Below are 127,087 nucleotides of genomic sequence, written 5' to 3'. Positions count from 1 at the left end.
CAACCATATATCAAATGTTTCTGGCCCCACTCATCAAAAACAGGATCTTACTTTCTCAAAAGCAAGTAAAGGCTCATTCTGTAAAGACGTGCAACCCCCCACTTGACGTCACTGCTGGTTTGCCTGTGACTGCTCACCTGTCTGAAAGGCAGGCGCTCGGTGCTCTCCAGAGCAGAGCACGCGATGGTCTCGGCAGCAGAGGCAGCCGCCCCTGTCCCGTTACTGCTCTGTTGAGGTCTGCACCCCATTTAGCACAGAGCAGCCCTTTGTCTTCAGGCAGACGGGGGGACCTGTTCATAAATAGCGACACCGCACAGCCTGGGAAGGGGCTGGGTGTCCAAGGGCCTGGTCTGTTAGGTCTAGATTTCCAGCCCTTAGACAAGAAAGGTCTTTCCAAGGAATACCTTAAATAAACGGTGATTTTGAATAGACAGGGTTTTCCCATGTGAACTGAGAACCCTGTTCTTAATCTTTGTTGTCAGGTTCCACTTCACTGTACTGGTCCATTAACAGGAACACACATGAGGCTGGTGTGCCCAGCCATCCATGCATGCCCTTTCCTATCCTTTGAAGCTTGTTATGGGACTGGATCATCAAAGTTAGGTACCCATCAAAAATATATTTGAAGGGGCTCATGGAGGAGTTACCGGAAGATTATAGATTTTCACATAGTTGTTCCTGAAACTAGCTGCACATGGGTTCATTCTTTTTTTTTTAAACAGTATGTAAATATACTACTATTTTAAACCTGACCTCATGCGAAGTTTCAGTATTGCCTATTACAGATGACTGTTGAGTACCCATCAGCTCCTGTGTGGCTTCTGTGTTGAGGTAAATCAGCAGGAGTTTACTCGACACCTGTGTTATTTCACTGATACTGGAGACTGCAGTGTTCTGTAGACATACTAGTATTTGGAAGTACGAGAAGGTAACAGAATGGAAATTACTGACTTCATTAACAAACGCTACAATATAGATCTCCAACAAACTGTGACAACCCTGCATCACCCACTGGTCAGTCTACAAAGAGCAACCAGGCTCTGAATACCATCCTTACGGCTTCGCAGGTACCGCTTTTCTGCACAAGAGCTGGTTGCCACTACACGGAGAGATCTCTGCAGCACCTTACAGGAGATTGTACACAGAATACTTCTTCTTTGAGTGCCATTTTCCTCTAGAGTTCCTTCACTTCCAGAAAGACTATTTTAATTTTTTTTCAGATGGAGAGAAGGAAAGAAAGATAGGTTTCTAAAACTCCACTAATAACAATTTGGGTATTCATGGTCATCGCTGTATAAGAGGTCTACCGCAACAGGAAAAACGATGTTTTTGCAGTTATGTTGTGTATAACTTCCTGACACTTCTCTCAGAATGAGCTATTCCAAGATCAGACATTCCTTCACAGCTCAGACCTATATTTATGCTGACAGATGTTGTAGTTCCTAGTTGGAGTTAGTCTTACAGGCCTACAGAGGAATTCCCGGTTTGTTTGTGAATAAAGCAGGCAATAAAAAATTTAGCAAATGCCTGTGATTGAATATACAATTTATTTCAGCCTGGGGATTCTTCTTAGAGAGGTATTTGCAGACCTCCTAGCATCTGAAATCAGTAAATGTATATACACAGGTGACAGCTTTGGATTCTATTAAAATATTATGATAGGATGATTATTTTAGAGACACCGAGACAGACTTGGAAAATGTTTTGCTAAACTATGGTAAACGCTGTTCTTAAATTGGTACAGTTAGGGGAAAGGAAGTGGCTGGCGATAGCTTATTTGAGAAAGGAGAGTTTTCTAGAACAGCATTAGCTCCAGCCTCCAGTGGTTTTGGGTTTCTTTTCTTGCCCCCTTTTTTTTTTCAGCGTATGTGTGGGCTGGAGAGGAAGAAACAATGGGGGAGGGTGTGTGGAAGAGAGGAGCTGATCTGAGAACAAGATGCCAAAGTGAAGGAGTAACGTAAATGAGACCAAAGGAGAAAGGGAAAAAAAGCAATCCTTCAACAGTGGATATTTTTGTTCTCTTATCCTCTCGAGCTGAAATGAAATGTGTATGCGGAATAAGAAAAATGATCTGTTATTTTGCCTGAAAATTCAGAGCTTTAATTGCCAAACAATAGTCATTACTTTGCCTTGACACAGGGCGCTTTGTCAAATACCACAGCTCAGCCTTACTGATGGCACAGTTCCAACATGATTCCATGTGAAGCCGTTTTCTCTATCCTTGTTTTAATTGTTGAAGATTATTTATAACAGATACTGAACAGCACAGCCACAAGTACAAAGAATTTTTCATAGACTGAAATAAACCATCCTACAGTACTTTAATCATCTTGATTTATATTTTCTTCCCTTAAAATCCTCATTTTGAGCTTTTATTTTAACTTATATTCCATAACCTTTCGTCACTGGCCCTGTCCAAATACATCTTGTTGCTATGGGCAATGAAATAAGGGGTCATAGGAGAGGTGGTGTGCTGCAGTAGAATTAACTTATTTCTGGCTTGGGGAATGCTAACCTTGACCTTAGGTTCTGCTGACAACACTGTAGTCGTCAACCAGGTGACCAAAAGGCTAACTGGGGGCTCGCTTTGTGTGCGCCTCCCAAAGTGAAAAGGACACCATTACTGTCTTATTGTTACCATGGGGCATCTACGATGAGTATTAAAGGTGCTTGGAAGGTCTGGCTACTTTACTTCACTGCTTTAGGGGCTGAAATAATCTCTTGACTTACAATAGGTTTAGGAGACATGGTGTGTATGTAACATTACTTTGTCCCAGAACACCAGAGGAACTCTACCATGCAGTAATCTTCATATACTTACTGTTACTGTTCCCTTTTATTTTGCATCGTAGCGACATTTTGATTTTGGCAATGCTTAGACTTTTGGCCTCTACGTCTTTGAATGCTGAAGGACTACATTTATTTATGTAGTGGTTTTGTACCAAATAAATACTAATTGTTTGGTATGATAGTGTACTAAAGTTTGGACCCAGAAGCATATAATTTATATAATGCTTGGGAAATTAACTGCTATAGATTGTTTTTTCCTGCTGTTTTGGGATCATGCTTGCTAAATCACTTCCCTTCAGAAATTCCTGTTAGAAAACAGCCTGTACAGACTGTACCAACCACAGTATCAACTGACTTTAAGTTTAATGTAGAGTCCTTCTATAAATTAAAGCAGGCTCAGTACTTATTCTACTCATTCATGAAAACAAAAGACATCCCCTATCAGAAAAGCTAACTGATATAATCACAGCTGTAAGTGAATGTAAATAAGATTTAATTTTATCTATTATCTGAAAAAGCTTTCTGCTGGTAACAAAAATGCTTACCATAGTCCACTAGCTTTTTCTTTGAATCGTGATAATTTAACTTAATTAATGGCCTTGGCATCTGGAAAAGTGTATGGAAGGATATATCAGAATTGCTTGGATACAATCTCTTAAAATAACTTCCTCTTTTTTAAATCAGTATGTAGTCACTGTTAGCCACAAGTGTTTTCTGAGCTTTTTGATGGTAGCAAACAGATCCCAGAAACGTTACTGTACAAGAAGTATGAGCGTCACTTTTGTTTGTGCTGCAGAGCAATGAGAATGCAGAAGGGGAATTGCAGGGAGCTGCGTTAAGTGCCCGGGCTCCGCTGCCTGTTCCACCTGAGAGCAGCAGGCAATATTCTGCAGCAGCAGCTGATCATTTTTCCTGGCCACGTGGCCTTATTTTTTCTGGCAGGCACAATGGGTTGTATGCCCAGGGCTCCACCGCTCACTTGCAACTGCACTAGGGTATCACAGCAGACTAACCAGTTACAACACATCTGGAAAATAATCCACATATGTAGCGCTGGAATTCTGCTTGGGTTTATTTCTGACTATTCCAAGACACCTTTACTGTATAGCTTCTCGTCTAATGACACCGAGAAGCACTTTAGGCATTTATCTAAAAAGAGAAGACAATTTTGACACAAATATGTTGACTATAAAGCATCCCTGAAACAAGTCCAGGCAGCTGTATATATTCTGTACGTAGAATGGAAAACACATTAGGAGGATTTTGACTAGAGGACTCAATATTATGCAAAGCATACCAAAACCGACACATTCCTTTTTTTTTTTTTTTCCTTCTCCAGTATAGCAGAACAGTAACCTCTTGAAACTATAAAGTAATATACTTAAAATCAGTCCCATTAAATTACTTTTTAAACCATAGATTTCTCTGTCTAAGATGCAGAAAGATAAATACGTTAGATCATTCTATAGATGAGATTTAAGCCAAGCAATCTTTCATGAGCATTCCTTGCCTAAGAAGATAACAGTATAATTTATCAAGGCGTTTGCTTGGTTATCTGGCTGGGTTCTTTTTTGTACTTGAAAACCTCGTGCACCAAACCTCAAGCTATTCAGATCAATATCTACATTAAATACAGTATCTTCATAAGAGGGAAATATTTGTGCTTCCTTCATCTGAGATGCTTCATGTTTCATACAAAATTTTCAGTATATCAGTATTTAATATGCCTTGCTGCATGATCTGTTGTACCCACTGAGCCTGTCCAGCAGTCAAAAAACCCACCACCACCTTCCACACAAAATAAAGACCAAGCTGTAAGGAGGCACAGTACAGAGACGATCACCCATGCTGACAGATTAGCAAACAGTTAGTACAAAGCTGGTGTTCATTTCTTTGTGCAACAGACTGGGCCAGAAACAAAGAAACTTCTCATGCATTCATTGTCTGTACTGTGCTGGCCCATTCCTGGCAATACGTACCCACTCCACTCCGGAGTGGAGTATCTTTTGCCAGCGGTAGCTCCAGGCTTGTCTGTCACTGCCCAAAAAACGTCTCCCTTCCTTTGAGTCCAAACTCCAGTCAGTTCATAAAATAAGCTATGTTTGTTTCTCTTGTTTCTGGTGCCACCCATTGTTGCCTATACATCATTAAAATGTTTTTAGGTGCAACATTTTCCATATTTGTAAACTGTTCCTCCCATAAAATAACTTGGAAATAATAGTGAAATCACATTATGACTTTGATTTTATTAGTAGTGCTTTACTATCAATGGCTGGAAAATTCTTACGATGTTGAAACAGTGTAAGGCAAGGCTAAAGAAAGGTAAGATGTACGCTGGTCCCTCATCAAGAGGGACCCTCCTGGGTACCGCAGAATATCAACAGACAACCAGAAGAAAATACCATACCTCAACTGAGGAGCTGAAAATACTATGTTTAGATTTTCATGGAAATCAGCATCTGTTCCTGTGGTGCATAAAAACAGCGGCTCATTAAATGTGTTAAAGCCAGCTGTTGAGACTTCACTATTATCATTACAAAACCAGTTGGTAAAGATGGACTGATCTGCAAAGGCAGGATCAAACGTCACTGCACTACCTTCCTAGCAGTCAAAAAAGCTCCTCTCCAATTTTTTACTTATCTGTTTTATCTTTATCTTTGTTAAGAAAAAGCTTTGCTAATGAGCATCTTGCAACGGCTTACATCCGTCGGTAAAATGGGACTCCAAATTAATTTTGAAGCAAGATTTAACATTAGAAATGCAATCATAGGAGAACTGAATAGCAAAACACTTTGAAATTCACTTCAGTTTGTTCCCACTCCTTCTCAAGAGCAAGGAAAATTTGTTCCTGCTTCTCCTTTCCTGCTCCTATTTTTAGAACTAGAATGAGAAAGACATGATCTGGCAGCTGTGCCCCATTTAAATTAAGAAATATCAGGTTCAGAAGTATTTACTAGATGGAATTGAATGGTTATAAATGACATTTCTATTCCATTTTTTTTCTCTTTCTAGTTTAAATTTCAAGAATGTCAGTTACCAGTTCTGTGACTGTGCTAGACTTGTACTGTTTTTCAAAACAAATCATATCTATGACGGGATAAGTACAGACATAAAAAGTTGTTGTTTTTTTTAAATTGTCTGTTTCTGCAACACAAGCATCTTAGAAACGGTGTGCAGGCTGTGTTAAAGTTAGACATACACCCAAAACGTGAGGATGTACATTACAAATGCAAATTATAAAATTTGGCTGTGTATAGCAGGTGAAAAAACCCACCTGCTTAACCTGCGCATGCCAACAGGCTGCTGCTAATTTTGTGTATGTTTGTGGGGGGTGAACATCTTCAACATTGATCTCTTGGGCACAAGCCTGCTGCTTCATAGCTGGCACTGGTACAGGCTGGCTCTAAGGTTTGGTAAGACCCGGGCTAAAGGCAAGCAGCATGTCCCGAGCCCTCCAGCTAATAACGAGCCACGAAGCAGAACAGGCAATTAGGATGACACTTACTTGGGGTATTTACACGGGGAAACCCCAGCAGGGCTGGGGTTCCGGGAGGATGCGGTGGTGCCAAAAGGAAGGGGTCCTTGGGCATCCCTTGCCCGAGATGGGTAACGGCCAGCAGCAGCACAGCTTTCTGTCCCAGCTCCCCCGGGCCCGCCGCAGCCTCCACGCTGCAGAGGGAGGTCAGAGCACAGCGAACCTGACGCTGGGGATGAGGAAGCACCGAGGGACTGCATGGAATAAGCAAGTAGGCTAAAAGCTCTAATCTCGGGGTTTAATTTAACTCCAGTATACAGAGTAATTTAGGGACTCGTGTTTACCTGCGACACATAGGGAGGTGCTGTTTAACTGCTGAGGGGGATGCAGTATTTTTGTGAGCTTTCTCTTGAAGTGTGGATTCTAGGGGCGATATGCAAGGTACAGTACAGTACCTTTCCCTCTGCTTCCCTGAGTGATGTTCCAATCCTGTAGGACAAGGTCTTTATGTCCGATGCCTTTTATAGCAATAAAGATAGTATGTGCTACTCATATTGCTGCATTTCAAGGTCTAATACCACAAATAGTGTTCTGTGTTGCCTAATAAATACACAATTATCGTTGGAAATGGTAACTATTATAAGTAATCTCTAGTTTAAGGCCTGGCATTTCAAAACCTTCATTTCACATTTTGTAACATTCGTAAACCAAAATGGAGACTCAGTTAAGCAAGTCAAAATGATTCAAGAAACATTATTTCTGTTTGGTTAAAATGTTGTCTCTGATGACAACTTGCTGCAATCTAATTTGATTGCTTACTTTATCTTTGTGCATAGCAAATGGTGATAAATATCTTTCAGTATAAATGAAAATATTCTCAGTAGTGTTTTTCCAAAACCCCACATCATCTGTTTCTGCTCAGTATTTAACAGATCGTCGCAGTTCACTTTAACAAATGATCCTGGAAGAGCAGCACTGGGTGAGACTTCCAGCAGTCACGTTTTAAAACAAAAATCCTTATAATCAGCATAAACTTAATGCTTTTCTATTTGCTACATCTGGACCAGGCCACTGTTCAGAAAGCCTCTCTACACAGGAAAACCAGTTCAGCGTGTGTTTGAATGATATCCTGACTCAAGGCTAAAATCTCTCTCAATTATTTATACCCTGTAGCAGAAAGAAGCAGTCTAGGCTTCTGCTGGCAGATCAATCACTGGCAGGCCTGGCCAGACAAAAATGATCTCGGAGAACAATGAGCTCCACTTGCTTCTTGCTGCCTGATTCTTGAAGCTGCATACACATTTATGAAAATATACTACAAACCTGGTATTTATCTCCTAGGTATTTCCGTAGGCTTTTCCCACGTTTCAGTCTTCACAACGCTCTTCCAAACTTTTCTACCATCTTTACCAGCTTTCTCAAGAAATGAGAGCAGCCCTCTCAAGCAGCCTCCTCATCTGTCATATTAGGCACCGTGTACTTGGGATTCCACTCTTTTGATATTTTCCTTGGAAGGTTGTAATAAAGTTACTCCAAATTTATTCCTTTTTTTTTTTTTTTTTTTTTTTTGGTAAAATACTCTTGAATAAATGGATACTATTCTTATTATTGGTAGCAATTTGGTAAACGAGTAGTAACAGTGTATCCTACTGTTTTATTGTTTTGCATTGGGCTGCGGCTTACTTAAAAAATCTGAAAGAGGAAGTGGGATTGTTATTTTTTCCCCCAAAATAACCTTAAAATTTACCTAAATAAAGGCAAGCAAGAATCTTAGCAAACCAAATTCTTATAATACATGTTCATTTGATTTAGTTTTATTTAAAAAATTTAAAACGCTTCCATCCTTAAGCATAGTAAATTCAGTCAGGAAATTGCATTGGCAGGGAGCTATGAAAAATGGCAGATGTTGCAAATGAAAATTGGTGCTGACATCAAACTCTTTTGGCTAGTATCACATCAGGAGGGAAAGCCCTGAACAGCTGAAAAATTATATAAGGGCTTTAACAAGTACTTACGTGACCTGCAGAATGCAGAGATATCAGACTGGAAACTGCAACGTTTGACCGATGTCCAGATCTAGGCTGAGGTTCTACAGGAATTCAAATCTGTGGCCGTATCATGGGCTAAAAAAATGAAGTTTGGCAGTCCAACCTTTCTGTAGTTGTTCTGAACGAGGTTTCTACCAGCACACATCAGGCAGAAACTTAGGGAAATGCATATGTGCTCCAACCAAACCAGCTTCATTTGCGTCTGAACCCAGACTGGGTCTGTTCACGTCTCTGAAGCCCCTAAAGATGCAGAAGGTTTGTTTTGGCATTTCCAAACCTTTCTTTTGTTGCCAAGCATTTGTTGAAATTGGAAATCTAAATGTTTTTGGCTAGTGATAATTGCACATTTGGAGAGAATCATATAAACAGATTGGTTAACAGTGGGAGCCCAGTGTTGGAACTACCAAGGGGTTTTAATAGCTACAGCTTTCTGTGGGAGGAGATGTGTTAGCTACAACCCCATGGGATGATTTTAAAGGTCTTTTCCAACCTAAACGATTCTACGATTTGATGTAAGAATAACTTTCTCTTTTCTTAATAGCCTCAGAGCTCTGGGCATATACAATCACAAACCACGCTGTTTATTAGGTACCAACCTACCACGTACGTCAACTTCTCAGTTCAGATCAGGACTATACTTTTAAAGCGAACCTCCATTTTTAACTTCAGATTGCTGTTGTTACATGGCAAGGTTTAAGAACTGAGTGTAAGACTAGACCTGTGCTTCCCAGCACGCCTCCCTGGAGCCCTCCCCTGACACCGTCCGTTGGCCTGTGCCTGGGAGACACAACGTTTCTGCTGATTCTGCCCACTCGGTAGCCTGTGCGTTCACAAGCTTCAGTGGTGAGAAGACTACGAATAGAAGAAGGGGTCCCCGTCTCTTCACCATCTCAAATCCTTCTGTCCCTTCGGTATATGGAAAAGTCTGCTGGGGGCAAATTCACATTCCTGCCCAGATGGGATCACATGGGGAGTGAGGGAACAGTGGGGTGACAGCCGAGAAGAAAGAGAACACACCCCTAGTCTTTGCAGTCTCACCTGCTGACTCCTGTCCAGCAGATGTAGTGCTGGTGTGGTCTGTAGTAACTCCACAACTACTTTTGGCACCAGCGTTGTGAAAGATTAAAATCTTACATGTCTGCAGAATTCAATATTAAATTATTTCACAAACATATTTCTAAAACTAAGGGCCAAGACGTGTTGGCTTACGTTCTTTTCTGTCCTCCAGGTAGAGGAGATTATGCAATACATAAAACCCCAGTCCCGCTACAATAGACATGCTTTTGAGCCAAGGACCTCTATGTCCCTTTCAGGACATGCCAACACATTTCTGAACTTAGGAAATAATAATTTATGGCTCTGTTGATAACAATCTCTTCCAGAGAGGGTGAGAAAATGAAGCTTATAGATCAGCTTCCCCCGCAAGTCTTAACTTAATGCTTTATTTGTATGTCATCTTGTAAATACAAGAGGAAATTTATACCGAACAGTGGTCTAACCTAACTTCCATGGGAGCTTCTGCAGGTGCCAGGCTGATGGGACCTACCCCTTAACTACAGGTGTGCCAGCTACAGTGACCGCCTTTACCCTCATACCCTACTCACGTTTTAAAATACGGTATGGGCAGCCACATTCAGTAATTCTGCCCATTGCAACTAGTAGTTCTTTCCACTGCATCGATATTGTGATAAAATAAGCATCTTTTATCTTTTTTTATTGATATTTTGAGTCAAGATTTGCCCATTGGCTATGCTTTCTCTCCATTAAAAGCAGCAGAGGTTTATTGGGGACATAAGGGGAGGTGACCTAGGTCAAAGCTGAGTGCTTTGTGAAAACCCAGTCCATTTTTATATTTGGCAGCCAATAAAAAAACCCGAACCAAACAAAACACCTATTGTAAACATCACTATTTATTCAAAATATGCATATTACTTGCTATCAGTGTAATGATTTGCACTTCTACAAACGTCTGTGCTTAGCTGATTAAATGGAAAGTTTTTCTTGTGGCAAGGTAAAAATGCACTTGAACCAGTTACCTTATATGTTAATACACATTTTCTTATATCAGCAATGATAGAAATTGAACTCTCAGTTGGTACCTAATGACAATAATCATTACATTGTCAGTTATTTCAAAAGTTACTGATTTTTTTAACTACCTTGGACATGAACGCACTTTTCGTTCGTTCTCTAATAGAGAAACTGGGAAAGTTATTTCTTGACACGTACAACTGCAATGCTCTCAGATTGTTCATACCATTTTGGATTGGCCTGTAATCCATGCAAAACAGCTCTCAGATGAGATGAAGTTGGATTTTTATGAAATGTACCTTATTAGCCCAAAGGAAGGAGCCAATTATTTCAGATGAGCTTAAGAGGAGGTGTACTTATCTGTACTCAGGTAGGCAAAACCTTTTTACTTAGTTTCAGAACATTATCAGCAAAATTAACTTTCATAACAGCTCAAAGAAATACATTTTTAGCAAGAAATCTGTTGTGTTGAGATACCATGCAACCCTTTACAAAACCAGGTAAAACCAAAAAATTCACCATGAAAAGAGAGGAACTAGTCACCTTCTCAAAACGCATTAGGAGTCTATATCTCTCTGTATCATAACTGGAAGACACAGGTGTTGTCCCAAAGAATTAGAAATGAGAAACAAATATGAAGTGCAGCTTACATCATCTCTTTACTGAAGCAGTTAATACTGAACAACATTTCATTCACTGTCTCTTCTAGATATACGTTAGAGAGACATTTGTGCTTACCTGTCTTCTAGGGTCTAGTACCTGCTTCTATATACTACTATTAGATAGACGAGTTACAACATTGTGCTAGGGGTGGGTAGACCTGGGCTACTCCTACGTTATATTTTGTTAATATCCTTTGTACTTTTGCTAGCAGATTATTGGGATATTTGATTTTAGACCAGCAAATGTTTATGACCGATTTATTCATGAATGATTCCACTAACTTCAGAGGGGCTAATTGAATTAGATGAAGATAGATGCAGGGGACCTGAACAGCTTAGGTTTTCTTATGAAGATTTTGCATACTTTTATACATCTTTAGGGAATCATAGGGTTCTTTTTTCAGAAAGACAGCTCAGGCTGAAAAAGGCAAACCATTTATCTCACTACGGACAGTCTGCACCTTGTTTCTGAGGGAGTTGCTTGGCGCTACCTAGGAGCTGGTGCTGCTGAACGTCGTCTCTAGTATTTTGTTGTAAGTTTACCATCATAGCTGCAGTGAGAGACGCAGGGCTTATAGGTGGGCTGAGTTTTGAAACAAAGCATTTCAAAATTACAACTTTGTGGTTTCTTTTTTAACTTTTCAAAGTTACAGCAGCAATGTCCTTTTTTGGTATATTTTGAGGCTTGTGTTATTCATATAAAATTGATTATTAGATATCAAGGAATAGAAACTTATGTTTTTTCACTGTATGTTTTTGAGAATTGCTTAGGTCCAGTTGAGCGAACCGTAGAGATTCTTACACATTTTGCATGACAAATTGTAGATAAACCCACATGATTTAAGTATTATGTACCTCATACTCAGAGGACAAGGTTTTTTTAAATTGCTATTATATGAAACAGGCTAATGTCTTCAGATTAACATCTGCAACCTCACAGTAGATTTCCTGAGTATCATACCTCTGGAAAAATTTGTAGAAATGAATATTACAATAAATGCCTTGTGCTGCTGTAAGTAATGACTGGAAGGACACATGAGATTCACCCTCTCCCCCATCTGTCACAACTCAAAGCACAGATGAGGTAAACCATGTCATCTCTGCAGATATTTAGAAAAGGCTGGCAGAAATTTTTAGAAAGTTATTCCCTCCAACCTGTGCATTTAGGTGAGTCATTTGTTCCCTTCAAATTCACTTTACTCAGGGCAGCCAAGTGCCTAAGTATTTCTGGCACCGATGGAATAATCATCTGCAGTATCATTTTTTTTCCCACATGGGAAGTACATTTACTCTCTAATGGGGAACTGAAACAAGGTTGTCACCATTCTGACTGTTGGCAACACAGAACAAATAGGAAACACTTCAAGGGAAATATTTACAAAAATAGTGTACACAGAAGACATAAGAAGCTTTCATAATACGAATGAATTCTTGAAAGTAATAATCTATTTCTTACCAACACTCACGAGTAGGGAGTCAAATTTAGTTGGATTAGGAAACACTTGTTAAGAATTTTTCATTAATTAATGCAGGTAATTGTGCACTGCAAGTATAATGATGAGCTGTTTATGTATTGTATATGCAGAACCTATGGCCGATAACACAGGTGACAATAAATTTTTCACAGGAATTAATGGTTGAAACAACATTAACTCATGCTGGAAGTCTAAAATACATGATACTTTCTGCATCTGCCGGTTATTTCAACATCACTTACTACCCCGCTCACCTACTTTACAGCAGTGGTGGTATTGCAGGGCTTTTCAGGTTAGCAGCTGGACACTTCACATCTCCCAGCCGAATACTGTTGCTGCAGATAGCTGATAAAAAGAAACTCTTAATTTAAGGAAAAATAAAAATAAAAAAAAATCTTGATGCCTTGATTGCTCGTGGCAAATAAAGAATCCCCATTTACAGACATAAAATATAGGAAAAGGACCGGACAAAGCAAAAAGTTACCACAAGTGCCATTTTTCTCTCCTTTTCTCATAGATCTCTCAATAGAAAAAAAGCCCATGTAACGGGCTTAATTTTCAGCGCCATTTATTTTAAAAGTATGCATTCTGAGAGCTGTGTTGTGCCAGGGAAGACCACCATTGTATCGCAGCTGAACCCCTCCTGGATACATAGCTGTATCTGTTTACTCTACATTAGCATTTACACAACACAGCAAATACTGGGACAAAGAAAAAGTCACTCTGCTTGGTGCTTGCCTGAAACCAGGACAGGATCCGGTATGATACCCAACAGTGCAGGTATTTAAATTCCAACACAGCACTTTCTATCCCACTTTTTCGTAAAATGAAAATCTGTGTTTGGGTTTTGGCAGTCTGACTCCTTTGTTTCTGAAATCACAGACTTTAATGGAAACATAAAGCTGATACACAAAACAACAGCCGGAAACAGCTAAATTGGATTGTAAGTGACAGGAGCAAGCTTTGGTAGAACTGGATTATTTAGAATAACCATCACAACGCTAACAACGAGTCACTCGGGATTTACGTCCCAACAATTGTATCAAACAGAAAGTTATCTTTAACCATATTAGATTACAAATAAAGACAAAAAGGTAGTGCTGAACTTTTCCTCTTCCACATAGAACACGACCCACAGTTTGATCGTTCTCCCAAATATCAAGTCAGTGTTGTAAGCACATTTTTATATTTCACCTTAACAAATTCCGATGACATTTTCCTTGATATAGTCTCATTAACAGTAGAGTTTTAGACCAATTTTGCTGTGCAAGTGTTGTTTAGACATGACTTTCAAGGTAATAGGTTTATTTGGTATTACGGCAGTGTCCTGTGCATGGCAGTGTATCCAATTTGGAGCCGAGAGGACTCCTCCAACCCACTGAATATGAATGCAAACAAAATCTCTTCAGTCGAATTCAATCTAAAAAAGTCCTGTACGGTCTATTTTGAACTCATAAGAGGAATTATGATAGTACAAGATTTAACATTAGTAAGATGTAGGTGATGGAAAGTAAATTATGTCAGATGAACACTCTCGATTGCCATCAGTCTATACAGCTTATCTTGTATCAAATTTATCTCCATTGTGCTAAAGGTAAGAGAAGTTAAGACTAATAAAACAAATTCTCTTAAGACAAGACAATACATTTTACAAGACTTGAAATGTTGAATCTCAAGTCCTCTATTGAGTTACTTAATGTTTGCTTCCAAACCAAGACACAGGTTTCGTTAGTGCCAACATCATCGTAACACTTCTCATTTGATAGCAAGCTCAGTAATTTGGGAGCCTGTTTCCCCCCTCCCTTCCATATATTGTTTGTGCTTCCTGCTTAGATCAAGTGGTCATACGCTAACAGCCACTATAAAAGTAGCAGTTCAAGTACATTTTCCCATCCAAAAAAGCTGCATCACAGGAGGTTTAGTCTAAAAAACAGCGAGAATAGACTGCGAGGCCATTTGCAGTAAGAAGTCGCCAAATGGAACCGTATGCAAAATGGCAATCTAGAAAGACGTACTGGAACCACAACTCTTATCCAGCTTGATATGTTATGTGAAAGGGGAGATCACAAATCCTAGTGTCCAGCATGAATAACACACTTTAGAAACTACCAATAAAAGGGTTTGCCAATTTAAAAGTTAGTTGTTGATCGTACAAAGAACGAGCCAATGGACTTTCCATTCTTTGCATCTTTGTTCCCCTCAGGAATCCATTACCTTTCACAAAGAAAATTTTAGCTATCAAACTTGTCCATAAATTTTGCCGCTGAGTGTGAAACCATCCAGTTAGCATATACACTATCATTTGCATATCTTGAAAACACAGAGTTAGTGCCATCGAATCTTGTGAGTGGAACGGGGCTCTCCTCAGGCCAGTTCGGGTATGACATGCCTAAAAATGAAAACAGATAATTTTTTCTGCACTGAAGAACCATAACTTCATGTGCAGACAGTAAGGCCCTTGGCAAAACTCCCTTCAGTATTTTAAGCCAGTCCACTGGATTTTGTCCCAAATCAATTCATATAAATGATGTTTCGAAATCCTTGAAGCACAAATTCAGAAGTAGGCAAAAACCCTGAAAAAATAAAGTGCTTGCTTGATAAAAAAATCGCATGTGTGTATGCACGTGTGCGTAATAAAAAGCTAATAGCTTTTTTATCATTTGATAAGCCTCCAACTTTCCGTAATTTTTGGTTTCAACAATCATGCAGCAGTATATTGCATTGCAAGAGGAAGTTCTTGCTGTACAGGAAGTGCTCCAAGAATTAATAAACCTATTTGGGACAGGATCCAAAGTCCGTGCCAATGACTGAGAGTATTTCCATTTACTTAAATGGGCGTCTTTCCTTTGGCTTCAGTGAGGTTTTGGGGACAGTCTCGCTCCCTCACCAGGGATCCCCTGCTTAATTTCAGGAAATCCCAGGAGCACAACTGAGTAAAGCCCAACAAAGTCCTGAGCACTCTTGTCTTGATTCAGCATTTAAACGTGTATTTCAGGCATGCAATTACTTGTATTGAGTCCAGTAACTGCTTCTCGGTTTAGGCACAAGTGATCACCAAAATGGAAGCAGAGTGCTTAGCACCATGTTGATCCAGCTGCACAAGCAGAGAATCGTACCAGGGTCAAGATTTTCAAAATGGAATTCTGATTTTGTTGCTTAATAAGCATTCAGCATCTGCCATCAGCCTCGGTGGCAACTTTTTGTGTTACTGCATTCTTTGAACAATCTGGCTGCTAAGTGCCCCAAAGTGAACCTGAGTTGGGGGAACCTGTTAAAGAAAATCATAGCTAGGGTATAGATTAAAAAAAAAAGACCCAAAGCCATGTATTAATGGCAACTTTTAAACTACAAGATCCAACTTTTCAAAAGTCATACTGCTGGAAGGATGAAAAAAATGTATCTGTAATGTTAGTAAATATCTAAAACCATGTAGAATATTTAATCAGGAGACAAAATGTAGGAGTTTTGGCAAGAACCATTTTTACTGTCCATCTCACCATCACAATATGAAAGCATATGTTCTTTTTAAAAACACTTGCTACATCATTCAATCAAGGCTTAGTACTGACATTTTCATAATAAATCAAAGGACGTGAAAACAGCTGAGTGTATTTTGAAAATACCCACTGTTACTTCAATTTTCAAAAGACTTTACATGTTGATTTAGTCTGTATATAATACTTATATACAGTATTTTGACCTTTTGTATATAATACTTGGGTTTCAGTCTACGATACATTAAATAGACATTTCAGCTTATGGATCCAGAATGCATTTAACAGCAGCTGAAATTTAGAAATACATCTTGATAAATGAAAAATGTTGCAGATGGGTCTTATCATTGAGCTATGGCAAGAAACAGTATATATATATATAAAAAAAAAAAAGTCTATTGCTTAAATTAGAGGTGCAGATTCTAACATACTTTAAATGTTCCTAGCTTTCCCCAACAGGATAGTTGAATTACTCATTAGCATTTTATATTTCCCCTGAGAATACTTCCCTGATTTTTTTTTTTCTTTTACTGTATGATATCTAGTCATTTTACTTATTTTCACATCCTTTTAAAAACGTTTATTTTAAACACAGCTGCAAAATGACTAAAGGATGATCCTGATGCAAACTTTGACATTTACCAAAAGAAAAAACAAACAAACAAAAAAACCCAAAAAAAGCTTCCAAGCAAATTTTGATTGGCTTCATTCAGACAAGAAACACTGTAATGGGGTTACAGAGTCTGAGAACAGTGCAGAAGAAAAATCATTTTTTTTGTGTTGCTAGAATCTAGTAAATGCATGTGAAATTCTACCATAGAGTTTGTTTTCAATCCATGTGGAAGGGAGGGTTCGAGGGAGGGGAGCATTATTACAGTCCACGAGTGGTGTCTCCTCTTCTGAGAGCCCATCATCATAAAGTAAGGAATCAGACGGTGTGGAAGCTGCAAGATCTAAGTAGTCCTAAGGAGTGAACACAGAAAAGGCTGGGTTAACATAGGTGGCAGTGTTGCTGGTTGGGTATAAAGGCCTCACGTGCATCTGGTTTCTTCAAAACAAGTAACTACAGACCCCACTGCATTTCTCTTTTGATAGTACCTCTGGCACCTGAGCAGGCTTTCCCTTTCTGCGACCACAGCATCTTTGGTAGTATCCAATTTGGAATCATAGAAGCATTTAGGTTGGAAAAGACCTTTGAGAACATCAGGTCCAACCATTAACCCAGCACTGCCAAGCCCACCACTAAACCACGTCCCCAAGCACCACATCTACAAGGTTTTTAAACACCCCCAGCAATGGTGACTCCACCACCTCCCCGGGCAGCCCGTTCCAGTGCCTGACCACCCTTTCGGTGAAGACATGTCCCCTCACACCCAATCTAACCCTCCCCCGGTGCCACCTGAGGCCGTTCCCTCCTGTCCTGTCCCTTGTTCCCTGGGAGCAGAGCCCGACCCCCCCCTGCCTACAGCCCGTGTCAGGCAGCTGCAGGGAGCGATAAGGGCCCCCCCGAGCCCCCTCCTCTCCAGGCTGAGCCCCCCCAGCCGCCCCCCATCCCACGGGTGCCCCAGCCCCCTCCCCAGCCCCGGACACGCTCCAGCCCCTCTGCGTCCCTCTTGACACAAGGGACACGAAGCTGAACACCATATTCAAGGTTGACAGAACACTAAACACACTAGAGACATTAATACTTCCCTTACTTAATTCTGTACATCAGTAAAGTAACCAAGAAGTTAAAGGGCTGTTCTAACTGATTTGTTTGACCTTCACTTTGTTTTACCTCATACATATGTATGCCTGAAAAAAAATATAGAGAGATACATATGTGCACTTAAAGAGAAGGTACTCAGATCATCTAATCATTTTACAAAAGCTATTACATAATCATGTATAAAATTAGCCATGTAAATAGTGCCAAATAAAGTTTTTGCTGCTGCTGCTGTTCTAAAATGAAGTATTTAGGTCAACCGTAATAATTCTTAGGTTTTCATCTATACTGATGAATTTTTTTGATGCAAAAACCAAATGTGAAGCATTTCCAACTAATCTAAAATATACTTTTTCCTTTCAAAGTGGCTTTTCCTTTGGAAATTTCCTTTGGAAAATTTTCATAAAGGTGAAGTTACCTGTTTTAATAAATTGAAAAATCTTCAGAATTTTTCAGACAGAAAGGCGGAAAGATTAACAACTAATTTGTCGAGCTTTATTTTGGATTATCTTTGATTTTAATTATGATGAAAATTACAGAAAACTTGCCAGCCTCTGTATTACAAGTCTGTCACTGAGCACGCAGACCATACGCATACTGATTCTCAGCAGCTATAAGTTAATGATTGACAAGTCAGAGTGATTTAATGTACAGCCTACACCTTTCACTTTGCCCTTTTTAATTTAGAACTTACTTCGACATCCACATCCTGAACAAAATCATTCCCATTTATTACTTCTTGCACCCAGTGTAAATGCCATCACATTCTCAAGCCTGACAGTGGTTGCTTTATTTCCTCTGTTTTTCATTTGTAACTGCCCACCTTCACATAACCAGCAGGTTATTTTTTTTTTATATTATGTATCTATGCACAAGCAGGTACATATACACTTTTATAAATGTATGCCACTTGGACTTAGTTCTAGACCTCAGCATCCATTCATTCAAACAAAGTCCATACAGGATTATAATAGTTTTGAAGTAACTGAGAATGGTGGAATCATACAGCTTTCGTACCTCTGTTGCTGTCAACATATAATTAAATCAGATTCAAGAAAATGCTGCATTCTTCTAGTTCTAGGCTTCTTAGAGTTATTTATTCATGACTTCAGTTTAGGACTAACACTTCATTATTATTTTTTTTAATTTAAGAAAGCTAGAAAGATTAAGGATAACTCATCTGCATTTAGGGTTGAAGTCACCAAAGCCACTAAATGAAGTAACACTGCTTTCAAAAAGCTGGGTGCATTTTGAAGAAACTAGATATGTAAATGCTTCAGAATTTGATGAAAAGTAAATTAATTTTCTTTTTTAAAAAAATAATCCTTATTTCTGTATATTCAAAGTCAGATGATCACAAAAACTTTCAAAAACTCATACTTTCCCACACTTACCCTACTCTTCACCATCATTTTCTCTAGCTCCTTGCTGATCTCAGCAAATGTTGGTCTTTTATCAGGCTCTTGCTTCCAACAGCGCAACATCAAGTTGTACCTGTGACCCACCACAAGGTGAAAAAAACCCCAACAGAATCGTTAGAAGTGGGTCGTGTTTCTGCTCAAAAAATGTATAGCACCGAAGCTGAACCGTGGCATGAAAGCTATCCACAAGTACATCAATCTTTACGATATGTTCTCTTAAACATCCCTTTGAATCAACAACTGACATTCACAAGGATGGGCTGTTGCTTTCATGGGCCTTTATGAGTTCAAAGAACGATGCACTTGGCTGTCCTTGAAGGGCTGTAGCCTTAGGTTTCTTTCTTTATTTTCACTTTCTTAAAGGGCCACCTCGTGTAGGCAGCATGCCAGATTTCTAATTGGTTTTGTTTGCATATGACTGGTGTGAGTCTCTCAACCTGAAGAACTCTGCTGTTACATCAGAAAGTAGAATTTTTTTCTTCATTTGTTGAAATCCTAAAAAGTGTCTGTGAGCTTTTCTTCAAAGTGAAGCCTAACCTAAGACTATTGGTGGAAACTAACATTCTTTTGATTACTTCTATCATTGTTATTTTGATTATATCTGTTCTTATTCTGTCTTTAACTGTCTTTTGTAGCACACAGAGTGGAAACAAAAGGGAGCAGGAATAAAGTTTTATAGCTGAATGACTATCAGGCAGACACTGGGATGTGTAACTCTCCAACCTGTGCCTTTCATGTTGTTTTTCTAGCTCAAGTGTTTTCAGGACTAAGCGATCTAGTCAAAAAAGTTCTCTAATTGTGGAAACAGTTGGCTACAAACACTGCAGCAAGCTATTGGAAAGCACTGAGTTTTTTTGCCCTCATCTATGATCGCTCTCTTACTTGACTGGGTAAAGCAAAGAACACAATTTAAGAAACATGGTGGGCTCTCAAAGGCTCTCAGAAAAATTTCTGAGTAGACCAGAAAAAATCTGAAGAAGTCAGAAAACCACGATGTGGCTTGAGTGAAAAAAGAAACTCAGACATGATCAGCTTGCCTAACCTAATAATTATCAATGATACAACATATGTTTGAGGAATGAAGTCTTATTCCCTGTTGAGATGACACAAAGAAAAAAATTAAATATTAAGTATTTGCTAGAGTATATTTGCCAGTGACACTTGTAAACTTCTACCCTGCTCTAAGTTCAGAAACCCTTAAATGTTTTTTCTTGTTATATAGTATTAAAAAACCCCAACAAACTATTATTATTTATACCGTATTTTCTCAGCCCGGATGTGGCCAAAGCATCCTTCATATTGAAAATCAGTCAAAAGAGATGTTGTAGTGATTGTAGCCTGGTAACTTTCTAAAAAAAACCTGACCATGACCACATTTGCAGGCTGAACATAAAATCGTGCCTCATCTCCAAATACCATGGAAGAACCACAGAGAGAAGATATTTCACATTGAGAGTGTTTTAATAAATCAGCCAATAAAGTACGAACTGTCTCCAAGTAGAAGAGAAATTGCCATGGGCTTATCTGGACTTAACAAGTCACAGAAAATTTGTGTCTTCTAGGACATAGATTCCTGTGTCAGTGTATCATTTCTCCTATGTAATGCCAGGACAACTAATAGACAATAAGTGTGGATGGAACATCTGTCTCATTTGCAGAAAAGTACTGAAACATTTGCTTGAGTATTCCAGCTACCACTATGTTTTATGAAATTCTCCTCCTCCCCCCACCCTCGGGAGTTTTGAACATTCAAACTCTCTAAATTGTTTGGTAAGCGTGTTACTCAATATCCTACAAATATTTTGGATGTGGCTGCAAGCATTCTGTTGGCAATTCTTTTCCTACACTTTACTGTTCACTAGCTTCGTTACATTCTTTTGAGGACTGCATATTTTGATTATACCTCTGAGATAATACAGAATAGTATTTCTGTGGCATTTATTTAAACCCTTTAAAAATTATTTATTCAAGAGATGTTTTATGAATCTAAATAAGATCAAGAGCTACTTACATTTCCTCACTGCAGTTTTCTGGTCTCTCCATTCTATAGCCTGTTTTTAGGAGGTTAAAGAGTCTTTCAGGAGCAATACCTGGGTAGGGATTGCCTCCCAAAGTTACAATCTCCCATAGCAGAACTCCAAATGACCATCTGAAAAAGAGAAAATGAGACTTTATTTCGAGCAGTAGGTTTCAAGAACTTAGTGTGGCTTTCACACAACAAAACTCTTCCTAGTGTTCTGAAAGCCCAATGAAATCCAAGACATTGCCAAGACAGAGGGGCTGTACGGATGCGTATAGGGCCATCTTGTTCCCAAATACCGTTCCTTAAAAAGGTTACCCACCAAGACAGTAAAGACAAGGGATATGCCTCTTGTATCCACTGACAAAAGCTAACTGTATCCTGGGAAGGCACATCATCTCTAGACAGCAGAAAGAGAAAGTCCTTCCCACGGTGGCCCAGCCCAAAGGCTTATTCCTCTTCTGTAGGGTGCTCCTGGAGATGCCTCCCTTTTTCCTTTGGCTACAAAGGGAGTCTAACCTCCCCAGTTAGCCCTTATAGGCCTATTCAGAAATAACTGTCTGGATTTACACAGGCTGGCTCAACCAGTTACCAAGGGACTGGTTTGCTGTCTTGACTATGAGGTTGTGTTTCTTCATGTGCACAATGTATTTATTTCAACCATAAGCAACACCTTTGATTTCAGCTGGTCTGTTGGGTCATTTCAGTGATTCAGGACTTAATTTTCATCTTAGAGTTGATGAAAGAAGCAGAAGGAATTTATTTCTGAAATACCAAATGCCTAAAATAGTTCAGCATAGAACAGAAGACAGAAGAAACTGTTTTCTGAAATGAACAGAAGAAATGGTGACTTCTTTAACCTACTTTATTGATGAGCTCAAACCAAAAGATCTTGCTCAATGAGTTGGAAGTATTTAGATAGATTAAATTAATCCATTTTTGGAGGGCAGGCCAGGAGAAGAGAGGCAAAAATGGTTTTCTTTCCTTAGTGGAAAGCTTTTTTCAAGACACAAAGCAGCTAGAAATTACTCTGAAGCTGCTCAACCGACCGAGCTGCCAAAATTTGCATCTTCAAACTGAAGGAAACCAGCCAACACTGTCTCACTCAAAGGGGGTACTCAATAGGATGCATCTGGAAGCAAAAGTACATACAGCTTATGAGAAATGTTAGGTTTTGTGCTCTCATCATTGGGTAATATCTGTGAAAACTCTGCTTTTAAGAAGATTTTAGGAAGCGTTACACACCTAATGCCAAACCAAATGGCAATGTCTACCTCCCTTTGAAAATTCCATCTCAAAATGTTAGCCACAAACCTCACCTCCTGCCTGACCACATTTCACCTGTGCTTAAAAGAACGGGAACCCTGGATGTACAGCAATAAAACTTCCAAAATGGGCAGAGAAGCCAAAGCAAGTCTCAGGCAGCCCCAAGTGATATGCTGCCATTTTTCTCCCTAATGCCATTCACTGAATTAATTTTTAATCACTCTGCACATTCTTGAAAGCTAATGAATATTTATAGCATTTTCATAGACTTTATTATTATACCTCCTCATATACCCTTTTTGAGGCCAATTATGCTCTGCCATCAGCTTATAATTCTGTCCATGATTAATTCAAATAAACTTTGTAGCATGGCAGGTTTTATTTTTAAAATCCACCTCTTCTGCGTAAGAGGAATTTTACAAAATACAGAAGGAGGGATCAGACGCATAATTTCTTAATTAAAAGTTATTTAGTAAATGGGCATATTAGAATAGAACGCTGTAGAATGCTGCAATGATTTCAGGTCATTATACAAATTAAGTACTATGGGAAGATAAACGGGGGATGAAAAATTTCCCATTGTGCTATGTTTATTGCTGAATAAAAATGCAATCAGAGAAGGTCAGGAAAGAAAAGTATGTGAAAAGGAAGACAGTAGGCTAGCTTTCCACTGATGTCATACACCTCTGAAGCAAAAATGGGATTTTGCAAATGCTGGGAAACGGTACTGCTATTAAGCACTGCTAACCACTAACTATACAGAAAGGCTTTAGAAGGAAGAGGCTGGAAAACATAAACACAGACCATCGGGGAAAAAGCATATTGGAATCGTTGTTGAGTATATTAATATATATATGTTCAACTAAAATATAATTCCATCACCGCAAACAACAAAGAATATTCATAAAACAGTATTTTCAGTGAATGTAATTATCTAAATTAACAACCACTGCTGCAAAAAAAGTAGTTAAGTTATGGGTTTGCTGCTGTTGGAATGGCACTGATGGAACTGGCACTGGAGAGGATTTGCGCTGCAGCTCTCTCCGTGTGTCTCAGTGTTGTGCTGTAGGCACCTGAAGGAGCTGCTATACAACACTCTTAGATTACTTCATGTATAATGACATGAATAGTGAAGGTGACCTCACCAGTGAGCCAAAGGCACCACATAAGATATTTAGACCTTTAATGTCATCGTATTGAAGCGGACACACAAAGCGCAACGCAGCGCTCTGTTAAGCATACCTGATGCATCTCCAAGAAAGCTGGTAAATCAGCATGTCTTTACACGGGGATGCTTATCCAGATCTGGGAAGCAGCAAAGCTACGCAGCACCAGCGTGCTGCCCAGGGCTCTGAGCTAGCTTGCTCGATGCCAGCTGGGCAATCTCTGCATGGCTTTGTATTACGTGTATAAGAGATGGGCTCCTGGGCTTAATAGCAGCCCATCAGGCAAACAAACGGGGAGGAATGGCACTGGATCCAGAAGATCAATCAACAATCAAAGACGACGCAGTTACATGACAACACAATCTGTTCTGGCCCCAAACCATAGTGACAAATCTGTTTTGCAGAAAATGATGAAATTAAAAATACGCTAAGAAGTCTTTAAAAGAATTTTACCAATTCTCTGGGAAAAGTCACTGTAGAGAAGCAGGTCAGCACAACAGATATTGTGAGGAGGATAAAAAAAGACCCAGAAAAAACTGTAAGCAGACCTAAGTGGAACTGACACTCTTCTGAGAATCACCCCCATGTTTTCTCTTTTCTTACTCCAAGCGAAACAAAGTAAATGAAAATATTTTGGAAATTCATATTGTAAGGAATTTCCAAGGCAAGCAAAATATTTTATGTCACTAAAACTGCTCTGACCTGCAGAGAGAAAAGTAAAAAGTGAATGTAAATAATTTTAGAAGTACAAATCAAAAGGTTCCTATTTGCACATGCTGCTATTATCAAAGTGTTTTCCCCAAAAGCGGAATGTCACTGTGACCGGTATGTTTTACACCAGCTGAGTTTAATGTAAATAAATACTAGTCAGATTCTGATTCACAGGAAATTTGGAAGGTATCCAAATGCTACCTAGCAGCAAATCAGACATAAGTACTGCTGCTTTTGTAGTGCTTTAGACTTTTTTTCTCCTAAATAAATAATACTTAGGTTTAGTGTCTGCCTGGTGAGTAGTCACAAGAAGCACTCATCCCAGAGAGGAAAAAAATGAAAGTATCTGATCCCGAGTTAAGTGTATACACACTCCTCTGCCTAGCTCCTTGCTTATCAGACATGAAAACAGCTCAGCTGTGGTTGCTTTGCCACCTAATCATCACAGGTGGAGACAAGCGCATATCCATCTTCAGGATCTCTGTGTCCCTAATCATGCAAATGAACTTGCATCTTGGCACCGGAGCCAGACTGTTCCCCTAAGGTTTGGGCTGGCTGTCCTTAAAATTAATTGCTGTTTTGTCATTGATCTCAATAGGAGTGAGGCCAGGCATTAAATTCTTCTTCCTTTCTTCCCACCCCATCCCTTACTTACCAGCAAGTGTTACAGACAAGTGATTAACAGGAATCGGGATGTTTGGGTATGACCATTACCTTTAGCAAAGACTAATGATTTTTGTCTGTATATTCAAAGCCGACCTTGTCACATGAACACATCCAACCCTCGTTGATTTCAACAGTAATTATGTGCCTAAATACCTGATAATATTTTCTTCAGATTTAGTTCAACAGCAGAAATCATATGTATTGTTGCCAGCTGGTGTTCTTCACGTCTCTTTGTAAGAACAACAGCTTTAGCTACTATGTACCTTGTTGTGCTTCCTCCCTCATCTCCTTAAACAAGTACAGAAACCATAAATAATGCAAGAATTTACACTTACACATCACTCTGTGTTGTATAGATATGATCAAATAGGGACTCTATGGCCATCCATTTAACAGGTATCCGACCCTGGGAGGAAGAGAAGCAACACTGCAATTACTGGTCAGAAAATTAAGTTTCCAAGCGGAAAACCAAGGTATTTATTTTCAAACCTGTACCAGGTACCCTAACCATACTCTACTATTTTCCAATGGGCTGAACAATTTGGAATTTCATAAGAAAAACAGTGAAGAGAACAATTCTAAGAGTTTGTAAAATCACTCATTCATGTCATTCCACATACTTCAGTAATCTAATTACATGCGATAAGGTGGGGTGCTTTTTTTTTTCTCCAGATGGTCATCAGTGTAAGTCAGATAGACTCAACTCTCCTCTTAACAAAGAGTTTCATCCAAATAGTTATTTATATTCTTCAAACATGAATGTCTGTCTTCCCATTGCTTTTGGGAAATGTGCAAATGCAAAACTGGTGGGGCATGGGGATCAAAGAGGAAGAGCTAACTCATTTATGTATGATGCATAAATAGAAGCGCCTAGATGTTAACATACCTTTGGTTTCAGAACTGTACCTGCACAGTCATATTTGATTACTGGTTACTAAATTGAATCTACAAGTTGCTACCTCCCACTGGCAGAAATTGACTCATAAAATCTGAGAAATCTGCTCCAGATATTAATGAAAACCCAGCTTTGCAAAATTTCCAAGATGTTTCATAACCTTCACAATATCACTAGCATTCATCTGCCTTACTTGTTCTCATGAGATTCATATATATATATATATATACACACATATATATATATGCGCAACAACTGTTCCAGTAGGATTTGAAACTTATCCTTCCTTCCTCTAAATTTTTTTCTTTTCCCTGTTTCCCCATGCAAGCAGACAGATGCTTGCTAGGCTCTGAATAATACTACAGCAGCGAGCTTCTCAGAAGTAAAGAGAAAATATCCATTCAGTACATCAACACCCCACCAAATAAAATGAAACTGCCTTTATGTAAATGCATCACTCTTAAAATACAGAGCAACTGGTACAGATCAGTGTGAAACACATACACCAGAAGATAGCTAAATGAACATAGCAAAGCCCTTTTACATATGATCACATCTCTCAAAAGGTGGGATTTTTTTTTTCTTTGCAGCTTGTTTTGACTTATGAAACATTCACACAAACTGGCCTGAAAAAACAGGGAAAGCTGAGCTGAAAATTCACAGTATTTGTCATAAAAAATTCACAGATTTCATAAAAATAAAAAAATTTCACACACACAAAAATTCCGTTGTTAACTCTTTCATATGAAGTCATAGAGGGAACTGAACCAACACTACTCATGTTAGAAAGAGTCAACAGAAAGTAGTGTTAGTGAACGTCACGGCCTGGCCTGGGACTGACGTGTAAAAGTTCTGCTGTCAATGACAGGCGGATGCAAACCGGCAGAAAGCAGGATTTGCTGTGTTTGACAGTATTTCTTACAAGAACAAATAAATGACAAGCCTCAATTTATCATCTTAGTCTCAAAGTGATTATGCTCAAGCATTTCTCTTCAGGGCAGCAGTGATGTGACTCAACAGCTCGTCTTCCCATCACATTTATTTTGCACAGTCCTCCAGGTGAAACGTTGCCTACGCTGAATCCTGCCGCGGGCATTGCGAGCAGACGGACCTGTACCTGGGCACCTGGCAACAATTTACTGTGGCAGGCAAAATACAATCGTTTTAAATAACCTCTGGCACTTATTAACTCCTGATCTACCCCGACCTCTGATCTACCATTTTGATTAAGATTTGGTATCTTTCATACATTTAGAAGTATTTGTAGGAGGGCTTTGCTTCAAGTCCTCCACATAGATGTGGTAACTCCTGGAATAAGGATATTTATAGAAACTGTCTGCATCTTTTTCAGCTCCTTAGGATTTTTTTGTTTATATTTTTAATTATGAATAGAAAAGAAACAGACAAAAATTAGGGTGGTTTTTGCTTGTGTTTTCAAGCAGTGTGGTAAGGAACTGGATAAATGAGAGGGCCCACCTCATTTACAGATGGACTGCCCTCTACCTGCAAAAAGCTTCACAGTTAAAAGTTCCTACAATGACAAAAAGGTGTCATTCCTCTGTACTTACGTTAACAAAACACACGCTATTTTTAAGCATCCTGTGTGAACACTCTAGCCTCAAGAAAAAGAAATAATTTATTACAGTCTATTTGACACCCTGCTTTTAAAAACTAGCAGATCTCACCCTGCTCTTTACATATTTTCTTGCAGCTTTTCACAGCATCACAGAACTGCTGCGGTGGGCAGGGAGCTCACCCCCCTGCTCAGCCAGGCCCCGCCACAGCAGGCTTCTTGAGACCCTTTCCAGCCAGGTTTGAGTATCTCCAGGGATGAAGATTCCCTGGGCAGCCTGTTGCGGTGTTCAATCACTGTTACAGTAAAGTTTTTTTCTTGTCTTTAAATAGTATTTCTTGTATTTCAAATAGCTCCCATTGCCTCTTGTTCTGTCACTGGAGCGGACCACAAGGAGAAGAGCCTGGCTGTGCTGGCTTTATTCCCTCCCCTCAGGCATTTATACACAGCAGTAACATCCCCCTGGGACCTCTTTGCTTCAGGCTGAACAAACCCAGCTCTACCAGCCTCTCCTTGCCCCAAGGCCTTAGTCATAATAGCGACCCTTCTTCTACTTTTATTAACTCTTACGCATTAGAAACAAAATGCTTTTGTTGATGAGTCAACAAAGAGGTGGAGGAGGTAACGGTGACTTAAATATGACACATCTTTTACACACGTATGTTACTGACCCACTGGTAAACCCCATAATTTTGCTTCATCTTCATTGTTATTTCTTTAAAATAGGGAATGTTTCTAAACATGTTTCTAAACATGTTAATAAAAATAGCTGTTATTTTTTTCTTCTGTGCTCAAGTCCTGCAGCGTAAATTCATTCTCTTGATGAGGTAATAATTCCCACTACATGTGCACTGTACCTTGCTCCTCTTGACATATGAATCTTCTTCATATACATCACGGGAGAGGCCAAAATCAGAAATCTTCATTTTGCGTCCTTCTGCCACCAATACATTTCTCGCTGCTAAATCACGATGGACAAGCTTTTGGAAGAAACCAACAACAGTGTTTATACTACTTGTGAGGAACCGACCACTGACATGTCCATCTATCGCAAGGACACGCTCTGATCACTTTGCACTGCCCTACCTTCATTTCTGCAAGGTACTGCATTCCTCGTGATATCTGCCACGCAAAGGAAATCAGATCTCCCATTGTCAAGGCTCTCTCGTCAGGGTTATCCAAATAACTTGAATTTCTGTTGCCATCGCTGCCCACGTAGCTTGGTCCTACCTTGCGACTCTCCCTGAGAAAACTGCGCAAGGAGCCGTATTTAGCATATTCCACAATTAAATACAGTGGGCCTGAAATAAACAAACACACTGATCAGTAAACAATTACCAGGTAACCATTTTGGGGTTTCTTTTGGTTTTGGGGTGGGGTTTTTTTGGTTTTGGTTGGGTTTTTTCCTCCCCAAAAATGTCTCTGCTAATCAACACATGGTTCTGAACAGAGTCAGAGGCTCCAGACATCTCTGACCTTTACGTGAAAGGCACTTAGTCAGCCGTGGAATCACAGAATATTTTTAGTTTACATCCTCTATGCAAAGTGAGTGGGTTTCAGCCTAAATCAAGCATAATTCAGGCTCTTGCCCATATTCCCTCATCCAGATAATCTGAGACTAGAAAAGAGACAATCTTCTTACAAATCTGATCTGTGAAACAGGCTAACTTAGAAAAACTTAAAAAAAAAGATCAAATTTTTTCTGGAGCATGAGATACTGAGCTCACAAATCATCAGCTAATTCCAGTATTGTATTTAAGGTGCCTTTTCAGAGCACTTAGAAGCATTCTGACATTTCAATCCATTAGTTTCTCCTCCTCATTAGCCACATGAATAATATACACTCAGTGCTTTAATGCTAAATACATTTGTCCACTGTATCAAAGCCCTCCCACCTCATATGCTAATGAATTAACTTGATATTTATTAAAAGCCTATGACTCAGAAACAATTAACTCCCTTTGGGATGAAAAAAATACATTGTAATGAAAAGAAAAAAAAAATATCCCACCCTGCTGGTTCATTACCTTACTAAGACTCAGAGATGACTCAGCCCTGAATTATATTCTCTGCCTACAATTAAAAGTGCCACTTGCAACGGAACAGGGTGGGCAAAGGCAGCAGGCCCCTGCCCAAGGTTGCAACATGCATACCGTGATTTTAGGCTGCATAATTACAGATGGCAAAAGGAAGAGGGTGTTGCCACGCAACCTCATTTAAAACAAGCAGAAATTATTCAGATCAGTTCCTATGCACAACAACGAAAATTTGCTTCACTGGCAGTATATAATACATGTGTGTGAAATTTCCCCCCTTGAAATATACCTTTCAATCATTGTGGCTTTTAACAACTATTTCACAACAAGAAGGTGACAATAGTTTTGTGAAAGAGGAAGAAAACTGATTAACAATCTAACTATCAAGCTATATTTTAATGAAAGGATCTGTAGTTGTCTTTTTTTTGTTTGGTTTCATGGGTTTTTTTCCTCAAAGGGAGATCTCACTCCCTGGATCAGGCCTCAAAGCATTGTTTTACTATGAATAATAACAACTCCATTAAACTTTAAATATAATCCACATTTGAAGACACTGGGCATCAACATAATATAAAAATCTGTATTGATTGGAAAAGAATTGGTAGTAGGTTCGTGACATTTAAAATAGCTTCAGAATAAAATCATGTACTGAAGAAAAACACAGGAAGCATGCTTAGTTACACGAATTAGCATTTCCCCTTCCCTTCAAACATTGCTTTTCTTACACGTCCCTAATTTTTTCAGCCAGCGACGAATTTAAGAGGTGCTCAGTGATTGCCAAGCAATGATCTGTCAAAAAACTGCTCTTTATTTCCTTGCTTGACGTGTTTTCATCTTAATAACGAGCTTCTAATATTTACCATCTTGACTGCAGGCTCCATAAAGTTTGATGACATGAGGATGGTTCACCTGTTTCAGAAGGTTGAACTCTGAAAGCAGATCTCGCAGCTCACTCTGGGAAGCATTTTCTGCAGAAAGAGTCCAAACACACAGCTGCGGTTAGGAAAGCATTACTCAAGAACTCTACATACTGTCTGAAGTATGAGATCAACAATTTCTCCTGAAATCAGCACGAGGTTGAAAAACTCCATACTTCCCCACAGGAGAGAAATCTCCCCATCTGCAGGGTCCTGTAGTCATTCACGTCAGAACCAACGGAATGGGACTGCTGCTGTTCTAGCTAGGTAACTTGCTCTAATCATCACCCTGCCCTGATGCAGATGACTACAGAAAGTGTAGGTCAGCCAAGAATCAGGACCAGAGTCTGTAATGTCTTGCAGATGCCATGAAATTATTACAGACATTTTCTAGTTTTCTAAAGCAACTTTTTAGGGTGAATCAGTGCAAAAAAAAGCTTCAGAAGCGTAGGAAAGCCAAGATTTTATGTTGATCAAACAAAAAAAAAAAAGACTGCTCAGTTAGCTCCCATGATGTAGCCCTCCTCCTAAATACCTTTTTTGATGGACTAAAAATCCACTAGTCTACTGGCTTACACTTGTAGTACACATCCAGATTTGGAGTTTAGCAGCTCAAAGTCCAGTTCGGATAGATTTTACTGCCAGACAACTATGTTGACTTTGCTGATGTCAGTGGGAATCATGTGACAATATATAGTCCCTAGAGGTGTTGTTAGCCTTTCAAGCATTTTGTTTTTGCAGAATTCTGACTAACAAACTTCCTCTTTGAACGCACTGGGGCTTGAAGGTAACCCCTAGTCATAAATATACCATAGGTCAGAGATAACCCTTTTGCTGCCTCATCCTTAATCTCTCTGACACACAGAACCTGCCTGGATAGTTCCAACAAAGCATCATTACGGGGCAGTTGACAAGTGTGTAATCACCTTTACTTACAGCTAATAAAAAACAAGCTTAGCTTTTGCTCGTTGGTGTCGTACTGTTTGTTTTCCCATAAAGGCTGTAAGCACAAAAGATATATTTATCTATACATTTAAAACACACATGCTAATAGTTGGCCCTGGTCATGATAATTTTGTTATGCTGTTCTACTATATGTTTGTATCTGCCAGGAACATTTATTCTGATATATTCTTATAATCTCCCCGCAACATCCGCTCAAATCAGAAATATGATGTTACAGTATATTAAAACATAACAAAAGTGGAAGAATATACTGGCCTTATAAATTATACTGTTTATCCAATTACTCATTAAATATATTCAGTTCCTGGCCAGTACACTTGATTTCCAATTTATAAGAATTATAAATCAATAATATTGATTCATATATGGGGAACAGCTCTGCTGTTGTCATATTATGTTATAGTCTGAACCTTCACTCAGACTTCAGAGTCTTCTGCCCCAGGGAGCGCAATATCGGATAGTCTCTCACTGCTGAGAGGGACTACAAAAAAAATGTTTATGTAAACCAAAAACGAACATCATCACCTTAATGCCTGTGAGAAAGTCCTTTTTTTTTAGCTCTGGAACTGTGTGGTATGTGCAAGAACAGAACAGTGTTCCCCATGTACCATGCCTGTTTGTTTGCCAGAAAAACTAGCTTCAATAGCACACAAATGGAGACAATTAGCTCTGAAGTTTTATGCCCCTTGTTTTTACAGATTGCAAACAATGGCTATTTACACGTCGGTGGGTGTTTCCCCCTTCAGTTTTGTTGTAACGAGGCCATTCCTATCATGCAGGAGGTCAGATTTAATTCATATGAGAAAAGTGGTAATAACGGGCTGAAAAAATCATCCCTCTGTTCCTTTAAATCTCCATCCATAGCTCCAAAACTGCTTTGGCTCAGCTACTTACTGCTCCTTGTTCCCTCCTCAGCACATAACACCAAGCTGACCTAGCAGGTCCTGCCTGGTATGCTCTTAACCACAGGTTGTGCCCAGCTGCACAGCCCGGGCAGGAGGTATCTTTTAAGCAACGAGCAAGAGGCTTTCTCCATTAACATACTGGTATACACACCTCCCTTGTAAAGATCAGGCAGCACAGAGTCCCTAATACTTGGAAAAATTACCCACTTTTGCCTCTGTTACAGGGAAAAAATGGGTGATGTTGGCTGGCCTGAATCCAAACTGTCTGTCCTTTATATACTTCTGACAGCATCATGAAGACCACAGTGGACTACTGCAATATTTCTTGTACTTGGGAGTTGTCCTGTTAACAATGAAGTTATTAAACCCATAACAACAGACAAATATTTGCAGAATGACAAATTCTCTCCACAGTCAGGTTGGAAAATGGAATTTTAGGTGACTGTCTGCAATGTCATTTACATTACAAGGGGACTCATTAGAGCCTGAAGTATTACTGTAAATGTCAGATCAATTTATTAAAATAAGGTGCTTAAAATAAAGGGTTACACCTTCACATTATCAATTCTGTCAATTCTTTCCTTCTTAATAGCTGGGGAAAGCTGAATGTTAAATTACCTGCAAGTAAAAGCAACTTTTTTCACCGCTAAGTCTCGGAATCTTAACTCAGTCACACGCTGTTGATGAAAACGTGCTAGAAAAAGCAGTGACGCTAAGTGCACTAATAAATGTGAAGTAAACCAATAACTGAGACTATTCTATTGATAATGATATACAGGTCGTTACTTGAGTTTTACAGGTAATGGTTAACTACTCTTCCCTTCTGAAAAAAGTTCCTAGACTTCCTCCATATGACCCATTCTCCACTGAAGCTCTCCCAGCGCAGGCATGCACTTCATAACGCATTTATTTCTTTGGTATAATGATGAGAGATGCAGCATCTTCCCACTCAAGCAGTTAAAAAAAATACTTGCACATAATAGAAATGGTAGTAATGACTATAAATTTTTTCTATAATGCCATGGTTTCACTTATAAGCAAGCAGTGAATGGTTGAGCTCAAGGTCTCGCTTTATCATCTTAACATTATCTAGGCATACTTTGTTTTCCCCAGCTTTAACATAGGAAAAACTGAAGACGCCAGGAGACAGCACTGGGCTACTCAAGCCAGCTTGGCAGAGCTCCTAGTAATTGAAAAGCAGATCACAAAGTATAAAAGTAGATGGAATTCTCAATCAGAAAAGTAACTTAATAGGCCTGTGCTGTCTTTTGACATGATTATAACAGGATTTATTTTAAAAGCTCTGTCAAAGAAAACTGGGTAGAGGGGAAAAAAATATCAGAAAGCTTTAACAAAGCCTTGCAATACTTCCATCAATTCCGAACAAAACATAATAGATTTGCTATGTTAAGACACAGGCTCCTTGCACATTGTTAACTAGGTTTGTGGAAATTACTTTCTTGGATCAATGTGATGCTAGCTCCTAAAGCCAAAAAGCTGTCAGAATACAACAGAATGCTGGAAGAAATGGAGGCTGCAGCACCGGCTGGCTTTAGCTGACCTTTCACTTTCATGCTACCCCTCTTAACATCCATTTAGAGTTTATAACAAATAGTTTTCAGATCGTTTCAGACCCCGATGGGAATGTACCTTTTAACATTTTCACCGCTACAGTGGTATAGCCAGCCCTTCCCTTGAGTCGGAATGCTGTTGCCTTGACGACCTTTCCAAATTCTCCTTCTCCAAGAGTCTTGCCCAGAACTAGGTTCTTCCGAGGGAATTCCCACTTTGGATCTTCCTGCATGAGAGAAAAGGAGTGAATAGCTACACCCGAAGCATTAATGTTCAATAGGAGAGCATTTTTCAGGAAGAGGTACACTTCAGCGTAAAACGTTTGATTGCTCTTTTTATCAATATCAGTGTATTCCTATAAAATCTTCTGAATCTCTAGGCATTTTGCAAGTGTTTCTTCCATTACCTTAAAAACAACTCCTTCAAAACACACTATACATGTAGTCTATGGATAATGGATTTTATTTACAGGTCTGGGAAACTGGGTATAAACGAAAAATGAAGTGACACAGGGCAAATGCTTGCTTTCAGAATAACTAAGATTACGTGACCTTGGACTTCACAGAGAAGTAACTCAGTTTTCCTCACAGCATAAGGCTTTCCCTTAAGAATTCATCAAAGACAACAATCCTCCTCTTATGAAATTAGTGTTATTAAGTCTTAAGGATACAAAAGGATGACAGATGTACAAACCAGACAAGAAATTAAAGCGAATAGAGCACAAGGTCTGTGAAGACCTTGATATCTAACATTCAAATAGCTCCGATGCTGCCACGTATGTCATCCAAAGTGGCAGCTCTACCGTGTTGGTCTGTGAAAACATACCAGCTGGCAAGCATCTGGGTAGTGTACAATTCAACACAGAAGAAAGGTAAGACAGCATGCCTGGGCAAAAATCCGTAAAATGTGGATAAAACTCCCACTCCAACTGACACCTACAGTCTGTATATCAGAGATCAGGGACAGATCTTAGCAGGGGTTTGGTTTTGTTTTGTAGTAGTACTATGGCTCATCACAGACTACAAACCTGCTGATTGTTAGTATTATTTTCATGATATTACAGTAAAACAACACTACTGTCAAATGCACAGTTACATTTAGAAAAAAACATCCGCTCAAATCAGAAATATGATGTTACAGTATATTAAAACATAACAAAAGTGGAAAAATATACTGGCCTTATAAATTATACTGTTTATCCAATTACTCATTAAATATATTCAGTTCCTGGCCAGTACACTTGATTTCCAATTTAGTTACTTGAGTTGGATATTTCTATGAATAATTGCATTTTTGTAACATTTCCTGCATGCATAAACAACATTCTTTTGGAACAAGACAGACATTAGAAAAGAGCGTGCAAAATGACATCAGGCTTACTGGTATTTTAAAGGTGTCTACAGACACCTGGTTCTCCATGGAATCTAAAGAAGGCCGGCGGACATTAGTGGAAGAATAACTGATGGGGTAGGACTGGGCTGGGCGCCGGAACGTCATTTCTGCAGAGGCGATAGGGGCCTTTGGAGAGTTCTTGTGGTAACGATGGATGAAATAGGAGGAAAGCAGCACGGAGATGATGAAGGACAGCAGCACTGCCCCTGCTATCACAGTCTTGCATACGTCATCACATAGTTGCTCTGTGGACCGAGAAGAGCTCCTTAGAACTTTGCTTGTTGTCTCCTGATTTAGCAGTGCATGTCACGCACACAGGTGCAAACAGAAACAGAACTTAAAATAATTTAGAAGACTTTATAAGCTAATTCTGAGTGAAATTTGAGAACTTGCAAATACGCCCACTGCACCTACCAATTCTTTTTTTTTTTTTTTTTTGGACACCATCAGGTAATTGTCTGCCTAACTGCCTCTGTAAATGTAAGGATAGCTAGCTTGACCCCCTGTTCCTTATCCTGATAGATGTAGGCTACTTCTGACACTCTTCTTTAGACCCAGCCTACCATATATTGATCTGATACCACTTGTCTCCCTGGAGACCTCTAACTGAATTTTGCTTGGGGAAAACAGTTTATGTTGGAGCCATGCAACCCATCAAACAAAATCTTCTTCACATATGTATTTAATTCATTATGTCAACTGTTAGATATTAAAGAATATTTCTCTTCACCTTTTTAGATTATAAGGAGACCTTGAATATTTCTGCTTTTTATTTAACTAAATAATTGTTTCTGAAAACGTTGCCTAATGCTGCAACTGCTTCTGAAGTAATATGGTTTTTTCCTCTCCATTTACTCCTTCCCCTTTTGGAGAACCACTTTTAGTGTCTTACTGCGGAAACGAAGTTTCCTGAAGTCTAAACACCCCTAGACCACATCCTAGGCGGTCACTTAATGAAAAAACTCCAAGATCCAAAATAGTGTCTTTGTACTGCTGTCCATCAGACAATCCTGACTTCAGATACATAGTGAATCCAGCTACACCTGCAAGCTGCACCTCAGAAGTGGCAACAGCACAATACCTTTGTAGAAGGGTGGTGGGGTGGTGGGGGTGGGGGTGGGGGTGTGGAAAAAAGAAGGAAAAAAAAGGATAAAAGCAAGAACTTTATGCTTCCTTTTTTTCTTATGTCAATAGAAAAATTACTGAAAAGAGCAAACTAAGATAAATTCTAAACAATTCTGGTTTAGAGATGCAAAATATTTCATGTTGTGTTTATTATTAGCAATAATAAAATTGATTTTAAATTGTAAAAACCCCCACCAATTAAATCAATCCGTTTCAGACAACTGCGTAGAGATTTTCTGTCTAAACAAAGGTCAGTGAGAAAAGTAATCCACTCCTCTGCCTAACACAAGGGGTGCTGGCTATCTCTGACATTTTGAAGCCAAGATTTTCAGGAGGTGATTAGGAAGCTGGAATTACCTGAAAATAACAGAAGTCGTTATTCTAATTCTCCTAGCTGTCTTTGCAAATATCAGGTGAGTCTCACTGAAATGCAAATGCTACTGGAAATCAAAGGACGACCAACCTGTTTGTCATGTAGTAATGGGTAAAAAGGAATCTTTAGCCAAGGCTAGAAATAATCCCCTCTGGAAGTTTTCAGACTCTATAGTAGAAGTCAAGGTGCCAGTTCTTAATTAATTTTATATTAGCAGTCTCTGACCAAAGATACTGCTTATTAACATGCCCACAAGTTTAGATCGCTGTATATATACAGATGGTAGATACAAACAGAGAAATAGATTCATATGAGAACAGCAGATAATGTTTAGACTTACCCTTGATATCATCTTTCTCACAGTAACAGTTCTGTCTTGGGAAGCAGTAACAAATTCCATGTCCTGACTTAATTCCAAGATTTCCAGTGCCTTTCCCATGACCACCAATAATGTTTCCACCTAATCAAATACAGACACAAGCTAAGAATCTCACATGTAGTTAAATGGAAAAAAAAAAAAAAAAAAAGCTCAAAGTTTTCCATGGGTTTATCCTGGTATGTATATGAAATCAAACGGTGCAGCGCTAATGACAGCAATTCCTGGGAATTAGGGGAGAGTCTAAATTCTGAAATGTCTGACATCCTGAAATGAGGGGACCTTGGACTGCTTCAGCATTAGACCTGATTAGCAGTTATTTCCATTATGGAAGACTCTACATTAAAATTTATCTATAATAAAAACATAATCATTATCTTTGCATTACATAGTTGGGATACTTACCTAATTTCAAGTACCCTCTTAAACTTTGTTTAGAATCCCATTATTTAATGCCAAGTATCTACCTCAAATGATCATCTCATGGCTGTCCTAAGTGTCCTCAACAAAGCATTACGGTTCTGTAGCAGTGAGGTCATCTTACATTTTAAAATTCTCCCTAAAATACCTTCTCTAGTCCACTTATTTTAGTTTATCTCCACCATTGGTTTAGGTATTTTTTCACTCATGAGTTGATGTACAGTCCAGTGGTACAGACCAGTGGTCCACAGACTTGAGTTCTGTTCCTGGTTCTGATGCCAATTTCCTCTTACCTTGGAAAAGTCAGCATACTGTTCTAGAAATCATTTATTCCACTGTCAAGTGGAGGTAACGTTACTTAATCACATCTGTAAAATGCCATGGGACAGTCTAGTGAAAGCACTAAGAGTAAGCACCGAGTGTAAGTGACAAAAAATGAATTTTGCCTTATCTAAAACTGCATTTTTTAATATTAAGGAAAAAGTGCAAAAACTCGTACAGAACTACCCTTGATTTCAAGCAGGGGTTCTTCGTGCAGAGTAATTGCAACTGTATTTCCAAGTAAGTAACTTTTTTTCTGCCTGTATTACAAAAATGACCATCAGTTGTGACATTTTTAACGTATAAACTGCCTTTAATCACAAGCAGCATTGTATACACAGAAGCCAACCAAGCTCTGCAAATCTAGCTGCCTTCCAGAAAAAAAACACTAAATCAGACAGGGATTCACAAGATTACAAAGTTGACTTCAATATACTCTTTATTTCAGCTCATTTTCCTCTATCCCATCTAAGTTGACAGTACAGCAAATGACTGTTTCTTTTACATTACTCTGTATGCGTAATGCAAATTGAGGCAGAGGGTATTTTTTGGCAACATAAAGGTAAACATTCTTTTTCAGAAGTGAGACAGGGACTTGAGTATTTAAGTAAAAGAGATTTTGGCAATCTTTCTAGAGAGGCCACATCTACTAAACTGTGCAGCTCAGCTGGTTAATTTTGGGAGAGCCTGTGCTGCATCACTGCTCTCTGAGCTGACTCTTGTTCAAAGAAGTGTTGACGTTCCTAAAAATTCTCCATTATTCCCCCACCAGCCAACTTTATTGTGAAGAGGTGGTGAAATAGTTTCCAATAGCCTCACAAAAGTCATATGTATTTAGCTATAGCCGCCAATGTTTGAGGACCTGGAAGAAGGGGGAAGCAGGGGATGAACAGGTCCTAGCGAAACTGTTCTTGCGCAAGAGACTTGGAGACAAAGGGGGTTTATACAGCAGGGAAAGGGGCAGTACATTGTCATTGCAGGTGTACAGTGGAAACATGGAGCATCCTATATGCATTCCAGAGACCCAAAAGTATATTTTTCACCAACATGCTGCTGGTAGGAAAATTCCAAGAGTTATCAATGTTGTTTTGAAATGCATAGTGCTTCAGATGCTGCTGTTTTAAATCATCATCTGTTTCCATTGCCCTGTAGTGGGAAAGAGCTTTCCCTGCTCCAAGGTCAGCTGAAAAAAGGAAAAAACATGGCCCTATACCACACTGTGTAGAAGCTCCAGAAATTCAGACAGCAAAATCATCGAGTGTTGGACAAAACCAAAGATGATGTCTCGCTATCACTGAAGACAAACATGTACAAAGTAAGGCAGAAGCCTAAGTGCTGTAATTTTTTTTTTCCATTATCAGAAAGCCAAAGTTCAAAGGAACCTGCAAAGGTCAGATTATTTATAATTGTTTGTTTAGCCAGATCCACACACTGCAACCAGCCCTGAAGCAGTTACTACAAGAAAGCCTCTTGCTTAGGATGCTGCTAGGTTGCTTCTATTTGATAGGCACTGCCAGAGCACCAGTTGTTGCAGCTGAGTGCCCTTCAATGTAACATTCATAGTGTTAGTTTGAGAAAGCAATTTTGGGACTTAAGTACATAGCCATCATAATGATAGATGAATTAAAAAAAAAAAAGAGAAGTATTTTAGCAACTGTCTGTACTTAAAGAGTATCCTTGATCTTAACACATCTAGGACTTTCTATTTATTGCTTGCCATTCCCAAGGAAATGTCCCCTGCCAGTAAAAGCTGATTTATTAATGGTACTCCTGCATCTCTGAACTTCCAAAACACACTCATTTCTTTGTCTGTAAACATACTGCTTTTGGGTACCAGCCCAGGTTCTGAATTGCATCAAATTATGTATAAAATTATCCAACTCAGGCATTAAAAAGGCATACATAACATCTTGAAAGCTTGTCTTACTTGCCTGCTTCTATTACCTAATAAAACAGTATTTCTTTCAGGCTTCTGTTGAGCAAAACATCTGATGCTGCAGCATATGTTGCAGATTACATGTTTTAGCATTGCAGCCTCTGGCATAAATATTTCTACTTTTAGCACGACAACTGATTGTGGTTACTACCAGCAAAGAATTCTTTTCAGATGATTAGATAAGTTACTTGCATTCACTTCAAGCATTTCTGCCACATTGAGGATTGTTTTTATGCACTTTAATGAAATAATTATTTTTCTAAGTCATTTACAATACAAAACCCCATTCTTGCAAGTAAGAAATACAAAGATGCCTCTTTATTTATTCGATTTACACAATAATATAAATCCTGCTCTGTAAGAAAATGCTAGCTCCTCTAAGACTCCAATTTAAAATGTAAACTTGGAGTACACAAAGTCAGAGCCAGAAGAATTATTCAAGAAACATCTATGCTTTATTCCCGAATTAGATACTGATAGATTAAAAGATCCACTTAAAAATTATCATCTCGTGGAAGACTGAAATTGCTCAAGTGCCATACACTGTTTTTCTAACCTTTACATCTTCAGGGTGATTTATGAACTCGCAGGTATGGGCAGTTACACGAGTGGAATGACGAAAGATGTATTCAAGAAAAAAACACAACCGCGTTTCAGTTTTTCCTTCATAGATGCTGTTCATATGAATTGCTGCTTGTACCCTCAAATAGATAAGGCATTGGATCATTTTGATTGCCACCTGTCAAAAAAGGCCAGGTGCATTTCCCCAGATGATCCTCCATAAGCACGTTTATTTTAAATTGAAATGTGTTTCTTCGTGCTTATTTAAATTGGAGTTCAAATAGGCATGGATTCTACCCTACTGCACTAAAGTCTGGAAATCGGGCATTAACTTGCCTAAAATCTATACCTGTTGCAGCAAATACCTCCACTGAAAAGCACTACCTGCCAATTAACGGCGGGGCAAAACGGGAATTACTGAGAGAAATTCATCTTTCCATCACTGCCAGACAATAGATGTTGGCTGACTGGCTTCAAAAAAGAACAGGTCCCTGTAGCCTTAACACTCTTGTATGACTCAAATGCAGGTATGACAACGCAAAGATGCTAAATACATGAAGTATTTGTAAAAGTATCTGGGATCAAGAAAGTGGAAACTGAACGGCAATCAGCGGCGACACGGAAAAGCCCACCCTAAAACATTTCCATACTTGTGCAGTCTTGGGGGCACACGGCCGGGTCTTTGCTCTCAATCACATCACAGACGCCGTCCGGACAAGTCTTGATGCTGGGGGTGCACGTGGAATAGTTTGTGGTGATCCCTGTTAACACAGAAATAGGCAGCTGCACAAATACCACCAGGCTTTGTAGCAAAACTTATTGCATCTCTTCAGTGCACGCTAACACACCAAAGCACAGGCTGCTTTTCTTTTTAAAGGAAAGATCTATGAACATAAATATCATCTGCTAAAGTAAACAGGCAAAAGCAAGTGGAAGAAACTTATTTTCCACTATATTTTCTGATTCTGACAGCCCTTCGGGCATGTCACTTGCAGTTACAGTATTACTTGAAAACGAGCTAGCTGACCGTTTTGAGACTGAAAAGTGGCTTTCGCAGCTGAGGATGTCTCTACTCAATTTCACACATACTTGAACATGAAAGGTACAAGCAGTCGAAGGGAATTTGTGACACTCGTGAGTTTTGAAGGGGTAAAGCATCAGCACAGAAGCATTGTTCTGGAAGAGGCAAGAGTCACCTGTCAGATCTGTGTGCCAGCCCACAGAAACCAGTGACACCAGAAACACTGCTCCTGCGCTCACCCACTGTCTGTGGCACATAACCTGCTCAGAGGCTCACTGCTATCTTCCAAACTCAATTCGTGGTTGCAGAGATTATCTTGCAACCCATAAGTTAGCCATCCCAGTTACACTGCTGCAAACCCAACTCACTACCTGGCGTTTTATGTATCACGTTCGACATCACGGCAGCCAACATCAAGAACGACCATTCCAGCTTAACCTCATTTTCCTTCCCAGTGCATATTTCATTTGGGTAATACAATTCATTTTTTTAGCCCCAGCCTCTGTGTAGTTTACTATACCACATTGTCCAGCTAGAATAAATCAGTTTATATCTATGGAAGTCAAGTGCACAACTACAACTAAAGAGAAGCTTCACACAACAGAAATTACCTTTTCCACTGCCCTGTCTCCACTGGCATCTCCCTGTTAGCACTCCCAGGCCACCACACTCTTCGCATTCAGCACGGTGCTTACTCACGGCACAAGAGTCAGGGCAGTCCTCCTCTTTTTTTAAAACTGTTGGGAAAAGTGCGTGCTGTCAGGTCAGGACAAGGGTGGTGAATACACAAGCAAGTCAGCTCAGATCAGAAGGAAACCATTGCCCCTAAGGGCAGCCAGGAAGGAAAGAAAGGACTGGAAGACTGAACACTGACTGACCCGACTATCCATAAACTTAGATAATAAAGAAAAGTCAAGGTGTTCCTTTTCTATGAAATACAAGATATACAGCAAGACCATGATGGCATGGTTATCTTTGCTTGCTAGCACACTGTCAATGCCTAGAACTGTAGGAATGTGCTAACATACTGATAACAGAAAAACGGAGACCGTAAGTACTTATAGCTTCATACAAAACTTTTAATTAAGGGAAAACACTTAGTTCTTGGGCTAATGCAGTAGCAGTCCAAAGAGCACCAGCTAGAAAGGTGTGATTTCAGACAGCACAAGGCTCTTGAAAAAAAGAAAAGTCCACTGCAAGCTGTTGTTTCTTCTTCTTCAGCCCATTCACTCTTGGCATACGAGTTCTGATGTGACACAAGGGAATGGAGGCAATTATCAGGTAGAATTCTAAGGTTTTGCATAAAGTGCAATATGGTTTGGAAAGAAATAAGTATGCTTCCAGTGTATGTATCCTCCTCTGCTCTGGCTGTTACAGAATATTTCTAACATTCTGCCCTTATGAATTTTTCAGTAAAACGAAGTCAGTGCAATTGCTACAGGAATGTTAAGCAAAAATCTCTCTTAAAAAAGGAAAACCTGGAGTGAGAAGTGGGGAGAAAGATGACTGAATAAATATAGTTAGGCCAGAGAATTGTGGTTTCATATATATATATATATATATATATATATACACACACACACACACGCGCGCACATTTTTTTTCTTCCATAGGAATATGTGGAATACAGAAATACAAAATAAAGGTCACAGAGACACACAAAAAATATTCTTCTAAACGAAATGCAATCATGATCATTAGGAATTGCATAAGATACACCACCCTTCTGTGCATTAATTCTTCACACAAGTATCTGCTCCAGGCAGGTCTGAATGAGAACTCCAAACGCGATCTATACCTTGTAGCTTAGACTCATTTTTATTGTTAATTCCCTTGGTTTATAGCTCACCCTACTAATGCATCACCTAACACTGCTAACACTTGTGAATATGTAGATCTCATTGACTCAGGTACTTACGATTTCCTTCCAATACAATGGTGAAGAGGGTTTTGGTATGTTTCCTGCTCTGCTTGTCTGTAGCTTGAATAGTGTACTGTATTTCCTTGCATTCGGGTCTGCGCAGCACAGAGGAATCGTTCACGTAAAGGCTTCCGTATTTTTCTTCTCGGCCTTGAAGTATGTTGACAGGATAGCAGCTTACGTTGGGGGACAGTAACTTGTAGGTGATGTTCACCCCACGGAATTTCATACAATTTTCAATGCAGATTTTTCCTATCTAGGCTCAAACACCAACAAAGAAATCACAGGCAGCGGAAACAACACTATACATTAAAAATATTCTGTGCTGCCCAGAAATGTCTGAAAGAAAACTGAGCATATGCAACCTTGCAGAGTTCAACATTTATCTTGGGTTTATGGAGTTTATATTTTACTACCAATGCAGTACACGAGTTCTTCAAATGTGATTTATTCTTAATGAAAACGGGAGGCAAAGCATTACCATTGTCTTCAGGCTAGCAGTGGAACCGCAAAAAGCCTTGACCCAGAGGCTCAGCGGTATTCAGTGCCTACTGATGGTCAGCAGCACGCAGTGAGAACAAGACCCCGTGATCTGGGAAAGCCTGACTTCAGTCCTTGCTCTGTCCCAGGCTGATCAGCGAGAAAAATGTTGGTCTTGCTTGGGAAAGCAAAGAGCTCAGCGTGAACAAAGCTGAGGTTCTTTTAAAATAAGATAGAAATTGCTAATGCATATTTTTCATAATATTAAAAGTCAAAAAGTTTCTAGCCAGCCAAGTTGTCTGAAAGCCTTAAAAGGAATAAGAACCTCATCGTTCCCCATTTGCAATTTTTAAAACATTTTCATCTAAAAATGAAAATATGTTGGTTTGCCATATTTAAACTTGTGCCTGCCAGAATATCTATGCTAGAGCACTCTTCAGTCTGAAACAATTCATTTGAGCAGCACAGGAATGTAAAGCCCTGTTTTCTGTCCAGCTCCTATAGGAACCCATCCAAAGCTCACTTTGGTTTTTCCATTTACAAGAGCGGGATTCGGATCAGGCCCAGAGGCATTGGCTTTCCTTGTAGGGAAAACCACAATGTGAAGGGTGGGGTGTTATTGAAGGGAACTTGGTGATGGATTTTTTTCAAATGCTGCAGTTAAGATGTGTTTTCATGTAACACCACTGCTGGTAAAAGCATATCTGTACATCTTGGGTTTACCATTCTCATTAAAGAATGTAAATTTTTTTTTTTTTTTTTTTTTTTTTTTTTTGTATGAAGACCCCTTCCTAAGAACCTGCACTATTTAAAGTCAGAGCAAAGGCTTTTGTAGTCCTAGGAGCATACTTTGTTACAGGATAGTCCCACTTCATCTAACGTATTCCCATTCACATCACTGGACACTTGGCACTGTTTTTGTTGGGTTTTTTGGTGGCAGGATAACACACGCAGACTATTAAAGCAATCAGAAGCTAGGCCATTTTTTCTTCCATGCTGCCTCCTCTCCACAGCATGCTGAGACTGGCAGGAAGAACGAGAAGTAAAGGCAAGACTTCAACAGTTCATAAACTGTCTAGACAGAAGGTCTAGACATGTCCCTTCCAGAACCACGTCATCTTAGCTGTGGTGCTGCGTTGCAACTGGCAGTGATTTGCAGCTGCTTAGATGGTGTTTCTTTGAGGCAGCAGGAGAATGTAATGATGTTCCATGGTATTAACCTTTATATAGACTAAATTAAACTGTCCTTTCTGCCTCCTCTGTCATAACTGCTTTTTCCAGGCATCTCTTTGATTAATAGCCATTTCCTGCAGAGGGGATGGAGAAGACCCCATAAAGTCAGGGTCCCTGAAGAGCAGATTATCCTTAGAGTAGTGCATGGGACAGTTTTGCTTTCTCTGTACAATGTGAGAAGTTAAAAATGCACACACGCACACTGAAATTTCTATAAGACAGACGGGCTGTTTTTGCCTGATTCCATAGGGAAAGCCCAAGCTTGTAACTTGGCTGTGCACTGCAGGTTCCGGAGCTGGCAGGGTGCTCAGGTGCAGCAAAGCACAGCCCAGGGGAAGGAGCCAGGGCCAGCCCGTTCCTCTTTCTCCTAAGGGTAGAAAAATTGGCGCTGGTAATCAGGATTAACATCAATATAACAAAGGAGGCACATACAAAGGTGCATTTTGTAAAACTCTCAACAGTTAACACAGAAATACCATTATCAGAAGTAGGAACCGAAAAATCCATCTTTTGAGCTCCAGAGTTTAATAAAGTCTGGAAAATTATAATTATAATGTTCTTTTTCACTGAATTTCAGGGACACTTGGATATATAGCCTCTCTAAAAATCTCAGCTGATTTTATTCATCATTTTTCTCAGTAAATGTCAATAGAGCTTCAAGTCCTTTGATAAGTTAAATGCCACTGGGCAAGCCTGTACTGTCAGGCCATGCCTCTGTTACTCAATTCATTTAGCTGCTCAAATAGACAAATGGCATCAGCCCAGCAGTTAATCATTTCTTCACGCTCTTGTGTTTTCTCCTTAGGGCAAGAGACAGTTCAGCCTTCATATTGATTTGGCCCAGTACTTTTCCTCACTGCTCTGGCACATCATGGCTAATTATGCAGATGACTTTAATAATGGGAAGCGCTGGGGACTAAGCTGCTTACACGGACTTGTGCTCCAAGCCAAGCACACCGTAAATTCAACCCCAGCCTCGGTATGTAGTAAGCAGATGACACTAACTGAGAACACCATCTCCAGAGCCAGGATGAGTTTTGCACTTTTCTGGTCGAGAATGGGAACAAAATCTCTTTGTGAACTTGTGTTTAGGCAGCACAAAGAAAGCTCTCTTCCCACAGACTTGGGAGTTCTTGCCAGGAACAGTTTTCCCTGCTGCTGCTGCCACCCAGTGAAACTGCACAGTTACTGGGAAGCACCGCTGTTTCCAGAAACCCTGAAATTCCCCTTAGGATGCTTGACTGTCCTGCAAACCCAGCAGCTTTAAAAGTATAACCAGGGTTTTTTTCAGTTTTGTGTTCTGTATATTCCCACACTTCAAACGAATGTGTTCAAACAATCTAAGATATGCATAGATAATCATGGTTTAACCAAACTTAATTTGGAACTCATTCATCCATAATATTGTTGTATGCATGCACCTATACATAAAATCTGTGTATATATGTATACATATATACACACACACAAATCAGTTAATGAATCTCTACTCATACATACCTAACAGCTAAGTTTCCACATATTTTACAATTACAATGTCATGACACACGTACATACAGTTGGAGCCCATTTCTAGATGCTAAGAGTTAGACTGCGAGTGTCTTACACACCTTGCTGTTATGCCTTTTAGGAGGAAACCCACTGATTTCACCTGTCTCCAGGCAAGAGCATTTCACACTGCTCAGATTAAAGCTTTCACAATCTGCTGCTACAAAACCCCCAAACCTAACACCAAAAATACTGTGATCTGCACAAAAAACACAGGCCAGGATATGCTCTGAAGTTTCCAACAGACTGCGAATTTAGAAGGTGCAGCCACAAGGCGTCGCAAAATGTCATAAAGGAGTAGCTTTTTGGAGGGAGCCCACTATGTAAGCACACTTGGTATCCTTCTCTTACTGAGGATATTCAGTGCAGACTACAGGTAAAATGTCCCTTGGCGCAGCAGTACCGTTTCTATTGCTTGTGTAAGGGCTGTTCCGTACTCTGTAGACCTACCAGGCCACAGCGCATTTCATCAGATTATATTGTGTGGTCTTACATTTATCTGCCTTTGGGTTTCTTTCTTTTTACAATTAGCCAGAGGCTTAAAGATTAATAAAACTGAATTCTTCCCGAGAAGTCTTCTAATGAATTGGTTTTCTCTGGGTGATTATCTTTTAGCCTCAGTCCTCCTCTCTGCTACAAATACAGCAGCGGTTTTATAGTTTTATTAAGTTATGAGGTATTGCTTTCCAGTAGCTCTCTCGAAATGGCTCATGACTGATGTTTTTAATATTCACTTTCATAACATTACTTATATTGAACTAGTTCCTTATTAATATACATGCTCTGTAGGAATTACATTGTAATATTCACCTGATTAATGTCAACCTGTTCAAAAGTGTTTCAGGAAGGCATTATTAATGGCAATGGTGGTGATTAAGCAAAAATGAGGGTTAAATTAGGAAACACATTAATTACTAACTAGCCATTATCTAGAGAAAATCCATTAACATACTGGAATATGTAGAGCTGGGACAAATTTCTTTCTGTGCCCTTGATATTTTTCCAGTTATTTATGGCTAAGCCACTCATGGTCGCAAGACCTCCCACCTACAATACTTTATTTCTCTCTATTAATAATTCCATGTGTAGGCCTCCTTTCTGTTATTATGTGATGGGAGAGCCAGTGTCCAGTCTACCTGCCATCCACTGCATCCAGCAACAGTCATACTGATGACACATTTTTCATTGATTCTACTGAAAAACAGCTAAAGCCAAAGCTTTAATGTGTCTTGCCCCAGTGATCTATCTACTAGGCTCTAAGAGACAATGAAAATGTAATTAACACAGTCCTTACCTGTGCAAAACGTTCAGCGTTTCTGTTCACTGTGAACTGGTAAGTCACATTTGGAAACTGAATGCTGACAGGGAGGATGGAGACATTGAAATGAAGCATCACCGATCTTTCTGGGCCATGAAATTCTGTGTCATTCACCAACACATCCAACTGAAAGGAGCGATGCTCTGTGACTGAAATGCTTTTATTCAGTACCAGTTCTGCAAAGGAAAAGATTAGTCTATTAGCGAGCCACGTTATCTGCAAATGTGTGATACTGCAATCCCAACAAAATTATGCGTATCAAAATTATACGTACCAACATTATTATAACAGGGATCGGAAGGTGAGTTAAATATAAAAACATACTCCTACGGAATTATGCTCTGTGCATTCCAGATGTTTGGAGAGGTCCTCTTTCACTTCTACAATTGGAACCTCTTGCTTATCAGCATACACAGCATCATCCCAGAACGCTCCCTATCCCAGACATGCACAAACTCCATTTTTTCACTACATGTTTAAAGCTCAGCATTTGCTTAAATTGAAATTTCTCAGCTTTCCTTGGCTCAATATTTACAAAACGTCTGGAAAAGTTCCAGGGCTTATTGGTCAATTACTAACAAGCAACCGCTTTATTTGAAGAAGGGGACCTTACTGTACTCATGCCGAGTTCCCCGCACTTGGCTGCCATTTGGGCTGAAGTGGATTTCATCAAAGATGTGCTCTACCCGAAACGTTTCACCTATCCAGGAATCGTCGGTAATGATGGTTCCGGTGTATTTCTTTCTGCTGCTTTCAAGGGGATAAATAGGTGTGGTGTCTGCATCATATACAGCTAGCACTGCAAGAACGGTTCCCTAGAAGCAAATCAGAAATGACATTGCTGAATGACCCGGAGTTTTCTTCCTCTGGTATGTCCTTGGGAGATTGAAATAAATCTTACAACTTTCACTCAAGCCCACTTCCATTCAAATTCATTTTAAGTTTCAGGTTACCACTATTTCACACCTATTTGGATCTGAGTTAAAAGCTCAAAAGAAGATGGCAATGAGAAAGCACTTGTCATATAATCACTTTAATCTATGTCTAAATACAGTGCAAAACTTTTCAGGTAGGAAATGAGTGCACATGCACAGCTCTTGACTTTTTCATTTAAAAAAAAATATATACATATGTTATTCTACAACACCGCTAAAAAAAGACAGGTAGAGGAACAGGCACATTTAAAAGACATGAAACACGTTCAGACAGATCAAAGTAATCTCCCAAATGTTTCCCAGCAAAGTGGCCTGGGTTGCCTGTCTGCTCCTTAGCCTGCTAGGCTGCTGTTCTCTACCTGCACACTGAAGCCACAAGGCCATAAAGATTTTTAACAGCAATCCTGTTGCTTCAAGTTCGTTTCGTTACTAGAAAAGATTGAAAGCTTCCAAATACAAGGCTTTTCTTTTTTTCCCTACTGCAAAATGCCAGTGAAATTCACTAAGTTCTGAACACTTTGCAGGCGTGTAATTTCAAAGAGGATATTTTACTTTATGGAATGTTTATGGCACCTCCACTTTGTATCGTCCAGAGCTAAATGAAACCCTCCACTCCCCACATTTTCAAAAGAAAAAGGAATTGCTTTCTACCCTGGCAGAAGTGATGTTCCCAGGCATCTTGCCAACACCCACTCCAGTCGGGAGGTGGCAGCAACCTCCCAAAATCATTCTTCTCCCGTCCAGACACCGGTATGAGCAAAACGGACTTCGAAGGGAAATCGGACTAAAAAAACCGATGCTATGAAACAGATGTCCTCTCGTGGAAAAGGCATCATTTCGGCCCCAAAAGTGCCTTCAGTATACCACTGACTTACAAAAGATTCTTCTGGTGGAAGAGACGAATTGCCCACCCGTATACTTGTCTACCGAAGCAAGGGGTGTACGCGTGCCTGGGGTGCCCAGGGGGTTGAGGGTGCTTGGAGGGGCACCCCGCTGCAGTGCAGGACGCCTGGGAGGGCAGCGGTAAACCCAGGTCCTGGAGCTGTCACCAGCCTGATGCTGGAAACGTTTTAACAGCTTTGCAGGTGCCATGTCTGTCCGCAGAAGGCAACCGCTTCTTCACGCTTTGTGTCACTGGTACAGCACCCTAATAAGTGTTCTACGGGTAGTTCTGGTATCTTCTGTAGATTTGCACATATGGGAAGGGTACACACATACACTGGCTTTAACAACACTCAGTTTTAGTCACCTGGGGAGGCAACCCTGTAACAAATACAGAGCAGAGCTCAGGATGGGGAGATACAGAGATCCTGACCACGGTCTCCACAACGGTCCTTCCCCACCTCAGGAACTGCTTGCACGTCTTTACGCCGTTTCTAACTTTAACGCATCTTTCTTTGTGGTCTGAAGAACCTAAAACTTGGGGGGAGGAATCCTGGAGACTCAGCACTTTCCAGTCACAGGGTGCAGAGCACGGCATGATGCTGTGCTCGTTGCGGAGTTCCACCACCCAGAGCACGGTGCTCCCCAGCAATTGTGACCCCACCGCCTCGCTCCTGCTTCAGCGCCTCGGTAAGGCAGAACGTTACCTCTTTCCTGTTGAACTCCACGACAGCATCGGCAGTATCAGTGCCATTGGGAAGGAAGGGAGGAGAGTCATCTTCATCCAGCACGTTCACCAAGAAGGGCACCTCCACCTGCATCTCCCTGGAGCCCTCTCTCACAGTACATTTGGCGATCAGCTCATATCTTTCTCTCTCCTCCCGATCTAGGCGCTGTGTCACACTCACGCTGGTGGTGTTCTCATTGTATCGAAAGGGCATGCCTTCAGCTGAAAAACACAGCCACAGCATAAACAGGGACAAACACTTTCCCATTGTCGGAATCTGATCATTTGCTTCCTTAATACTCTTTTGCAATCCCGTAAATCCATTTGGACATCATGACTGCGTGATAAAAGGCATACTCAGAAGTGAAACAGAAGAAAATTGCAGGCTTATATTAGGGTAGGCAGAAAACATGGAATAGATGGGAAGGTCCTACGGTCTAGAAGGAGCACAATTAAAAGCTCAAGATATTCCCAGACTGCTTTTAGCAGGTGCAAACTTCTAAAACCAATCATTTCCATAGGGAACGGGACAGTCCTTCCCATCCCCTCTGTATATCTCAAAGGCAAAATCTTTAGGCTCAGTTAATGCCTGCAACAGAAATTCCTTCACAGAATCAACCTAGAGGATCTACTACAAAAGATATCTTAACAGTGCAGCTGTTTACATCTATTGCTGGTACACAAGCAGCTCATTTCCAGTTTTACCTGCCAGCAGTTTGTAGGAAATGCTGAGATTCTGACACAGATGATGAACTGAGGGTAACTGGAGCTGATGAAATGTGCCGGGTGGTTTATTCTCCTTGATGTGAAAGGAGAGATCCATTTCTGTGAAGCAATGCTGCCTTGCTGTCAGGGAACTGCAAGTTGGTGCAGTAGCATTGATCAAGGAGAAGAAAACTGTGGTGCGTGTAGCAGAGTCACATTCCTTCTCTTCGAAAGGGTGGGACGAAAGGAAAACATACAGCATCACCTTTGATAACGGCATCCAGTTTCCTACAGCTACAGAAAAAAAACCCAAAACAAAACCAAACACACCAGAAAAAATATTTTACATAAGACAAGCCCACATTTCTTTTACTCATTTTGTACTCTAGCCCGTTATTCCACAAACAACCATATAGCCCTGTTAAGTAATGAAATAATTCTTCAGTACCTTATCTGCTGGTGGGAAGACCTTAAATCTTAATCTCAATAACCCCAGTAAACCAAAAAAGCATAGGTGTTAGCACCAATTTTACATTATAGAACCTCACAGAATGATAGCAGCATTCTGTCTGTGAGACACTGACATAAAACAGGTCACTACTAGTAACCAGCTTTACGATAGGACTGTGTTGGAGGGACTAGAGGAGGGTGGGGTGGAAGCAGGGAAAGAGAGTGCATGAAATGGCAACAGGTATTCAGGACAGACTCGTAACTATCATCGTCTAAGTCACAGCTTCCTGACAGTTTAGACCAGTTGAGGATAGGAGCCAAGCTGTTTATGTTTAGAGAACAAATTGCTTCTTCATTTTGAAATGTAAAAAGCTGGTCAAAAGATAACACAGAAGTTAACGTCAACCTGTGGCATCTGCTAATACACCCTCAAGCCTTAATTATTTTGATTGCCTTGGTTTGACTACAGACAGAATGACAGTATCTCTGTAACAGATCTAATTCACTTGAAAAGATGCTCTAGGTCACTTTGATCTGTATGAACAAAACAAGGCTCTAAAGTTCTGGATAGCTGTTCTTCCTTTGTTCAGTTACAAATAGCTATCTGATATTCATGAACACCAAGTACTAAAAAGGCAGCAGAAATGGGCAACATATCAAACACTCGGCACTTAAAAAATAAAGCAGTAAGCGTATGAAGTTGAACATTTCAACATCAAGGCACCCAAGTCAAAGGGCAGCGTTGATATATGGCTCCTACAAACTCAAGACAGTTACTACAGACTCGCTCCAACAGCAGAATTTCTGCAACTGATCGCAGTGGTATGCCATTAACTCCTCACCCATTTCCTCCTCCGCCATCTAATGATAACTAATTTCCTCATAGATCAAAATCACCAAAACCAATTTACTGCTAGAGCATAAAAGAAGGAGAAAAAAACTGAGATAATTCATTTCTGCAGTTCAACAGCGAGCTTCACTAACAAAGCCATATCCCCAGAGGGGGAGAGAGGTACGCTTAACCATTTCTTCCAAGAGCTGGTTGGCATTACATGCAGATGCACTTTGTCGATCCATGTTACCAGAATTCAAGTACCATTTTTATAAAAGAGTTTGAACTCACCAAACTGCATTGGTCCGGGCCCTAAGTGCCCAGTGTTAGTACAGTCAGGCTGTGATCCACTTAACGTGCATCACTGGATGAACCAACCATAAATATGTGCAAAGCTGTGACTTACACAGGTCTGAAATGCAGAAAAAAGTACGTCAAGTAACGCAACTTTCCCACAGTGTGAGCAACTGGACCTGCCCCAGGTCAGCGCTTGCTTTGGCATGTGTTCCCCTGGGTCTGGTTCCTCATTGTAAAAAGGCAGGTGTGGTTTTTTCCCGGTTTGATGCTCATATGCCAATAGATAAATCTCATAACCTGAATACACTTTAACAACAGATACTTCAGCAAGAAGAGCTAGCCTCCTCATACTTACACAGCATGTTGAAGTCTTCTCTATCCAGGCTTTTGCTGAGATAGAGAAGTCCCGTCTTTTCTCTGATTTGAAACCAATGATTTTCATGGGATCTTGCTCGAGAAACGATGAGATTCTGGCACAGATGAAAGTGGGCCACTTCCCCATGTGAATCCCTCAAGGCATGGATGCGCAGGAGTGGCGTGCCTGCTGGCTGATCAATGTAGACATTTTCTGAGTACTCTTTCCTGGGGAAGTAGAGACCAAAGGCAGCTGCAAAAGAAAGCACACGAGAGGTGCTCCAAGTTAGGTTTTTTTGTACTGGCATTTTCTTACAAGATGAATTTCCAAAGAACCAAAGGCTTCATTCTGTAAGGATTAAAGAAACATTAAAAAAAGATGTGGGAAAAGGCAGATCCTCATCTGCTGTAAATAAATACAGTTTTACTGTGCTCAAGCCACGGACACAGCCACCAAAAATTTGGCCTATAGTTTACATTCAAGTTACAAAATCATCTGCTTTTTGAAAGCAAAATTGCTTTGCTGTAAACAAGGCCTACTTTAAGCAGAACGCTTAATGAAGCTCTGCTTGCCAAATTTTACTTAAGTTCATATCTGGAGCTCTCAGCTGTAATTCCATTATCTCACAGATGATATTCAAAAGAAGGAAAAAACTTTGATCAAATCACACACTTTAAAAGCCTAAACACACTTTCCATCAAGAGCAAACACAGAAACGGATCAATGTCTCACACACTTTTCCTTGGGTTATATAAAACCTGTCTTACACACAAATCCTTTTGCGGCTCCTTCCCTTTCTAAACAGGCCAGCGTGATGCTTTCAGTATGGAAAATGGGAGCTGTTTAAATAAAATTGATGTGAAAGTCTTACAAGTATTTTAAATATGAGAGAATGGAAAGCTGAGAACTGACTTGCCTGAAGTGGAGAGGGCAACGTACATTTATTTTTAATACAAAGGCTGTGACAAAGCCATTGTTCTTCTCCAGTTTTCCCCCTCTGACGCTGCAGACATTTCCATTCAGTAGGGCTTGGTGCCTGTTTCTTCAGCTGATTTCATCTTACCAGGTCACTTTGCAATGGCCTCTCTACCCTTTTCCAGCGCTTCCCTTCCAACTCTACTGCTCACAAATACGACCACAGCGGAATGCTTGACAACCAAGGAAGGCACAAAGCGATGCTCATTGCACTCATGTGCCTGAAGTACTGGAACTGTCACTCTTGTACTTCACCTGCACCGACAGTCAGTACTTGCTCCCATATAAACGATACTTGCACATTGCAGAATTTTACATCATTTAATCTTATTTGATAACAAGCGAGACGTATAAAAGGATCACACATCTGTTGAACAAATGAAAATAATAACAATTTCCATATGTTACCAACACAAGACTATCTTAGTTTAATTAAGCCAGATAAACTGGAAATGATGGTAACACAGTGGTAAAATTAGAGGGATATAATGCCAAAACATCTTCAAAACAGCATCAGGCTGTAGCATGTATTTATGTTTTATTATTATTGAATCCATACACTCTCTACTGAATGGAGAGGACCGCAAGCAAACTGTAAACAAGAGACCTTTAATTTCATTTGGAAATACCACGGAAACCGCTGTACCTTGCAATGATTCATGACATCGTCAGTATCCCTGGATGCAATTACATCCCTAGATGTACAGAGGCCCCTTACTTTTTCTACACACACTTTGCAATATACGAATAAAGTGGTAAAGTAATTAGTAGGTGAGTTTGCTCCAGAGTAATTCATGCAAAGGGAAGCCAACAATAATCTTTTTGAGAGCTGTAGAAAAACATTAACTCCTGATGTCCCCTGGCTGGAAGAGGAAGAAAACGGCTCCGATTCTGGTGCTGTCACCATCTTCTTTGTAAGTTAGATTTCTGAACATTCATAATATTTTTCCAGTCGTCTGTCTGTATTGTTGAAGTGCAGGAAAACCTGCTGAATATGCACTGCTAGAAGTCCTAACAAACTGGTTCATTAACAAGAGGCGTAAGGTGATATCCAAACAGCAAACCCAGTTCTAGTGAACTCAAATTGATTTCCTTGAGGTATTTTCTACAAAAACTCGATTCTAGAATTCTGAAAACTTCCCCATGAGAAATTCAACACATAAAATTCACTGCTTAAAACTAAAAAATTACTTTTAACCCACTAAAGCATACAAGTGAGTCTCACACAACATTAGCTACAGGACAGAAGAGTATTTACCGATTTCCTTATTTCTAAGAGGGGGTGAACAGTTCTAACGTGAGCAGTGTGGGGTGCTCAGCATCACAGACACATCACGTTGTGCAAGAACCAGCACCACAGCACAGACGTGAAGTTACCTCCAGTAAAATGAGCATACAGAAAGTAGAGTATATATAAACAGTATGGATGTGTCAAGTGTGAAATTGGAAAAGAGAAAAATGGGACATTTTGAGTTGTAATTATTTATTTTCTTGTCTTAAACCAGCACATTAATCTTTATATGCTTTGCTCTATAAAGCTGGGCCCACACTGCATGCCAGTATGTACACAGTTGTGATTAACAAAGCACATGACTAATTATGAGAGACACTGCCACTTAAACGTCTGAACCTGTGCATGCAACTACCCCTCAGCACAGGTCAGCATCCTGACTGCTCTGCATTCGAAAGAAAAAGTTAGTATTTAGGCTGCAGACTAACGCTTTGTATTTTGAGAAGAGGAGGATTCCTTTATAACGTAAGAATTTGCATCACTAATTAACCAGAAATGTTTTTCACAAACATAAAAGCCACTTTAAGAAATTAGGAAAAGCTGCTGTAAGACGTTTGAGGGGAACCATGAACTTTTTCTCTTCGATTCTAAGCTAAAAGCTGATGAAACTAAATTCTGTCTATCAAAACTCTTAAGTTTTTGTACAGAGCACACTGCTACATTAAGGAGAACGCCTAAGGATAGTTCTACGTGACCCCAGCAATACGACACACTTCCATGCTTTACTCAGAAACAAGTATTTCAAGTGGACAGACTTTATAACACTAGAAACGTAGATGGTAAAATAAATAAAAATAATATATAAATTTGATTTAGCCATGCAACAAGATTCACCCAGCCCTGCTGATCTGGAAATTACTGGGATTTTGTAAGAATTGGTTTGTGTTGCTCCCTAACTCCATTTCAAGCACTGAAAGAGATGAGAGGTATGCATCGGACTGCCCAGGTCACAACCACACTCTGCATATAAATCTTTGGAGACTGATTTTGAAGGAGACCTTTGAAGTAGAAACACAGCATCCACTTCTCTGAGCTGCATTCATTCCTTTAAGCCCTAGTAAGTTAAAACCAGATTCAATAAACTTGCCATCTGGCAAGTATGCTGCAGGAGGAAGAGGTTCTAATCCTGGCCAGTTCCCTGTGTCCTGAAAAAAAAATAATAATCAATTTCCAAGGACTTGTGCAAGCTTCCTATGGAAGCCAGATGGAGTTTTTATTGAATCTGCCATTTAAATAAAGAGGAATTGAGATGGTCACGCTCAAAACTGATGGTTAAAGTGCTTTTGCTTAGGAATTAAAAGCAGAAAAACATTTCACGTTACAACCTTGAAATACATCACAAGAAGGTTGTGCTCAGTAACATACATAAGTAACAGACAGACAGAGTTATTGTAATATTTTGGAATCTGCACTTTTTTTTTTTTTTTTTTTGGAGGAGGATGCCTTCAGCTCTCTATTCTACAATCAGTGCAGAAAACACAGCAAACTGATGGATGAGCAATATTACGTGATAATAGCATGGCAGGAACGTACGAAAGAGAAAAGCCATCATGCTTAAGCGGATGTAATGCTACTGACTAATAGCTCCTATAGGAAATAGATAGGCCCGCAGTTTTCCAGTTCAGGGAGAGAAAGCAGATAACATGAGAGTGGAGAAACGAGATTATATAATACTTGGAAGCCTTCATGATTGCCTTTTGAAATAAAGCAATTTTTCATGTGGCTTCTTCCAGTCATGAACGATCAGGTAAATAATGCCTTTTTAGATACAAATTGATTTATTTTTTTCTGTATAAAATTTGTTGTAGAAAACTTCACATGTTTTTAATGCTTTTTATGCTTGCCACTATAGCCTTGAGTAGCACTGGTGGACTACACTTGATGAAAACTGTTAAACAGACCGCAGCAACATTATACTCTTACCATCAACTGTGATGATGGCAAAAGTTTCACTTTTCAAGTTTCAAAATGAAGTGGCATGCAAATTTTTACTAGCGCAGAGGAAGACTTTACTAGTAGTTTGTAGCCATCTTTCGAAGTACAACTACAGACTTCAGAAAACCTGTTTTGAGGACAATTATCCCAGTCACAAGATTTGCTCTGGGAAGGGACACGCTTAAGGAAATGGAAAACCATCTCAGGTCTGTGTGCATCACTTGTGGAGTCTCAAAGCACCCTGGAGATAGTGAGAAGAGAGGACAACCAGCACACGGCAAGGTCACTAGTCAGGAGCATCCCTGGTCCACAAGACAAAAGACTGATCCACAACATCCTCTTTGGAAGAGAAGTGGGTGAAGGCTGTAGCAGCCAGCGAAGTGCCAGCCAGCACCCCACATCAGCTAGCTTGCTCTTGAACCTGGGACTGAGAACCTGAGAGCTAAAGCCACAGAAACGGTGGAAACAGTGCACTGTGCAAGGCTCTCCACTTAGCCAAACCATTTGCCCGAAGCTAAGTAAGCAGGTGTCTTACATAGCCCATAGTGAAAATTCAAAGCTTAAACGACTGCTGCTTGGCTTAAGTTACACCATGTATCCAAACAAGAGGCTCGCTCTTGATTTAAAGACTTCAAATGACTGAAACCTACCATATCTCTTCAGCGTTATTTTGGGTTTCATTACTCATGTAATCTGAACTTTCTGTTTCTAGCCTGAGTATTTGCTACCTTCCACCTTTTCACCAGTTCATGTCATAAGTTACACTTTTTTCTAGGAGATTAATATCTTCACAGATCTCATGGTCCCTGTTGGATGAACATGCATTTAATAACACAAGGACTGCTTTGTGTTATTAAGAAAACATTTTTAAAAAAACACATTAAAAATTCAGCAAAATGGAAATGGAACAACAGTTGTTTTCCATTCAGAAAGTAAAATACACCTGTATAACCCACATATGACAAAATTCACCCAGAGCTCCCCAGCATTTTAGAGGACAACACAACAATTTATTAAGAATAGAACAACCCTCACTCAATCAAAATCCTTCACTGAGAACTGACATGCCTCTCCAAGAAATGGGGTATGCTTTTAATGCAATGATAGCCCTATCATTGTAACATACAGGAATTAATGACATAACAGATGAACATGGCAGTATGCTGTTAATAAACACCCATTTGTTGCATAGCATCAGATTTCAACAAGCAATTATCTGGCAAGGTTACTTTTGTGTTCCTGAAATAATTATCTTTACTTTTGGTAAGTAACCATTATGTTCCATTACTAGTATTAATACACCCAATATTTGATTCATCAGAGAACAAGAGCAGCAATGCACTTGCATATTTTAAATTAAAGGACTTGGCCAATTAATGCCCATCTAGCCCCTACAGAATTAAGAAGTAAACTTGCCCTCATAAACCTCAAAAAGTCGGTAATTTAGAAAAAAGCCCTGACACTTAATGGAAAGGTAGCATGAAACAGCACAGCTGAAAACAACACTGTGGATTGAACACCCTGCCAGCTATTCAAGACAGTATCCACCACTTCACACAGGTTGATCCATCCCATAAGAAGAAAATGTTTTTGCCAGCATTTAGAAGAATTTTTCTTCAGTCAGGGACGGTTTAAAAGGCAAGAACAATCTCCACATTACACAGGGAATCACCCATCCTTCCATTCAGCAGCAGGATTTTAAATAAGGAACTCCTCACTGCCCTATCCATCATTACCCTGGGACTCATTTACAAGGTTTATCACAGGAGAAGCTGTTTCCAATAGACCTGGCTGCACATCACCTGAGAGCGCCACTCGGAGAACTAATACTCACCAGGGCAAAACGTAACTATGGCTTAAAGCACGCACCCTCAAAAGCTGGTGCACATCCCCGAAAGGGACCCACCACCAACGAGCAGCCCTGGAGCTCGGCTCGCACAGGCAGTTCATGGCACCCCACCAGCTGGCAGTTCCCTTTCTTAAGCCAGGGTGAGAGTCTCAGTGCCAGAAACCGCAGGCTGGGGAAGAGCCCGAGTCACCCCTTGCCTCTCGGCTGACCACGCAGTCACGGCAGGAGACAGCCTGTGCCAGCCAGGGACACGGCACCGGTGGTGGAGGGACCCCAGATCCGCCGTGCTCCCCTCGCTGCGGCACCAGGGTGAGCCAGCCTCCCCGACCGCACTAGGTGTCAAACCACTGCTCGGGCGAGACGGCTTCTTGCACCATTACTAAAAATTTCTCCTGGTTTCACAGGGAGAAGTCCCGCCAAATTCTGCCATCAGCTCACTGAGTCCAGGCTGCAGCACCAGTGCCCAGGTATAACCCCTAGTGCACCCGGGAGCTGCTAGAATAATGACGAACAGAACTAGCACACACTTAATTAACTAGCAAGCCATTAATGCAGCTCAGCAGCATGATGTTTATTTATTTTTAAGCTGAGCACTACAGAAATTGTAACAGATGCGATGTGAACCAGAGAACATAAGAAACTGTATTAAAGTCAAAATGAAATTAATACCTTTTTTTTATAAAGCTGCTGGTCTGGGCCCTAGGTTAGAGTGGATTGGGGAAAGATCACTGCAGAGCTTCATACAGAATTTTCTGAAAGTACGCTCAAACTTCACGGAGCTGGATAATTGCTAAGTTTCACCTGTGTGTACATTTAATGGTAGCACGACTGTTAGAGAATGATAGAATGGATTTAAATAGCAGCAGTACCAGTGAAATACATGTGTTTTGCAGAATATGACACTTCCAGAGGGAACAAGTCCTTACAAAGTGACAGTAAGCAGAAACAATAGTTAACTAGAATATATTCCAGACCTGTTAAACTGGTCTGCTCCATGCTAATTGCCTCTCTTGTGATTTTCCTCACCAGATTTCCATGCTCATATAGAAAACAACCCTGAATTTTAGACTGAAAACATAGAAATTAAGCAGATAGAAATATTACATAAAAATAGCTCAGTCAACCTGTATTAACCTGCTAGCAAGGAAAATGGGAATAAATTCTACAAGACATTAGTAAGATAGATCTGGTAAAGCCAAAAGATGGCTCAAACAAAAAGAAATTTTGCTTCCTGTACCAGGTATTTTGGACATAAATTTTAAAAACGTGAAGATCAAAGACAGACCCTGAATTTGTCAACAAGAGAGAATTTCAAATGGACTTGTGAGAACTGTCAAGATTTGCATTTTCATCTCAAGTCAAGAATGGCAAATCAGTGCAGCGCTGTATCTACCGGCGGATGGGACAATGCTTGTGCTAAAACTCTACTCACAAGTTCACTGATGCCCAGTTCAGCCTGAGGTCAAAGCTATGCCCTACACTCTCCTTTCTCAGCCTGTAACTTGTAGGTGACTTAGAGACTCACTTCTGAACTTCTGTGAATACAAAGGAGGCTAGAAGCTGCCTTTGTCTTGCTTTCTTACAGCTTGTTGGTTGGGTTTTTTTTTTACTTTAGCAAGAAGCATGCTTTTGATGCCGCACTGTCCTAAATACCAGTGTTACTAAAACTTAAACCATCCCTCACAGAAATTAACATGCACAGAAAGCTTCTCTAAGAGGTTGCGGGGGTTTCTGAAAAGTCATCAGATCCTGATTCTGTCACTGCTCCTTATTTGCGTGATTAAATGCGCCTTCTTTTTTTTAAAGTATGGCTTAATTCCTTGAGAAGAGCTGGATATAATTTTGCTCTGTATGAGTACAGGGCTGAAATGTAAGACAAGGAAACTTTTAAATTTCTTAAATGTAAGACAAGACGGATTATTGTATTGCAGCACAAATTATGTGAATAAATATTTAATATAACTTATTTACATCAGGGTCAAATTTAGGGTGTTTACAAGGCAGAATAAAAAAACGAAGATGACAATGCTTCATTTTTATACCGCTCCAGTTCAGCTCTATACAGACACAATTTATCATGTTCCATAGTTCTGTATTCCCAACGCCCTCTCTGTATTTTGCTTTGACAGCTAATCCTGAGTTTAAAAGCACAAGAGAAATGACCTCACAAAGACAGTCTGTGCTAAAAGCTGCAAAGCTGGAGGGTTTGTTTGGGCTTACTTGTGGCAGGTGACAGGTACAACTCTTCACTTGAAACATGTGAAGGTAGAGCATGTGTACGTACATAGCTATGTACGTATCAGGATTCATACAAGAGGCTAAAAAACTTAATTGGATTAAGAATTTGTGAAAACATACATGTGTAAGCACACAGAGACACATTTTCAACCTTTTCTTTAAATCCTTCAGCAAGAATAACCATCAGGACAACCTGGAGGTGACTGAGTCTGTTTATACAGAGGCAAAGGGAAAAAGTTACACTCCAATGTCTATATAAGAAACTTTCTATACATCTAACTCAACAGTCATCTGTGAGACCACAAAGCCCATGGTTGTAAACAGAAAAGAAATACTGATCCACAAACCCATGATGTCAAGACATTATTTCTTGTATTACCTGATCCTGATGTAGCATCTATACAAGCATTTCTTGTTAGTTACAACAGTTACACAAACAAAAGAAATAGGTTTAATGATAAGCTCAAATTGTGCCCCCATACATAAACTATGCAGCCTTTTCCAACTTTATTATGGAAGGGTAATCTGAAATATCTCAAACAATGATTTTTCATCTTTGCATGAGATAATGTAAATCACATTTTTGTAACTAAATGAAACCTTATTTAGTATGAATCTGTCTAAAGCAAAAGGAACAGTAAGGGTAAGATAAATTAATTTAAAAACATAATAGCTCAATCATTGAACACAGACAAAAGTTTTGACACTTTCACAATCAAAACCCAGGAAGGCTCTCCACTGACATTGCTATAACTACTTCCCTACGGCTGGAAACATCTTGTACAATCCTATGTACCTTTTTTTAAAAATTGGAATAATAATGGCTCACGACATGCATTCTCTCCACATATTCCTCCCCAGCAGGAGCTGGATAGGACTAAGGAATAACCTAGCACTGCTGAAGACATGAACATAAGAGATTCAAGCAATCAAAGGTCAATTTTACATTTTAAACAGACCTCTCTTTTCTGCATCATATCGGTTTGTAGAAAGGGGATGAGATTATCAAAAAGAAAGGCAAAACTGAAGAGTATGCATTGCAATACCAGCTTTACTAAAGTCCCAGCTCTGTCCTACACAAGCTCTGCAACCGCTGGGTCACCCTAACCTACCACTTCTTTTTAGTGTTTCTTTTGCTTTCATTAGTTTCAGTGAACCCTGACAACTCAACACCTTCAAGGTTCATTCATGTTGCTCTTACTTCTGGCAAATGGAATTATTCTGCATTATATTGCAAGAGATGCCAAGACGAGGAGGTGGACTCAGTCTCCTGTTTTATTTCTGATTTTAAGAATAAAAACCTGTTTTTCTATTCACTCTCTGTGTGCACTCTCTATGTGCCTTCTAGAATGTGGTCACGTATTATGTATATGCAGAGACAGTGATAATGAGAACCTAGAGAAAATCAGCAATGTATGTATCACTGTTCTGTGCTAGAACTGACACACTAGTTGTAAATCTCCAAGCCATAAAATCCTCAGTTAATAATGTAGTGACATACAACTCTTGTTATACTTTAATTAGCTTTCACATGTATTTACTCCAACAGTGCTGAGCTCATATGCAAGGCAAACATTACAGTACTGATTTGGAGAACAAGGTATGGACAACTAAATATATTTGTTTCACAAAAAAAAATACAAAATAAAGCACAAGACGCTCTTATCTGCGGAAATTGTTCCGCATACTTGATAAGATCAAAGGATCCGTGCAGACAAATAAGCTTAAATCCATTATCATAGTCAAAAGGACATCAGTATCATAATGCATTTCCTACACTGAGATACAGGTTTAGACCACTGTGCAGCTTAATAAAACACTATATTTTCAAAATCCCAAGTCATGAAAATGAACGAAAACCAATTAACTGTTGATTTATGACAAAGATTTGTATATGCACAAACCCCTGTGTTCCATTACTACTTTAGCTCAAGTTTCCCCATTTCCTTTCCTCCAGCTGCACTTGATTCTGCATTGTCAAAATCAAGGCGAGTCTTCCTGTCAATTAAAAATAGACGAGTCAGACACTAGGGATCACTTTCTGACAGCTCAGTGCAATTCTGATGCTAACGACCACAAACACCTCCATCTACTTCCAACGCCTAAGCCATCTTTGTAAGGCAAACCCACTCCAGTGAAACATGTACCAATGTTTCTCACAAATAGCATTTCCCCCCACCCCCCATCACTGGATCACAACAATAGCGAAACGGTATCGGTACTGGTTTGGGGTAATTGCACAATGCCTAATGCTTCTTGATCAACAGCAGTGGCCTCTCTACTAAGCCACGGCAAGAGGGGTCTGATTTTCAGAGCAGAGGCATATGTGACACTTTCTCATTTGCTAGGGAGTGGATGACTTCCTAGCATCTTGATCGATTTTCACTTCAGATTCTCCACTGTTGCACTGGAAATCCTATTTCCTGTATTTCGTGCAGACGTGCAAAAATTAGCCTGTGAGACCCCATGGAGTGACAAAGCCTGAACTGTGTTTTATCCATATCTGGTATCTCTAGCTTCCCTCATTTTCTCCAATTCCTGCAGTTCATGAAAGAACGCAACAGCAGTTATCACTACTGCCTTACAGTAGGAGGCAATCAATGAGAACTTTTGCTGCCGGTGGCTGAAAATCTGCCAGAAAAAATGGTAATGGCACAAACGTCTGCCTCTCCCAGGAAAGTGCTCTGTTATTAAGAGCTGCTATTCTCCTTCCAAACACTCAAGGGAGCTGTGAGCCTGCAATTCAATTTTTCAAATCCAGGAAGTAAAATCTCAGTATAACTGTGAGCTTATTTATTTATTTAAAGTTTTGTCGTGAATTAACAAGCATTTAGATTATTACATTTTAGGTGTAAATTATTACATCTTAAGTGACCTATGAAACACAGAAGATAAGGTGTGATAATTTTGTTATTTTTTAATCTTTAATTTATATTATCTCCTTTAAGAAATATGCATATATGATTCAAAAAAAAATATATGAGAAGACCTAAAATACTTTTATGACACATCTGCATTTGAACCTCTAATTCCTTAAGACACCGTGGCAGAGAATACATTTTCTTGAGTGCTTTCACAATACAGACCTGCTTTTAAAATAGTTTCATAAAAATCTATATTATACCTAAACGCCATCATTGAAAAAAAACAAAACAAAACAAAAACCCAAAACCAAAAAAAAACCCAAAAAGACAAGAAACCTGTGAACATCGCTGTTTAATAAAACAAAAGAATTTTTCCTCTGGGGATTTTTAGTCATTACCGCACAGTAGCTAGTCATTATGCTGTTGTCTTAAAGCATAGCTGTTGTCAGCAAGAGGGCACAAATGGTATTGACAAGGTTTGGAATGGGGCCGACAGAACACTCATGGCACGTGTTGGACACCGACAGCTTTTCCAGACAGTTCTGTTCAACCAGCTTTAAGACAGACATGGACTACACGGTATTCCTGTGAAGTTACAGGAATGAACTAGAGAAGTTTAGAAGAAACAGTAATAAAAGCAGCAGCAAAGCTGGACTAGCGGGGGCCTTTACAGGAGTGTACGAAAGCTTTATTTTCCTTCAAGTCAACCTCTGGGTTGCAGCCCAGTCCCTTGCCAGAGGGCGTGCCAAACCATCATGGACACAAAACAATCCTCCTCTGACTATGAAAGACTGAATTTGCTTCACATAGCTCATAACTATTGCAATACCTTTTTTACTTCAAAGACTTTTTTACTACAAAGTTAAATCTTTGCCTCATGTTTACATCCTCCGCTGCCAACCGAAAAGATGACAACTCCTTTGTCTCTCTCATGCAGTCACTTTTGGCGTTTCACCAACAAGAGAGCAGCAGAACCGTTGTTGTGTAACTCCTGATTGCTTACTGTCTTTAATTATTAGCAGTTCCCACTACATCGAGGTCTGTACCGAGTCCTGGGTGGCACTGACACACAGACAGTCCTCCATGGTGACATTTACTCCAAACTGTAAGACTACCAGGGTAGTCACCCTGCTCACACGTTTCTGATGTATAAACAAAATGCAAGTGACAGTCCCAGAGCCAAACAAGTACTGCTGTCATTCAGCAACTGGCCCCTGGGCAACCTGACCCAAAAGGATATTGAAGCACAAAGTTTATACATTTACATTTTGCTCAGATGGTGAAATCGATGCTTTTGGCTCTGTTTGTGAGCTGAAAACACTTCCAGCGGCATCTCCAGTCACAAAGAAATAATCAGGTCTTCTCCACACACATTTTATCAAGGCATTTTGATTTTTCAACTCCTCTGCAAAGGTGCTTGCTGCATCATTTCATCAAGAGCTCATGTTTTAAATTTAAGTGTCAGCAAAAAAACTCATTTCCTCTGCTTCCCCTCTTTCCTTACCGAAGCAGTAATATTCCCAGGCTAAAAGACTGTAATGCATAATGAAAAGAGAAGTTCAGATTTCAACAGAATACCACAGAAATGTAAACTCAAAATTGCAGTCTCTCTGCTCAGATACACTTACCTGTGCCTTTAAAAAAAAAAAAAAAGAAAAAGAAAAGAAAACAAAAAAGCCACACACACACACACAAAAAAAATCCAACAACCACCCACCACCACAAACCAACTGGTATCTATAGACCAAGCAGGGGTTTATGTCATGGCTGACTCAAGAGCATTGACTTTTCCATCAACACTTTTCGTGAACCAGAGCACCCCTAGATCAGGAATAGATAACTGCCTGGCTTGAAGGGGGGTTTTTTTGGGAAAAAAAAAAAAAATTAAAGCTTAAACTTAAGACATACACTTATTTTTTCCCATTTTATCAATAATGATCATTGTTACATTTCACACCCAAAAGAGACCACAACAGACAAACCTTTATAACTTTCAGATTTCTTTCTACGCTACAGCTACCGATAAAATGTTTGCAGTAGGATGTGCTCTTCCTTTCATAAATCTTCCCTGCCGACAGCTTCAGGACTCAAGACTGAAGCTAAACCTTCCTAAAATTTTTTAATTCAGTGTGACAGAAAGAAAAGAAATGAAAAAAAGCCTAACCTGCTGGGCTAAACTCCTGGGGTACTCACGCTGCACAGGCCTAAAAAAATGCTGGATTAGGAAATTTCAATCAAAGTTCCAATTTGCAGTTGCAATTAAAAAAAAAAAAATGGTGAAAGGAAAGAAGAAGGAACTGCAATGTGATCTCCGTAACATAATGAAATGTCCGTACCAAAATGTTATCTGTGTGTCTTTGTATTCAAAACTTGAACAGGACTCCAGAGATGACTCCTCTGGAAAACCAAAGAAGCGCCGTAAAGCATGTCTGGTAACCCAGGCTTTACTGAAAATAAGAAACTCAGTTTCAGTTTTAACGTGACCCTGCAGTGGCTCTAAACACTGCTGCTTACGGGTACGATGCAAGAGGCGTACTGCAGCCGACTGAGCCAGGTACCTGGGAACTGCCTCGAATAATATTCTCCTATTTTCAGGCTGCAGAATAAAAGATCCAGTGTATAAATCAATCTTCACGTCCCAGAGGTTGACTGATGAGCACCAACGCCATTTCCCAGAGCATTAAGCACCCACAGGTGACAGTTTTTACGTATATTTGGTGCACATTTCTTTTGTTGATGCGCTAGTATTTTTCTGGGTGAAGGATGGTAAAATGTCCTGGACAGCTGCTCACTCTTCTAATGAGACTTCAGAGTGAGAACAGTGACAGCAGAGTTGCTTAAAAGTATTTTGTGGCCTTCCTGTTGCTCTGCTCTGGAATGAACATTGACAAGTTCAGCTGGCACTGGCTGGGAGTTCCCACACACTGGCTGGCAAAGACGAAAGCGGTCGGAAGGAAAATAAGTGTCAGTCCCTCGCATATTTCTCCCCATTTAAAGCAATCGCCAATTTAATAAACATTGATTTCAGGGAAAGAGATAAGAGTCCGGCTTTAGGCTTGCATGATTCAGGCCGAAGGCACCGCTGATTCCAGTGGGTGTTCCTAGTTTTTATATGTTACTAGAAAGGGTCTGACCTCCCATATTTTTCCATGCACCAGAGACTCTGCTCAGCTAGCTAACCCAATCGATTTGTGCACTTGGAACACAATGTGGAGTTAAACCCCGCCTTGGTTCCTGGCACAAGTGAACCCTGGCACCCTCACACCGCTCCAGTGAAGCCTGGCACCCTCACACCGCTGTGCCCGCTCCTCTGGAGGTACTCCATGTCCGTCTGTCTCCGAGCGCCACAGCGTACCAGTCCCATCTCATGCTGCACATACAGTGGTCCTCTGAGAGATGAGACGCGTTGGGAAGCAATTTAGATGAACGCTATCTGATCTGCTCCAAAGGCATCCTCCTCACTAACACTTTTAGAGATAGCATCACACATACAATATTTCTGTACTACATACAAGTGTTAAGAGCACTGGAAGCACTCGGCCTGCAGCCCCGTTTCCTGAGATGCAAAACCAGTATACATCCCTTACTGGCCGTGGGGCCTTCCACGTGTGCTTCTATGCACGCATATAAAACTGAATGCTTCAGGAACAGAAGGAAAACAGCTAACAGGCATCAGATGCTTAGTTACATGCATTATAGTTAGCACTAAACTGATAATGGAAATTCGAGTAGCAATGTATAAGGGTAAAATTCCCAGGAGCAGACCTCCTATTTGCCGACACCTTTGACTAATTTTCAAGCTCACCATCTCGCTGGTCTCACTGGAAGAGAAGAATCTTGGAAAACCACAGACTGACAACTATGTCTTATTAAAGGAAGCACAGTGAGCTCAAAAGTTTCCTTAAATGCTTCAAGTTTCTAAGGATCAGCAGCAGTTTTGGCTCTTAGATTGGAAATGATTTGAGAAGAGCTGGGTGGAAGGTACAGGCTGCTTGGCTGGGAGATCTCACAGCTGGCACTGCTGTGCCAAGCCTGCTCAGCCCTCGCAAAGGAGCCCTGGCCATGCGGCACTCCGGCTCTCCTCCCCAGAGACTGCAGGTTAAATGCACACGGGAGCTCACGCTGCTGTGTAAAAAACGCTGAGCCTGTACCAGACCGCAGACACAACTGACAGTGCAGGCACACCCTACAAAAATATCTATTTTTAATACAATCACTTGCCTCATCCAAACTTGCTGAGGTCAAGAACTCTATAGGCTTCACCAAGTTTGAGGCTACAGGCAACAATTTGTAAATACTTGCAGACAGGACAACAAGAAAATTTATAGCATATCGGCAATGACAAAAATGTGTGAGAGTATGGGTTACACCTAAGGAGGGAAAGTGGTACGCTTGGGGGCTGTTGCATAAAAACGTTTAGTCAAAAAGTATGAGAAAGTGCCACGTTTTAAGAATTTATGCTAAGGAAAACATATATAAAAGTCTCAACTCCCACTCTATGCGTTACGATATATGTTGTTTTAAACATCTTTGTCCAGAATTTAGGTTCAAAATGAATTATTAGCACTATTCTGAGCTTAATGTGTTTTTCTGTATCTGTAATTCAGTAATATTTTGGTTTTAAGGTTGGACAATATTCCCTTTTAAACCAAAATTAACGTAGCAGATCGATTGTAATTCTTCAGCGATCCCCATCCATTTGAATGAACACTACTTTACCAAAAAGCCCAGTGGAGTCAGTCGGTCTATGTATCATTAAACCCACTATTTTTTATTGGACACCATAAGCACTTTGTGGACCTACTCAACTTCAAGCTCTTTGGCTGACCCAGTCTTGCTAAAATTGCACTTTTTAGAAAGATCACCTTGATCTGACTCAAAACGGGAATGCATAGCTGCATATATTTTATCTTTGTATTGCACTTTATACATTTGATTGGGGAACCTCAGAAAGGATCTCGCATGTTGCTGCAGTGATGATCAACAATGTAATTTTAAAATTAGATTTATTCATTATGGGTTTAATTCACTTTTCTCTGAATAAAGGCGGAGTAAATCAACTTATACAGCTGTATGAGCAAAATATAACTCTTCTGGAGCAAGAGACAGAGAGTAGAGCTATACAACTGACCTTCGTGGCCATAAGGTTGAGGTCCAAAATAGAATGGGCAACCTCCGTGGCTGTATGGCTCAGATCCAGAGTAAAGTGCCTTGCTCACCTGCAGACTATTTCTGTTTCCTCAGCATTATCCTAGCCACGGTTATCACATCCAGTTATCACTATCTTTTCCACTCCCAACGGAAAGCAGAGAAGGCACAAACAGATGGCACTTGCTCTGAACCCGCTGTCTTCTGCTATGGATTTTTTAAGAACAGCACATCACAGAACGCTTGAGGTTGCCAGGGACCTCTGGAGATCATCTGGTCCAACGCCCCAAACTCAAAGAAGGCCAACTAGAGCCACTTGCCCTATTACTTGAGATAACGTCTCTTACACTGAGCCCAGAAGAATGCTAGGCAAAAGACACTTTGATCACACAGAGGCATTTCCCACCCCAGTAATATTTCCTAGATTTTACCTTTGATTCAAGAAAATTAAAAAAGTTATACTCAAGTGAAAGATGACCTTCCCAGAAATGTTTCATTTTACAAAATGAGAACCATCTGCCAAAGATGTAGCATCATGCCAGAAGACTGGAAGTAACAACTTCTGAATGCAGCTCTAGGTTTGATATTTATAAACGTAAGCACATATAAATAAAATCTACACTTAATAAATATATATATGCTAATACAAACAGGACTGCATAGATTTTAATTATAATCAGGAAAAACAAAAATTGCTTTTTTAAACTGTAATAATATTTTTTTCTGGACTGATTTGGATTAAACCTCTCTTCTTAAGCATACAGAATACCATTTTCTAAAACGATTAATTTAGCCTGGAAACCTCATAAGTAAACCTACTAGCTAACATCCAGCACATCAATCATTGGAGGGTCCAATGTTTAAAATATGGAAACAAAGCAAGGACAAGATTAACACTTCTCCCATTTCTGTTTTTATTCAAACAATTTACACCTCAACACTTAGATTTCATATTGGTTACCCACAGAGTAGACTATGCACTAGTACATGCTCATTCATGAGCATGAATACACATCTGGGAAAATCAAACAAAAGTAGTAACATTGATACACACAGACTTTGAACCCTAATCTTTTAGCTGTAATCAAGAACTGTTTAGCATAACTGTTCATATGCTTTTTTTCTCGATAGTATTCAGTGTATACAGATCTTATATCTGAATACATGACCACATCCAGTGGACCTTATAAAGTCATAATTAGTTTTTCCGATGTTCACTTTATAGAAGCCTTATTATTCCTGCAGCTTCACACCCTTCCTAACCTCCTGCGCAGCTATATTTCCCAAGTTTTCTCCTTTGAACTGTCACAAGACTGGCACCCGCAGCGCTCCAGAGCTCAGCAGACAGAAAGCCTTCTATCTCCATCTGAACTGGGCTTCTGGGTATCGACAGATAAAAGCGAGTGAAACTGGATTGTTTCCTAAAATAATGCCCTGAAACAGTGTTTCCAGCCCTGGAAACACGGTTCATGCCGCTAAATATAAGCACACGAGCGGTTCCCCTAAAGCAAAGGAAGTTACTCATATGCTCAGTGTCGAGCTTGTGCCTCGAGGCTCTGGGACCTTGGTGCCACAGACCTTTGCCATTGTTGGCAATACCAGCAAAAGCAGTTCTCAGCCACATTTCTCACTCCCCCTCCTGCACCGCCACCTCAGCTGTGCTGATGCATTGCAAAGCCGTGGGTGCCTCGAGGAGCAAGCTGGTTTTAAGCCAGCCCTGCCCGGACCTGGGGTGCCTAGCCCCATGCAAAGGCACTCCAGTGCAAGCGAGAGGAGTGGTCACCCATCCTTTCTCTTCTCCCTTCTGACAGAGGTTGCCAGCCAAAGCTAGGAGAACTTAAAGCTGCCGTTTACAATCCAGTCCATTACAAAATACCCTGCATTGAAGATGATCGCGGTTCAAGGGGATTTTCCAGGAGTTTTTCACTTGCCCTCAAAGCACCACGTGTTCCCTGGGAGCAGAGGGGCTGGGGACCGGCAGCTGGGAGTAGCAGGGGGAACGCTATGAGGCACTGCCAGCTGCGAGTTAAAGCTTTACGGTTTCACTAGACCCAGCTCTCTGGGTAGGGCTTCACCCAGGCTGCAACCAAGGGGCTGAAAGTTCACTGACACAACTGACAGGAGTGGTGAAATAGCAGCACTGAGTTATTTGGGAGGTAACGTGTGACTTGTCCATCTGCATGAAAAACGTATGCTAAGGTCTTTTAGTGAGGACTACATGCAACGTCTGGTAAGAGAACAGATTGCTGTGTTACCTCTTCCATGCTAACCCAGACAGATTGCCGAGCACGGGCTGGGTCAGTCGCACGCATTTTTATTTTTGGGTTTTTTTTGCAGTTCCTCTGAGAACTGACAAAAGAAACACAGCAAAACCCCAATGAAAGAGTTGATGGCTTTTGTATTTTGACATTACTTTACTCTGCCTTTGGGATGATGAACTTTCTCACACATTTGATTGATGTAACTGGCTTAACTGATTAATCACTTTGCCTCCTAGCAGTTCCTTCCTGCTTATATCCAAGGAAACAGTCAATTAGGACTATAATTAATTCTTCCTCTCATGATGGGGTAAATTTGGAAGGTTGTGACCACATGAATGCAGGCAGTGCAGCTGGTTAATCTGCAACCCTGAGCCTCATGCTCCTAAAGAACGAACAACAGCTCTTGCACTTCAAACAACAGACAACACACCCGCACAGTCCGTTTGGATACCTACAAAATAGCACATGGAGGAAACGCAGTATTTCATGGAGCGGTTGCACTGAAAATCTATGAATGTGCTTTTATGTCAAAGATGTGTTAACGAACAACTCGGAAGCCATCCGAAGCTACCAGACAAAACAAGATACTTTTAACTAGAAAACCAAGATTAAGCCCATCCAACAACTAGGTGCACACAGCTAGGGAAATAGGAGTAACATTTGTAGCATGAAGATAACAATGGAAAACCTGATCTGGATATAATGTAGATTCTCCATCATGACTTTTTTAACATCTAAACTAGTTGTTCTTCTAAAACTAACTCCACCAGGACAGCAGACCTTGAAAAGCAGAAACTCATTCAGGGGAACGGCAGCCACAGGCTGTTCAGAAATCAGGCTACACAGCTACCGCATGCTTTTCTCACCTTGAAGTAGAAGTGTTCAGCAAACATCTAAGGAGGAATTCAGCGAATATTCCAGTAGGTTGACTGCACTCTTACAGTTTCCAATTTCTTATCTGCATCGCAGCCTGCTAACATTGGCTCCACAAAATACAGAGACCGTCTCCTCCAACATATCGTCAGTTTGGAGATTGTTGGGTTACTTTTGTGAAGTAGTTTTTGAAAACATGTTCTAAGCATCTCAGAATTATTCTGGTGGATCAGAACATGACATTTATAATACTTCAAATGATTTAATGCATGTATTTTTTTTATATTGAGCACAATTCGCTACATAAATCTGGTAAAGGCAAGAGAGGGCAGATTAGCAAACTAGTGGGAATAAGCTTCTGAAATTACAAATAAGCTACAAATGATGTCTTAATTAAAAATTTTTTTGAATGAGTGAAGAGGTGATACTGAGGTCTATGTATCCAAATTTACTCTCAGAGTTACAGATCTGGATCAGACTTCAGAGAGGTTTGGTTTCCTGCCCAGATCAGCTGCAGAGTAATTTCATGAAATTACCACAATTCAAGAGAGACACATGAAAAATCTTAACGCCTCTTTTGCTTCAGCCTTAAAAAAGGGTGAATTTACATAGAGTTTAATTTGGGTCTGTACTTCATTCATACATGGAACATTCCAAATGGAAATAGCATTATTAAGTTAATCCAAGTCAGCATTACCTTCACACATTCTGCTCCTCCTCCCCTCCTTTTTTTTTTTTAATTTTTTTTTTTTTTAAGTCCCAGCAAAAGGAAAAACACTAACAAACATGTTAAGTAATGTAGCGGTTCCCTGTTGCTCATCATTATTTACATGGAAACAGCAAATGGGTACTTAAAATAATGATAATAGTGGGTTGGTAATTTGATCACAGATTCCAGATGATTTCCAATGTTTAAGGCATTAACCACAATAAAGTTTGATTTATTATTACATTTTCTCTGTTCTCCCATGAATGGAATAAAACTGTGTCACAAAGGAGCAGCTAAGTAAGACAACAATGACCTTTTATTACCTTGCATGTGTATAAACATGTGCACCCAGAAAAGCATTGGATGTACTTTTAATTAAAATACCAAATATTGATTTTCAATCAAATAATATTTTAAACAACCATTCTCAAAAAAATCAAGTTAACCTCATGCCAACTCTTTTTTTTTTTTTTTTTTTTTCTCTTTTTTTTTCTTCCAAATAATCATACAGCTGTCCCAGTGAAAGTTGCCATTATTCCTTCCAGGAGGACAGCAGCCATGATTTTTCCAATAACTTTAACAGAATTCATTCCAACTCTGTTTTCCTGGACAATGTACTAGGAAAAAACGGGAAATTGCTTTCCTGAACACTTCTTAGGAAGAAAATACCATTAAATCCATCTTCATTGATACCACAACACCAGACTGAGCAGGCAAGCACCATATTCTGTGTGCTATTCTACTCAGTGAATTTGTTCTTTATTTTTCTTAAAAATTTGAGGTGATTGCAAAGCTTACAGTTTTAGCAGGGTATCATACAAAAGATACTGTTGTATAGTTAGGTGGCTACAAGTACAAATCATCAATTAGTACACCTAAACAGAAAAGCGTCTCTGTGTCCAGTCAGTGTATACTACTTCAGCATCACTGCTCCCCAGTTGCTCTCTCTGTATTTTCCTGAATGTTCTTAAAAACATGAGAAACATACTGCTGAACTCTTCCCCATTTTTAGGTTTTGATTTCTGAACTAAATTTGTAGAGGCTAAAAACTTGCAGCAACTACAAATTCGCCAGTTTTCCATGGAAGGGCAACTACTACAGCTGTTTACAGAACCGGAGGGGAAACCAACAAAGCAAAACCACAAAACCAACCATGAAACTGAAGTATTAAGATGACAGTTTGTTGCTATTGGTTAGATTTTATTAACGGGATAAAAAAGGGTCAAAGTAAATGAATAATTGAATAGAATTACGGTCAAGAAGATAGGCGAGCTGTGCGCTGGTGACGTTCTAATGTCAACCCAAACCTTGGAAAATGAAGGTGTTTACCAATACATTGCTGACACGGATATCAGCTGGGAGCCTAGCAATTGACGCCTGATTTTATCGGCACTTATAAATAAAGGAAGTCTACCTCCTGTCAGGAAACCGCGCAACCAAGAAGCCTGCTGCACTGATCACTGTTCCAGGTCACTGATCTAACAGAGAAGAAAGGCTTCAGTAGCTCGGGAAGCAAAGCCGGGACCTGGAGCTCTAACAACTGGTTCAAAAAACACCTGCTCAGAGTGGCCTGCCGGATCATCCCCCACCGTCAGCTAGATCACTGCAGTTTCCTTTGGTTGTGTACATTGTCAGGTGGTTGGAAAAAAGGCAAATTTGAGCTTAAATGTTGTTCGTGCCCCAAGAATCCCCTGTAAGCATTCAGTATGTTACTTCTGTTCTCAAAGAAGTAACATTCATTGAAACCTGCCTTTCCGGTTACTGAAAAAATAAGGTTTCTGATGGGGTACTACCACTTTGAAGACCAAGATATCCACAAAGAATCTCACAGTCCAGGGTCTCCCAGTCCACATTTCTTCCTGCCTGAACCCCAACAGCATAAAATGATTGAATACTTTTCATGCTGACTGGATGAATTACTCCTATGGTCTAGTAACATATAAACAGTAAGGAAAAAAAAAAAAAAAAAAAAAAAGTAGTCACGTTGGTTTATGCATGCATATTTGTTTGGTAGTGTAAACAATTTTTTTTAAATCGGCAGCATATTTCTTCCATCCTTTTTCACAGACCTTATGCTCTTCTCACAGCATATGACTTAAAGACAATAAAAAGCATTTCCAACACTAGGTTGATACATATTCATTCACTCAATCAGAAAAGCACAGGAAAGTTTGAATGTGCAGTTCTACAACAGCTATAAGCTATTCTAAGATGCTAAAGGTTATCACAGAATAATGGACACAAATTACATAGCGTGGTCCCTGTGTGGATTAGTGTTCCCAAGCCCTTAAAAACATAAATGTGAAATTATATCCTCTCTTTACAGAATACCTCCCTGTCACTGTAGTACTACGCAGCCTCACCGTGTCTTAACATATTCCCACTTTCTCCTGGAGTTGTCAAGAATCTTATCCCCGGTTTACATCTGGAAAACTGGGGCACAGAAAAGTTAAGGACCATATCTAAGTGGGTTTTGCTGGCAAAACTACGTCCATCAGGTAAAATCGCTAACACAGATGTGTCTTCAGTACAGACTTAATCCATCTACAGTCTGTGCCTTTAAGGTTATCATTTCCTTTGCAAAGCGGAGCTGGAAGTAGTCAGGGGGGTTATGGTCCGAATACAAAGTTTCTCTCCAGGAGTGCTTTGCACTGACAGTCCTAATACACTGCATACCCGCGAGCCCAGGGGTTTAACCAAAACCACACACCCTGCTTTGTCACAGGCACCTCATTTAACTGGGGTCTCATAAATAATAGATTAAAGCCCTGGCCGCGATATCATCTCTTCTCTTGCTGCGATTCTTGTAAAATTGTACCAAAAGGACTTTCAAAAAAAAAAAATCTCTTTATGAAAGCAGATACAAAGATTTAAAAATAACAGTGAAAAAATCAAAGCATCAGAGCAGGACTTTGCTCAGATGGTATCTGCTAGTGGCCAAGGCACTCCGCAGTGAGCCCTGCAGGCATCTCCCGAGCAGCCAGGGGCAATGAGAGCACACTGCTCCCACCCAGCCTGTGGAAGTAACCTAGGGTCTGCAGGGTGCTGCGGGGTCCCAGAGGCTCCTCAGGTCTCAGTGACCTGAGACGAGGGCTGCAGCAGGACATACCCAAGGGCAAGGACTGCTGAGCACACTGCCCAGCCCCCTGTTGTGTAGAGAACATCATCCCATGTTGGCTTACATTTAATGGATTAAGGCAATGCAACAGCAGCGTAACCGAAATAGTTCTGGCTTTAGCTCTTAGGTGTCCTTGAGTTCCAAGATTTTAACTAATTTTTCTGATGCTTATCCACCAAAATAAGAAGGGCCTGATAGGAAATGATCATTGCAAACATCAGCAGCTGCTATGCATAGATGCTACTGATATGGAGACAGCTGGGTACACATTTCTGCGGTCATTTCCTTGATGAATAGAGAGCGCACTGTTGCACATAAAAATGGCATTGTCAGCCTCTCGGAAAACACTATAGGTTCAATCCTGATTTGAATGACTAAAACTTGTCTTTAAGAGACAGAAAGACTCCAAAATCTGTCAGTCCTTGTCCTGCTGGCATTCCACTCCTCAGAAGACAATAGCACTCACCAGCAACTCTCAAACCTACAAGACACGCATCTGATTCCACAAAAGTCACAACTGACATGTCAGTTAAGTGCACAGAGAACAGAGGTTTTATAAAGGATACCCGTTCAGCCTGCTAGGTCCCTGCTCCAGCAGGAGCCAGAACAACGCATCGCAACCCCTCTGGGAAAACTGGACAGCTAAGTGCCCTGGGCAGGCAACCCACGACAGTTGGCAACACCACACATGAGAAAAAGAGGAAACCCCCTCAAAGTCTAGCAGGGAAAGGAGCAAAACACGGGCATGTCGAGGCCTGCTCCTAAATGTCATTATTCAAGAGGAAGCTAATGACCCTTCCCCTGGTCCACAGGATGTGTCCTCCCCCCATAAGCTATCATTTAAAGAATCAACTAGTACTAACTAAGCATGCTATTAGCTGTTGATATTTAATAATACAGAAACAGAAGCTACAGTCCTGGCCTCGCCAGGCCTCTCGATTAAGGGCAGCATTGTAACCAACAGTGCCTTTGGCACTTTGTCAGTTTCAGGAGGTTAGTGCAAATTTCTGACCGGATTTGCACATCAGTGCTTTACTGAATCACTGACCAACCATTCTACCCCCCTCCCCACCCCCCCTCAAAAAAAAAAAATTAAAAATTCCTGTGGTTTCAGAAATAAATCAGCAAAATTATGACATTTTCTCACAAGGTATTGCTCCTGACCTGTAGATGTGGTAAAGAGCACGGCAGCAGCTGCAAATCTTAGACAGCTGAATTTCTCAATTGTATCAGCAAAATGAATATTTAGTAATTGATATACTGGTACCCCAATCAAATACGGCCCAAGAATGACTGATACCCCAGTACCCCATGGCACAAAGGAAGAAACAGTCAATAACAGAGAGAGCTGATCAAGAAAAGCTTAGAGGCGCTTCTAAATTAAAGAAATCTAGGTCGGTAAATGGAAAAACCTCACAGCAAGGACTCAGCAATTTCTTTCCGTAGAAACCACATTTACACCCTGTACCACACTCTGAATACTTAAATCAGTTATGGTTGTCTTGGCCCTCAAAGAACAAATCAAGACAAACAAAAAAACCCAACCTCATACAACCCTACACAGCCATTTCCACAAAAGCAACAATCCAAACTGCAAAAATTTTGGAAGACAACACCACCTGCATTAACCAACTACAAGCTTTTAAGGGTTGTAAAAACAGAAGAGCAGATATACAAGGCAATGCATAAGCAGAGGTTAAAAAAAAAAAAAAAAAAAAAAAAAAGCCCAAAACCTAGGAAAATTGTTTTCCAAGCTTCCTTCTACTGAGATTGATCAGGCCCGTTGCTTGTGCAGGCTGAACCAAGTTGGACAGAACACTGGAAATGCATACTGCAGGGAAATTCTGAAACTAGAAACTTTCAAAGGTCTTTTCCACCTTTAACATTTACTATTCTATTCTTATTCTACAACTAACAGGTCTAAATTGTTATACAATTATATAGTTTCCACATTTTCACTAAAACAAGGATGAGATTTGTCATTGCAAGGATGCTTCTAACAGGCAAGCCACAGTAGCTCAAAGAAACAAGATGAAACAGATGTCAGAGCTCTCCTGCTGAGTGCTTCAGTCTGAGTGCTCAGTTTAGCAACACGAAGATGTTTATGCTGGCTGCAAGAGGACTTCAAATGGCTTGTCTACAGAAATTACTTTAGAGGAATATTATACATGACATCATCCAACTACATTAAGTCAGTTCAATTACTGCTAATCAACTTAGAATATATCTGTGTAGTTATTTTTAGAGGTTTTACTGAGGTTTATTAGGAGAGCATACTCTAGCACTCCCTTTATTAAGATACCATGACGTTCAGCTGTTTTGAAAAAGGACAATTTGGTTTTTATGCCTTTTGCGTAACATTTAGCTTTCTCAATAGTTTTATCCTTTCTTACACTTCCCAGAGTTAGTTTCTTCTGAGAACAAGTGTCCATTGATTAACAATGAAAACACACTGGTTACAGAAAATTTAATTAGGGCATAGACTACAGAACGCCAGGTCTAACTACCCAGGAATTTGCTTCTCCCTTCTCACTGAGAGCTCGAGGAAAACACTCAAAATCCTGACAGCATCCAAAGCAGTTGTGTTTCCTGTTGTCAGAGGTCAAAATGACCCATACCGTGCGAAGGACAGTAAAGTTCCCAACAAATACACTGGGATATACAGTTTTACATTTCGGATACTGGATGCTACTGGGATGCAGGAGTGCTGGTTTGTTTTGCTGAAGAGAATCTTTTACGTTTTCATTTGTGACTTTACACAGGCCAAGCAGCACCCTGGCCTGGAGCAAGGCACAGAGCCCAGTCCCCAGGCATGGCAATGGCTAAGGATGCTTGAGCTCCTTCCCTGCAGCCAATGTGCCATACACTGGTACCAGTAACTGGGTTACACGGGGACTCCATGCACCAGTGCTCAGCCAGGGTGGCTGCACACGGAGCCTTGGCAGTACGGCCTCAGCACTGCTCTTTGCTACTGTGCAGAGGATGTCGAGCAGCACACTGGTATGGCAGACTCTTCCACTGTACAACCACTACATGGGAAAACTTCTCTTCTAATTCTTTTGGGAGCAGGGAAGGGGAAACCTTTTCCAGACCCTTTTAGTTTTCTCTCTCAGAGTAACTATATTTTAAAGTCATCTTCTGCTTACCTATTCCACATGGATCTCATCTTACCACTCATGCCATAATAAATCAGGAGTGAATCCATAAAAATAATATTAAGCTAACATTAGTGGAGTGAGGATAAGTTAAAGAGAAGGCAAGTTAAAAAAAAAAAATCACTCTCCCACTCTCTACTTCCACCCTCTCCTTAGACTAGCTTTTATTACTTGACCAACATTTTTTAAGGGTCTGTTTTGCTTTCTGTACACATGTAACTCCCATTACTGTCAGTGGAAATTATGCATGTGCATCAGTAGCAAACCAGACTGCAGGATATTTAGCTCTCTAAGGTATCCATGTCCCTGTTACAGTCATGTTTCAGGAGAAAAGCCAACAAATGTATTTGGAATTCTGCCTTTAAGCAAACACCGTATTACAACAGGCACAAGTACCGCCTGATTCTTCCAAATGGAAGAAATACCCAAGAGAGAATCCTGCTTAAACCAACAAAAGAGTGAATTAACAGCATTCATCTTTCCCAACAATGTTGCAATGTCTCGCCTGATGAAACTGGTAAGAAATATCTCTAAGAGAAACAAAAAAGACAGGTTTTTCCACTAAGCTGTATACTGAAATGGTTAAAAATTTACAGCAATGCTCAAAAATAGCAAACAAGAAAACTGTAATATTTAGTTACTAGAACTAAGAGTTCTTTTCCATTCACAGACCACAAAGAGCTTTTACAATATTGGATCTCTATCACCATAAATTGGAGGAGGAAATAAAGGGTGAAATGGGAGAGATTTGGCCAAGAACTGAAATGACAAGGAAACCATTTTTCCTAACTCCTCATCTGACATTTTGTCCTCTGCAGTCTGTCAAGCACTGCTTAACAAGCCAGTGTGATGCCCTCTCAGCAGCCAGAATCCCATGCGATCGCGTAGGTTACTCTTTTCCACATAAAGGATCCCGGTATGCAAAACCTCTGACAATAACCTGTTCATTTAAGTTCTTATTTTCCAAACGGTGAAGAAACCTCCCTTCAGATACCGACACTGGTTTTCTTTCTAAGGCATTTATATTCGCGAGGCTCTTAAGTGTTCCTCTACTTCTAAGGCTGAGTGAAAAATGCACATTAGCAGCATCATATTCATCATTGTACTCCTTACAATCAGAGGAAAGCACTCGATTTCCAGTAAGAGCACGTCTTTTCATCCTACCACTAATCATCTGACACCACAGTGTTTTCCCTAAACCACACCACACAATGTTTTTACTAAGAAATTAATCTAATCATGAACAATCGGGATATGAACTCCAGCATCTTTGGGCACCGACACCTGTCCTGCCAGGCTGCATACCACAGGGCTAGGAAACCATCATGGTTCCTACAACTCTGTGTTGCCTCGAGGAACTTCCCGCTCGCTCTGCGCCAAATGAAATTCTGACAGGGTCTCAAAACCAACACAAAAGGTGAAATCGAACTTAATGAGAGTTTTGCAGCCAAAATCCACAAGGCTTGATCCTATCTAAAGTTATTTCACTTCTATCACAAGGGGAACATTTATAATAGACCTTAAGCTCCCTTTGAACACCTCTGTTTGAAAAAATAGACCCACATTAGCAGTGTATTAGAAGTCACAAATGCTAGTCTAGACATTAGAGCTTCAGCCTCCTCCTTTAATCTTCTCTGACTCACATATATCTGCATGCACCAGGTTGTGTTTTGTCCACATGGTTCTCTTGGAAATCTGAGTATCTCAAAGACCCTGGCCTGGAAATTGCTCTATAAATATCCAGTGCATCAGTTTTACTTACAAAAGTGATTAATTGAGGAATCTGAGCTGTTACTACCTTGAATAGGAAATAAAATGTCACTCAGCAAGCCACAAATCATGAAAGCTGCCAATAAGAAAATGCCGGAACCATACTACAGGGCAGAAGCATGCAAGTGTACTATCTGGAAGAAACAAGTACAATCTTGCAACACAATTATACTGATTACTTGTTTTCTTAAACAGCTATAAACTTTTCAGACAATAGCCAACTTTGTGCAAAAATATCCTCCCCTTATTTACCATGGCTAGTAAGTTCGTGGATGCAAACATTCGGGGATTTTTTAATTTTAATTTTTTTTTTAACAGCGTGAGTCATAATGATTGATCCAAGCCCTCTGAAGGAAGCAGAGCTTGTCATAATGTTCGAACAAAACTTAAACTCTTTTCAGTGGATGGTTATCTTCTTTCCTACTAATTCATTTATTTATTTACTTCTTTTTTGTTGTTCCTTAATCATTTAACATAGTGGCACCAAAGAACTGCTTGATTCTCAAGTAACATATTGACTTTGTTAGGAATAAGTGAAACTAATTAATTCATTTAGTAAAATTTACTTCTAATGGAAATACATCTATCATAGCAAGATTAATTTTATCCAGCACACTGTCGATTAGCTTCTAAAGAAACACTGGAAAATAAAAGCAGCCTTGCTGGGATGTGGTATTGTTTTCAACATGGTGTTTATTAAACAGTATAGCTATGTCGTGATAATGGTTTTCACTGTAAATCTGTTTGTTTCATTAGTGTTTTTTTCTTCTATTTTCACTACATTTCTCACATGTAGTACCTTAGGAAGAAATACCACTTTAATCAGGTAATTCCTACTCTGTTTTACAATGACTGCAGAGGGACAGCACTGAATATTTACTTTATCTTGGAGAGAGCTTACAGAGAGAGAAGTACATCATGGTAAAATGTATGTTCACATTCTAACACCCCCAAGCTACTCTGTTCCTCACTTTTTCACAGTAGGAATGACACACAACGATCATTAACAGAGTTTTTGATACATAGGTATAGCAGTTTTCTAATAAATCAAACCACATGATGAAGAAAGATATCTTAAGCTGCATTTTCTCAGGAAATTAAAAATGGTTCACGGTGCATGATACATATCTAGAGTAGTGAGTAATTATAATCATGGCCTAGCAAAAACAATCTACTTCATAATTTTTTATGGTGTTTGTCACTGTCAGACCTAAATGCAGACCTAAATAAATTACTTCTATACTCAAAGTGGCTGTAACAGAAGAATCTAGTCTTTGGCCCTGTCTTCAAGGAAAGCCTCTCAGAACAGGTGGCTGTCTTTAAATTTGTCTTGGACACAGTGTTTTCCAAAAGCTTTTGGAGTGCTTAAAGAGTGGGTTGCTCCAGTCTCAAACTGGTCCTTTCACTGTCCAGTTTCCCCAGGAGCAAGCAGCCTGATCCTGAATTTTCACGTGCTTTGCTTGAGGTCTTCAAAGATGCCTTGCTCCAGAAGAACGCAGTATACCAAGGGGCAATGCTCTCGATCTAGACTGAGGGAAACTTAGCAGGAATGTAATTTCTCTGAAGCAGCTAACAACAGCAGCAACAATCCGGCTGTCAAACAAAACAACGAGCTTTCGCTTTTGCGTATCAGAAGCTACCCCAGGCGATGAGCATGGAAGTATGGATGAAACTGCCATATGAAGAAAGCTGGATACAGCTTGTTTCTAAAAAAGATTACCTCTCTGAAGTACCCTTCTATGGCTTGTTATTACATTAGATTTTCTTGTTCCTTTGCTGCAGCTGTCTTCAAAAGAGAAAATTTACAAAAGCAAACACAGGTGTTTACTCAAGGATCAATCCACCTGCTGTTCTGCTGCTCCACCTACCCCTGTCTCCCCACTACCTGGGCCAGCCGTACAGCAGGATGACTCATCTCTGCATTCTTAAATGATGTATTTTCAGGGGTTTGTTTCTGCAAAAGGAGAAGGAAGGATAAAGACCTCTCTTTAATACAACATCATTTATCTATTTTGCATCTCCTCTTTACCTTTTTTGAAGCAGCAAAATCACAGTGGTTGAACCCTTTGGGCTCCGGAATGCCAGGCTAATGTGCAATTCACCCCTTCATAATGAAAGGCACCATAATTCAAGGGCATCAGCATCGTCCTCCCCCACATAACAATTTACTGAAGCAGCGAAAGGGAAAGAGCTTTCAAAGTTTGTTGCAAAATTTCAGACCTGTGTTTGAACGGAGTTGATGGATTTCCAGAAGCAGAGTGGAGTGATCTGCTTTGAATTAGCCATTATCTTTTACATCCCTCCATGTTCCCTGTCATCACAAAAGAAGATGAGTTACCCTTTAACTTACTGTAGAACAATCTCTGACTACCAGCAAAGGGGTAGTTAATGCTATTGGCAAGGATGATTTAGGAGACAATTTCAAAGCTCAGTTAACTATAAAAACAGAAGTCATGCTAAAGCAGCCTCACTCATTCTGCATACTGAGTGCGAGGGAAGCAGGGCTGAATACCACAGCTGCTGGGAGATGTGACAGTATGATGAGAAACGGTAGTTTCTCACTTTCTCACTCGACCAATGTATCCAGCTTTGCTGACAGGAATAGGCGTTAATCAACTGTTGCTAAAATATAATATACAAACTATGGCATCAGTGCCCAGAACTATCCTGGACCAGATCTGACAGGCCAACGTGTGCAAAGAAGAAATCCTTACCTTACAGATCAAGTAGATTAATCCCTACTTTACAGACTTCTTATTTAAACAAACCAAGTAACCTGACAGCTGCAGACAGACCAGACCAATCTCTAGTATTTGGGAGAAGACTTCATTCTAAATTAATTTCTAAACATATTTTTAAGCCTCCTACAATGAATGTGTCCATTGTTTCATAAAGTCACTTTACAGTCCTTGTTGTGTGCCTTAAGAACAGCAGCAAACAATGCCCCCAGGCCATTTGGCAGTCAGAAGTTTTTATTTGCTTCAACTCTTTTCTTGGATTGGCTTGTTATTCTTACACCATTAAATAGGTACACTTCAGTTTTTTCCACACAAAACCAACCCCCTCCCCTGCACACACACACACACACCCAAAAAAAAGAAGGAGGTGCAGCTGCATATTCGAAATTGTTAAACAAAAATTTTGCTATGGAATCTAATAACCTACAACAGGGGTTCCCAGCATTTTGTATCACTATATGTCCCTCAGTCCTCATCCTCTCTTTTATGACAATATGCATGTTTATCATTAAGATTTTAATTGCAAGCACTACTGAAATAGTTGTTTAATATGGCTTCTTGCATCTTTACTACAGTTGACAGACTGTCGGTAGCAGGAAGCCCACAGTTCAAGAACCACTGATCAACACGTAACACATTTCCCAATGAATATTCAGCTGCCCAAGGCACGATACAGAAATGCTGACATCGAGAGAAAGACCACCAGCATCTCTGGATCGTGTACTGAACTAAACCATAATTTAAGCACCACCACTCCAGAGAGAGTAAAACCAAATAAAACTCCACACATTTATCTGTGTATGTGACAAGTTGACTCTTAATGTTATGATGAGAAATCCAGACTCCTGCAGACACAAAGCACCCTAAATGCACCTGATTCTCCTCCAGCATTTTCAAAATAACAGTAACATTACTTAGTGGGATAAAAATCTGCAAAACAGTCCATGTGGCATATTTAATTTTGTACTATACTCATTTTTATGACCGTCTGCAACCTCCCACTTTATATATTACTCTACAGCATCTTGGTATTGAAAAACTACCATAGATATTTAAAATAGAGAGCCACTGCAAAATTTCTGTGTCACACTCCACTGGTAGGATTGCTAGATGGTCTTTGCCAAAGGCTTGAAGACCCTGGTAAATATTCATTTAACTCTGGCAGTGATCATGATGCCCATCACTGGCCATTTGTTTCCCATACAATCCAAATGCGTAACTTGTTTATCCAGACAGCTCTACTAAAACAATCAGCAATGAGAGAGTTGCCAATGACCACATTTAAATGACTTTTTAAGATTTCAGCCTTAATGTCTCATTGAGATAAATGGACCAATCCCTCCCTTTTACAACTTTTATCCCAAATTTGCAAACTCTGGAAGATGCCACCAAATTTGGTTTTCATTACTTAATGCTGGGAAAAGTTACTGTGGCAGAGGAAATGGAAACTGGTCTCAGCGTGGTCTCCAGAACAAGTATAGCATATTTAGAAGAAAAAAAGAAACTCAAACCACTATTAATAACAGTGGGAATTTCATTCTTCTTTTAATTACTTTACAGTCTACAGGCTACCTGAAATCTAGGGGAAAAAAGAAATCTTTGTTAAGTGAGGCTAAAAAAGACTATGACCCCATTAAACGCACTAGCGAACTACCGTAGGAAAATCTTGCCCATCCTGCTTTTGACAGTACTTTCTGCATTGACCGTTTCCCCATTTCCCTACACTTCAGTCTGTTTCCCCTCCTTAAGCGGATCTGACATTAGCAACGGAAAAGAAACATGCATTTTAACACTAACTTTGCTGGAACTTCCCAAGCAAGTAAGGTAAGGGCTGAAGTGTAGTACCTGAATTAATTTGTTGTGGTTTTCTTAATGTTTAGTTTCTTCTCTCATTGACAACGTGTTTGTAAGCTCATTCTTTCTAAGCAGGGCTAAACTTTGGGGCTCTGGTCAACCCTAACTACATATTGGCTTCTAACGAAAAAAAAAAAAAAAAGGTACAGGCAGGTCTCTGCACAAAAACATCCATCTTGTTCACAGTTTAGGCAACGTACTCCACGATACACAGGTGTATCTGCATCTGTTATCTAGTGATATCTAAGGGCAGTGGTAATTAAAGTTGTTACAATGAGGTTTCCATTGTGGAAAGGGAAAGATGAGGTGTTTGACAGCTTCTCCAAGTCAACTCGGTGACAATAATGCTCCTTTCTAGGTTTTTTTATTTAATGAAAAAAGAACTAAGGCTCAAGGTTTTCATTCTGTTTCAAGACCGTTGGTTCTCAGAAGCTCGAAAGCTAGATGGGGGGGGTGTGTGTGGGTGTGTGTGTGTGGGGGTGTGTGTGTGTAAATCCAAACAAAACATTTTTCCCAGAGAAAATCATATGTCTAAAAAATCACAGGTGCTGTGACAGTGTCTGCACTCTTTACCAGGACATTTGGAAAGGTATTCACGTAGCCCAGTGCAATTTCATTTTCAACGGCAGTTCCACACATTTGTAGGTTTCTGTCCAAATGCCAGAAAAGGCGACAAGGTAACAATTCTGCTTTAAATCAAGACTAACTAGGATTGAATTCACTCCTTGGAAAAGAGGAATAATAGTCTCTCTCTTCTTCATCATGATTTCCTGCCTTTACCTTGCATTCTGCTGGCACATCTAGGGTACATGAAAATCTTCTCAGTATGGGAAATAGGATAACATTACAGGATTGCACCGTATTCCTCTGTAGATTTATTTTGTAAAACACCTTATCAATTCCTTCCACGAGACCGGTACTGCCAGCCAACAGCAGTTAAGCGACTCGTGCCCCAAACCCCATTTTAAAATAAGCACATCTAAACAGAAACACTTAATTGGAAAATGTTGTGGATTTACAATGAATGCATTATTGCTGCAAAAGATATTAACTGTGAAACACAACCAACAACGGGAAAATACAAGCTGCAGTTCTTCAAAAATTCAAATTAGCAAAGCATTGCACTGATAAAGGCAAAACTAGAGGCGAGTTCTCAGCAGCAGAAGTCACAGGCAGACACATGGTCCTGGCAATAGCAATGTAGGATTCAGGGTGGAAAATACTGACAGTAGAGGTATAATACTGATTTTTTTCATGGTTGTTCTGCAATCATTAAATTCTCATTTAATACAAAACATCTACCAAACCATAAAATGTGTTTAACTCTTAAAAAAATAGATCTTCAAATCCTGAGTCTACTTCAACAGTTATCACTCCAATGCATTTCCCTGTCTGTCCGAAGAAGACCGCACACTCCCTAGCCTTCTGGGTGACAAGGCTAGGCCAGACACATAGAGCCTTTTTCCAGGCCCTAACTGGAAATTCTCAGTGCCCATGGGAGGTCTCCCACTCATTGTCTTGAATATGGGAACGCTGAGCATGGTGTTAGAACTCGATTTTTAAAATGACAAAGACCACTACATATCAAATTTATCCCTGGGGATTTTCTGGAAACCAGAAACTCCAGAAGCTCATCTTGACATCAAAGACGTCTAGCTCCTGTCTATTCAGCTGTTAATGATTAACAAGATAAGTATTTTGATATCAACTTTCAAACTGGCATTGACCACAGACTCAAGTTATCACACTTTCTTGAAGAGCCCTGACAGAGCAAATACCAGGCATTAAAATTCAGCGGACTTACAAAGGCTGCATTTGCCCTATTTCTTACACCCTAAGCACAAAACCATAAGAAGGTGAAGTCAATCGTTTCCAACAGAAGTCATTTAACTCACCCAAGGTAGGACCAATTATACACAACCCACATAGATGCTGCTGTCCCACCTGTTCTTAAGATGCTCCCAGTAACAGAAATCCCACAGTGACTGCAGACAACTGATTCCTGTAGCTCCCTGAATCCGCTTTGCTATGATATATAAGCCCTACGTGTTTCAACCATTACTCCATTTTCACCATTACATCTGCCTACTGCATAAACTGAAAAATTTTGACTCTGTGTTTTCTCAGTTGTCTTATCTTTGAGAATAAATATTGCCAGTCATTCCTGGTTTTCTTCAAATACAGCATTTCCTAAACTTCCTGTTATTATCTTTTGCATTCCAAGCAGCACAAAGGCCAGAATACACCATTCAAACCTGGGTACTGCCAGCCATCCTCAGGAAACGGGCTACGTCACTCCACATGGTAATACACTATCACCACCACCAAGGTTTAACAGCGGGAGGGGGTGGGAGGAATCTTTTATCAGACAGATTTTTTAACAACAGAGTATTCCAAAAAAATAAGTAAAACATCCCTGTTACCAGTCTCCTTATTACTCTGACATATGTAACTATTATACCCAAGCTGAAATGAGTTTGTGTTACCAACCTAAATACTTAAATAATCTCCCTTACTGTCTCCTAGAAGTTATGTTGTGGACAAAAAATTCTGAAAGGCTGAAGCCGAGACGTGCACAGAGTCTTCTAATTTGCTTTCTAATTGTCAGGTACTTCGGATGTCTGTGTCACAATGCCAGGATGTCCTGTGCAGAGGTGGACAGAATTTTTTTGATAAAGTGAAAAATTGCCACCCAGCTGCATGACGCCAGGAGACAAAACTTCAATAAATTATTGCAGAAATTATAAGAATACAAACAAAAACAGGGCCTGTGGCAACCAGATTTAAAGAAGAATGGGGGAGAGGGCAAGAAGAAAAACCTTGGGCTTTCTGTTCTTGCTTCTTTTCTTTAGGCATTTACTGCCCTGAAACTTTTGCCCAATTTTCATTTCAACTTTTATTAGACTAAAATCTAAGAAGAGAAAGAGTTAAATAAAGACCCTTTCCCCAACAATAACAGGGTCATTTAAATGCCTCAATATTGCAAGGAAAAAAATTATTTATAAATGTTTCCATTTTTCACACAGTTTTATAGATATCTGCCACAGTCTCTTAAGATGATCCTGCTTGCTGTTGAAGTTGCAGCAACTAACTTTTCAAATGTTTGGGTTATTTTCTCTCTCTCTCTCTCTCTTTTTTAAATACCAGAGAATCTGGAAACTGTATATTATAAGCTCTCACTATCCAAAAAATCCTTAGCAAAGCCATTTAGGACAACTCTTCTGATCTTCACAAAGGCAAAAGTTTATCAAAGCAATAAAACTTTCAAAATGCTTTCTCATTCAGAGCATGTCAGCAATGCTGCACTGAAATGTGCAATAAAATTTATATTACAGCCATATTGTTCCCCCTCATTACTTTAAAACCTCTACGGTCAAACCCAAAATTCAAACACACCCACTGCATTTTTTGTTTCATAACTGGGATTGGGATGAGCCATTGAACAGGAATCATCTCCCTCGGTCCTTTTTACTTCAATGACCTCCATGGGCTCAGCTAGAGAAACCTCTACCCTGAATTGCTCAAAAGCAGGAAAGGCGATTATCCTCATTTCTTCGTATTTGTTTCTGTATTTCTTTCCAAAGACACTGTGACTATTCAAAACACAAGTGGGTACCTAGTACAGAACTCGCAGTTCAACAGCAGCAGCACAAGTGATCCAGGGTAGCGGAGCACCACGAACTGTCGCCAAACATCAACAGCTCCAAGAAACAACAGGCCTACAGAAAGGATTAAGGGCAGATCTCACCTGGTCTAACTCAGGGAAGTTAGTTACACAATTAAAAGGGCTACCCAGTAAAACTCTCTTAAATAAATACGTAAATAATTATACGTACACACATAGAACTTTGTTCATGCCTTCAGTGAAAAGTATCTCAAATGAGTACCTTAGCCACATGGAGAAGGTGGCCAGGAGCATTGTATCTGGTCTCCAGGTGACAAGGCAGGAGAGAGAATCCAAATTAGCTCCAAACATGCCAGCCTAGATACTGTGAACTAAGGCAACAGGGAGCTCAGTGCGAGCTACCCTCCCCGACGCTCCTGAGCAGTAACAGCACATGCTGCTTGCAGACCAGCTGCATCATGGTGTTCTGCAGGCAGCAACAGAAGTTTGAGTTGTTACACTTACTTGCAAGTACTCACACAACAGGAAAGCCTGCTTTTCAGAGGCACGCACTAGGAAAGGGGAACTTTACATCAAAGGGTAGCAAAGGCACATTTGGCACCTGAATGCACGGCCACAGTTTTAACTCTGGGAACTCCTGTGCCACTCCTCACAGCGCTTTGATTCAGCAGTCCCAGTCTGCCATGCTTTGCTAATATGGGGTAAACCTAAGCATATGCCTAAGTGCTTCAGAGATATAAGGAGGCTCCATTAAAGTGCTTTACAAAATGACATTTTTCATGCTGGAGGTGCCAAAGCAGCACTAGGTTGTTAATGAGCATCAGATACTTTCTCCAAAGGTCCTGTCAGAACTTCCCAGTTATCATGTTGCCATTTCACATGACGGTATCAAAACAGCCAACGCGCTCTACCCAAATACACTCCCATTTCCCGACTCCCAACTTGAATTTTTAATATTTTTTTTTCCTGGAAAATAAACTTCTCCTTTTCCTAGTAAAATAAAAACTTTAAGCCTTTTCCTGATGAGTTTCTGTATCCTCTCTCCTTTCCCCTCGCTGTTATTCGGATTTCACAAACAGCACCCTTTTGCCTTACAGCCTTGCAGACCGCAAAGCAATGGCAATATAATTTAGAAATACTTTCATATAACTTGCCAGCATCTATTTTTATTCTTTGTAAAAGAAAGCCTGATTGCAGCCCTAGAGCACATGCACATTTCAAACCCTCTCCTACTTTGAGATGACTGCCATGAATGTATGTATTAATCATTCTATACTGGGTATTTGCATCTAAGTAGACATGATTTATTTATTTATATATTTATATATTAATATACATGTATAATATATATTAATATACAAGTATAATATATATTAATATAGTTAATATATATTACACGTGCATATTAATATATAAATATGTAAATAAAAAACAGCTGTTTAAAGCCATAGATGACTGTTACGGGCTAAATTTCAGTAAGCCACAGTTTTTCTTTGACTTTATGTTCCATTTTATTTGTATTAATCTGAATTCTTTCTTCCCCACCCCACTCACCCCCCCGTGCAAAACAGCAGGCACGCTGCTATCTTCTTCCCAAACACACAGCAGCAACACAAAAAGCTGCTTTCAACCTGATAGGTAATTTTTGAGGAACACAGTGGCAGGGGATGGAGAAGATAACCTAGAGAATCAAATCCACTCTCGCCAACATCTTGTAAGCCATTCATATTTCTTACACTCTCATTTTTCTTTGCACAGAAATGCTTTTCAATGTCTACTGATTGATAATAGGATATGGCAAAAACCTCCAGAAGCCAGTCAGTATAGAAACATCCTCTATGGGAGTCAAAGGGAGCTGCTCTGCAACATCCTTGTTAGGGACCCATCTGAAAGTCTCAGCTCTTGATGTAGGAAAGGTGTGTAAAGAACTATCCATAATTACATATCTACTCCTCACAAAAAAACAGAGAAACTTCCTCTGTGCCTTTAAGCCACTGGGAGATTTAAGTCTCATCTCCAAGCCAGCTTTGGAATGGCACTGACCAGGCTCCTGGATGCCAGCTCTAATTCAATGCAACGCTACTCTTTCGGGGGCTTCAGAGATACGTGAAATTCTGGTCTGCTGATGTCTACATGAGTTTTGCCATTATTCACATGAAAAGAACAGATAACGGAATTGTTCCTATCAGAAAACTTGCTGTTTGGGGAAACTCTGAATTAGGGGAAAAACCTAGATTTAATTTTATTATCCGAGACTGAAATTTGTCTTACTTAGAAGAAAGCCATAATGGACAGGAAAAAAAACAACCATTACAGCAACACAAGTAACTTTGTTATATCAGTTAAATATATTGTTTAATTCGTTTTCTAAATGCATACGCTGAAAAGCCATTAGACAGCCATTAGGAGTAATATATCCATTTTCTTTTTACAATCACCTGATTTAGTTAGCCAAATTTCTGAAGTAATTCAGTCAAAAAACATTTTTGGCACTATTATGCCAGTAAAGTTTCCAATTCCCTTTTTTGGCTGTAATCACTGTAATTTTTCCTCAAGCTCTATAGCACTGAAGATCATCTTCATTTCAGGTGATTTACAGAGCATCTCTTTCAGGTAAAAATACATCTGGTATGTTTATAGTCCCATGTCAAGATCCAGAAGTCTGAAACTATTCAGCTATTTTAATGAAGTAATCTTCAAGAAAACCAGTTTTATGTTCTCCTTCTGGGGGGGGGGGGGGGGGGGGAGGGGGGGGAGGTTGTGGAGACAAAACATCTGAAGAAAAAGATAGCTTTAGATACCTTTTTTAAAAAAACTAAGTTCCAAAAGGAGCAAAATCCACCTGTCTATTCACACCTCAGCTGACTTACTATTTTATTAACAAAAACCTTCTTAATAACCTTATTAACAAGCAACATATCTACATGAAAACTTGTCAAAAGACTAACGTTCTGAAAGCCACCAATGTATCCCACTAACAAAAGACAAGATCCAACTGTAAAAATAAAGCCTCTGAACAGATTTTATTCTACAGCTACCTACAGCTTCTCTGATATTGTTATTTGTTGATGCATTAACACTCTAGAGATTCTCTAAAGTTTTTCCCCCACTTTATGTCAGCTCCAGTATGGGGTTATGCGACAGGCAATCATCAATGCATATGACATGCAAAGGAAAATGTTACTGATTTTGTATTTGACAAAAAATGAAGAGAGAGTGTGAGACAACGAGTAAATCTGTAGCACAGCTGTTAATGGAACTGGAATCCTGATCTAACCAAACTAATACGCAAACCTCAAATCTATCCTTCTACAGTAATTGCTTTATTTATTCTTGCAATGCTTCAGTTATTTGCTTTCCAAAACGTAATAGAAAGTTTTTTTTAAAAAAAATAATCATCTGAAGAATAAACAATTCCAAAGTTTCCTCTGAATAATCTGGTGAATTTTTAAGAATTTCTGCTTCTGCCAAACCAAAGTAAAGTAGAAAGTAAGGGCTTGTAACAGCCTCAGCACCATGAGCGTGCCTCAGTCCTGAAAGAGCATGCTCTTAGCATACACCTTGTTCATGCAGAGAGTCACCACCTGCCTTAAAGTAAGTTTTGCAACTTCATTAATACAAACATTTGCATCCAATAAGCAGTGTTGGGCAATCTGCTGCATTTCAAAACTGAGAGATATTTCCAGTCAACCACCAACTGGCACCACGTTTGGTCCTGACGGAAAGCTGAGGGATGCCAATGTATGAATAAAGCAAAGCCTCTCCTCACCGCAGATGGACTCTAAGCGACCTTTACGCAAAAAGGCTCTCTAGAACACAGCACACGCCTATGCTATGGATTTTTTCCAACCTATAGCATATTTGTGTTTGCTAGTTTGCATGATAGGGGAGCTAACAGCCCAGGAGGAACACGAGCAATGAATTCTCATTTACTGATAGTATGTCTCCTTTAAATATGCACTATGCATAAAACAGTACAGTTGCTAAATGAGGTGCTGAGGAGAGATCTACTACTCAGTTTCCCTCTAACCAGTGACCTCAGTTCAAATCCTAAAAAGACTAGAATTAGTACTCGCCTCGTTACCAGCCTGAGCAGCGGTGCCAAGAATGCAAGTACAGCAACAAGCGAACAAATCCTTTCCCTCCTGCCAGGGGCCAAAGTGAGGGAGAAGGGAAGCAACAGAGATTAACAAAATACATGTTTTCTCACCAGTCACGTCTGTCCTCTCAGTAGAAGAAAGAAAAAAAAATAATTTAAAGGTCTATAATATGACATAGGGATGGAAAACTGAACATGGGCATGCTACTGAATGTGCATCTTGTATTCAGGTGCTGAACCAACGCTGCCATACAAACAAACAGCTTACGTTAATACAAGAAATCTTTGTTAGTCAAAACCTAACGAATGAGGGTTTTAACATTAAAATGTTGGCTTTTTGTAATCTTCACATTAGTCTCCTTTATACTGCCTTTATGATAGTAACAAAATTCATGAATGAAGCCAAAGACCAAGACTCCAACAAACTGATTGGCACAACTGATCAAGCCAATACTGCATGTTGCCCTGACATGCACCCTGAGGAGACAGGCAGATAGGAAAACACGGGACAGAAGGTATAGCAAAAATAACAATGAGAAGTGAAGGGCATTAAATACAATGCAAACATGGATCCTACTAGCATTAATTAAAAAAACCCAACATTCTTTTTTTATGGAAAATGCTGTTGATTGTGAACTTCAGTGCAGAATTTTGTTTGTGGAGGAACTGGAAAGTGAAGGACCTGGGAATAGCATTAAAGTGAGGAGAGATACTAAGCCTAGAGGGCCACAGAGGGCCCAGGCACCTTCCCTGCGAATTAGCAGGAGCTCTGGGATGAACCCTGCAATCAGTCCTGTGCAGTGAAGCAGCAGTTTCGCAGTCCATGCAGGTGGAAGCAGGCGACTGGAGTGAGGGGAAGCACCGGCACCACCAGCAGCAAGGCACCTGGGGAAGAGCCAGCGCATAAGATGCTGAACATCTGGGCAGAGAAAAATAACCAAAGGAGTAAAGAACCGAAGTGTATAACTAATACTCTTTTTTCCCTCCAACAACAAGGTTTGAAATTTCTTCGTAACTCTCAGACCCTCTCCAAATAAGACATGTAAGATCTAATGAAGTGCCTCTCACTTTTCTCCACAGATTCCCTTTGCCCACACCCTACAGTGGTGTCTGTCTGACCAGATCACTGCCAAAATGACAGGCACACAAACAAATTTATGGCGGTCTTTAGCCTGGTCCCTAACTCAAGTCAATGATCTGTGCTCCATGGTTTAATCTGGTTAGCACTGTTTTCACCTGAAAATGTTAGTGCACAGGTGATTTTTATTTTTTTTTTTTTAAGAATCACATAGGTGCTCTTTTCCTAGGGAAAGCATCTGTTTTCTATCATTAAATATAAATATTACACAAAACAGCTAAACTTTGGGGAGAAGAATGTCAATATTTGCACTGTTGGTTTCTAAGGTCTGTCCTTGATCTGGATGCATGAGTTGAGCCAGGACTTGTAAATTGTAACCAGTTAAAATAAAACATTAACAGTAACCCTAGCAGCATCGATCCCATACAGTGCTTAAATGAGTATCAGAACCAACACATTCATCAGCAGTTTCATATCGCAGTCAATAAAATAGTTTGAATAACCTGTATTCAAGAGCACATTTGCTGAAGTAGCACCTCTGTCATTTCCACATCGAAGCAGGTTTCCCTTCCAATTTCACAAAGCATGCATACTGTAATGCTTACAGACTTTGTTTTATTCACTGAAAATAGATTATCTCTTCAAAAGTATTCCCTTTAATAACATAAATGACAGACAAGTCAATCCTACCAAGTTTTTCCCACAGGTACTCTTCTCTACCCTTAACTGGACAAGGTCCTTCTCCTTCATCAATGAGCTTCCAGAAAGGAATCAAAACTCCAGTGCCAAGCAGCCATGCAGCATGCTGTGCAAGTAAACACCCTGAAGCCTACAACTGACAAGACATAAAACTTTTGAAATACGCATGCGCACACTCCATAATACAAATCTGCATTTCTTTCAATTGATACCGCTGAAAGGGACAGAAGTCTTAATTTGAAAAGAATCGTTCCTTTTATTTTCTCTGTTTTCGAGGCTGCCGCTTGTTAATACCAGTGCCCACAAGAGACTCACACATTGCTTACGGTGTGAAAGCAGCAAGGCAGCAGCCCTTCTGCTTCGGAAGAAACAGCCCCGTGTGCTTTTTGAAGCCCACCAATACAAAAGAACCAGATCTAATCCTTTCAGCTAACGGCACGCTCACCAGATGGATTAATCCAGCTCACTTGGTAAAATGCAAACTCATTCCAAGTTAGAGAAAACCTTTGGGTTAGTTGGGAGCACGTGTTTCAAGAACTACGAGACTAGGCTTTCCAAAACCCCATGGGTTAAACAAACTGAAGATGTACGAACAGGAGGCAAGTGCAAGAGTATCGCTGCGTGCTGACTTTGGGAGGGAATCCTCTATGACAGAGTCTTGCCCAGGCGAGAGAGATTCCATCACAACACCTGGCAAGAGCACAACATAGTTACCATTGAAGAATCTCTGGCGTTCCCCTAGGACGGAGCCCACTGAAGTTCCTCTGTGTTCCTCCTCCTGCCAGGGGACCACAGCATCACACCAGGTAGCTCCGTTTCTAAACTGGAACTCTATGCACACAGGGGTTTTGCTAACACCTCTGAGACATAACTACTCACCTTACCCCTGTTTTCAAGTCGGCTTTTATTATATAAATAGGAATTAGTGTCACACATCTAAACAATGTGAAACACTGCTTCTCCAGCAACAGACACCCATGTGACACTGCTAACATGTTAGACTTCTTGAAATAACTATGAATACAATTACCCTAAAGTGTGATCCTAAATGTATACAAGTTTTCTTCCCCATAGTTTTAGTAAAAATCAAGGGGAATCAAGTATTAAGCCTCAGCAGTCAAAGAGGAGAGCATAAACAAAATGACTATTTGAAATTATAAGCAAGTGGTATGGAAAAAAAAAGTCTACTTGGCCGTCTATTCTACTCAAATAAATTGACTCCTATAATATTCCTCCAAGCTATGAACAGATCCAAGAGTTAGCAATTTATGGTCACATTTAATAATAAAAAATCTTTCAAAATGATTTCCAATTGCTTAGGTCCAATACTTAAAGAAGAAAGATTTACATATCTTTCCTGAGTGGGTAGAAGACCCAGAAGACACAAACCCAACTCCTTTTCCCACCCGTGAATTTCAGAGTGAAATACATATAAAGTTATACAAGTAAAAGTAAACTCAAATAACGGTCCAACTGAAACAAAAACAATGAAGGGGAAAAAAAACCAACAAAAACCACCACACAAGAAAGCACCTAGGGAGTTCCAAGCACCAGTTCAGTACGTGCAATATTCTAGGGCATCACAGCACCAACAGCAGCAAGTTCATCTGTCCAGCTTAAACAGCAAGCACTGAAAATCATTTTCAAGCAAATGCATGTGACTCATTTTGGCTAATGAAACTGTACCCCTCAAACTGAAGAGCTTCAGTAAATTACATTTCTCCTAATTCTGCCAAAAACATTAAAGAAAATGGATTTGCCAAAGAGAAAAGCAAAGTAGGCATGATAGATCATCCATTAGCAATACAAGTAAGGCTAATTCTTCCTGACAGTGAAATGACTTGGGATAGAACTCGTTGTTTTGCTTGGGTTCTTTTTTTTTTTTTTTTTTTTTTTTTTTTTGCCAGTAAGTGTTTAGACATATATCCCATATATCACATTTTATTCCCAGACATCCTAGGTCTGAGCACCAGCGAGTTATGAAGATCAGGCCTTAACAATAAAGTACTAGGAAAATAAAGAATATGAGCAACTTGAGGCATCTTAGCATACTAAAAAGAAAAATCAAATAAAACAGGCTTTATAATCTCTGCAAGTTACAGAAAGTAGTTTAAGGTGGTGTGAACTAACACAATCAATTTGAAACAATAATGAGAAGGAACAAGTTGCACATTTTACAGAGAATCACAAGTATAAAATTAATGCTGCACTTTACTCTCTGTTATACCAGCTAACAAACTGCTGGGCTGGTTCAGGGTTTGCTTTTTTTCATAAACGCACTTTCGGTGTGCAAGGTTGTCCTGCATTCTCTGGCGCACAACAACTTTGATTTATTTGTGTAAACATCAGAAATGCACTAGCAAACAAAGCCATATGGAAGAAAGAGAGATATAATGGCTCCTCTGTTTTAGAAACTTGACATCTGTGGACAGCATCATCTAAGTTACAACCCAGTAACTTTTCATATTTCGGTCCTTTCTATTTATCAATCCAAGCCCCACTGAAATTGATGATGCCAAAAGCTCCGGGAGGGGGACAACGGAGTACTAATGTTGTAGAAACTTACAATAGGAATACACTTGAATATTCTGCCCTTTCACATCATAAATTTTAAGAACAAGGGAACTCACATCTGTTCTAACTTAGCCTTACCGCTTAAAAAACAAAGACCAGCTATCGGGGTTATTTACACACCGTTGGCGTTCGGGGAACGGCCGTGGCAGCCGGACCCAGCCCGGTGGCATCGCTGCCCTCCGCCCCGCAGCCCCCGCCGGACCGGGCTCGGTACTTACCCCCGCAGAGCAGCAGGACGGCGGCCGCCCGCCCCGCCGAGCGCATCTTCCCCCGCGCCGGGGCTCCGCCGGCCGCGCTCCGGGCCGCTCCGCGCCGGGCTCAGTCGGGCCGGCCCATGGCTCCGGGCGAGCCGCGGGGGGACGCGCCGAGCCGGGCGAGGGACGGGAGGGACCGCGCCGGGATGCGCCTCCGCCGGCCGCTTCCCTCGGTCCTCCCGCGTCCCGCCCCGCTGCCACCGGCCGGGAAAGAGCCTTCGCGTCCCCTCTGCGCTACCGGCGCCTCTCGGGCTCTGCGGGGAGAAGCCGAAGTCACGGCGAAGCCCCGCTCCGCCGCGCCTGCCACCGAGACCCCCGCGCTGCCCGGGCGGCGGCACCGCCCGGCTCGGGCCAGCCCCCGGCCCCTCCTCCGCGCCCGGCCGAGGCCGCCGCTCCTCGCTCCCCGGGGCCGCCCCCGGCCGCCCCGCGCTCCCGCCCCGCCCGGCGGGCAGCCCCCGCCCCGCCCGCGGAGCCGCCGCGGAGGGGAGCGGAGGGGCCGCGGCGGCGGCTCCGCCCCGAGCATCACCCGGCGGGCAAGGTGCGGGGGGCCGGGGTGGCGGGGTCGGCGGCGCGGGGTCCCGGCCCGGGGGAGGGGGGGGTGTGGGCAGCACGCGAGCCGCGCAAACACACCAGGTGCGAGACAAAGCAGGGACAGGCGCTGCGGCACCGGGGTGTAGCCAAGTGGCCGCCTCCCCCCCCAAACACATTAACCGTGTTGAATAATTGATCCTGGGGCGAGGAGGCAGTGCCTCCCCGCCGGGGGAGGATGCTCTCAGCGATGCGCTCTGCCTGGCAGGCGCCCAAAGTACCCGGGCGCGCACCCCGCCGGGCGGCCAAACGCCACTTTTAAACCGCAAGCAGCGGGAAGAACAGCATCACCATCATCATCGCAGGAAGAAAATACTCTCACCGAGACAAACCAAAAATACGCTTGAACAACGCAGGTGGGGCTGGCTGGGAAGCGCAGCCCGCAAAAACCGCCGCTAACGCGCCCCGCTGCCCGAGCCCCCCCACCCCCCCTCCCCGGGCGAGCCCCGCCGCCCCCCGCACAGCCCCGCCGCGCCGGCTCCGCGCCCCCCGGGGCCGCCCCGGCCAGTCGGCCGAGGGCACCCCTGCCCCGTGCCCTTCACCTCTCCGCGCAGGGCACCCGCCACCCGCGGGGGACGCGCTGCCCGCCCCCGCCCCATGGCCGCCGGTGCCTCGGCAGCGCCGCGCTGCTCCCGGCGGGTCCCGGCTCGGCTCGGCAGCCCCCGCTCCGCACGCCCCGGGGCGAGCCCGCACCGCACAGCAGCGCGGCAGCGCTGCGATTTCACCTGCCCAGCAAGGACGGCTGCGGGGGACTCACACATGTATCAAACGAGAAATTCTCTCGAGCCTAGCAAGGACTCTGCTGCAACCAACCAGCGTGGCAAGAGGCGAAATACAAGAAATCACCCTGCAGAACTGGTAGCAGAACCAGCCTATTTCAGCTGCCCTGTTAGATTCCCAGCAGGCATTCCCATGGGCTCCATCAAGCTTGGGAAAACAGTACGTGCAAGCACCTGAAGGGGTAATAATGAATTCAAGAACAACGCTAGCGACCACCGTAAATAGGTCGCATTCGAAGCCACCTAACAGCATAAACGCAACTTTCCAATACTTACTCAGGTGCACAAGTGTGTGTGGGGCTTTCACAAATGCCCGCAAGGGGGAACTGGGAAGTGTGTTTGGGATGTCTCCATACACCAAGGGAAAGGCTATAGCAAAGAAAGCAACGTATAAAACATTAACATTAAATCAATGCTTTGTGGAGAAATGTCTTTACGTTGAGCTGAGCTTTATCTTAAATCATATTTAAAAGCACGCACAGTATACAAATCAATATTGATGCCATCTAAAATACACCACTATCATCTGCACTGATAAATGCCAGTTTCCATCCAGGACAAAGTGACTTCTTGGAAGAATTTCAAGGACTTCCAATCTCTTCTGGCATCTCGGCAACTGAAGCCAAAGCTGTACTCTTCTGCCAACTTCAGGCTCTGCTCCAGCGTATTAAAACTGGTTTGAGATGCCATCGTGTTCGTCATACAAGGAGCAGAAGGAAGGTCATCAGAATAATTTTTTCATTTGATTCCCAGGCTTTTAAGTTAAGCAGATTTATACGTTTTCAAGGATCACAGTTTACACATAGCACACATGGGAAAAAGTTGCCAACTTGAATGAGAAAGGGGCCAAATACTAGCGTCTTCGGTGTTCCAGCTATTGGGATTGTCACTGTATGTTAATGTAGCCACCATCCGTTCTGGAGCTGTTCTCCTTCATGGTCTCCAGTACACTGCAAGCCTTCAACAAGGAAACATGATGGTATATTGAGGAAACAGAGTTAATCCAGGAAACACAGCCTACCATACGGGAGACAAAAATAACTGCCGCCACTCATGAAACCTTGCAAAAGCCTATCAAAATGGAGGCATTTTGAATTTTCACTCAGAATTCAAACTTCGGGGGGGAAAAAAGGAAACCTTTCCTGCCCAGCCTTGTTTCTAGACCCCTAAAGAGGCCCAGCACAGACTGTGAAGCATCTGCCCCTGAGTTTGCTAGAGGAACACAAGCCTACAACAACCATCTCCTTCCAACGGTTTACTTCTACTCTGATGTGGATAAAATACACATTCGTGTCATTCACTTGGTTTCTTTGTCTGAAGGCTTTTTGAAAACTGAATGAAAATCAGTGCTAGTAAATGGGAAATAAAAAGCTGTGTGTCCTTAACTCTCCAGACAAGCTCAAGCTGTATAGTGACATCTCCCATGACTCTCCTAGCAAAAATACTTCGGAAATAAATGGACGCTTTCCCGCATGCTGGTACAATTGTGAAACTATGGCTCATACTCTTTCTTTCTTTTTTTTTTTTTTTCCTGCTTTGAGTCATTCATTTGGCACAGCAGACTGAGCTATTAAATTATTGTATTTTTTTCTTTTATAAAGGCACCCTGAGATGTCTTGATATGATAATGCTTCCTGAAACTGATGGTAATTGATAACTGTTTCTTGGTTTCATCAGAAGTCTTAGGTCATGCTTATTTGGCGTCAGGGCAGGACGCTTGAGGACTGTTCCACCTTTTCACGTCTTCCAAACATTCATGCAAGAACAGCAAACATTTTCATAGACAAAACTCCTCCTAGAACACTGTGTTTGAAATCCAGTTCTTGGTCAGTTCAGGATAAACACTTTTGTTCCCATGCTATGAGGTTGGTTGTTGTGGAGTCTCAGAGTCTGAAGTACTATTGTTGATCATATTAGGAAAAAAAAATATTTTAAAATTATAAAAATTGCTTAACACTTAACACTACTTTGTGATCAAGCCATCAGGTCTTTCGTTCAGTTGCAACTAGGATGGCACTGGACAGATATTCTTCCTGAGGCAGATCTAATGGTAAAAGGACAGAGCAAATTTTGATCCTGACAATGATAAATAATTTATCTGCATAGCATACTTAATTCAAGTTGTTATATACATGTTTTTCCACAATCCCTGGGCTTTATTTTCTTACCCTTCTGTCTAGTCCATTCTCCTCTACCTGTTACGCACAGCTAACATTTAAACTGTGCAATATCCACACCAGCTATTTAATTTTTGTCCATTTGTGATCGCTCAAAGAGCTAAGAGCAGCATGTTTTCCTGGTGTTCTCATCCAAAACTGCTATGAAATGATCAGAAACACCCATTACCATGAGAAATCAGAACACTTATACTAAGGGGTGTCTCCATCACAGCACTGGGAGAAGGGAACCAAGAAGATACTTCTTTCAATCTAGGAAGAAAGAAATCATCCTTGTGGAGAAAGAATACCACCAACTGCCCTGATCACAAGGAGTTTAAGCAAGGGCTCAGCGTTGTCCGATACAGAGATTTCACAGCAAAACTGGGAACCTTGTGAAAATAGTGACAAGGGACTGGCACAAGTGAAGATGCTGTGCAAGGGGAAAGCAGAACAGCAGGTCATAAGCCTGGACTAGACCAGGAAGAACCAAAATCCTTTGGTGACCTGACAAAACTGTCCCTCCCATGAGCTGGCTACCACAGGGACTGCCCTTATCAGATCCCACTGCTGCTTCTTGGCAGTAGGATTGTAAGTTCCTCCAACAAAAGGTAGCTATTTTGTGTCACTGTGAATATAAAATAGAGCTTTTAAAAATACAGTAATCCACAACAATGCCCAGTTTCTGCCCATCAGATTTTTTCACCGAAGCATTAACTTAACTATGAAAAGCATTGTGAAATTGTAAATCATAGCCATCTGTTTTCTTGGGCAAAACAGACCTCAACGTCTGATGCCATCAGAAGTCAGTAAAAAAATAGTTCTCAAACCGTTGTTTTATCTGGGATTTTCGCCTGCTTGACTTTATTGCTGCAGGTTTATGTGAAGCACAGGTTGACTATGCCAGAATGTTTTTCTTGCAAATTTATTTTCTTTCAATGCAAAGAGAAAACAAGTTCTCCCAATACCTGTGAACCAACAAGTGTTTTCTTCTTTCATTTCCACAAAGAATCTCATGTTGTCTTACACCTCGCTGGTTACTACAGAAAGCTATAGCTCAGTTTCCCTACCATCATTCTAAGGATAGTCCTGGCAGCACCATGAAAAGGTGTATGGAGTGCGTGTTCACCGTGATGCACACTGACACTCAACTGTTCTATTTTCAATAGCATAAGTTTCAAAACTCGGAGTCAAGTGCGGGTCTACATTTTGTATACTATTGTGGACCAGCAGGATTACAGGAGCGTGATTAAAACAGGATGTAAACCTCTTACTGCGATGATGCGCACTGCCCCACGTGAGAGCGCCCATAACGTCGCAAGGCTGATGAGCACGTTGCAGGGCATCCAGCCGAGCTGCACCAGCAGCTGCCATTCCACCGCCACAGGAATATCCCCCAGCAGTATCAGGGACTGCAACAGGGCTGATGACTCATCATTATCTCATTTGCACAGACAATCTTTTTTGCCTGGAACCATACTATAACATAATCCCAGCAGTTGTAACCCACAGGCACCTTGGCATTGAGGCTCAACATTTATTCCATTACTCAAGAGGCATTCCCTGAGGTATTAACAAACATTAGTATGATAAATCTCTCCACAACAGTATGAGAAGTAAAGTTCTTCCGAACTTTGAAGACCGGATTTTTCTAGCTTTTAAACAAACATTTTGAATCTGCCTGGAAACATTATGAACACGCACAAGTACATTCACACATCCCCCATCAGAATTTGAATGGTGGGGGGTAGGTATTTTTCCAGAAGTTACAGTACAACTAGTTAGAGAAATATATTGAAACTGGCAGCTGATAAATTAAAACCAGCTAACAAAATATAAAACATCCTTTGTTGACTCTTCTCCAGGTCCGTTTCCAGTAGATAATGTACTACTACGATCATAACAATAAAAAGGTCATTTTCATCCTTGTTTCTTAGAATTTGGTGTCAAATATAATAACCCACCTGAGAGATGTGAAACTGCAATTCCCACCTTATTCCTAAAGAACTGAGAGCTTGGATTATGGCCGAGGCAACCTTCCTTCCCCCCATCCAGCTAAAGTACTCCTCCAGGCACCTGGCGGAGGTGAGCACCTTACAGAGTGATTCTGCTCAAGGCACAGTCAGATATACCCAGCGTGTTTTACAGCTCACCAAAACCGTTTCTGAAGTTTGTAGATGAGCCTAAAAAATATTCCATTACCAACTCGAATAAAGATAGTAACAGCCAGATAAAGCTGCGATACTTTCTAAATGCCTGGTAAATATTTGTGAATCTCAGATTTTGCTGTATTTCTTCATTAAATAGTACACTTGGCTGCAGAGAACTTGAAAACATGACCGGAGCATACCCTAGGGGTTTCAAATCTGAAAAGCAAATCTAAGGAGTTTTAAATATGATAATTTTTAAAATAACTAATAACGTAGAGAAATTAATTCAAAATACACAAACCCTTGGGGTTCAATATGAAACATAGTTAAATTGGATTGGCAAAACCATGTCTTCCTTGAGTGGTATAAAATCTGATTTGCTTTAAGTTCAACAACTAAGCTCTAAAATCTTTTCAGCTTTACCTTTCCCACACTGCTCCTAAGAAGAGGCTTCACTCTCCTTGCACAGGCATCTCTGTGTGGGAAAGCTAAGAGACCCTCCAGCCACGCTACTCCTCCTGCCAGTTCCTGCAACCCACTATTAGGTTCCGTACGTGCCACAGTGCCATTGGCAACGTCACCCGCAACTGCAGATGGGGTTCTGCCACAGTCAGCAGTCTGCAGTCCTGACGGGATGCCGCGGTGGGAACCAGGTGGTTGGAAAGGCATGGAGTTGCTGACTCACTATCTTACAGGGCTCCCATACAATTGGAACAAAATCCACGACAGAGCTTCTGCAGAGCCCAGGGGCAAGGGTGCGAGGCATCAACTCCCACATCATGCTGTCCTCCACAAAAGAAGCCACTGGCAGCAGAAGTGCTGGGCCCCGCTGCTCCTATGTATGATCTAGTACCAGAGGAAAGAAAGAGAAAGGAAAAAAGGCACAGCTCCTATATCTTCATTGTAACACAGCAGCTTTATGGTAATAGCAGGCAAGGTCCTCGGTTGTTGTAAACTTTCATAGGTTCACAACAGAGTTACAATAACTTATGCTACTTGGGGATTTTCCCCAATACCATGTGGGGAAACAGTGACCTGATAGTTTTCAGTCTCCTGAATCATCAGGTCAAATTCTGCATGGGAAAAACTGGCAAAATCACAACCATTATTCAGTTATTAACATAAGCATGAAGGCACACTAAAGTTAATGAAGAGAAGATCATATTCAATGGAATAACAATTAATTTTGTCACTATAGGAATTAGTATAAAAGTATCAGATTCAGGACTTACAAGGGACTTCACCTCTAAGTTAACCTGTATTGGGTTAAATGATCTACATAATCTGATTTACTTTCAGCACCATATGTTACTAAATTGTAATCATTAGAAACCAGGAAATACGATCCTAGGCTAACTCAAGAGATCTGGATTCATACTAAAATGTATCTTTAAATATATGGTATCATGGTCATAAAAGAAGGCACTCAGATAGTCAGGTCACACATCTTCTTTCGCACCATGGTTTATAGAGGCACGTTCGCCCCTGTGTTCCATCGATCTAACAGGATGTGTTTTTCTATTACACATGCACACAGTCTCTACATTTAAAGAACATTACATTAAAATGAACTCAAGAGCTTGCCTGTGAGGAAATGTGAGAAGGGAGATTGCCCCATACATTTTTTATTTGATCGCTAATATGCCTTACAAGTTTCATTCAGGAACAGCTAGAAGACAGTGTCAGAACTAACACCAGAAGCAACTGTAAATTCCTGAGGTCCAGCCCAAAGGTGTAACCTCTGAGTAACATACCTGAGACTAACAGGGGGCTCTGCTTTGTTCTTCCTTGTGCATTGAGCAAGCCCAGAGTCCTGTAAATGCAAGAATATACAGTTACGTATACAAATACTCTGAACAAAGGGGGTGAGTTCAGATCAGAAAGGTAGACTTTGTTCCTGTTTTGAGTGCCTAATACTATAATACTGTCCTTGAATATAGGCTTTTCCAGTATGTCATTTCCTAAAACCTTTTTTTAAATCAAGATTCCAGAATTGTACCATATGGAGCCTCACTGAGTGCTGCACAAGTTACCACAGGAGTTTAAATGGCTGAAAGCACTATTTCAAAGGAAAATAGCAGTCTGTTGGACTAGTTACTGTAGGTAGACATATACAAGATACCAAGCATATTAGTGTAACATGGTTTTCATTAAAAAACACAAGACAAAAAACAAACCCCAAAAATAATAACAACAAAACTCAAACAATTAAGTGCCATGACTCATCTGCCCCTTAACTTCAGAATTTGATCATAATTTTAACTTTAAAAGGATGAGAAAGTTCTCAAAATTATCATGACCAGCAAAAGGAGAAATGGATGCTAAGCCTTGGCCAACCCAGAGGAGACTCCCCCCGAGGCAGGAGGTCCCTGACCCTCTGACATCCTGCGTGGCCCTGAGGCTCTGCAGAGTGGAGAACACATTACTGACAAATGGACCACTCCGGGATTTTAGCAGAAAGTCTTCAGAAAGTGCCGAGTGTGCAAGTTCCTTTAGTTAGAAGTTTAACACACAGGCAGATGTGGGTTGATTTTCAAGGATGTGGGACTCTTAGGTCCCTGTTCAAAATGCCAGGTCATGACAGCATTTCAAATTATACACTGACAGAGTATTTCTCATCATTCCTTCTAGAAAAGGCACACTTACCTATATAAAAGTGTAAAATATTGTATAAGGTGTATTTTGGGGAGAAAAGACGGGGTCTCTGTAGCAGCTACCCATTATGTAGCACAACAAGGCTCTGACTGCAGTTTTCTCTAGTACAAACAGCAACAAGAGCATGAGATAACTTTAATCTAGACTCTGCCTGTAATACACATATTACAAAATATTATATATATATATCACTTCTGCAAATCAAATCACCAAGGCCACTTTTATATTTATTTTTTCTGTTTTCAGATAAAAGGAAGTATTTCTGTTTTAGTGAAAATACACCTACCTTTACACTCATGCAAAGGAATAATATAAACCTTTAGAAGTTCATTCTACTATTCCTTTGTGTCTTGACTTCCATGAACTGAAAGTAGGAATCAGAGCCCAGGAGAGAAAGACAAGAAGAACTTTAAATGCCTAAAGCAGATAACCAAAAGTAGGTTACAGTCATATTTTTAATTTATGCATATAACGAGACAAGATGACAGTCGTATAGACATCTCCTGTTACTCGATGCTAGGCAGTGTCTCTTTTGAGTTAGCGCAGTCAGTTCAGCTACCGAAAGTCTGTTTCTATTTGTTTGGGCTGTGGAGCACCCTGTATTTTAGCTCAGAGAAATTTGTCTCGCTCGGAATTTCTCTGAAGCAGCATCTATGAAGCAAACAGTTTCTTGGTTTTAACTCACAACCACTTGGTAACTCAGAGCGATTCAACACAGCTGTTTCAGTTCTGTTAACAGGTCCGGCAACATTTAACTAAAGCTGAGAGCCCAGTGAGTACAAGCGAGGCCACACAGGTGGTGTTTCATGCAGGGCAATAGTTGTGGAGCAGGCATGCCACCCATCAACTGGAAGAGAAAATTTTGGGATATTGGCTAGTGTCCCTTAGACTCTGACAAACAAAATTCACGAGATACGATCTGAAATTATCTTTTTTTTTTTCCATTACACTTACTACACTGAAACAGCTCAAGTACCACCTGGGAGAAGCTGATTTGACTGATCCAGGTAAACAGAAATCAGGTAAATCAGTCCTCTATCAACTTGCAATCAGCATTTTTACAGATGCAATATTTCTAAGTTAAACCAGACCTTTTTAGCCCTCCTACAATACATCTCATGTAAACTAGGCACAGATGGTCTCTCCACCAATAAATCAACCGTTGAAGGAGTAACAAAATATATACAACTAAGGCACAGACAGGACAAAAGATTGTGATTGAAAGAGAAACCGCGCAGTGAACCTAAGAAGTCAATTTAGAGAGTCTTGACATGTTTCATCAACATGTAGTGAGAAAATGCTCCCATGGGGAAGGTTGTTTTGTCTTAAGTTTTTTATGTTGGTTCCTCACCAAATGCTTCGCATAAGGCATCTCTGAATGAAAGGGATGTCTGGTTTACAAAAAAAGCTGCAATCCCTTTAACTACTGATGGTGGAGGCTGTAAGAAATCCTAGAGCAGGGAATTGCAGGGACGTTGACATGCAGGACATTAACTTCTGCAGCCAGGGAATGCACTCCCCTGCCACACTGGCAGGCTGGTTCTCCTGAAGGTGCCCCGAGTTGTGGTGAGGTCACAGAAGCAGCCGGAACTGATAAAGATTCCCTGTACATACAGTTTGACTCCATGTAATAGTAATAATTTATATATTACTTTAGAGGGAATTTTAGCTGCACTTGACCACAGTCCCAGTGCTATTGGGAAAATATTGTAGAGGTGTTGTACCTGCTTTTTTCAAGGGGTGTTGTATGTCTACATTTAAAAGATGTTTAATGTCAAATGAAATCAAACAAAAAAAAATGTTGATGGCACACAAAAAATTACCTGTCTGAAGCAAAGCATACATATCTTTCCATGCCACTAGCCAGAAAACAGAAAAATGCTGACTAAGTGTACCTGAGAGTGGCTTGGTAGAGTCTCCTAAGAAACTAGATGGGAAACTGCCTTTGGTGAATCGGCTTCTGTTATTTTGCATGCCTAACGCAACAATTTTTAACACAATTCTACAGATAAAAGGACATGAAATTAAGCAGCTTGCATTGAAGTACAATGTTAGACATTAAGCTGACAGTGCTCAATACCCACCACCTAAGAGGCTGGTGGGAAACAGGGTCAGAATAGTAAGAGAATAGGGCCGTAGATTAAGACTCTTTAACCTTGTTAACTACACTGAGGAAACACTGGTTGTCACCTGCTGACGTCTTGTTCAGCAGAAGATCAAAATCAAGAATGCCTGCTCTGCCGGAACTGATTTCCAAGTCACTGGGGACTTGAAGAATTTTAAATAGAAGATGACAAGAGTTCTAACACAAACCAACTGTAACCACACCATCAGAGCATGAAGTTGGTAATATTCAGTGCTGATGAGTTTCTGTTTAATAGCTTCTAAGCTATTAAATAAAAACTCCAAATTGCAACCCAGAAATAATCGTAAAATACCTACTGCCTTCAACATCTTCCATCTTGGACTTTAGGGCTTTAACATCACCTCACAGCGTCCCACGGGTCCTGAATTGGTTGGTGTTAGCTTAGAAGTCTTGCTCTAGAATACGAATAAATCTATTTGCTGGATGTTTTCAGACAAAGTTAACTCCCTCTGCGCATTCATTATGTCCACTCCAGTCTTTCTAAATACATCCTGAAATGCCACTGTGCCTGGACCAGCAGCATGTCTGTCCCTTTAAAGTCACTGTGAGTACCCATGAGGTAGAACTCCTGAAAACAGTTTTACCTCCAGGAAATGCTTGAAATAGGACTGAAAAGAAGTTTCTATTGATTATTGCCATAAGAAATCTGCAGTGACTTCATAAAGATGATTTAGAGCTTAGTTTAGACAGGATGACTTAATGTCGCTACAGAATCCTACATGAATAGGAATTCAAAATATCTCCACTATGTGATCACACCAAAAATTTGTCCTCTGAAATCATCTTTTTTGTACTTCCACCTTCCTCCCTGAATTTTGAGCTACTCTTTCTGCTTGTCTATATAATTGCTTTCTTCACTATACAAGTCTTCTGCTAACGACCATTCAAGTGCTTCCCTGAAGACTGTATAATACAGACAGAAAACCAGTGAGGCTAACATGAGGCACAGTGAAGGGACTTGAACTAAGGACATGCATTATTGCATGATGGAGCAGTGAATGCCATCCAGCAGGACACCCTCAGGAAGGACAAGCTCAGTCACTGTCGATGTCCTGTCCAACAGCCACCTTCCCAGTGCCAATGGTGAGTGAAACATCAGGACTGACTTAAGTCTTCTTACCTGCACAGGGCCCACCAGGATCAGCTTCCTGCTGAAGTCCGGGTCCCAGTTGCCTCCTAGACCTCAGCACCAGGTGGCTACAGACCAGCTGCAAGTCACAGAGTGGTGACAGAGTGGCCCAGAGCCTGCTGATAGAGCCCACGAGAGTAGCCTGGCTGCTCCAAGCTGCTCAGCAAGCCTGGGAAAGTGGTTCTGCCACCACCCATGACCCAGTACAAGTAGGCAAGCAGCTCACACATGGTTCACATCAGCCTGCAGTCTATGCAGCATCTAAAGCTAGCCCCGGTGTTAGAGCCTGCAGTGTCTGGGACAGGAGGGATGACTGAGCTGAAAGGCAAAGGGAACAAAATCAGGAAATTTCTTTCCCAAACAGAACATTTCACCTGCTCAAATGTTTATCCCCCAGCACAGTACCGAGATTACTCCACAGGCAGGAACAGGAGGGCTTCACTGGCCATGCTGGGTGCCAGTGAATAAACCCTGCGAGGCTGTCACCAGGCAGCTGTGCCCCAGAGCCTGGCAGAGGCAGCTGCGCTGCGTCTCCACTCTGAGTGGACATGCTCTGAAATGCTGGATCTGCCAGTGACAGTTTTCCCTTTTGCACATCTTCTGCTTCACTGCTCTTGCGTAAGGGTGATCTAAAGCTTAGCAAATACTTGTAGCTGGAAATATTACAAATGCAAAGTAATTATGGTAATACTCCTCATTTGCAGAAAGCAGATCATTCATTAGCTACCCAAAATAGCTGAATGGCTTGAGAAACTACAGCTAATGATAGGCATTTAAACCATCAGGTAGCAAAGAGCAGAGCTACCATGCCTTAGCAGGGGTGGAGTATTTCTCATTTACATAGCTGCTCTGGCAAGAACATTACTACTACTTCCTGTCTAGGTGCCAGAAACAGAGCTCACTACAAGTATTGGAACAATGCATTTTGCTTTTGTTGCTACTATGTGAAAAAGCCTATAATTTTTCTTTCTGTAGTACAAATACAATATTGTTCATGGAAATAAGTCACATATCCGTTGCTTTTAGTGTTGCGTAAGCATTAACGTGCTCTCTGTTTTCCAGAATTATATTTCCCATCTCAGAAGGGATTCAGTAAAAAATACATTTACTATTAGAGACCGCAAAGGTGGATTGTGATGTAAAGTGAGTTGCCCAAAGTCAGTAACATAGCTGGGAGCAGAGCTCACAGTCAACATCTACAGACCTGTTCAGTGGACGACAGTATTTTGCAGGCAGGAGGAGACAAGAAGTTTCATCTGACTGCTGGAAGTTGGCAGAGATCCCCAGGTAAGCTTAGTTGTGTACATTCCTCATTCCCTGTGACTTATGGTCCTCACAAAGCACCCACTACTTGACACGGTTGAAAATCAGTTACTGGGCTGCTTCATCTTGAGTCACTTTGATGTTTTCTCTCTGAGCCTCCTTCCCTTGAAAAACATAAAGATGTAATTCGTTCTGATCCTGCCAGGGGTTAGTCAGATTGCTAGGTCTGTGGATGAACTCATGATAGTCTTTGGAGGACTTCAACCACATTACTGTGTTAATGTTCTGGGTCACTAATAAAATGCATGTCTCAAGACAGAAACAAGTAACAGTGAACATTTTCTCAATCAAGAGGAACAGCCAATGTAGTCAGTGACAGACACCGGAACATGACATAAAAAGGTACCCAACGCTAGAACAGTATAAGCCACTGAGATGAATAATAAAAAAAAATGAGTCCTGGTCAGTCCATAGGCCAGGAGAAATTGCTTTGCTTATCTGATGTACTTAGGCTCTGTTTTATTCAAGGCTCACGCTTTAAAGTTTAGCATCCAAAAGTGCTACAACCTTAGAAGTCATATAGCTCAGCCCATTCCCCCTGGAAGACACAGTTTAACAGCTTACTCTCTAAGTATGCATTTAGACTGTTAATCTAAATGGCAGCTTAACTGCTCCATGCAAGATAGGTTGTTGCTCTCTCAGTATTTCCAGGCAGTCTGAAAACTTGTTTCTGGGATATACATAACATATTTGCCACTCCATAGATACTACCACAAGATATAACGACATACATATGTGGAGAACCAAGATCTTATGAGCCAAGTCAATGTCATCACTTGTTTACTGTGATGGGTCCTGCTAACTGCAGCAACGTCTGCCTCAGATTTATGATGAGCAAATTCACATGCACATAACTACCCGTGATAACAGTTTGCCTATTCAAGGCAGAGAGAATGGATGTGTGTGTATATATATGTAATGGTGTTTGAGTTGAGGTGCTAAGAAAACTGTAAACAAGCCTTTGGTTTATTGTTTAGTAAATGCAATTTACAGATGATGATGCAATCAGCATTATTACAGAGCATAGGAGAAGTGTTATAAATATTAAACTGTAACCCTTTCATCATTACAAAAAGGTTGATTTGTGGCAAATAGCAGTAGATTCAAAAAAAAAGGCATGGACCCTCACAACTCTTTCACAGAGGAGCCTCCAAATAATTTTTATCAGATTAACACTGATCAATAGTACTTTTAAAATCTTTTTGCCTGGCAGATGTCAGTATTCCTTCCCCTCTGCACCCTTTTACTCCTTCACTCCAGACACGATAAAAAACCTCTGCATTTTGATAATAAAGTATTTAGTTCAAATGAGAAATCACCTCATAATGAAGCGTTAGCCAGATCAAAAAAAATCAGTTAATCAGTATGGACTTTTATTAGTCAATCATGTAACTAATTAAAACCATTGATTGACAACAAAAAACACTGCAACAAAGTTATCTTGCTCCTAACCCAGCGCAATGATCTGCCTGCTGCACACATAGATAGCACGGGATGACCTGCTTCCAGATAAGTCTGCAACTGCTGACCAATCTGTTTCACCTTAGTGGTAGTATTTCCCCAGCTCAGCAGTTCTGACAGATCACAGCTTTGAGTCCGAGACATTTGTGAACCATCTCTTTGTTAGTCACAAATAGCAAAGTGCACATCGATAAATCACACCCTTTGTCTCTTTCTTTTCCCTCCCCCACATAGTTGCTTCTTTTTCTTGTCAAACCAACCCAGGCTGAACAGTCCTGAATCATCTCTATTAACCTGTAGGAAATGCTAAAGAACAGATCCTATGTAATAGAAAATGACCTCAAATAATTAACATTTTTGAAGTGGTTTTTATCTGAATTTTGTCCAAGGTACATAAATCATCATTCATCTTTCCTCTTCCTGGCAGTGCACTTAGACATAGCAAGTCTTAAAATGATGACATCACCATCCCATGATCCTTCATTATAAGTAATTAAAGCAGTAATATGGCTCTTCTCAGGCACTAGTCATCAAGCGGACTTACTCATATGAAATCTCAGGCATAGTGCACCTGAGGTGAATCAAAAGAGCACAGGACTCAATGTTTTTGGTGAACTGCTGCTACTTTTGTGTGAATTTATTGCTGCTGAGAGAGTAGTGCATGTTAACATGCAGAGAAACTAAATTCTGCTATTAATCCACGAGGCAGGCACTGCAGAGGTAATATTGGGTTTCTTATCCACGTACAGTATCACGGCCTTGACAAGGAAGGAAGGAAAGAAGGATTTAGTTTAGTCTGTACCTCTTCAGATTTTGGCCTTTCTCATAAACACACTGGCAAAGCTATCAACATCAATGTCTGGATAGTATGTTCAGCGACAGGGACAGTACCCAGCAGGAACTCTGTCAGACACTCAGACACCTTTCTGCAAAGATTAATGATGATGAAAACTTTCTTACGCTGCTCAACAAGCTTTGGTCTAAAATCAGTAAGCTAGGTCGGCTTCGCAGTAGCAGAACACCCATCTGGCAATGTAGCCATTACAAGATTTTAAACTGTTATTGCATGAATTCCAGATTATTATTGTAACTCATTACGAAGTTTCAAAATATGCACTACTATTTTCTACATAACAAACAATAAAGCATTTGTCTTCCATGGGCAATTGCAACATAATGCATTATATTATATTTTAAACCACATCCCATCTGGTGATCTCATCTATGTATTTCTCTTTAGCAGCGACTCCAGAATATGGTCTGATTTGGTGGACTCCTTGAAAAGCCCCATTCCAGCCTTAGCTGCTTCCGTTTATACAACAGTTTATAGTCCCACAGCCATAGCCGTATTTATACTACAGACTGTTCTGTGTAGTATCTCTTTTTAATGTCCCATTCTGGATTCCACTGTCCTGGTGTCCACGGTTTAAGCTACTGAGCTTAGTCAGCTGACTGTCATGGCTAGACCAAAACTTTCTTGCAAGTAGACCAACTTGCACTGACATTTGCAATAAGCATGGTAGAGATGCAAGAAAAAAAAGGCGTCTGTGAGAGGAGAACACTGTCAAAGTATTCTTATCTATTGTTTTGCTTGTGACAGACAAATTCTGGATTACAATTAAATATTTTTATTGCTTCTGCAATTTCCTTGATTAAATGATGCTCAGCATCCAAGAAATCTTGGAGGACTGGCTATTCAGAACCTGATAATCTGGAGTAACACCTTCGTTTCTTTGGCTATGGTGATTCAAACTACCTGCACACCTGCCCCACATCTGCTTTTATCTTTCAGCCCTATCTCCTGTCTCCACCCACCCGGAATCCACATGATGGCACTACACCACACTTGTGTCAAAACCTGCCCAAAACCAGAGCTCAGAGCTTAGCATATAAAAGAGGAGAAACCTCGCACCAAACTAAATGTCAGTTAGAACTTACCTTGCATCACTAAGTATAAATCTTCATTTATAACTTCTCTCTAGCCAGGCAATGCAAATAGAGGCAAATCTGAGAGTATGGGGAGGATCCAGAGGCTGTGCTTATGGTTCTGCAGGTGTGATCAACTTTGGCAAGGTCCGTGGCATGCTTTTAGAAAAACCTGTTCCATTTCACCTGGAAACAATGAAAAGAAAGGCGGCGGGGGGTGGCGGCGGCGGGGGGTGGGGGTGGGGGGGTGGGGTAAAGTAAAAAAAAAAAAAAAAAAAAAAGCAGAAACCATTCCATAAAGTAAAAAATGATGAGGTGCATACTGACTTTGTCATCAGTCTTTTTAGATAGATCATGTACAATTCCTTCCACACTCATTCTTCTACAAAGGTTATACAGTCTATCCCCTGTTCCAGAGAAAGATCAGACATGACTGTCATTCCTAACTAATATTTGTCTAATGATTTATTGTAGAAATAGAAATTACAGAGCCTGCCTAGGCTTTCTGTTCCAATGCTTCATATCCTCAATATTAAAGGATAGGAAATGTTTTTCCTTGTACCAAACGTAAATTTCCCTTGTTAAAATTTAATCTATCTTGCTTTAGCAACTGTATTCCCACCTATCTGCTGTGGACAAAAAAACATATATATTTTTTTTTCCTGTCTTTGTATCTACATCCCACTGATTAGGAGATCTGTCATTATTTCAACCTTATTTTGCAGGTAAGCAAACCAGAAAAAACTTCATGATGACATTTTAAGAGTGGAGAGAGAAGTGTTACAAGAAGAGCAAGCAAGCAAACCAACTTGTCAGCCAGTTTTCATATTTTAAGAAAAACCCCACAACACACATGAACCACACCCCCACACCCCCACCCCCCCCACCCCCACCCCCCCCGAAAAATATCACATGAATAATACTACATAGAGAGATAACAGGTTATATCTAATTTAGGATTCAAGGTGCAATGACAGGATATTTAAAAGCAGGTATTATTAGTCACCCTTAAATCTCATCGTCCAGTGTTCAGAAAAATATATTTCCATGGATAGCTGTATTTCACCACTACCTGCAAGAAAAGGTTGGCTAAAAAGCACTTTATATTTCTGACCAAAAAGATAACATGATTGGCTTTTTGCCTTAATACAAAAAATACTTTTTTCCTCGTCTAATCATTATCATCTCTTAATTAATCCAATACAAAGGGTTGCTTAATTAGTTAATTATTCCATTTATTGAATCTATTTACCAAGCAACATTATTCATTAAAAACTTCTGGACTGCAGGCCTTAAAGTGTGATCACGTCTGTAAGATTAATGTGTAATGCATATTCAAGTATGTACTGAAGCTCATAGATAATATTTAGAAAATGCATCTTTTCTTATTATAATTCTAAACCATTTCCTCTCTGTGTGAAGAACATTAATAAAAAAGGGGTTTATATTTCTTTGTTTGAATGAACATGCAGTTACAATTCTGGTTTATTTGCTCAGACTGCTGACATTTCCTTGGTCTTTCATAAAAGACCTGATTAACCTGCAGAAAGAGCACGATGTTTGTACAGAGCTTATGTTCTCTAAGCCTACTTCACACCCATGTAGTGCCTTCTGCTAGGGGACCACCGGTAATGTCAGCATCCCCTATCGTACGACAAGACCTCCAGAGGACTGACCCCTCTGTCAGTACAGTGTGAATAATAACGCCAGGAACCACGATATGGGTAACATCGGAGCATTATCCTGAGCCTTTGGTGAGGTGCAGTGCTGCTGCCAGGCTCTGGACATGCAGGACATAACTGTCCACGCACGGAGCTCTGCTAACACCTTTACCCACACTGCTGTCCGCTCTGCCGCCATCCAGTTGCTTTAGTAATCAACTTCCTCATGGTAGGTTTGCTATTTCTAGACAAAAGTATCGGCTTAAAATAACTGAGGCCCTCCACACGTGACTCTCTCAGATGGGCTGAGGATATTATTCTTCCCGAGCTGATCACTCCTTCCCCCATTAGGAGTCTGTGAAAGTTAAAGCACTGTCTGCTTAGACTTGGGGAAACCAAACACAACTGAGAAAGTGTACCTATGTGCATTTTCAAGTAAGCTGTCAGAAAGATCTTGCATTAAATTAAAAACAAAACAAAACAAAACTCTGTGGTGCCTAAGATGTTTAACAATAGCGAATTCTTTACAGCCTCAGTATCCTTTTTACCGTTATCTGATGACTCAGATTATGAAACCCATAAACAACCAACAGATCAGCAATTCCTCTTTTATCTGAGCCAAGTGTTAAACAGCTACAGATTCTAAATTCAAAGTGAATATATTAACATTGCACAGTACCATGAGGTCCACACTTGAGATGCAAAATTGGTAACAGGTCATAAAATGCAAGATAGGACCCTACCAATGTCAATAGCAACTAATTTAAGATACGACATGATGACACAAAAGGGAAATAAAGTAATTGTGAGGGGATGCAACAGGTACAAAGGATCCAGAGTTACGTAATTACTGAGTCAAAGACAACTGCAAACCTGAACTGATTAAGTTTTCTCTGAACCACATTTTTTCAATTTATTGATCTATTTTGTACAGGTTAAACCACCACAAATACCTCATAATTTTAAAAAATGACCACAGTCAGGAGGTTCATTTTTCTGGGCTGGCTGCATGCTGCTTGCCTTTCACTTGTGTATGATGTTTATATTATTTCCCAACTTTGTATTTTTTAGAAAAATGAAGCTGACTGCGTGCTCAGCCCCAAAGAAATATTTGCAGATGTATAAAACATACCTAGGTGTATGTTCCTCTGCACATCTCACCTCAGTGCTTCCTTGTATGCACACGAGATTTAATATTCAGTAACTTAGCCGGGTATTCAAGGAAGGCATGGACTTGCATACCTTGTGCAAACCTTTTTAGTGTTAGGAATCTGTTGAATGCGATACTGTTTGCAAAGAAAATCTCGATGAAAATCTGTCTTATGCAATGGGAATATAAACACGAAATTCTGCTTGTATATCCACGCCTCCCCTCTAAGGTACACTGCAAATTCACGCTTCAGTAAACTCTGGCTCTTTTTTTCTGACTCAGATAAATCGAGGTTACGCCTCTACTCTTGCCAGATAGCTACGGGTTCCACTAAAGGCCTGCCAAATCCGTGCAGCAAAGGCTCCACATAACAGAAACATACAACTTGGAGGGTGAGAAGAGATTTTCATGCCTTTTCTGTCTCTCTGTACGTCTCCTCTTCAAACTCCTGTTACTCCCTTTTATTTCCTCTGTGTCTGTTAGCACCTCAGCTCAGCCTGCTTCCTGAGTGTTAGCAGTCCCAGGAGGCAGGACATTTTCCGACCAGCAAGGTACATATTGACAATCCAAATCCTCACAGCGTTCTGACTGTGAAGATTATACACACTGAAAATAGCAGGGTAGAGGGAGAAGGTTTGTCTTTCAGGATCAGCAGGATAGCAACCTATATTACCACGCAATTGTTGACAGAGTAGTTGGGGACCAAAATTTTCAAGGTATTGTAAAAGTGTTCAGTTTACAGTGGATCTGTGTGCCTAAAGACATTTCAAAAGCTGGATCCTTGATCTTTAAAAGTATGCAATACCAAAACAAGGTTAGTGGAAATTACATACCGTTTTTTAAAAACGTGACCCTTGCAAATGCTAGATACAAGATATACCAGATATCGAACCAGAGAGAAATTTGATCTTAGCCAAAAAGGGCATTTGCTTGTGTTCAGTTTTGAGTAACATCTACATCAGATTGCCACTCGTAGCCCGTACAATGACCTTTTTAAAATTCATTTTAAACAATTGGCATTATTTAAGCGGGAGAAAACTTCAGTCCAGGTGCTGCCTTTAAAGGAGTGCATTTGTACTACAGAAGGGAGAAAGATGGAAGCACCTCACAGGGCCATAGTTGTTATCCAAAAGAAAACAGAGCTCCTGTGTTATTTAAAAGCTATACAGCTCTCTTGGATATCAAAAGCAAGTTCTTTTCACAGAGAATTAACCTTAAAGAAAGAGCTCAATGTAAACTGGGGCGTCACGGTATGTTGCATATATGTAGAATTTGGGATAAAAATGTAAGAGTTTAATGGAGTTAATTGCTGAAAAGGTTTTTTGTTTTGATTATGGAAAGAATGTGTGCTCCTAGTCCTGACTGGCAACGGAAAAGTATAGAAATGGCAAAGCAGTTATCACTGATGGCTAGAATAAGGAAGAATATTTTGTGGCATTTTGAAAAGGTTTTTCTTGTCCAGCAGGTTTTAGATGATACCGACTACAAAGTCCTTTGGACTTTAATCATTCCAGCAAAGGAGAGTAAGCTTGGAAGAGTTTAATGCCTAATTCTTAATCTAGTTTCTCTCTGTTCTAAGGATGCAGGGAAATGGCTATTTCAATCTAATAACTTTTCCATTTCTAAATTTTGCCTCTCAGGCAACAAAAGAAGTGTTCTTTTAGTCAGTCACAAAACGAGACTATGAAATGCAATAGCAGATCTTGGAGGGTGAATATTAAAGCTACCTTCTTCTCTGTACAGCCAGAGCTGCAGTCAAACATGTACAGTTCTGCTGACAGTGCCTTCACGATGGATCCTAGTGACAGTGAGAAAAATAACGTAAGAAATATCTGTAGGCTTGTCATGTACTAATATCCTTTTGATAATGCAAACTGTTAATCCTAACACAGGTAAAGAGAAGAAAAGAAATTGCATTCTTATCTTAAAGAGTCCACATTGGCCAGATGAACACTTCAAGGTCATCCAGTATCGCTATAAACAAAACAAACCTATCGGCTCTATTATGTTGCTACAATCCCATCTGGCTAACAACATTTTCACCAAACATAACCAATTTATTTCTGTTTTAAGCTTTAATTAAGTATTATAGATTGAAGTGAAGTAATTAATAACTTTAAAGTACACTGACCCACAGAGAGCCAATACCTCAATCAGGTGAAGCCTGGGGAAAGGAAATGTATGAAATAAAATAAAACAATTCTGTCCCCTCAGCCTCTCCTAGTAAATCAAAGAAAGGAATTTTTATATTAATTGGCAATGAGTTTATGTCTAGTCTGACTGCTGACACAGTTAGCCATAATAATAAAAAACATTTTTGTGGGAAGTGAAAAATGCAGTTTGAATGTTAATAATGCCTTCATTTTCTGTCCTGATTGATTAATTTAAATAAAATTCAAACAGCAATGTCCCTGCCCCAATTGCTTATCTTGGGAAAATCGCAGAAACTGAGTAACGTATGAGTTAGTAACGCATGTCAGCGACTGTCTGTATAGGGAGTTCCATTTCAGAGACATTTCTCAAAAAAAACCCATAATGGTGATTAGGTGGGATATCATTGTAGAGCAAGTTTCAAATTCTGAGCATTTTTCCATTCCGCATTGCTTACATTCATCACAGATACAATTTGCTTAGCAAATACAGCATGGAAAAGGCTATTTAGTGCAACCTGGACAGTAAAATTAAAATTACTTGCTCTATGTCCTAAAAAAATTAAAGTATTCAGACCACATCTTAAAAGAATAAACAGATAGTATATTCTGACTCTTTCCCCCAAACCTACCATCATAACCTCAAACGAGAAAGCATATATATGAGTTAAATCTCTCCAAAATCTGACTCAGCTTGTTGATGCATGCAAAAACCAATAATGGTGAACCAAGCCTGTCTATTAGGTTTGCATTTCATTATAACATTTTGTGTGCCACGTTTTTTAAACACATGAACCACACCTTTTAAAGATGTTTAACATGTTTACATTTCTATTTTCCAAAGAGCTGAGGAAATATTCCATTATTTAAAGCAGTATTTTTAATCTTCTGAAACTGGAAACCTCAATTTCAATGTTTTCCTCATATGTTAAATGCGAATGACCACTCCCACAAAGTTCAGAGCATTAAATGTGTTCTTATACGTTTGTTAAAGGCCTCATAGGTCATTTGATTTCTTATTAATATAGAATAAAAATAGCTGAATATCATCCATAACCCATTAATAATTCCGTGACATTTCCTGAGTCATTATTTCCATATAACAAATGTTTTCAAACACTGAAGCCTAAGAGGCAAAATGAACCATTGGGTGTTTGCTGTTTAATCTCTCACAGGATCACAGCATGGTCAGGGCTGGAAGGGACCTCTGGAGATCATCTAGCCCACCCCCCTGCCAAAGCAGGCTCACCTGGAGCAGGCTGCACAGGGTGGTGTCCAGGCGGGTTTGAGTGTCTCCAGAGAAGGAGACCCCACAGCCTCTCTGGGCAGCCTGTTCCAGGGCTCCGTCACCCTTGGAGTAACAAAGTTTTTCCTCAAACAGAGAAGGAACTGCCTGTTTTGCAGTTTGTACCTGTCCCTCTATAGGAAGAAGTAGTTCTTCAAAATATAACTACATCTGACAGAGATGTGCCCAGTAGGTTGGGAAAGAGGAGCCGAGCACGTAAAGTTTGGAAATTTCAAAAAGGAAGTAGATGCCCCGAAATAACAGCGTTCGTACCTTGTAACTATGAAAATCAACCACTTGCTCTTCCTTAGGGTTAAATAATACAGCATGTAGAAACACCATAGATGAAAAATCTGAAAGAAAAAAAAAGAATCTTCAGAAACTGAAACACGAATCATGGCATGCAGCAATTTGTAGATAAAGCCCCACTTCCCATATAGGAAAACAGGAGTTTAAAGGGAAGCAATTCTTGTGAAAGACATGAAAACTGATAGATTATTTAAATTTCTCTTTACTGAAATCAGTCCTGGAAAGCAGATTATCAAATGTTTTGCCCACCCCCTCTCCTGGGGGCTGAGCACCAGCAGTAAGCTGCTGTGTGCTTGGAGTGTTGAATTATGACCTACTGCAGAAATAGTACATTTGGCATCACAACTTCATACGTTACAAATTGGCATCCCTGAACAAATATACAATTAAGTAGAGTTTTTCCAAATGAGTTCAGAGGAGATTTTGGATTAAGCAAAAATGATGAGTGATTTGTCTCTGACTTCCCTTGGAAATACACACACTATTTTCTAAGTGGTTCATGTTAACAACACTTAAAATACATCAAAGAACAGCCTTTTCACTTATTTATATGGATACTGTGGCATACTAGATGAGGAACAGGGGTGTTACTCACACAGCAGTAATTTTTTCAGTAGGCCAGTCTGGCCTGAGAACAAGCTTAACGTCCTCACTGCTGAGCAGCTCCTGCATAATTCCTTTACTTGACCAAAAAAGTGATGATTTAGTTCCAGCATCCTCCCCCAGATAAATGAAAGGCTGGCCACTCTACCAGTTTTCCAAATCAGCATCACAGAACATTAGTCTCAGAAGGACAGACAAGAAACAAATGACTGTAGTCACAGAGGGTTGAGATGTGACAGACAAAAAGACCCCATCAGATTGATAGCAGGGAATGCTGATAAGCCACCACCATTTACAGTGAACATTTAGATTTACTTTTCCCGCTACAGGAGAGAAAAGTGTAGAAAACAAAGCACACGGTAGCAGTATCTTGCTGCATTGGCATTAAGATGATCAGCAAAATCCACGGACCTGGACCTTCAAGTGGCTGTACCACAGCATTGCTGCGGTTAAGCAGATAGAGTTGTGTTGTCTTCAGGCTTGCTAAGGAGTTGTCCTTGGAGCTGAATACCTCAGCTTTAGGAAAAGATGCAGCTAGCTTTAACATACGCCATTAACAAAGGCCAGTCAAGCTTTCTTACGTATGAGGCAAGTGTAAGTTCCAAAAATCAGGCAGCTAGGTGAAAACAGCAGGTTTGTAGCTGATTGTCACCAGACAACAGGAGTTAAAAATATTCCATGCTAACAGGGACACCATGAGCAAAACTAATTCACACTACTAGAAGCAGAAAAACATTTTTAAATAATCCTAAAGTGCTTAATTCAGATTTCTGAAAGAAAGCGATAGAAAGTGTTCCAAGAAAGTTTCAAAAAACATCTTACAATATTATACAGACTCACAAAACAATGAAAGCTTCAATGCATTAAAGTTTGAATAGACTTGGGTATCCAGCAAAGGCAGGCCAGCAAGAACAGTTTGATTCTTACTGACTTTCACGCAGAATTAATGTTTGATTCAGAAGTATTGCAGTATCAGAATCATTTCCAAAAATACGTACCTGAAATTGTAGCTGGCCATTTTGTAATACTGTCATTTTACCTTAAATGTTTTATGCTTAATTGTTCTGAGCAATAAAAAAGACCCAACAACATTTTGGATCGGGTCTTACATAATAAAAGTACTGTGGAGAAAGCACAGCTTTTGGCTGACATTCAGAAGGCATCAGGACAGAAAGACTTCAGCCTGTAGTGCTCTCCGAGGCCACGGGCATTAAGGGATCCGCAAGACTGACAAAGGTGCCAAGGTGTATCCCTGGATCTGATCTCAGGCGTCTTACAGCAACACAGCCCTTTGCTTTCCCTCGTGCACTGAAGACTGCTTGCTAAAAGATTTTTTTTTTTCTTTTCTGGGTCAAGATCAATGTGTGAAATCCTGCAATCTTTAGAAAGTTACAATTCTATAAAAATGAGATATTAGATTAAATTGTTCTGAACATTTAAATGAGAGCAGCTGAAATTGCTTGTTCCATAATGAAGTGTCACTTTTCATTGTTTTTAATTAGAACAGCATTCGATTCCACTTTTTTCCCCGCTGCCGCAATATTCACAGTTTTAAAACGTAAAAATAGATTTACTGTAGAAACGTTAGCTGTTACGTTTTCATAAAAGTAAACACATTTAGTTTCTCTGCTTATAATTGATCTAGGTAACAGGGGGAGAAGGTACATTTTCTCTGTTAGGATCTGTAATACTTTGGGAATCAAACCAAGATACGTAGTCTCCAGATCACTGATTCCCATGCTTATACTGTTTGTTTAATGACTCTAATTCTAACCTTTTTCCTTGGATTTTCTAGCTATCCATTTTAAACTTAAATGCTGTAATTACCAAAACCTCCAAGACTTCCTGTGATGCAAATGAATTTTATGGCATGTTAAGCAGTGGCTGATTTCTCATCTAATTTTGACAGTGGACTTGAAGAGTAGGGAAGCACTAGTGTTTACTCATATATTATAAAGCAGCGGGAGAACTGGAGGACAAGGACAAATCTTGTTATTCAGAGATAATTCAGTTTCTGGACCTAAACTTTTGTAGGCAGTTTTTACTAAAACATAAACAAACAAACTAATTTTTAAAAATCCTTAATGTACGCCTTAGGGAAGGTCAAACCACCAGCTCCTGGAGTGCTGTCCAGACCAGTTCCAGCATGGGGTGGGATCCATGGGACCAAGGTTCAAAGGCTTTGGGGTGCAATGGCAGGGAAAGAGCAATTGCTCACCTCAACATACATGCAGATGAAGTTATGGAGAAGCGGGGCAGCAGCTACAAAGACCTTAAGAGCTTTCTGATGGCGATTTCTAACAACTAGTTCAGGGGGCAGCAGTCATTTTAACAACTGTGTTGATTGACCCAAACCAGTCTCCAGCATTATTCTTATCCTTACATATTAAGAGACAGGAAAAACTCAGACATCAAATGCTTCCCAAAAATAAGAATCCAGAAGTTTAGCAAACTCTTAGGCCTTCCAGACCCTTGCATGAGGATAGATAAACACTTGAACTTCTCCAAAGGATTGCCCAAGAACTTCCTAGAAACCACCCTTCCCAGCAAAGCTAGAATTTTTACAGAAGCATTTATCTTTTGCATCTGGAATTACTATTTCAGCCCCACTCGGTGCTTGGAAAGTCTGAAAGCTACATCATTATCCCTACTCCGTTTTAGGAAGCTGAATAAATAGCCAGGTATGCAATGAATTATTTTCTTGAGGCATAGAGAGTGGGTGCTTAAAACTCTTACACCTCACCACATCCCTTCTTCAGTATAACCAATAACTCATTCATGCCTTCAGCACTCATAAGTGTAATGCAGTTATCCAGGACACATGCCAATATAATACTTATTGAATGCACTTAAGAAGCTATGATGCACAAAATATTTCAAATCTGTTACACTGAAATATTGTTTATCACATATAAAATACTTCTCTCTATACAGGCATTTAAATTCTACACAGATACAAAAAAGTGTATTATTCTCTTGATACACCCTGTGGAAATGAAGCCTTTCTTAACATGTTAGTTTTGTTTTGGTAGCAGGTTGCATTTCACACAAACAGGCCACATCAGTTCCATGCCTTTTTCTCTGAAGCAGTTATTGCTAAGAATTCGTTTGCAAAGTATTTGAACACAGTAAATAACTCAAGCAGGCTCTTGTCAACATGCATTAACACCTTTTACTGTTTCGTTTATAAGAGGCATTTTTCCTCTTTCCCTCCACAGCATTTGTATTGAAGTTCATTGTTCTACAAGTTGTATTGATGTTGCTGTGCAAAGTTCAGACTTAGCAAAGCTGCTCATCTGCATACTGCAATACTCTAAGTAGCCGCCTATTGATTTTTGCTTCTCCTTTAAAAGCATCATGGCTTCTTCCAATATTTTTCTTCAACACCCAATGAAGAGGACTGGAAGACAGTATGTAGTTTTTCAAAGAAACTCATAGTCTTAAGACTAGTTAATTCTTCATTAAGAGAAATACATTTCCTCGTGTTTCATGAAGAATATAAAACAAAACCAGTATCTTAAACGAAATCCCCTTCATTCGTTAAAGGAATAAAAATTCAGGACATTGTGAATTAATATATCACACTTTAATCAATAACACATAAAAATAGTTGATTTTTTTTTTTTTTTTTTTTCACATTTAAGGAACTTGTAGAAGTACAGTAGCCTTACTACAATTTCTGGACACAAGCATTTTAAAAGGCACATATTAGAACGATTCAATTATGAAGACAGACAGCAGTATTTTTAGCAAGACCTTTCTAGCAAGCCATCTAAGATATATTACACATAGGTGCCCAGAGTCCTGTCATATATCTTGAGCATGGAAGATATGTCTGCAAGTATGCTGTAGTTTCATGACAATTTCTCAAATTCTATTCATGGGTTTAATAATTTCCCCATTTTTATAAGATATCAGCTATTTTGGCCTTCAGAGTGCTGTCGATTTATTAAAAAGTTAATTTTTAAAAATGGCAGCATGGCTCTTAGCAGACAGAAATATCTAGAATTACGCTTTCTTTTAATGCTCATCTCAAAACTGATCAAAAAGACATGAACGTTCAGACAGAGGAACTCCAGTCTTTATGGCTTCTGAGAATTCTGTAGGTGGGCATTTTTCCAGCATACGACATTAAGCTACTGTCTTTTTTCAGTTATGGGACAACTGCTCCTGATTTGATATCTTACAGCGCATTTATTACCTTCTGGTATACTAGACACCTTTTCACATTATAGGATACGCGCTGTGTTTGGTAACTTTCTGAAAGCTTTTAATCTGGTTGCTTGTTTCTGTTGGAAGACTAGATAAACTGCCAAAATTCTGATCTTGAGCACCACAAGGTGACTAGCTCTATCCAAAAAAAGACCAGTGGTGAACGTTACTAGCATTTTTTTCCCATCATCAGCGGGCAAAATTAAGGTCCTATATTCTGGTGACTGCATGATTCTGTTGTGATTTCTCTTTTGGCTAGTTTTTCAGTTTCTTGCATGCTTCTGAAAAAGAACTGTACAATTTGTTTGTAATGAAATCCAAAGCTGCTGACAGGTTTTATTATGGAACCTACATTTGGGCCCTTTAAAAACTTTCTCCATGATCCCAGGCTGAGTGACTGTGAGCAGATTTATGATTTTTTGGGTAGAAATGATGCTGAAACTCAGAGGCTTTGTATCATTTACTGTGAAACCAGGCAAATCTTAGCAATTTTGGATGACTTTTATTCTGTACTCTTCCGAAGGTTTTAACATGAAAGTCAAAGGAAGGCCAGGGAAAGTAAAAAGAGACAAAAGACCGCATGAATGTCTGGACACAAAGTGGCATTTTTGCTTTTCCTGACAAACAGGAGAAGGATTTACACAGCTGGAATGCTCAAGAGTTGCCAATACTATGCAGTTTGCAATTTTCACAGCATTTACTTTTGATTTTGGTTAAAGGGTATTTTTGCTCACGGTCTCCTGTTCATCTGCTTCAAATGACCTAAACAGTCACTGCATGCTTCTGTTATCAATGCGATGCACAGATTCCTTTTGCTTAAGTGCAGCGTGCTTACAGCCTAGGCGAGCGCACAGAAGGATATTACTATTTCAGATAGCTACAGAGCATTAAAGCTGCACTTTTCCCAGGCCCCTTCACCACTGATGTATAACCAGCCATGGAATTAAAATGCATGACACGGGAGATGAGATTTTTGAGGGCAGAAAGAGAATGGAGTGATCACACATTGTGGAGGCAAACACTGAAGAGAAAAGCTATGGGGCATAAAATGCAGGAGGAGTAGGAAGACAGCCATAAAGAGTACAAGAGGCAGGAAAACTCTAGGAGTAGAAAAAGGAGTCTAATCAGGGTGGTGAGGATCATCACAGCTGATGATTGTGAAGAGATAAGTACTGCTGGAAAAGGCAAACTAGAAGGCTCAAAGGGTGATCCACAACAATCTTGTCTTCAACATGTACTTTAGAGGTGGCTGGCAAGAAGTTGCGTAGTATGCGCACATAGTGTCATTTACATCA

The 127,087-nt window shown here is 40.4% G+C and overlaps 1 protein-coding gene across 1 annotated transcript; it reads right to left on the bottom strand.

Annotated features, from left to right (window-relative positions):
* Window positions 1–10,234: 10,234 nt before the first annotated feature.
* RET (ret proto-oncogene) lies at window positions 10,235–98,497 on the bottom strand. Its single transcript, XM_055792443.1, has 20 exons — window positions 98,074–98,497; window positions 53,003–53,254; window positions 51,069–51,362; window positions 50,344–50,585; window positions 48,433–48,634; window positions 47,796–47,995; window positions 43,238–43,496; window positions 41,931–42,056; window positions 40,949–41,059; window positions 37,025–37,144; window positions 35,175–35,431; window positions 33,873–34,020; window positions 30,295–30,402; window positions 28,485–28,699; window positions 28,256–28,378; window positions 25,266–25,336; window positions 21,113–21,250; window positions 19,075–19,174; window positions 16,791–16,938; window positions 10,235–14,870 (listed from the first exon to the last, which is right to left on the bottom strand). The coding sequence occupies exons 1-20, from the start codon at window positions 98,117–98,119 to the stop codon at window positions 14,713–14,715; spliced, it is 3,318 nt and encodes a 1,105-aa protein (XP_055648418.1). The 5' UTR covers window positions 98,120–98,497; the 3' UTR covers window positions 10,235–14,712.
* Window positions 98,498–127,087: the final 28,590 nt, after the last annotated feature.

Source organism: Falco peregrinus, chromosome 1, assembly GCF_023634155.1.
Source record: "Falco peregrinus isolate bFalPer1 chromosome 1, bFalPer1.pri, whole genome shotgun sequence".
NCBI lineage: Eukaryota > Metazoa > Chordata > Aves > Falconiformes > Falconidae > Falco > Falco peregrinus.
Note: the sequence above shows the minus strand (reverse complement) of the source record. Positions and strands in the feature narration are given on the sequence as shown.

What these genes read in the sequence shown, in the direction of transcription:
- RET (XM_055792443.1), bottom strand. Translation starts at nt 98,119, where the DNA reads ATGCGCTCGGCGGGGCGGGCGGCCGCCGTCCTGCTGCTCTGCGGGG. An exon ending in ACGCTGAACGTTTTGCACAG is followed by an intron (nt 43,497 to 47,795) that starts GTAAGGACTGTG and finishes GTTTGAGCCTAG; the next exon opens with ATAGGAAAAATCTGCATTGA. An exon ending in CATTGTATTGGAAGGAAATC is followed by an intron (nt 42,057 to 43,237) that starts GTAAGTACCTGA and finishes TTTTCCCAACAG; the next exon opens with TTTTAAAAAAAGAGGAGGAC.